The 124,538-nt window shown below is 34.0% G+C and overlaps 4 protein-coding genes and 3 pseudogenes across 4 annotated transcripts; 5 read left to right on the forward strand and 2 right to left on the reverse strand.

The window, feature by feature from the left end:
- Nucleotides 1-7,425: 7,425 nt before the first annotated feature.
- Nucleotides 7,426-11,149, forward strand: LOC142633971 (vacuolar protein sorting-associated protein 2 homolog 1-like). The gene is made up of 5 exons (XM_075808237.1): nucleotides 7,426-7,572; nucleotides 8,692-8,822; nucleotides 9,345-9,449; nucleotides 10,434-10,694; nucleotides 10,847-11,149. The coding sequence occupies exons 1-5, from the start codon at nucleotides 7,536-7,538 to the stop codon at nucleotides 10,982-10,984; spliced, it is 672 nt and encodes a 223-aa protein (XP_075664352.1). The 5' UTR covers nucleotides 7,426-7,535; the 3' UTR covers nucleotides 10,985-11,149.
- A 10,531-nt stretch (nucleotides 11,150-21,680) lies between these two features.
- Nucleotides 21,681-23,580, forward strand: LOC142634702 (uncharacterized). The gene is made up of 3 exons (XM_075808976.1): nucleotides 21,681-22,371; nucleotides 22,597-22,894; nucleotides 23,358-23,580. The coding sequence occupies exons 1-3, from the start codon at nucleotides 21,681-21,683 to the stop codon at nucleotides 23,578-23,580; spliced, it is 1,212 nt and encodes a 403-aa protein (XP_075665091.1).
- A 5,504-nt stretch (nucleotides 23,581-29,084) lies between these two features.
- On the forward strand, nucleotides 29,085-32,009 carry LOC142634703 (omega-amidase, chloroplastic-like; annotated as a pseudogene).
- Nucleotides 32,010-42,513: 10,504 nt separating this feature from the next.
- On the reverse strand, nucleotides 42,514-44,122 carry LOC142636440 (developmentally-regulated G-protein 2-like). Its single transcript, XM_075810675.1, is given in 6 exon segments — nucleotides 42,514-43,027; nucleotides 43,226-43,396; nucleotides 43,516-43,629; nucleotides 43,934-43,977; nucleotides 43,980-43,998; nucleotides 44,001-44,122. Coding segments are annotated over 6 exon segments (480 nt in total). The 5' UTR covers nucleotides 44,037-44,122; the 3' UTR covers nucleotides 42,514-42,931.
- Nucleotides 44,123-50,807: 6,685 nt separating this feature from the next.
- LOC142634704 (uncharacterized) lies at nucleotides 50,808-87,669 on the forward strand (annotated as a pseudogene).
- A 12,705-nt stretch (nucleotides 87,670-100,374) lies between these two features.
- On the forward strand, nucleotides 100,375-102,391 carry LOC142634705 (uncharacterized). The gene is made up of 5 exons (XM_075808977.1): nucleotides 100,375-100,683; nucleotides 101,084-101,461; nucleotides 101,654-101,923; nucleotides 102,008-102,198; nucleotides 102,265-102,391. The coding sequence occupies exons 1-5, from the start codon at nucleotides 100,375-100,377 to the stop codon at nucleotides 102,389-102,391; spliced, it is 1,275 nt and encodes a 424-aa protein (XP_075665092.1).
- A 1,220-nt stretch (nucleotides 102,392-103,611) lies between these two features.
- Nucleotides 103,612-118,378, reverse strand: LOC142636439 (uncharacterized; annotated as a pseudogene).
- Between the last annotated feature and the right edge of the window lie 6,160 nt (nucleotides 118,379-124,538).

Consider the following 124,538-nt stretch of genomic DNA (forward strand, 5'->3'; position numbering starts at 1 on the left):
GGATCCTTGAAAATTCTGAATCGTTTTGGGCAAGTGAGATCGTAAAATCGTAGGATCCAGATTGGGATTTTGACAACCATCTATATATATATATATATATATATATCATAATTTTGTGGGTTCCAATTAGCTCAACTGGTAAAGTATTTGATGGTAAAGAATTGTGATTCAATTCTTCCTTATACCAAAAATCGATTGGTTTGAATAAACAAAACGGCCAATCTGACTTGAAGACGGTATTGACATTGCTCTTACAATGATTCTCCTCCACCACAATACTTCTCTCCATGTTAGCAAATAATACCACATCATATTTTCCAAATTCCAACACCACATATAGTGTCCTGACTTTTTGGTATCGTTGACATTGTTGAGTCTCATGTGGAATGCATCTTACATGTTGCAATGTTTGAAAATGAAACAGATAATTATCCTAGAAACCTGGTGTTTTGGTCTAGCATTTTTAAAATACAAAGATTAATGATTTATTAAAAAATAAATAAAGGAAAAGAAGCAATAAAAATTAATATCTTTTGGGTAAGTAATAAACTAGATCCATCAACAAAAAATACAAAACAACAGTGATACTGCATCATTTAACCACAACAACTTAATATTTGACTACAAAGAAAAATCTACAAAACAAAATAGAAAACATCTCATTCGTATAATTGTTTTTGTTTTTGGCCTTCAAATAAGACTCTTTTAAGATTATTATTTAAAAAAACAAAGTGAATCTAAAATTAAAGCTCCAGAGACTGAATGGGTTTATTCACTTTTTTTTTTTTTTTTTTAATTTATCTTTTCGGATTCTATTAAGGATGCCATGAACAGTGTCATAAAACAATAGCATACCCATTAGCCCAAACACTCAAAATAACAAAAGTAGAAAAAAAAAAAAAAAAAACCATGCATTAAACTTTAAAATTAATATTTGACATATAATAAGACCCACCACTGTTGTAGTGGCCACTTAATCAGGTGAAAGAGGAAGGAAGTAAGGATGACATAAAGGGGGAGAGGAATGAGAAGAAGGAATTTAAAATATAAAAAAAAATTAAAGGGGAGCTTTAAATGTATTAGATAGGGGTTAAAGGCTTAAAATGGATTTTTAAACTGGCACAATTTAACTTATTTGTGTGGAGTAGGTTGTTACTTTATGGAGAAGGTATTTGGTATCAAATGATACCAAATCAGCAGTATCAAAATTTAATAAAGAAGGGATATATCTTTTGTTTATTAGATTTTAATATGAATAACGTATTATCATTTGATTAAAAAAAAAATCTACTTTGTGGGATAATTGTAGTAATTTTCCTATTAGAAAACTGAATTTAGTACCCGTTTGGATACAGCTGATAAAGGGGTGCGTTTGTGTTTTGGCATTTTTAGCACTTGGACCGGTGCTGTTAGTGGGTCCCGTGCACTATTCATAGAACCCACAAGTTGTCTAATTTAGCACATTTTTCTTCAAAATTAGGTCCCACAGTACTATTCACAAAATTTGCTATAGTGTTTTTAGATTTTAGCAATAAGCAGTATCCAAATTGACCCTTAAATACATTTGAATGGCAGTTGCAAAGCTTGGTAGTGGACTAGTGGGTTTATAATTATACATGAAATTTGAATTTTATTGTTTTGGATTTTTATCTATTTCTAATGAAATTAATTTAAAATTTTACTTATATACCCCATTTTATTATTTTAAAGGAATAATGATAATCTAATAGAGTAGGGGTGTTTTAGTCAATTAACTAAATTTATAAACAGCTTTCTCTATCATCATTTTAATAGTAATAGACAAGATAAATTATCTATATGGAAAAACAAGTAATAAATAAGATAAATAGGATATAAACATTCTCAAGCTCCCACTTAAATCGGCAAGGTCAAATTTTTAGATCTCGCTGATTTGAGATCTCGATATGAGATCTGAGATTCTCATATCTATCTACTTTCTCTCTCATTTGAGATTTCAACTCTATTTTCTATCTTTCTCTTTATGGTTGAGTTGTGTAAAATTTCTGTTCTTTTTTTTTTTAGTGATCGGAGCAACCAACCATTATATCAATGAAAACCACCATTGATGTTTGCATTTTAAGGATTTTAACAATGTTGGAGTGGCTCAAAAACCTCTTCAAACACATGCTGCATCGAATTGTGTTCAACCCTAGGTTCACTAAATTGCAATTTTTTTTTTAATAGAAACAACAACTTAATTGTTCTTATAAGCTTTTCCTCTACTTATTATCGAATGCGGGGATTGTATTGTTTAAATTGTTGATGATATAACATAATCCAATCCACTAATTTCAAATTTGATAAAGGAGGCATGGGGTAAAGCCGGAGATAGTACACACGAGTTGGGCTCAATCAAGGAGAAAATAAAAACACGTGGGGCGGAGCTTATGACTTGGGGCTCGTCAAAAATTGATCCGAATGTAGCTGCCATCAAAGAGCTTCAAAAAAGGCTTGATAGATTGAATGAAGCCAAGACCACTGAGGATAGCAAAGCAGAGTCCCTGGATTTGAGTAAAAGAATGGATGAATTTCTACAAAAGCAGGAAATCTATTGGGCTCAACGGTCTAGAATATCATGGTTGAAACATGGGGACAAGAATACAAAGTTCTTTCACTCCAAAGAAACACAGAGAAGAAGGAAAAATCATATACAGGGTATTCAAAATGTACAAGGGCAATGGGTGGAGGATTTGGAGGAGGTGGTTGAGGTAGCTTAAGCTTACTTTGACAATCTATTTCATGTAGGAGCGAGTGATCAGATGGAGGAGTGCTTGAATGCAGTTCCAAGCATGGTGATTGAAGACATGAATGAGGTCCTGTCTAGTGAGTTTACTGCTGAAGAAATCAAGGTAGCTTTATTCCAAATGGGACCAACAGAGGCTCTAGGACCTGATAGTATGAATGCCCTTTTCTATAAAAATTTTTGGCATGTAGTGGGTAATAATGTAGTTTCTGCTGTTTTGGATTTCTTAAATAATGGTAACATGTTTCCTGAAATAAATCATACAAACATTGTTCTTATCCCTAAAGTAAAAAACTGAAGAAAATGTCTGATTTTAGACCAATAAGTTTATGTAATGTGATTTATAAAATTATCTCCAAGGTTTTGACAAAAAGATTGAAACAGGTGCTCCCCCATATTATCTCACCTACTCAAAGTGCCTTTGTACTGGGGCGTTTGATCACAGATAATGTATTGGTGGCTTATGAGACACTACATACCATGCACTCTAAGAAAAAAGGCAAGAAGGGGTCCTTGGCATTGAAGTTAGATATCAACAAGGCCTATGACCGGGTCGAATGACAGTTTCTACAAGGAATTATGGAAAAGATGGGCTTCCCAACTGTATGGGTAGAAAGGGTGATGAGTTGTGTTACTACACCATCCTTTTCTATTCTAGTGAATGAAAAACCTTATGGTATGATACATCCATCTAGAGGACTACGCCAAGGAGATCCTTTGTCACCGTACCTGTTTCTTTTATGTGCAGAAAGTTTCACCACTCTTTTGGCAACCAAAAAAAAAAAAAAATTGGAAAGGAGGGTCAAGGGAGTGTTAATTTGTAGAGGAGCACCCAGAGTCACTAATCTATTGTTTGCCGATGATTCTTTGTTGTTTTGCTAGGCAACTTAGGCTGAAGGGGAGGCCATAGCGGAGATCCTTCAAACTTATGCAAAAGCTTCAGGGAAAAGCATAAATTTGAAAAAATCTCTAGGTTATTTCAGTAGTAATACAACAGGTAGCCAGGGACAACAAATTTTGCAGATTTTGGGGGTCAAGGAGGTGGAGAGATTTGAATCTTATCTAAGGCTGCCAACCTTGATTGGGCGGGCTAAGTATCATACTTTCTCATACCTAAATGACAGAATATGGAAGAACTGCAAGGGTGGAAAAGCATGTTGTTATCCAGAGCAGGAAAAGAGATCCTTATTAAGGCAGTGACTCAATTCATACCCACATACACAATGAGTGTATTCCAACTTCCTTTGAAATTATGTGATGAACTGGACACTTTGTGTACCAAATTTTGGTGGGGACAGGTAGGCAATGAATGAAAAATTCATTGGAAAAATTGGGATAAGTTGTCAACTTCAAAAAAAGAGAGAGGGATGAGATTCCGAGATTTAAGAGCATTTAATTTAGCTATGTTGGCTAAGCAAGGTTGGAGAATGATTCAATGCACTGATTCATTGTTGTACCAATGCTTCAAAGCAAGGTATATCCCACATTCTTCTTTCCTTGATGCTGTAGAATCACCAAATTGCTCATATGTCTGGAGAAGTTTGATGGCAGCACTATTTATTCTCAAATCTGGTCACTGTAAGAGAGTTGGCAATGGTTCTTCAATCAGTGTACTCAGGGATAGGTGGATCCCCAACCACCCAACAAACAAAATTCTCCATCCAGTCAATGACAATTTTGATGAGCCATTGGTTTCAGATCTGATCAACTTGGAGCTGCATGTGTGGAGAAGTGAGCTGATTATGTCTACATTCCATAGGGAGGATGCCGAAACAATCTATAAAATTCCACTAAGCCGAAGAAATGTCTCTGACTTCATAATCTGGATTTACAATACAAATTAGACGTTTACTGTCAAATCGACCAACAAGGTTGCAAGGAAAATTTAGAGAGGTGGTGATCAGGTAGAAAGTTCATATGGCTGTGCAGGGAAAAAAAATTTGGGTTGCAATATGGAAGCTTCGACTCCAAAAACAAAAAAAAAAAAATCAAAGTATACGGGTGGAGGGCAAGTCATGACATCTTGCCTACTTGCTTGAACTTGACAAGAAGAAAGATTATTAATGAGAATATATGTCCTATATGCACCAGAGACTCAGAATCAGCCATACATGCATTGTGGGAGTGCGTTGCGGCTCAAGATATCTGGGCAAGGAGCATTACAAAATTTCAAAAAAGGTGTCATTGCCAGCCAGATATGCTACACCTCATGGAATGCCTATTGGAGCGATTAACTTTTGAAGAGATGGAACTTTTCTGGACTTAGGCATGGTTCATATGGAATCAGCAAAATTTTGTGGTGCATAGAGGTAAAATAAGGGATCCGACTAGCCTAAACAATAGAGCAGTAGAGTATGTAGAGGAGTACAAATGAGCCCAGAAACAATTGATTGTAAGCCTGATGCTACAACCTAGTAGGGAAGTTTGGCAACCGCCTCCATAATCAGTCTAAAAGCTTAACTTCGATGCAGCGGTCTTTTCGGGATTGAACAGATCTAGATTTGGAGCGATAGTCCGTAATGACAAGGGAGAAGTCATGGTTGCAATGACTGCTAGTGGACTGAAGGTGAGTACAAGTGATGAAGCAAAAATGCTTGCATGTAGAAGAGCCCTTGAATTTGCAGTGGATGTTGGTTTCTCAAGGCTTAAGGGTGATAACGTCAACATGGTACAAGCCATCTCATCTCCATTGGCAAACCATTCATTGTTAGGTAATGTGGTGGATGATATGCACCATTTGATCCATGGTTTATAGTGGGCTAGTGTTTGTTGCACAAGGAGACGTGGAAATAAGGTTGCACATGTACTTGCACAACATGCTAGGAATACTTTAGATGATGATTTGTATTCGATGGAGGATTCTCCCCCACCAGCAATGGAAGCTTTGTATCAAGATGTTTTATTAGTATGAGTGAATGAATGGTCCTTTCTCAATTTTTTTTTGAGAACTCTATAATTACCGTAGCATTCTAGATGATCTTAATTTCAAACTAGAGTTTGAAAAATTATAAGGGAAAAGTTAACGGATGCCTTAGGGACATTGGTTTAGGAGATAATTTTAAAAATTTTTATGGAAAAAGAAAAAAGAAAATAATTGTTCTGACGGATGTTTATATTTCCTATGAAAAGTAATGTCAAAATTTTTCTATTTTTGAGATATGTCAAATTTTTTTATAAAATTGTTTAATAATAATAATAATAATAATAATAATAATAATAGGACAAAGTTTAGTTACAAAATTAGTTGTAACCTAAGGTAACAACCTTACTCAATACCATTAATATTACTACATATTTTAAAAATTTAATCGTTGGATTGCATGTTCTTTACACTCTTAATACATATGTCAAATTTTGTGACAATCAGATATTATATACTATATGATCTATAAGATTATATTTTATGCATAATTTTAAACTATAAAAACTTTCAATTCAAACAATTTATTGATTACATAGTTATTAATGTTTAATTTTCTAGAAAGTTTGCAAGCATCGAGAATATAAGAAGAAAATATAATCTAATAATAAATTTATCAAAATTCACCTCCAATTAAAAGATACTAGCATGTAACTCCATGCAAACACATGGATGCATTTAAAATTAAACAAAATTTTTATTATAAAAATATAAATAACTAGTCTTTTTTTTTAAAGCTTGTAACACATGCATTCATGCATACATATAGATACATTTAAAATCAAACACAATTTTTATCATAAAATATATATAATTAGTCAAATTATTTTTTTAAAGTAAACGTAATTAGTTACATATTAAGATTCTTACCTAAATTTAATACTACTTATGATTATTTTTTTGCTAATTTTTAATAAGATAGAACGTGCGGTGATTTTTGTTATATGGTGATTTTTATCTTATTTATTTTTTGAGAAACATGTGGTGATTTTTATTGAGTATATGTGATTATTTTTTTATAATTTATTTTATAGTTCATTAATATTAGATTCTTAGTATTTTGCATTCATTAACTCACTTGACACAAAGATTAAAAAATTTAATAGACACATGGCACAAGTTTAAGTGGATAATTATGATGTAGTTCTCACATAAATTTAGACACATGGCGCAAAATTAGATTATAATTTCAAATTCTAATTCAATTTTCTTTAAACTTTACCTATAAATATATATATATATATATATATATATATATATATATATATATATATATATATATATATATAGATGACTTATAAATTTGATTTTTTTTTTTAGCTATATGATTATGTTTTTTTTTATGGTTTATTATATTGGACTTCTCGTTTTCTACACTAAATTAACTAATTTGGCACAAAAATTTAAAAATTTAGATTAGATGAGACATGTGGTACAAAATTAAACTTTAATTGAAATTCATTTTTACACTAAATTAACTCACTTGACACAAAATTCTAAAATTTAGATTAAATGAGACATATGACGCAAAATTAGACTCTAATTAAATTTAAATTTGAAATTTAATTAAATTTTCTCTCTATTTTACCTATTATATATATATATATATATATATATAGATTAAGTAACTTTATTATATCTAAACTTTGTCCGTAATAATAATTACAATAATAATAATAGGAGTAATAAAGATATGTTTGCTTATCAAGCCAAGTCTTGGGCTTTTCCTATATAGCCTTTGCCGAATAGCAACTATTAACTGCCTAAAACAACCGACAAAAAACAGAGCGAGGCAAAGAAAAATAGAGAGAATCGTAAACGCACAGCGCATTTTAGCATCAATTGGGAAACATGAGCTTCCTCTTTGGCAACCGAAAAACCCCAGCTGGTATATATATATAAATCCTCTCACTTCTAATTTCTCTCTTTCGTTTTTCTTTCTATGAGTTTTCACTTTGTTGAGCCTAATCAGATAAAAACAAACCTTTAAATTCTCACTCAGGAAACAAATAGCTAGGGTTTTAGTTGTTTCCAATTTAGTTTCAGTACCGTGCAATTGAATTAGTAAATTCAAGCAATTTGATTTGAATATACAATTTTAATGGCTGTTTGTGTTAGATTATGAATTTTTATATATGTTTGATCAATTGGGTCTTTTTTTTTTTTTGGGTGATTGTTGTGGACATGTTTGAAATTAGACCCATTTGTCTCAAAAGCTTAGAAAGTGGACCCATGATGAATATTAAGGGAATTTTCACCTCATTGTGTGTTTTTGGTGATATAAGGAAAGATAAGGTTCAGAATGAGGAAATTTGGAGAGCAATTAATGTACCGAGGAGGAAGAGTGAGTTGATTCAAGTCTAGGAAAAAAATGTAGGAAAACATACAATAACATTAATTGAAGTAGTGAAAAAAAAAAACTTTGTCGATTAAGGACGTGACATAGAGTATGATTTTGAATAAGATGGGATGACAGAAAAGAATACATCTGGGATGAAGGCTTTGCTGTTGTGTGTGTGAGAGAGAGAGAAAGAGAGAGAGAGAGAGAGTTATACAACTGTGACATTGTTTGAAGTGGCTAATTTGTTAAGGAAATGAAATAAAACTTGTGTGGAGGCCTTATTTTGTGTTTTTGGTCATGTTTTTAGAAATTATCTGATGTAGCAGGTGTCTTTCAACTGTCTTACATATGTTTGGGACCTACACCTATGAATCTCATGTGTATGCGAAAGAATGTTGCATACGCCTATTTACATGAAGAGGTATCTTTTCATGTGTGTATGAGAAGGTGTATGAAACAGTCCTCTCATGTACATGTGGGGTTCATGAATGTGGGTCTAATGCATATATGAGAGGGGGCATGACATACATAATTTCTATTACATGAGATAATGCCTTGGCAATTTTGGGCATTTGTGTAGTTGTTGATGTAATAGTTAACCGCCTAGGGATTTGAGGAAAATCTCGGGCTTGTTGCGAAGTGAAAAATGTTTGAACTTGTGTGCAGAGCTTCTGCGGGAAAATAAGAGGATGATAGACAAGTCTATTCGAGAACTAGAAAGGGAAAGGCAAGGATTACAGACACAAGAGAAAAAGCTGATTGTAGAGATAAAGAAAAATGCTAAACAAGGACAGATGGTAAGCCTAATTGTTTTGGCAATTCATTTGTTATTGTGTTGATTTTTGATGGTGGGTAGATTAAAACTCTCTCAAATTTACCTATCAAAACAAAAAAAAATCTCTCAAACTTGATGAAAGGTCAAGCAGAACAAAAACTGTGGCCATAGTATTTATACGCATCAAGGATTTTCAGTGCCCATATTTGCTGTTTGGCATGGAACTCTTATGCATGTGATGCGATGTGATGTGAATTAAAGTTTTGGTTTTAGTCCAGGCCAATAGTTATGTGTAAAGAGTGGGAATGTTGCTGCTACTTTATTTATTTATTTAAGTGAGCTGAGGCAGTTTTGTTTGATCTGTTATTTCTGCTGTTAGGTTCTATTAATGAATCCATGGATATATGAAGATGTATATACATGTTGGTGGTACAGGGTTCAGTGTTTTGCAAGCTTTATTTTCCAATTAAAGTTGCAGTAATGGGATGAAAATTGTACTTATATGACCTAAACGCATCCTAAGATTGGTTTATCTTTATTTCAGGGGGCTGTGAGAGTAATGGCTAAAGACCTTATTAGAACACGGCATCAGGTGGAAAAGTTTTATAAGCTTAAATCACAACTCCAGGGCGTGTCATTGAGAATTCAGGTACAATTTGAATCTTTACCCTCTTCTTTGTGCATCTTTTTTATAACTGAGAAGTTGTTATCTACATCCTTACATGTTTGCATTTCAGATGGGAAGTAAAGCATCCTGTGATAGGGTGTATATATATATATAATTTAATGTGTATGCAATTCTTGTTTATGTAAATCACATAAGTTTTTGCTCCATCCCTCATATTATAAATGTTTTGGAAATGGAGTGCATCACTCATTCTTGGATCAGTAGTATATCATTTTGGTTGTAAAGGTTTATGTGCTTTATCATTGATGCATTTGCATAATTTGGATTGAATCGGTGTGCGCATTTAGCCTAGATACCAAAATAGTGCTGCATCTTCCCTGCAAAGAACTTACTTAGTAATAGCATTAACCGTGTGATTGAATAATTTCAAGATATGAAGAAAAATCAGCATTTTGGTAGGAGAACTTCGTTCAGATCTTGTTTTGTTTGGAGAACTACAGATGATAGTATCTTAGAGACTTAGGGTTATATTATATTGCATCTACAGAAGGCTTTAACATTTTTCGAGACATTTTTTGGGTGATTTGAGGAACATTTAGATTTTAGTTTGCTTCTAGTTGACTGGGGAACCAAAAAAAATTTGGGGGGATGGAGGTTTGTTCGGGTGTCTTTGATCTGTTTCATGGATTCTGGCGTATGCTCTTTTTATTCATATTTTATTACCATCCCCCAAAACATTTGTTTCTCTCTCTCTCTCATGGCCACCCCTCCTGTTTCTCTTTCATCTCTATCTCATCAATGTCAAAGCCATCTCATTGGTATGACAAAATACCTCCAACCTACCCTACCTCTGACAAGCCCTACATGAGTTTTCTGTGCCTTGAAGAGGGGGCAGGGCACCCATAATCTGATCCCACCCCACTCATTGCCATCCCTATCACATACTAAGCTATTCTGTATTGTAGAGATTTTGAAGCTATTATAATGTTAAAAGATTGATTGCAGACTCTTAAATCAACTCAATCGATGGGAGAGGCCATGAAAGGTGTAACCAAGGCAATGGGACAGATGAATAGGCAGATGAACCTGCCCTCACTGCAGAAGATAATGCTAGAGTTTGAGAGGCAGAATGAAAAGATGGAACTGACTACTGAGGTGATGGGAGATGCCATTGATGATGCTTTGGAAGGCGATGAAGAAGAGGAAGAAACAGAAGAGCTCGTGAATCAGGTGCTTGATGAGATTGGAATTGACGTCAATTCAGAGGTACATCCATTGCTTAGTGTCTCTTTCATGTGAAACAATATTTAGCTTATCCAAAACGAGACAAAAATTTCCTTGGTTTCATTACATTGTCAGCATGGGGAAATCTAGATTGAGAACAATAATACTAATAACTATGTTTGTTTAATATGCAGCTTATGAATGCACCCTCATCTTCTGTCGCTGCACCAGCTGCAAAGAACAGGGTTGCCCAAGCTGAATCATTGGGAAATGAAGACAGTGGGATTGATAATGATTTACAGTCGAGGTTGGATAATTTAAGAAGAATGTAAATCTGGGGTAGGTAAGAAGAAGCTTCACTTAGGAAAGATGTTAATAATCAGCTTTGTAACATTGAATCAATGTTTGAAGTACATATCACATCATGGTGTTTTTTGGGCTTTTCCCCCCTTAATTAAATATCTATGTTTAATGCTTATGATGAAATTTCCATTTAATGCTTTACATCTCCTGTATAGGAATATTACATTAGAGCACTTGCATTAGTCAAGCTAAAATAGCTTGAGGGCAAAATTTTGCCCATCAACCTCCAAAATCACCTGCATCAGCTTATGCAAAATTGTGTAAAATGAACAACCATAGGAATATGCATGGATGCTGTAGATGTGAAATTTAATTTTTTGTAGATTCTTCCTCTCACCTCTCATGCTCTCATCAGATTCTCTCTCTCTCTCTCTCATCTTCTATATTACCACAACTGATGCTCTCAACAAATACACCTCAAACCCATCCAAATCCAAGTTCCGACTTAGTAGTCAAAGGCTCTGTTGTTCACCCCTTCCTCTAACAACATGGAATTTGTCGTCATCGACATCCTTGTCAAGTGCAGAGGCACAAATTGAGAAGAAGAAGAAGAAGAAGTTGGAGAGATGTGAGGATGTTGTGGTGGCTTAGGTGGGAGCCCAAGGGGTTGTAGAGAAATGGGTATGGTTCAAAATTTGATCTTTTTTATTTTATTTTTTACGGGTGTTTGATATTTAGGGTATAGTTCAATTGGGGTAATGGGTTTTGGTTAATTCAATAGGTGGAGGTTGTATTTGGTTGAAATTTAGGTGAGAGAAAGAGGAGATGGTTTTGATCAATTGAGGCTTTTGAAGAGTTCAATTTTTTCCATTGTAATGCTGGTGCAGATCTCATCTTGCTGTGCTTGGTGCTGTTTTGTTTGTCGTGAGTGGTTTTAGTGGGTGGGTGGATACTGGGTAGAGAGTTGATGTTGATGTTGATGTTGAGAGGAAAGAGGAGATAGTTGTATTTGGGTAGAGAGTTGATGTTGGTGTCGCAAGGAAAGAGGAGATAGTTGTATTTGGGGGTTGATTTGTGGGTTTGGTTTGGTTTGGTTGTGATTTTGTTTTTGAGTTGTTTGTTTGCTTAAAAAACAAAGGAAAGTAATGGAAAAAACAGGGACAAAAATAATAATAACAAAAGTATAAAAAATTATTATTTAAATAAAATAGAATGTAGAATAGATAATCTAGTGTAGATATTTTTAAAAAGTGGTGGTGTAAAATAGAAAAAAGTAGTTTTTTATGCTAAAATAGACATGAATTTTTATACAAAAAGAAGCGAAGGTTCTTATATCATTCAGGGTTGTAGGAACCATAAGATAAAAAAGTTGGAAGTAAAGGAGAGAAGAAACAAGAAGAAAAATGAGGTTTAGATGGTAATGGTAACTGTGACATCCGGGGAGTTCTGTTTTGATTTCATTGCCCCATTTTGAGTACTCAGTCTGTCAATGGGAGTGCGGCAGAGCGGGCAGTTGGAATGAGAATAGAGCCACATGTCAATGCAAGGTGTATGGAAAGAGTGCTTGCATCGTGGAAGTTGATTCACAAGTTCATCATCTTCAAAGCTAGTCAAGCACACCGCACATTCAGTTCCAGAAGCTGCTTCTATGTTTTCAGTCCCTTCTTATACTTGAATGTGGAAACCAAAAAGGGATTCATTCTCAAAGAATCAAAGGTCTTCTCCTTAACTGACTCGCCTGTTGTAGGTGGATGTAATAAGTGTTTCTAATCACACAATGTAGTAAAATATGAATGCAATGATCATTGATACAATGACCACAATTCCATAGTAGATTGAGTGCATGCTTTGTTGTTTATACCAAATTGGAAGGGCTGAAAGAACTTGGAAGACTTTAAACATGCAGGCTGCACTGCAGGCTAAGTGGTAGATGTTTACAAAAAAGTTACAAGTTAAATGAATGACCATTCCAATTAGCACAATGCTGTGTGGTAAATGATGGACATGGACTTAGTGTTGATACAAATTCATGAGGATTGATAGTGAAAGGGTTTAGTAAGTTGTAATTTTATATTCAGTCTAGAAAATGGCTAAGGTTTACAATGGTGGTTATCATATGTGGAAGTGAATCACTATTTCTAATGTTCTTTAATCTTTGTAGCTATAAAAGAATGTCCAAGCCGCATAGACAAAAGAATTTAACTAGATAAAAGGACAAGAATTCAAGATTAAGGCCAAGAAGTAAGAACATATTTATTTAAACTTTAATGTAATGGACACAACTTGTGTTTAGTGGCCAGTTTCATCGAACATGTGTCTACATCCTAATGTATCCAGTGGAACTGGCCACTAAACACAAACTTTTCCCTAATGTAATTCTCATTGTGATATCATAATGTGGTAGCGTTACATTGTTTGTTCTACAATGAGTAACTTCCACTATACAACAAATACTAAAGAATGGGTTTACAAAAAAAAAAAAACCTAAAGAATGAAATTGAACAACAAAATTACAACAACTAAGATCAAATGGAGGCAATAGAAGATAACGGCTACTAAAGAATGGTGAGACCATAACGTAAGTGACAATTGGGAGACAGCAACATGAATCAAAAGAACTATTTTTGTCTTCTCAAACTCCAAAAGCTGGAATTGTCGCAGCCTTTTCTACTCCCCATAATAGTGTGAGCATCCATGAACAAAAATCTTTTTAAAAAAATGACAAATATTAAGAAAAGTATTACAAAGTACAAACTCCAAAAATTAAAAAAAAAAAAAAATCATTTAATAGGTTGAGATATAAGTTTCCAAAATTAACTTGGTTTACTTAAACCCAGCGAAATAAGGTCTAAGGGTATTCAATTTATAAATAAATAAAGTAAAAGGTAAGTTATGAAATTTATTTATTGATTTTTCAAAGAAGATTTTGAGACATCCAAAAATGAAATAGAAGATTAACAATTTGGGACTGGGGGAATAAATAATTACAATGAATTTATGTGTGTAAAGCAATAAATTATTGGCAAAGTGTTTATTTTTTTTAATGTTTATTTTGCAGCTAATAATTGAATGGGCCCAACTAGCTCAAGTTGCCGTAGTAACTAAACAAGTGCCCTTAGCCCTTAGGAATTAGGACGCTCAATGTTCGTTTGAGAATAATCTATTTAATTTTTTACTGAAAGTATACTAATATACTTGTATTTTGAAAAAGTGAGAAAATGTAAGAAAAAAAATCTAAGTTATAAAAAGTTGTACATAAAAAGTTAAAAGAAAAAAAAGAAACTGACTTATAATTCAATGCTAAATGGACACTCAATCATTCTCCATGACCCTCATATTGCAACCGAAAATAGGAGTTGAGTTGAGTTTGTTCCATCAAATCTATATAATATCTACAAGTTGAAGCTAAAAATTTATTGTTGCTAAGTTTCAGTTGAGTCATATCAGTGTAGCACTTGAATCTATTTTGGTCCATTCAGTCCATTTCGGTCCAATTTGTTCTATTCGGTCCACTTCAGTCCATTTAGATTTAATTTGATCCAATTTGGTCAATTTTTCATTTCAAAACCATCTGTTTATTTATTTATTTATTTTTTTTTGAGAAACTGTTTATTTACTTATTTGATTTTGCTTAAAATAGACAATTTAGCATCGCTAACTGTTTTTTCTCCAAAAAAAAAAAAATCACTTATTGTTATTGTTAAGTTCTAAAACATTGCCAATCTATGGATAATTTTCTAGATAAACACCAAACAACATGAATTGGTTTGCCTCGCCACAAAGATCTAGCTAGGATAAATTGGCTTCTATTGATTTCATCCTGTCAATGGAAATCTGTTTGTTACAACTAACAACACTCGATGCTACAAAATGCTTGATTATCAAAACTGCATTACATAATTAATCAAGTTTTAATGTCAAGTATGCATTTATAGATGATATATTTTTGTTAATCTAAAAGCATTAAAAAGAACTACTATATGATTACTGCATAAAAATTATTGATAGAGTTGTATATAATAAATCTTAATATGATGTAAAAAAATTTTGTTTGAGAGAAATATGATGTAATTTAGCATAAGTAAACAGAAATAGATGGGTTGTGTTGATGGATCAATTGACAGGATCGAGTGGGTCATGGATTGGGAAGGGTGGGGGCGTACAAAAAATTACTACTATATTCATACTAAGTACAACAGTTAAAATAATATTGTAAACACAATTCAATATACAATTTGAGTACTTCATAGCTCAATATGATCATGTGCTACAAAAAAATGTATTTGTTCATTGTAGGCGAGAGTTGATAAAAGTTTGAAAGCCTAAAACTTTGGAACTTTTTAAAAACTAGTAAATTACTCTTTTAAATGGTTTGTGTTTTTAAATTTAAAATTATTTAACTAAAAAATAGTATTAATTTTGAGAGTTTAAGAATTTGTGTCAGGATATTTTAGTATGCAAAATGATGAAATCCAAGCAAGAAATTCTATCCAAACAAAAAATATCGTTATTAATAGTATAGACAAATTATTAGTGATATAATTTTAGACTTTCTTATAGAATAAAATTAATACTAATCAATTGTTATGGATAAGAATTGTTATTCAACTGAAAAACAAACTCATGCTGGTTGTGATATGGTGATATCTTAGAAATTCGAATTACAAAAGAGTCCTACAGTTGGAGGTAAGATAAATGATAGCATTAGCCATTAGAAATAGAATCATTTGTAATTCAAATCCCTTTCATTTGCCGAGCTTAGTAATGTAAGCTTGTAACCAAGTTGGGGCATTAAAATGGTTGGATGTATACCGAGATTGCCTAAGTGGGATGTGGTTAATATATTGATTTGTCCAATATGGAGTCTAATATTCAGCATGCCCCTTGCCCTCGAGTTAAAGAGCACCCCCACCCACAATGGATGGGTAGCCCACACATCTCAAATACCTTTCATTTGGTAAATTCAAACTCTCTTATCTGCATATGGAATATTTCCTATATTAATAAAGAGAAATGATATGTCCACAACATTTTTACAACAAATCTTAAATGACAGGTTGTTACTAGTTGTTATTGTTGGGGCAAAAAAGTAATCTTAGTGTTAGGTTCAAATTTGAACCAACAACAACTAATCACCTGTGATTTGTTGTGAAAATGTTGTAAAAATGTTGTGAACATAGCATCTCTCATTAATAAATAGCCAACAAGGCAACAACAACAACAACTGTGTACCATTTAGACTAGAAAAATTCAAATCCATTTACACTTGTATCTTTACATTAATAGTAGGAAAATACTGAAGGCACAAATTATTTTATAAACTTTTCTACAAATCGTTAATGTAGATGTAGTGGATGATTTTTGGTAATTAAAAAGATAATGTTAGTGGTGGGCTTAGATGAGAATTAGTAAAAATTTATCACATCAATAATTTGTAAAATATTGTAAAATAGTTTGTCCTTGTAGTAATTAATAATATACATATATGCAAAATTTTTAGCCGAGAATGAGGGGGCCAGAAGTATCTATTTTCTTTGAAAAGGTTAAAATTGTTGGAATTACTCTAAAATGGCTGTATCTACCAAGTTCCTGTGCTTGCTTGTCTTGTTTAAATTATAAAAAGTGAACAGGTTTTTTAATGGAGTATTAAATGCAATTATATGTCTTTTGGTTATTCAAGTTCCTTAACTTTTTGTATGCTCTTTACAGTGATCAAGACTTGGAAAACACACATAGGACATTGACCAGGATTCTCGTTTATGCCAACCGAGGATAACATTAAGTACAACATGACTTTCTAAGTTCCAAGAGTGCTCTTTACATGAGCTTTCTGTTGTATCTATCAGAGCAGAAAATTAGATTAACACAAACAGCAAAATTTGGATCATAAAGGGTTGCAGCCTCAATTCCAATATGGTAACAAACACAAGCCAAATTCTCACCCTCAATCCTTAAATCAAGGAGATGATTTACCAAAGATAAAGCATGACAGATTGCCTCCCAAATCCAAATATCAAGCCCAAGGGCTGACTTTGTTCTCTGCAAATTCTTTAGTAATATATTCTGCATTTACTCGAGAATCTTTCCTTGTACAAATTGCTTTCTATATATGATGTAAACCAGTTGTTATATAAGGAAATAGAGCCACACTTCCATTGTATGGAGTGTTGACTATTCTCAAATATTTTGGTCCTAAGAAACACACAGACAGCAGTAAAAAACAATAACCTTATGGCTCTCAGCTTTGAGAAGCAGAATTCCAATCATGTTCATGGTGGTGGCAATGATTTTTGCACAGAAGATCAAAGTCCACAAAGGGGTTTTATACCAACTGCTATAGATCTTCAAGAAGGTGAAACATGTGCTGGTCTTGAAGTTGACGAAACACTTGGCAATAAAGAAGAGGTTAATGGTATTTGCATTGAAGAATATAGTTCCCAAAGTTCACAGGTTAATTTTAATAGCAAGTTTATCTTGGTACATTCTAATTTTGATGAAGGAGATGTGTTGAGGAACAAAGATGATGAGTTTCATCAGGCACGAAGTTGCAATTCTTGTAATGAGAAGGGTAGGGTTGTGTCAAATTCCGGATCATCTAACTATGGTAGTGTAGCTCATCCTAGTGACCATGACAAAGACAACGATGTGCTTGTCCCTGAAGAACCTTCCTTTTGCAACTCCCCTATGGAAGGCAAGTTAGATACAACCAAGGAAAAAGCATTTTCTGAACAAATATCTTTATGCAACAGTAGGTGTAATGAAACACATTTGGTGGAAGAAAAGGAGACACATGATGATGGATTTGATCCATTAGTTGCTGATGAAGACGGGGATGTTAATCCCACGGGTCAAAGAATTTTAATCAGTGAACGAGAAATGATCAAGGAGACTGATGAATACAAGCGAGCAATGGAAGAAGAATGGGCATCAAGGCAGCAACAGTTACAAATTCAGGTTTTCTTCTACATTAATTCAGTTAGTGGCTGTACCTTCCTTCACTTACCTCTCTACAAGCAGCTGTTGTTTACTATTATCTGCTTGTATAGCATATGTGGGTGTTCCTTTTTAGTGTGTACTGTTATCTTGGATTGCTTGATCTGCACATTCAGATTCATTGTATCACGCTTAAGCTGTTATTAGGAAGTAGACCAACAATGTATGAAGCTCACAAACACACTAAAGATAAAAAATTGTGGTTACATCAAATTTTAAGCTCTCTAGTTTAAGGGCAATTTTAAGTTGAAACTCACACTTGCTGAAGTTTCAAATTTTTTGCCGTGCATTGGAAAGATGTTAATACTTAATATGCTTAATGTTGATAAGAACCGATTTTGTTAAATGTACTTAATAAACAAAATTTTTTTTTGGACTTTTATACTCTGCTTATACAGGCAGAAGAGGCACAGAGGCTGCGTAAGAGAAGAAGAAATGAAAGGTGTTTGACGGACTTGCAGAGAAGGCAAAAGCAATGCGCGGAAGAAGTGAGAGAGACCCAAAAGAAGGTTTATTTAATATTCTGTCTTCTAGATGTATTATTGTAAGAACTGAATGCAATAATTGTGTTACATGTCTAAATTGTACAAGGTCCTTAATACAGGCTTTAAAGCCTAGGTATTATAGTACTGAAATACAATACAAAATATAGATATAGTATGCAATTGCACATGCTAGCGGTAATAGAACATTGAATTTGGCTAGATAGGACAACGGATTTGAGCCTTGGGATCATAATATGTCCTAACAATTGCACCTTCATTTTGCAAGGCTACTTTACCTTAGTCATCTTTTATTAACTCTGCCTCATATTTTGTCTGTGTTGTTATTTGTTGTTTATATATTTCCTTCAAAAGTTTAGCAAGACATGACTTACAAGTTTCCATTATTACTCATAATTTTTTTTTCCATCGGTTAATGATGCCAAATCAAGGATTTTACTCCCTCAATTCAAAGAGATTTTATTAGTGAACGAGAAAAGCACAAGGAGACTGAAGAATACAAGAGAGCAATAGAAGAAGAATGGGCATCCAGGCGGCGACAGTTACAAATTCAGGTATAATTCAGAAGCATGGTTATGAATTGCTTTCTGTCTTTCAGTAATTGGAAAGAGTCCCAAAGGCTTAAACCTTACACTTTCAGAAGTGTTATGAAGTGGACCAACTATGTATCAATCTCCCAAACATACTAAAGATACAAAATTGTCTCATATTTCATTTTAAACTCTATATATATAGTGTGATTCCAACTTAAACCTTACACTTTCAGAAGTGTTCCTCCCCCCTTTTCTCTCTGCATTGGAAATATGTTAATTAATAGACTAAATGTTGATACGAACAGAATTCATTAAATGCTCTTAATAATTAATTTCCTTTGTCTGGGACTGAATTTTTTTTTTCTTATACAGGCAGAAGAGGCAAAGAGGCTACGTAGGAGAAAAAGAGATGAAAGGCATTTGGTGGACATGCAGAGGAGGCAAAAGCAACGTGTGGAGGAAGTGAGAAAGACCCAAAAGAAGGTTCAGATTAAATATTAACACATCTAAATTGTACATGGGGGACTTTATATAAGCTTAAAAACCTAGGTCTAATGGTATGGAAATACAATACAAAGTATAGGTGTGTAATACAAGGTGTAGTACACAAGCTAACACAATCATATTAGAATATTGAATGATTCTCAAAAAAAAAAAAAAAATCAGAATATTGAATCTAGACATGCAAGACATGAAGATAGTGATAATATATTTTAGCAATGTATCTTCATTTTGCAAGGCTACTTTCCCGTAGTCATCTTTGGTTTAGCTCTTAAATCCAATTTTGTGTCTTTGTGCTGTATTTGCCTGTTGTTTATATATTTCCTTCTCAAACTTTAGCAAGACATGACTTAAAGTTTCCAACATTGCTCGTTTACTAACTACTATGATTTTCCCCCATCTGCTAAATGATGGAAAATCAAGGATGAGGAAAATATGAACTTGAAAGAGCAAATTCGTGTTGAAATAAGGCAGGAGCTTGATAAATTGGAAACATCGGATATGGCCACATTGCTTCGGGGCTTAGGAATCGAACTTGGAGGTGATTCTGATCCCCTGCCACATGGGGTTAGTTGGAAATATATACATACATACATAAATAGATATATAGATATCATACATACAAAAAGGCTTATGTAAATATGCTAGATTTTCCACACAAAAAAAAAGGCATATGTAAATATGCAAGCTGAAGTCTTGCAATGCATACAAGTTAATGGAATCACATATTTAATGGAACCTTCTAAGGGGTAGTAAAATTTTACTAACCGAACCTTTTAAATTGATGTGTCAATTTTTAGACACACAAAAAAATAAGAGTAAATAAATAATAATAATCAAGAAACTTATTATGTTGTTGACATGGTCACCAATCACATTTATTATCATATTAGTTTGTAAATCTTTAGTTGCAAAATTGAGAGTACACTTTTATGTTGCAAAAAATAATTGAACTAGAATAATCCCTTGTTAGTATCATAGGAGTCTATGCATTTTTCTACACCTATAGAATAAATATGACTACAACACTTGTATAGAAATTAATTGGCGTACTTGAATTGTGTGGGTTTGAGTTTGGTTAAATTCTCATTATATATGCCACAGCTACAACTTATTACATAAAACTTTTCCTGTTCTTTAATATTAATCATTTCTTGATTTCAGGTGCAAACAGCTTACAAACAAGCCATGTTAAAATTTCATCTAGACTGGGCATCAAAAACTGACATTCGCCAGCAGGTTGAAGCTGAAGAAAAATTTAAGCTTATTTCTCGTACAAAGAGAAATTTTTAGCAACTTCATGTCACTGAATGCATACTAATGGAATAATTTTTATTTTATTTAGGTGTTCTGAATTTTCTATGGATATATTATTGTCTTTTGTCATGTTTGTGTCTCAAAGTTTATGAATTTCTGTCACATTGTCTGTGATGGAATTTTCCCCCCGAGCAAGCTCTCACCAAATTGGTGGGAAATGAGTATACTTCTGAAGCAGTTGTAATTTTCTCTTCTTAGTCATGGAAATCAACGTACTATATGGAACGTTTGTTTCTCCTTGTGGTGCCTGTTGCTTAGATTATTTAGCAAGCGTGAAACTTCAAAATTGAACCCCCAAGTGATGGAGAAATAACTATGTACACCTAGTGTGCTATGTTTCCGTCTCATATAAAAGTGGAATTCATATACAGACTTACAAGTCTGTAGAAACCACTTTTATGTGAGTGGAAGATATATAGTAATACATTTCTTAGAATGTAATGAAATCACTGCATCCCCCTATTTTTTTCCAAAAATTTTGGAACATTATTGGAGATGATGTGGTTGAAGTAGTTCTCTCATGCTTGAATACCAGAATTATCTTACCAGGTTTGAACCATACCTTTATCTCTCTCATCCCTAAAGTTAAAAGCCCTGAGCATGTCACTGAATTTCATCCTATCGCTCTTTGTAATGTTTTATATGAGCTTGTGTCAAAAGTGCTTGCTAACAAATTGAAAAAAGTTTTGCCTCATATTATATCAGATTTTCAAAGCGCCTTTCAATCAAATAAGGCAATATCCAATAATATCCTTGTGGCTTCTGAATTACTTCATCACATGACGAGGAAGAAATCAGGGAAAAGAGGACACATGGCTTTGAAGTTGGATATGAGTAAGACGTACGATAGGTTGTAATGAAATTTTCTTCAACGGACCATGGAGAAAATGGGTTTTCATTCAAGATGGGTTGGTTGGATTATGGAATGCATCAAGTCAGTCACCTACTCGGTATTGATAAATGGTGAGCCAAGAGGTTACATTGTTCCAACTAGAGGTATTCGTCAAGGGGATCCCCTCTCCCCATACCTCTTTCTTTTATGTTCGGAAGGTTTGAGTGATTTCATTGAGCAAGCGGTGAATGAAAGATACATTAAGGGTTTTTCTCTTTGCAAGCACGGCCCAAAAATATCTCACCTATTCTTTGCAGATGACAGCCTCCTTTTTTGTCGAGCAAGGGAGGAAGATGTGATAAAAATTCAAGTGATATTGGGAAAATATGAAGTTGCCTTGGGTCAAAAAATAAACTCTGGAAAAACTACCATCTTTTTTAGTAAGAATGTTTCTATGTCCGCAAAGGAACAAGTGCAAAATTTGTTGGGGGTTCCAGAAATCAGAGAATATGAAAAATATTTAGGTTTACCAGCAGTGGTGGGGCGAAATAAAAGGGCTAGCCTAAATTATATTAAAGATCGAGTTTGGGGTAAACTACAAGGTTGGAAGGAAAAATTGTTATCACAGGCTGGTAAGGAAGTTCTATTAAAAGCAGTAGTTCAAGTCATTTCGACTTTTGCTATGAGTTGCTTTCGATTACTAGTGGGCCCTTGTCAAAATATTGAGATGCTCATCCGTAAGTCTTGGTGGGGTCAAAAGGGAGATAGAAGAAAGATTCGTTAGAGAAAATGGGAAGTGTTGTGTAAACCAAAAATGGAAGCTGGGTTAGGCTTTAAAGACTTGTGTAAGCTTAATGAAGCGATGCTAGCAAAACATGTGTGGAGGCTGCTGCATGACACGAAATATTTATTTTACAAGGTGTTTAAAATGAAATACTTCCTAAATTGCTCTCTTTTTAAAGCCAAATCATCCTCGGGCTCCTTCACTTGGAAGAGTATACTATGGGAAAGACATTTGATTGAGAAAGGGGCACAGTGGAGGGTGGGTGATGGGCAATCCATCAGGATTTTCCAGGATGCTTGGTTACCAACTAATAGTGGTAAAATCTCCTCCCATCAATCTGATCTTGGTCCGGATGCAACTGTAGCTATGCTCATAAACCCGGCCTCAGGTTGGTGGAACACTCACCTAATTGACCGTCATTTCTACCCACCGAATGCAAAGCTTATTAAATCCCTCCCTCTGTGTTCGATCCCACAGTCTGATATGCTGATCTGGCCAAAGGAAAAAAATAGGACTTTATACTGTTAAATCAGGTTATAAGCTTCTATGTGAGTGGCAAAATGAGGAGTTGAATCAACCATAGATTTCTGACACTTAAAGGAGCTTTTGGAGTAGCATTTGGAAGATAAAAGTCCCAGGGAAGATAAAGCATTTCATCTGGAAAGCATGTTCAAATTCGTTACCGACAAAGGAAAATCTGATGAAAAGAAAGATCCTACAAGATTCTGTGTGTCAACGCTGTTCAAATGGCTTAGAGGACGTGGTACACTCATTATGGAGTCGTGATGATTTGAAGGAGGTTTGGAATAGGGAGTTTGGCTGGGTGCACGGTTCAGGAGTTCAGTGGACCTCTTTCTCTGAGCTTTTGAAGATCATTTAGACAAAGCCACACTTAGTTGCTCTGTTTGCAACTACGGCATGGTCTATTTGGTACCACAGAAATAAGCTCCGCCTGGACGAAGCCTCCACTCCGCGGGGACGGATTAGGAGATTTGCTCGAGATTACCTCCGGGATTTTAAAAATCTGACCAGTATTCCTTCTTGCCCAGTTCGCACAACCCCTCGGAGATGGTGTCCACCTGCTGATGATATGTGGAAGATTAACTTCGATGGCGCCATGTTTGGTGAGTCCGACGAAGCTGGAATAGGTGTGGTTATCTGAGATTCCAAAGGTGAAGTGAAGGCTGCTTTGTCCGAGAAGATTAAGAAGTCACCTACCGTTGATGTTCTGGAGTTGCTGGCTGCCAAGCAAGCGGTGACTCTCTCTCTTGAAACTGGTATTTCTCGAGCTGTGTTTGAAGGAGATGCTGCCTCAGTGATCAAAGCTATCCAACTAGGTGGTTGGGAGCTAGCTCAGGGGGGTCACCTCATCAATGATATCTCTACTTTAAAAAACTCTTTTTAGAGTATTTCTCTCTTATATTGAACGGCAAGGTAATGTAGTTGCACATGCCTTAGTCCAGAGAGGTAGACATTCTTTTCATTTATTTATCTGAGTGGAGCATGTTACACAAGACATTGTATCTTTCTTTTTGCATGATCTTCGGGTTCCTTAATAAAAAGTAGCAGCATGGTTTTCCTTCTCAAAAGAATAAATAAAAAAAGTTTGATTGCAACAAACCTAAGATAGTCACCGCGGGCTAAACCAACAAATAATCTCACATCTGTCAAACAACTAGTCATATGACCAACAGCAAAAAGTCCTCTAGGCAGGCGTAAGTCTTCACCCTTTCCTGCTATTACCCTTAGAATGCAACAAAACATAGAAATAGTTTAGTTTTCTGAATCAGACTATGGAAAGAAAACATGATTATGCCATTAGATATGCTCCTTTGGTCACATATCCACTAACTACTTTTCTTCACCAATCCTGCAAATGCATTCACTATTGGCTGATGTATTGGGATCAGAGGCTTTGCAACAACACCAAATAAACTTTTGTCCAATAGTTTGAGGTCGGCTATAAATCCTTAACAAATTAGTCAAGACAGGTCACATATATAAGATCCAATAATTTTTACTACTTTTACTGAAGTTATATATTTACTTATTTTGTCTTACTCCATTTTTGATATTTTAGGTTAACGAGGCTTTTGTTGCTGGTAGAAAATTTTGATAGCTGATTCTAAGTGGATAACCATGGAGAATATGTAATGGTGCACGATGTATGACCCGCCCAGTTACAATAATAACAGGTGGGATATTTTTGATAAGTAACAACAGGTTGGATATTACCCATATGCAATAGCTAGTAGCTACTAAAAGGTTTGCAAGCATAAAATTGGCTATTGAATTTTCTACATATTCTTTCTCAAAAATGAATTTTCTACAAATTAATTTAAAATTGTTAGCTAAAGCACAAAAGCTTTGAGTTCATTCATCTCTTTTCTCAACAGTGCGAAAGAAATACATGTGATGCAACTGTTATGGAGCATGATGAAAAGAAAGCAATGAACATGGATAAAGGCAGCAATACATAAATTCAGTTTGTACTGCCCAAGTAGTTATATATATATATTTATATAAATGAATAAATTTAGAAAATTAAGTACACACGATGGAGCAAGATAGCTAAACAAATTATGGCACTTGAAATAACTAATTGTATCTTCATTGCCAATAAAAAAAAGTTGTAGTCTCAACAGATTATAGACCAAGATCACGAGAAATTATAAGGCCTTTATAATGGACAAGTGACGTGGTCCACTATTCCACTTAAAGACTGCTACCTGTTTAAAATTGCTGAGTTAATTTTTTTTTTTTAAAACATAAATTGATTCTTGACTTAGAAATTTTAAACAAGTGAGTTTTTTAATGAAATGGTGGACAAGCGACGTGATCTATCAGAGGATTGTATAATTTCTTCAAGATCTCGCAATTCATCTAATAGGAGGTTTGGGTATGTCTTGAATTTAGGAACTGGTGTTGGCCAGCATGGCAGCACGAATGGTAACACCCTATCCAATTGATTGCCTGACCCCCAACGTGACCGCCAAAACAGTTCAAAGTTCTCATTCTTGATTTTGTAAGAAGATATGGCCGAGTCTGTCTTGTATTTGGTGTTGAAAATCGATAAATACCATACATTATGATCAGCTGGACTGAAAGTTACTTCAAATTCAAATCCATGATCGAACACTTGTGTTGGCAGATCAACAAGATCACTAAGATTATCAATCCTGTGCTCCAATTGCCATTCACCTTTGTAATAATCCCTAAGTGTCCAAACCCTCAAAATATCAACTTCCTCATACACAGATACCATTAGACACCCTTGACACACTCCAAAGCTAGGATCACATTCCATGTCAAAGTCCTTTTCATTAGGCAGATGAATGAAACCAAAGCAATCAGCATTATTGCACAGATCATATGAAATAAAGCCATACCTAGGGTCTAACCAATGCTGAATTCCATTGCATATTGTGGAAGAAGAAGAACAACGGTTAAAATCAAAAGTAAAAAAACGTTGGCACGACACGACTTTCTCAAACCATTGTCCTGTCTCTGATGAAAATATATAAACATTTATTAGATTACTATAATCCAATTCATGTTTCTTAATAAACACAACCTTGCACCAAGTATTACTTCCGAATTGGGCTCCCTCTTTGTCATAGTAATAATCAGACATAAACCCTACAAGGGTTTCATCACTCTCAGCCTTATTCCAAGGGCAAAGACGAGGAAGTTGAACCCATTGCATTGTTTGAGGATTACATACAAAGAACATGTTCTTATCACCATTTGAGCATAAAACTAACCCATTACAAAACCCCAATAAACAAACAGGTTTTACAGGAAGGAACTTGAAGGAGAAACCTCTGGATTTCAATACTTTTTGCACAGAAATAACAAGAATGTCATGACGATGTTCTTTGTAGTATTTAATGTGATGAAGCCAACCATCTTTCTTGGGCCGTTTGCTTTGTGAAATCAAAGAGAAGTGTGAGAGCGAGTTGTGTGGTTCGTAGTTTACGTACCAGTTGATGAAGACAGGACTTGAAATCAAAGATTGCCAATGCTTGGACACACACTTGCGTTGATGAACACACTTCAAAGAAAGCCTACAGAGTATTTCAACCAACACTTCTTCTGCGAGGTTGTCAATGTGACAAACCTCGGCAAGCCTAGTGCCATCATGGCCTTCCTGAATTATCTGGCTATCCAACTCCAAAGCATCCATGGAGGACAAGGACGGCTTTTAGTTTTAGGGTTTTTTCTTTTGGCTTCTAGGGTTTTATTATCACGCGGCCTTGTTTGTTACTTTGTTTCTATTTACTATCGGATTTAATTCTTTAGAGTGGTTATATATTAATTATTCCAATTTATTAGGAGAATTATGGTGTATAATTAAAATAAAAAAAAAAGAGTATAATTTTTTAAATGCTCTATAGAATACATTCATAAAAAATATTTTTGAGAAATTTCTTTTGGAATTCTTCTGCCTATTTGGTTTTGCTTTCTTTTCCTTGTTGGGTTTTGCTTAATTGTTGGCTTGGTGCGTCAATTTCTAACCTTGAATAAAATAAAAAATAAAAATGTTTTTTGAGTCAAAAGTTTTGATACTTTTGTATCTCTCTTTTTATTTATTTCCTGGGTGAAGAGTTAGCAACCTAGCATGTTTTTTGTTGGAAACTTCTAGTTTTTTCATATAATGAATGTTGCCTTTGAGTTAGAAAAAAAAAGGTGCATTGGGTTTGTGAAGCAAGTCCAAATTTTCTGTCTTACCATTTCTGTTTCACTTTATATTCTACAAATAAAAACTTATCACATGTCTATCCATTTAATTAAATACTAATTTTCTGCTTTTTCTTATTTAAGTTTCCTAAATTAAATAAAAAATTAAAAGAGAAAACACAACACATCCCTACTAGCCACCAATACCGGTCCACCACCGTCAGCCTTTGCTGATGACACTTGCAAAAGATCGCTAAAGTCATTAATAGCGCCAGTCACAACCATACTCCACACAAGTCACAGCCATACACTGCCACCAAATACACACCATGCCACCTTGTCTTCAGATCCATAAGTGGGTATTAGTTTACGTGATTAGTTCTAGTTAAAACGGAGGAGACGAAACAAAGTAAAAGTGCTATTTTAGATTACCGTTGAGAGGCATTATTGCATTGAGAAAATTTAGATGCCGTGACTTAATTCTTGTACTTGACTTTCAATGACCGATTTTGGTTAGAAATTATAGGCCGATTGCTTGAAATTGTTTTGTTATTGGGGATTTTCATAAATATAGAGGTGGGAATAAGATAATTGGGTTTAATTTATGCTCAAAAGTTATGAGAAGTTGTTTGAAGATGGGCCAAATTGAAAATCTCTAGCTTCGGTGTTGTTTAGTGTTAAATTACCGATTGTCCCAAAAGTTTATAATCATAAGAAAGGGTAAATTTAATCACTTAACTATAATTCTAACTCTTCTCATCATTTGTGGGTTTAAACTTCCTCTTAGTAAGTAGGGGCCCAACAAGTGAGAATTTAACATTTTAAATGAGAGGTAGAGTAAAGCCAAAGAATTCAGGATCTTCTGCTCTGATACCATATTAAATTACCAATTGTTCCATAAACTTAAGTTTTTTAGAAAATTGTGAATTTAATCACTTAACCATAATTCTAACATTTAGTAACCATTAAATATGTGTGATATATTGATATGGCTTTGGCTATTTGGAGATGTTCATGTAATCTTCTTTTTTTTTCCGATCTACCACAAATTGGACTGGGTGAATTTGGCAGTGGTGTTTGGCCATTGATTATGTCAGCAATTTGGTGGTGGCCAGTGAGAATGTGTATAGTTATTTATTTATTTTAGGAAATTTTAATAAGAGAAGGCAAAGAATTAGTATTAACTCAAATACATGGACAAGTGGCAAAATTTTATTCGTGAAGTGTAAAGTGGAGTAGGAAAAGTGGAATAGAAAATTTGGACTCATTTAAAAGATTTGATTGTTTAATAGTAAAACCTAACTAATAAAAATAAGTTTCTCAAAAAAAAAAAAAACTAATAAAAATATTGATTAATTCACTTATATTTTATTGAAGCAACATCATCCACCAAGTGAGTATAATAGAGTATAAGAAGGTACATCATCTTATAGTGTGATCACTCATCACAACCATACACCAGCACATGTTAATCTTCTGAATAAAAAATTTCAGACTCGACCCTATTAAAATATTATATATTATATATTATTCAAGACCAAACATTTTTACAGTGGCTAAACCAGTTATTTGCCGTGCCCTAGGACTAGGAGGACATCTATCCGATACTCCCTCTTCCTGCATATAATAGGTGCCATTAACTAATTAAATTCATAATAAAATTAATCTTTTATCTGAGAGAAAAAAAAAAAATACCAAGTCACTATAGACTGAGAAATTGAGAATACAGAATAATAAATTTTCCTATTAATTAGTTCAGTCTGGCTTAAAGCAAATTCTCAGTTACTTCTCTGAGCTAGGGAGTAGGGAATTACGACCTTATAGACGACAACTCGCAAACATGGCATGCATACATGCATGCGCAGAATAGATAGGCCCGTTGACTATTGGGAAAAACAAAACACAAACTTTGAGAATTATTGGTACTAGAACTGTCTTTAATTTGCCTAAATAGCATCAGCTCAGTCTTGGTGTGTGAATGCAACGATGGCATCTTCTATATCAAGCTCCATAGAGCACACCATGCTTGCTGCCTCAGAACAACTACAAGTACCCAGTAGTATTACAAAGGTTTGGTTCTTTTTTTTTTTTTACTTCAAATCTCGTACTATATATTTGTTTTTTTAATTTGTTACTTTATAAATCCCATAAACACCGGATTTTTTAAAAATGATTTTAATAGTTCATATGCTAGTCTATAAATTAACATGTCCTAAAAATTATTGCATGTAGTACATACTAATATAGTTGATATATGTGTTTATTAATTATCAAGTAAACAAATCAATGCATTAATCAATTTTTTGGTTCTAGTCATTTCCTCATAATAAAAATGAATAGAGGAATTATTTATCACTAGTAGAGTAGGATGCAGAATGGAGTATACATAATGATCAAGACTAGTTTGTTGAGAATCTATAGTTAACCTTTAATTTTGAGATTGAGGCTATGTTGTTGTAAAGTAGGAAGTGAAGAATCTAATATATGTTCAAGAATTTAGGGTCGCTTTTTCTTTTTTCCATTTTTAGTCATTGACTCAAGTAATTATAGTTGCTATATATTGTGGACAGTTTAAGATTGGCCTATGTCAGCTATCTGTTACATCAGAGAAGAATCAGAATCTGGCTTGTACTCATAATTCGATCAAAGCTGCTGTAAAGTGTGGCGCAAGTCTTGTTGTTTTACCTGTGAGTTGCCTAGCTACCCATGTGATAGTTGCAATAGGCAATGGCAATGTGGTTGAAATAATAGTTTGTTAGAAGTCATTGTAAATTAACATGATTCTTGTTTATTTGCTTATTTTCAATGAAGGAAATGTGGAACTGTCCTTATTCAAATTATTACTTTGCAAAATTCGCTGAGGATTTTGAGAATGAGGATGCCTCACCAACGTTTTCCATGTTATCTGAAGCTGCTTGTTCTCATGGAATCACAATTGTTGGTGGATCTGTGCCTGAATCCAGTGATGGCCAATTGTATAATACTAGCTGTGTATTTGGACCTGATGGAAAGCTCAAGGCAAAGCATAGAAAAGTGAGCACATGCACATATCTATTTTTATTAAGATTCTAGAGCATATGTTACATGGATAGGAATATTTGAACCATATCACATTTAGAATTTTTTTTCAAATTCAATTGTGTTCTTTGCTGCAGATTCATTTGTTTGATATTGAAATTCCAGGAGATATTACATTCAAGGAATCTGACTTCTTTGCTGCAGGAGATAAACCAACCATTGTGGACACAGGTATATATGATCTAGACTCAAACCTAAAATATCACTAGCATTTTTTGTGATCAGACTATATTTTAGAATATGTACCTTCTGTGCCTACTCAGCTAAAGTGGATGTGGTTTAGTAAAGTGTCATTAGGTGCCATGACTAGAGGCTCATTTGACACTAAGAGTAGTTCTATGGAACATAATTGCTGACATTGGAGCTATAATACTTTTTCCTTGGTCCACCATTGGCACTACTTTATAATGCATCACTCAAACAAGCCCCGTAAGCAGTAATGAACAAAATTGCGAAAAATAGTGTCCTTAAGACTCATGTGACAATACTTGTGAGAGTTAGTGATATAACATTAATCTATCATTTAGTTTTAATGGTTGATAAGCAATTTTTCAAATAGACTTGGCCACTGATAAGCAATTGTTCAATGCAGATGTTGGTCGTATTGGAATAGGAATTTGTCATGATATACGCTTCCCTGAACTTGCTGCATTATATAGAGCAAAAGGTTCTCCAATTTTTTGAAATAATAGTGGTCTCTAGTTCACTATGCATATGATATGTATGACAAATTTATTGAGAGTCAATACCTGTAGGTGCTCCTATAATATGCTATCCTGGGGCCTTTAACATTAGCACTGGTGAATTGTTATGGGAAGTGATGCAGAGAGCAAGGTAAGAATCAATAAATCTATTGGCCAAATTTTTTTCACAATCGTCAAAGTGGCAATGTGGCATGGTATGATTGGTGTATTAAATGTGGCTGATGTTGCTCCGATCATATCCTGGCACATCAGCAATTGTGAAAAAAACTTGTGAAAATGTTTTTGCTTCTAATATTACTTGGTAAGAACTAAGAACCTATAGGCTTCTTCTGCTCAAACATTTTCCCCCGTGAATTGAGTATTTATAAAAACCAATCATGGCAACAATACTTATCTCACTAACACATTATTTCTAAACTTTCAGAGCAGCAGATAACCAGGTACTGAAAAATCTGTAGCACCTCAAAATTTTCTGTTATAGGCTTAATGCAATTTCGCTATGAGCCTTTTTTTGTTCTGGTGGCAGTTGTTTGTAGCTTCTTGCTCACCCTCTCGAGATTCTAGTGGTAGCTATGCAATATGGGGCCACTCTACCCTTGTTGGACCGGTATCAAAGTTTGGATTTTTTTTTTTTTGCTGGGTTAATAAAGTTTGGACTTAATCATTTTAATTTCTTCCTAGATAAAGGGTTTAACATTTAGATTTTTTTTAATGGTAATTAATAAGCAGTCTGGTGAGATAATTGCAACCTCAGGGCATGAAGAGACTGTGGTAGTTGCTGAGATTGATTATTCCAAAATTGAACTCCAAAGGTAGTGTTCTAGTCTGAAACTTAAAGTTCATTTATGTTATATTATGTCCAACTTTTCTCATAAAGTTTTGGAAATATGCAGGTAAGGCCTTCCACTTGACAAGCAAAAGAGGGCAGATATTTACCTGTCTTGATGGACATGAAGGACAAAAGCCTTGAAAGGGTGAACCTTATGACAACATTCAGCATTCATTTCCAAAACTCTCCATTTAGTGTCTCTAAATTTGTCTTGAATTGGATGTAATACTCATGATAATTATTGGAATTTGCTCTTTGAAGGTGCTCGTACATTTGTTAAAAGACCTTTTTTCCTTTTTTATTTTTTATTTATTTTTATTTAAAGAAGTCCTCTTTGTGCGATAATCATAGTTGCTATTTGCTAGTAAGCGACTCCCTCTCCATTACCTTTGTAGTTACGAATAATTAATCTTTAAAAGATTGGTATGTGTCTTTTACCAAAAGCAATTGATAGTAAGCTCAACTCCAAGTTTTAGATTGAAGACAAGTATTTTGGCCTTAAAACAGAAACTCTTGTTGTAATACATAGATTTAGTAACGCCATAGTTGCAGAGGCATTACTAAAATAGTTGTACAGGGAATTATGTGCTTTTGGCAAATACAATGAATAAATGGGATGATGCAGAGAGATTGAGACAGGTAATGAGTACAAAAAGAATGAGAAAATATCATGGATGGAGCTGGATTTAAAACAAATCCTTTTGATGAATATCTGTTGTGTTTCTTTTCTGCTATAGCTGAAGAAGGGGTAATTTACTGTGCCATGAGAAAGACTTGTAAAGTTGTAATTTACAACTATTTTGTGTTGGCTTTAATTCCGTGCCAAATTTGATTGTAATTTTACTCAATCTTTTGTACCCTGTATTTTATGTGGGATTTATTTGTAAGAGTTGTGTGTGAGAAAGAGAATGTGAAGACTCAAGGCATCTATTGAAGACAAAAGGAGTTTTCGTGGGTAGCTATCCCACGAAGTGATGCATATACCCAACACATGACTGGAATGTGAATGGTCATGATAAATGGTGACAGCTGGTTTTCGTGAGTGTCTCACGGGTAAGGCCTTCCCGCGAGATACACGCGAAATAATCTATTTTGCTATTTTGTCCTATCTACTCCACTACATCCTCATACACGCTATATATACCATCATTACCCACATTTGGAGTAGAGAGCTTTTTAGAGCGAAAACCCTAGTCTCAAACCCTTGAGAGTGTGAGATTGTTTTACTCATAATTCTCTACACCATCCATTGTGGTTTTCCTCCACTCCTACCTCTCAATTTCCAAATCCTTGAGAAGTTGATAGCCCAAACACTTACCACACCCATACTGAGTGTCCAGTGAGGTTTTGGTGTTGTTGGGAAGCATTGGAAGAAGCCAAGCTTTGGCGGATGCAATCGGGCGCATTACAGGATTCGGAAAGGTAGACAAGACACGGTTTCGAGAAGCCTTGTTGGAGTAGGAGTTTGGAGGGCTTAGGTGTACTGGGTAAACTAGGCTTGGAGGTCTCTTGCTATTCGTGTATCCCAACTTATTATCTAGTGGATCAATTTACCGCTTGGAGGGCGGCAGAGAGGTTTTTCACCGAGTTCTTCGGTTTCCTCTTCGATAACACATCGGCATGTTATTTTGTGTTTGCATCTCTCTTCCCTACTCTTTTAGCTTTCATTTTACTGTTGTGATTTGTTGAATATGGCTTAGAGTAGTTGTTTTGTTTGTTCGCTCACATTTATTCTATTCCGCACTTAGTTTAAATTAGAGTAAAATCAACCGAGCCGTAATTTATTAATTTGGGGTCTAAACAGCTCTTGTGTTTTTAACAAAAATCTGAACTTTCAATTGGTATTAAAGTGGGTGCACTTGTTGTGGTTTCATTAGCTAAGTGCGATCCAAGACCCCTTTTGTGATGGATCGATCACAATCTCTCAATGCTCCACCATACTTTGATGAGAGCAACTATGCTTTTGGAAAGTCCGTATGAGGGCATTCCTTTGTGCTATAGATGAGTCTGTATGAGATTTCGTAGAGAATGGGTATGTTAGACCCACGATAGCCAAGTCCGAATGGGACAAGGAAGCTCTTGCTTTGGCAAATGCTAATAGCAAAGCAATTAATGCTATCTTTTGTGGTGTGTCTACTAATGAATTTCACAGGATTTCACATATGAAGACCGCCAAAGAAACTTGGACTATTCTTGAGACTACCTACGAAGGTACCAAGAAAGTTAAGGACACAAAGCTCCAAATGCTTACCACCCGATTTGAAGAACTCAAGATGAGTGATGATGAGTCGTTTGACTCATTCTATGGGAAGCTCAATGAAATTGTAATTTCCAAGCTCAATCTCGGTGAAAAGATTGAGGATGCTAAGGTGGTGAGAAAGATCTTGAGGTCCTTACCGGAAAGCTACCGTGCGAAGGTCACTGCTATAGAAGAAAGCAAAGATTTGGATGAGATCAAGATTCAAGAGCTAATTGGATCTCTCCAAACATATGAACTTGGACTACCCTCATAACAAGCCAAGCAAATCACTTGCACTCAAAACCATCAATTAGAGAATGGACGACTCTTCCAAAGAAGATGATGTGGAGAAAGAAGTAGCATTCCTTGCAAAGAACTTCTAGAAATTTTTTAATATGAAAAACAGTGGGAAGTCTTTCAGCAAAGGAAAGTTTTCATTATCCAAAGGTGGTAGGAAGGAGTTCAAGAAGAAATTTGGGAAGGACTCTCAATCCCCCAAGGAGTTGTGTGCTTTGAATGCAGTAGCCATGGACACATCAAAAAAGAATGTCCCAGCTACTTGAAAGGGAAGGGTAAGATGTTTGCCACTACTCTTAGCGACTCCGAAAGTTCAAATTCAGACACGGAAGAAGAGTGTGACGGTGAAGGGAACTATAGGGCCTTCATGGCAATTACCTCCATTGAATCTAAGGATGATTTGAACAATTTGATAAATAAACTTGGTGAGCATTCCGAGGGTGAGGAAGTTGAAGAATCGAAAGATGAAGATGTATGCCAAAATGAAGGTGAGAGCAACCTTCAAGAAGTATATGATTCTTTGCTAGAAGATTGTGGAAAATATGCCAAGATTGTGAACCATGCTGTGAGAAAGATTGAAGAAAAGCATAGGTGTACTCTTGTGCAACTTAAAGAGGAAAAATGTGAAGTAGAATGACTCAAGGGAGAGCTGATTGAAGCTTATTCTAAGATCAAGTTTCTTGAGCTTGAAATAATCCAAGCTAATGTCAAGGTTGAGCGTATCTCCACCAAGAAACTTGACAGTGTGTTGTCCTCACAAAAATCCTCACATGATAAGATCGGTTTGGGTTATACCGGAGAAGGAAGCTTCAGTAGAGAACCTAAGAAGAAAGTGAGGTTCTTATCAGCTAAGAGTATTGAGAAACTTAAAGAAGTGACGCTTGAGACTAAGACCCCTGTTGCTGAGAAGAGAACCACTGGTGTAAAACCAAAAGATTTAGGGAAGTCATTACCCAAAAATCAGAGGGGGCCTCAAGTGAATCATGTGTGTCATTATTGTGCCGTTCAAAGGCACACAAGACCCAACTGTTTCAAACTTCATGCACTCAAGAAGGCTGACTCCATGCGTGGCCAAGAAAGTTCAAAGAAGAGGCCAAAGGGAACACAATCTAAGGGAGAAAATGAAGGACATCTCATTGGAGATGTTATGGAAATGCTGAAGAACATCTCTCTATGCCTTGCTAGCTTCACTTTGAGGTTGGAAAACTATGTTGGTCGTACCCCTCCATCCAAAGCTCTCATCCAAAACACTCGAAAAATGTGGGTGAAGAAGGGTACTCATGCATGATTATTCCCTATGCCCATACATTAATTTTTCCGATGTTTAGAGTCATAGCGTCATAGGCTCATGCATCATGTCATGCAAAATCTTCTTGTGTCATTGCTTTCGATTCATAGCATGTTTCTTTTGCTAGCTGCATTTTGTTTTTGTTTTTGTTGACGTACTTTTATTGTTATGTTTTTGAGTATGTTAAAAAATTGAAAAATATCCAAAATGTTTGATCACTTGTGTTGTGTATATCACATGTGAGTTTGGACTAGTACCTTCATACTAATGGCGTAATGTATTTACGAGCTTAGCTTGTTTTGTATGCACATCTATATTTGTGGGAAAAATCTTGAAATCTATGTGTGATTGTTGTAAATCGATTTTCAAGCTTGTCATGAATGATTTGTCAATAATCTTGTTGGTCTTGATACATGCATAGACTTGTGCCTATATCTTTTCTCACGCTTTTATGTTTTTGCTTAAAGAGCTCATCAAATGTCAAATCTCGAAAAGAGATATTGAGTTGCAAAAATCATCGCACATACTAGTATTTGATTAGGAAAAAGGGAAAACGACTTGTATTAAAATGTATGGTGCCTCAACAAGCCAAAGGCTTACTCACAAAGTTGAAATATAAAAAAGTTTAAGCATTGATCTCAAAATGAGATGTTTTGTTCAAAATTGATCAATGCTATGATTTGTAAAGAAGCCATATGAAAAGTTTCAAAGAAATGTAATCATTTTCTTGTGGGAAATCATATATGTTCATTTTTATAATTAAGATAGTCCACTTGACTTAGTACTAGTTGTGTATGACCTGATTGAATTGATCATTGAAACTTCACTGTAGACTAAGAACTATTCCACATTTGATACTCACACACAACACACAAGAGTTTGTTCAATGAATGCTTATTTCATTTATGTGATTGTACGTGTTCAAATGTGATGTGTATGCTTAATCGTTTGCCGATCAAACCCAAAAAGATTTTTGAGTATTTTATATGTTTTTGAAAGTGATTTTATACTTTCGTGCTTTAAGTTTTTGTTCAAAATACATTTTTGTGTTGTTCTTCAAAAACTTATTCAGAGGCATTTTCGCGAGAAGCTCGCGACTAAGAGCTTCCCGCAAAAAGAGTTTAAGGGAAATCTAAAATTCTCATTTTCATACAGAGAGTATCGTGATTGTCTCGCGACTATTTCACGACCAAGCACTTCCTGCAAAATGATTTTTTAGGCAAAAACTGGAAAACACATATTTCAGACAGAGACTTTCGTGACTGTCTCGCGACTGTTTCGTGACTAAAAGCTTCTTGTGAAAGTGTTTGTGCTTTAGTGGTGTTTTTCGCGAGTAATTTCGCGATTGTATAACCCTCGAAAAACGCGTGTTTTCAGTTTTATAGGGCTACTGAGACTTTTGTTTTAAACATTCTTGAGTTCCTTCTTCTGCCTCACTCGAACCTCTCTCAACCCATACTTGTGTTTCACTTAAAACCCTCCAATTTCAAGTCCAAATCTCTGCAAAATCTCTTCAAAGGTATGTTTCTTAACATTCTTTTAAGCTTTTCATTCTAGATTATGCAAAATTTGTTTTAGGGTTCTTGAATTGGGGATTTTTGAAAAAGGGGTTGGGAAATATGATTTTGGACAAATTTTTTAAAATTTTTTGATTGGGCTGAGCCTTATTGGATTTGTGTATATCTGTGTTGGCCTTTGTGGCATTTTACTCTTGTATTTAGGCAAATTTCTTTGTGTTCATGCATTGTCCATTCATGTAGTACAGTGTTGCATGCTAAGTGTTTGACAAAATGTTCAAGTGACATTTTTGTGTTGAATTGAACTCAAATGAGTTCCAATGTTTGGGTTTACCCTTGATTGAACATGCTTGACATGTTTTGATCATTGAGTGTGTGTTTTACACACTTTTCCCAATTTGTGCCTCGATACCATGCCATGCATCACCTAGGCACCCACTAGGCACACTCCTTGCATCACCTCATGCACCCACATGCATAGTTGATATATTCTTGCATTTTGTTAGTGTTTACATGGTTTAGATCTTAAAGCATGTAGTTTTAACACTGCTATGTTATATTTTAAGTATTTGTGCTTATTTTTTTGGACTAACTTGATGCTAATGAAGTTTGTGTTCTTGTCTTTGTGTTTCTGCATTTGTTTATGTGTGCTCTGTGTCTATTTGTACAGATATCTCCCACCAAGCACTCTGCCTCCAAGAAATCCTCAAAGCGTGCTCACACTGATTTAGCAAATTTTCGCTCCATTGAGGCAGACATGGCCTACAATGACTTTTACAAGAGGGGAACAATTATCATGGAAAGAGTTGTAAGAATGGAGACTCTTGAAAACACTGTCATTTCTGAGATTTTCAAGGAGAGAACTTGGACAAAGCTGCTAAATCCAAGTGGAAATGTGTATGGTGAACTCATCAAGGAATTCTTTGCTAATGCCATAGTAGAAGGAGATCACATCAACTGTTGGGTGCGACAGAAATAGTTCAGTATCACAAAGGATTCAATTCAAGAGTTCCTTGAAGTTCGTCCACCTCCTCAGCAGATTACCATTCAGTATGATGATCGATTAGACTCTCTTGAGCCAATGGTGAAACTTCTTGGTGGTACACTAAACAAGAGGTCAATGAACACCATTCCCTTCGTTGCGGAAATGAGGACATTGGCTTATATAATGATCCACAATCTCTACCTGGTGACGAACTTGACAACATTATCCGCACCAAGAACTATCTTCTTACATGATCTCTTCACACATAAGGAGACTGACATATGTGGTCACATATACCACCTCCTAACCAAGAGCATCTCCAAAAGGAACTCAAGGATAACTATGCCATTTCCTACTATCATCATAGGTCTCATTGCAAAGACAAAGTTGAAGGTTTCAAGCAGACTTACTATTGTGCAAAAGGACTATCCCATTGGAGCTCATACGATGACCCGAAGCTAAGCCCACATCACCGCATCAAAGAATGGCATTTCTCAAATTCTGTGGGCTGCTGTTGAAGAAAAAGGTGGAGACAGGGAGGATGAGATTGACAGATTTACTTCTGCTCCAGAGAGTTCTGCACAACCATCTTCCCAAGCACAACCACGAGGATCTGATCATCTTGACCGCCTTCTTACAACAGTAGAACAGATATATGGCATGCTCGAGTCTCATGTGCAGCACACCGCAGATCAATTTTCTTACATTCAAGGCCAAATCATTGCATTATCATCTCAGATTGAGGATATGGCTATGGCGTAAGGATCTAATTCGGAATCTGAGCAATTCTAACTCCTTTGGCCATTCTGGACAAAAAGGGGGAGAAAGTTTTAAGAGGGAGTTGCACATTTTGAGGGGGAGCATAGCGTAGCACATGCACTTCATAAACACATTGGTTAATTTTTGGTGGTTTAGTTATTTACTTTCTTTTGCCATAGTTTCTAGAATGTGTTTATTTACATTGCGTTTTTTTAAAGCTTTAAGTACTTTGGTTAAATTTCAGTTTAATATTCAGTACTTTGTGTTTATCTCATTGCTTTGTAGCATTTTTTTGTACTTTTAGTTTATCTTAAGTACTACACTTTTGTGCCCTTATTGGATTTTGTATCTTTAATGCAAATACTTTGGTATTTTGCATTGGTTGTGTGTTTTGGATATGAAATTGATTTTTGCTTTGCACTTAATTGCATTGTATGTCCAAATGATCGTTTACTAGTTAAATGATCATTGTAGTCGTTCCTTAATGACTGTTCTTGTATGATCAAGTTATGCTTCATAGTTTATATCTAGATGTTTACCTTGATTGCATTATACTTGCTCCTATACGTACCTTCTATTCAACTTGTCATAAGCTTAATGAAAGTTTTGTTTGTGTGCAAGTGTTTCAGGATACAGGTGTATGCGTGCAAGTGCTTCACAGCTTCTAGATTAGGTGTGAGTGAGTTTTGCTATTGTTCCCAAACTTACGTTTAAGTCTAGAATCTGTTATAGGGTGTTTTGTCACAGAATAGCCAAAGGGGGAGATTGTAAAATTGTAATTTACAACTATTTTGTATTGGCTTTAATTCCGTGCCAAATTTAATGGTAATTTTGCTTAATCTTTTGTACCCTGTATTTTATGTGGGATTTATTTGTAAGGGTTGTGTGTGAGAGAGAGAGTGTGAAGACTCAAGGCATCTATTGAAGACAAAAGGAGTTTTCGCGGGTAGCTCGCAACTAGCCATCCCGTGAAGTAATGCATGTGCCCAGCACATGACTAGAATGCGAAAAGTCATAACAAATGGTGATAGCTGGTTTTCGTGAGTGTTTCGCGGACTGTTTTGCTATTTTGTCCTATCTGCTCCACTATATCCTCATACACACTATATATATCATCATTACCCATATATTGAGTAGAGAGCTTTTTAGAGAGAAAGCCCTAGCCTCAAACCCTTGAGAGTGTGAGATTGTTATACCCACAATTCTCTACACCATCCATTGTGGTTTTCCTCTACTCCTACCTCTCCATTTTCAAATCCTTGAGAGATTAATAACCCAAACACTTACCACACCCATACTGAGTGTCCAATGAGGTTTTGGTGTTGCTGGGAAGTATTGGAAGAAGCCAAGTTTTGGCGGATGCAATTCGGGCGCATTGTGGGATCCGGAAAGCTAGACAAAACATGGTTCCGAGAAGCCTTGTTAGAGTAGGAGCTTGGAGGGCTTAGGTGCATTAGATAGACTAGGCTTAGAGGGTCTTTTGCTATTCGTGTATTCCAACTTATTGTCTAGTGGATTAATTTATTGCTTGGAGGGCGCCAGAGAGGTTTTTTACTGAGTTCTTTGGTTTCCTCTTCGATAACACATTGGTGTGTTATCTTGTGTTTGCATCTCTCTTCTCTACTCTTTTAGCTTTGATTTTACTGCTGTGATTTGTTGAATATGACTTATAGTAGTTGTTTTGTTTGTTCCCTCGCATTTACTTTATTCCACACTTAGTTTAAGTTAGAGTAAAATCAATCGAACCATAATTTATTAATTTGGAGTTTAAACAGCTCTTGTGTTTTTAACACAAATCCGAGCTTTCAAGACTCACTATAGGCTAAAACTGTGTAAAATAAATATTGCTCACGGCCTAGAAGGAATTCCAAAGATCTTGACAAACTTCCATGCTCCTCCATTTGGACTGCTATCAAGGTGGGTTTTCCTGTGTTTGAAAGAGGCATATGTTGGAATGTGGGGACTAACTCAACTCTCCAATTTTAGGGAAGCAAATGGATTAAGGGGAGCTCCGTCAGAGAGCTTATTGAGGGTCCGCTCACACAACAGGAAACTAACCTGACTATTGCAAACATCTTACAAGATGGAAGATGGTGTTGGGAAAAAATCTCTTTCGAACTACCAAGTGTGGTTTTGGAAAAGATCCTAGCAACCCCCATGTAGTTATTTGGTGAAAAAGAAGACTCATTGGTTTGGAAATTCTCTCAAAATGGAGAATTCAGCACTGCCTCGGCATATAATCTGGCCAGACCTGAAGATACAAACCCCCATTCTTTCTTGGGGTATTGGTTATGGAAGTTTGACACCATATCAAAAATCAAGCACTTCACATGGCTTTGCTACCACAATAGCATTTTGGTGCGGCAAGTCATTGTTGCCAGGGGCATATCTTGCAACACGACCTGCCCCTTATGCCAGAGCCAGGAGGAATCTATCGTACACCCATTAAGAGACTGCCCTTTGCTCTAAAATTCTGGAAACAGCTTGGAACCCCCCAATCTTTAACTAACTTCCTCCCATTGAGCCTGCTGGACTGGGTTAAGCAAAACTGTTTATGCAGCAACCAGGTTCTGGTTAATGGCTTTTCCTGGAATCCACAATTCCCTTTTGTGATTTGGTGCCTGTGGAAACATAGGAATAGAGTGGTCTTTGAAAATGCCCCTACCAACCCCAACCTCCACTTGATGTGCATCCAACTTGTTCGAGAATTCTTTTACTGTGTGAGGAAGGGGCAAAAGTCCAAGCACTACATTGCCACCCCGATATACTGGCACAGACCTAATCAAGGATGTTTAAGTTAGATTCTGATGGGGCTTCTCAAGGGATAGTGGATTAAGGGATACATGAGGAATATTGGTAATGCAACCAGTATTGTTGCTGATTTTTGGGCCTTAGTGACGGGCTGATGCTTGTGGCCCAACTTGGCATTACTCAACTGCTTGTAGAATTAGATGCTCAAGTCATTGTTAATCTTGTTCTATCTAAAAAACCCATTAACAGCTCATATTCCCCTCTGCTCAACGATTGCAGGTACCTCCTGGGGCAGTTCCATCCTATCAAGATCATCCATGTTTTTAGGGAGGCAAATAGATGCGCTGACAACCTTGCTAGAGCAGGCTGCTCCCTTCTTGGGAATTTTATGGTGCTAGATTCACCACCTACCGATGAATTATTTACTATTTTGAATTTGGATGTTGCTGGGTTGTACTCCTTAAGGCTTTCAGCCATTACTTCTCCTTTTATGGCTAGCTATCTTTAATGCATTTTCCCTTTTAACCAAAAAAAAAAAAAGTAATATTTTATACAAGGAGTTAGAACACTACAAAATAGATTACAACTGTCATATAATTTAGCTCTTGACAATGACCCCACCAAATTCAACCCACCCATTGTGTGATAATGTGACACAGGCTTTTTTGTTCCAATGAACTCACAAATCACAATCTCAATTTTGAGAAATGAATTATTAAATATCATGTGCTGCAAGAACACTTATTCATCGTTGGTTGTATGGTCATACTCCTGAAAATGTGTTTCTGTTTGATGCACAAAGAGTAGCCTTGCTAACAACTGGGAATAAGGCCTTCTGGAAAAATCAATGCAGCATAACAAAGAAAGGTGACAGCTAACTCCACTATGGCTCTATGGCTCACTAAGAAGTTTATGGCGCATAGATAACAATTATGGAACAAAGATTCTAGAATATGATGATGCTTGTATGGCTCACTTTCAATCCATAATAATTCTATTATAGGAAACAGCATCAGGTACAGCTTATTAGCCTTTGCACAAACTTACAGATAACATGTTTTCATGCCTAGAATGCAAGCTGTTAGTATTTTCCCATGGGATCCGAAAACCACAAGGCAAACTTAAAATTTCTAAAAGGAGTTTAATGTTTTTTTTTTTTTTTAATGCAACGCAGGATTCTCATTTCAATAAGAAACTCTAAAAGGAATACAAAATCTGCTAGAGTAAGTTTGGCATTACAATCAACCAGTATATTCTAAAGGACAGCTTTTTGAAGAACAACTCAAACTACAACACGAGCCAATAGATCTATCTATTTTAAAGTATATCTTCCATGCCACTACGTTCAAAAATCACAGGTCTGCATTGTAGCACCTGTCAATGGAATTATGTCTTCAATGGAGCCTTTTTCTTCCTATCAGATATTTGAGCAGGCACTATTGAATGCGACTTGAACCAACCTTGTCCTTCCCCTTCCCTATCCTGGAGAATGCAAAAGCAATGTTTAATTTTAGGGTTTTTTTTTTGTTGGGGCCGGGGGGGGGGGGGGGGGTTTGACGTTGCAAGGAGTTTCTATCAAAGAAGTTTCCTGTTCAAGTATAACGACAAAGCAGCCATGTATAGTTGTCAAGTAAATACACTTTCAATCAGACTATTAAAGAAGGAAATAATTGTCGGCACCTTTTTCTTAACAATCTGAACCACATCCTCATCTTGAAGTAAATGACAAAGGCCACAATGCTGCGGGTAGTGCCTGGCACTTATACGCCATACTAGCACATATTTCACCTCCTTCACCAAACTTCTATGTATGTGATTACAGAAGTCTTCAACAGTGCAGGCACCTCTATTCTGAAATTAAATACCAAGAGTATTGAAATAAGAAAAGCGAAGAAAACTAGAAACTTCCATCGATAAATAAAGCTGCCTATCTAAAGATAGCTGGACAGACAAGAAGGTATGCAACATACAGCAGAAAGAACTACAGGATCTGAGAAATCAGGTTGCTGGCCTTGTGGCTTTGTATAAACTCTTACAAGCCCCATCTCTTCCCACATTTTTGCCAGTAGTCTGTCGAAGTTCAGCTGTTTAAGCAACATGAGCCATATAAGTTACAAAGCCATCCACATCGAATGAAAATCTGTACAAAATATAATGCTTCAACAAGGGGTTATATCATATGTTTGGATGCATAATTAGATGAGTGGTAACATATGTTTTATGCAAAATGCACAATGAGAAAGTACATTTTACAAGAAGAAACTGCATTAAACCACAGAACGATCTCTGTTTGCTTCAAAACGCATTGGAACTGAGATGGGTTACTGCAAGCTCCAAATGTTAAATTCCACAATCAAAGTTGGTAAAGATTAGAAATGTAAAATCTACCTTCAGATTGCAACTAATGACAACTGAATTAGGTTGCCGAGCTAATCATCAATACCAATAACGTCTAGTCGTCTATCTTGTTGTAAACATATATACACTTCATGTATTTCCGATTTCCCTCAATAACATCTATAAGATCATCAACAGTGGCATCCTCACGAAATAGCTACTGCAACAAAATCACCAACAACTAAGTATATGTTTTATGGGGTCGCTAGTAGGTACTTGAGAAAGTAATATAGAAGAGAAACTATAAACAACAGCCCAACAAATAAGCCTTAGTCCCAATTTTTTTGGGCTGGCCAGAAGAGAAACTATCAACCACACTAAAATATTGCACATTGTGCAGAGAGTGTAAATACAACTCATCAAGATGGTTTCGCTCTTAATCCAATTTTGTGTCTTTGTGCTGTATTTGCCAGTTATATATTTCCTTCTTAAAGTTTAGCAAGACATGACTTAAAAAGTTTCCTACATTGCTCGTTTACTAACTACTATGTTTTTCCCCATCTGCTAAATGATGGCAAATCAAGGATGAGAAAAATATGAACTTGAAAGAGCAACTTCGTGTTGAATAAGGAAGGAGCTTGATAAATTGAAAACAACGGATATGGCCTCATTGCTTCGCGGCTTAGGAATCGAACATGGAGGTGACTCAGATCCCCTGCCACATGAGGTTAGTTGGAAATATATATATATATATACACACACACACATACATACATAGATATATAGATATCATACATACAAAAAGGCTTATGTAAATATGCTTGATTTTCGAAGGAAAAACAGGCATATATAAATATGCAAGCTGAAGTCTTGCAATGCATACAAGTTAATGGAATCACATATTTAATGGAACCCAGGGTAGTAAATTTTACTAAATAAACCCTCTAAATTGATGTGTCAATTTTTAAATACAAAATAATAATAATAATCAAGAAACTTATTGATTATTTTGTTGATGTAGTCACCAATCACATTTATTATCATGTTAGTTTGTAAATCTTTAGTAGCGAAATTGATAGTGTACTTTTATTTGCAAAAAATAATTGAACTAGAATAATGCACTGTTAGTACCATACGAGTTTGCATTTTTCTACACCAACAGAAAAAAAATGACTACAACACTTGTATAGGTATTTGTTACAAACCCAATTGAGTTTGTTGGTTAGACCTCCTGATTAATAAATGGACTATTTCAAGGGAGTCTAGACCTTCAAAGTGAATACTCACTCAACAATAATTTTTTTCAACTTCCTTTATTAATGAACATCAAGCTATATAAATAGATGGCTTTACAAAATAAAACTAACATTTAAATTCAAAAGAAACCTAATCTTTATCCACTACAAGTAGATAAGATTTATTCAAATACTAAGCTAACAATTTATCCGATTAATTATCTGATTACCCAACTCCTAATGACAAAATAAAATCTTAAATAATAAAAGAGTCCGGTTAATGTGTGCCCTAAGGGCACATATTAAACCGTTTATTTTGGAAACATTTTCTTTGAAATTAAAAAAGCTGTCAATACTTTTTCAATTTTCGAGAAAATATTTCTAAAAATGATTAATTATTGTGTGCCCTAAGGACACATGTTAGCAAAATCCATAATAAAATTAAATAAAAACTAAACACGTAACATTCCTCCTCCCTTGAAATCAGCCCTTGTCCTCAAGAGTTTAATTTGAAAATTATTGTTGCATAAGAGCTTGATCTTCCCACGTTGCTTCTCACATACTGATCAGCTCTTGTCCTCAAGGGTTTAATCTAAAAATTGTTGTTGCATAAGAGCTTGATCTTCCCACTTTGCTTCTCACATACTGGATTACTTATTGAGCTTTAAAAGGATCTTATGACTGGGCATTTGCAGAGGTAAAAAGCTATTTGGTGTTGCAAAACTATCTTTAACCTGATTTAAAAGTTGTCATGCTTGAATTGTGTGAAGGTGAATATGCCACAGTTACACCTTATTAATCATTTCTTGATTTCAGGTGCAAACAGCTTACAAACAAGCCGTGTTAAAATTTCATCCAGACCGTGTATCAAAAACTGACATTCGCCAGCAGGTTGAAGCTGAAGAAAAATTGAAGCTTATTTCTCGTACAAACAGAAATTTTTAGCAACTTCAAGTCACTAAATGCATGCTGATGGAATGGTTTTTGTTTTGTTTAGGAATTCTGAATTTTCTCTGGATATATTGTTGTCTTTTCTTTGTGTTTCTGTCTCAAAGTTTATGATTTTCTGTCACATTGTATCTGATGGATTGTTTGTCCCCCTGAGCAAGCTCGCACCAATTGGTGGCAAATGAGTATATTTCTGAAGCAGTTGTAATTTTCTCTTCTTCGTCAAGGAAATTGTCTTACTATATGGAGTGTTTGTTTCTCCTTGTGGTGCCTATTTGCTTAGATTATTTAGCATGCATGAAACTTCAAAATTGAACCCCCTCCCCCTTTAGTGATGGAGAAATAAATATGTACACCTAGTGTGCTATGTTTCCCTCTCATATAAATGTGGAATTCATATACAGACTTACAAGTACATAGAAACCACACTCTTATATGAGAGGAAAATATATAATATATTTCATGGAATGTATTGAATAATTTTACACATCCTAAATTTACAATATTCCTCAATCGTAATTGCCTTGTAACATTAGCTTTGATTGCAAAAAATTTAAAATAGTTCATCACTGGTAGGGCTGGCCCGAGACATTTTGGGGCCTAAGGCGAGAACTAAAATGAGGCATTTTTTATATTTATATATGAATTAAATTAATATTTCTTTAATGTTTTTATATTATAATATATTTTATTTAAAATATATTTTTCTTGCCTTTTGAGATGAAAAATTGACTAATTAAATTTTTGTATTCAAGTTCTTCTAAAATCTCATTTTCAATCGATAATATAGCTAATCCACTCAATTTTTCTTGAGACATTGTCGATCTTATATATGATTTTAATTTGTGACATTTTCTTCTAAATTTTGTGTTGTATTTTTTTTTATTACTAATAAGGAATTTATCAATTGATCATTTTTGAGACTCAATTAATTTTCCTTCTTTTAAGTTTTTCATATTCAAATGCATATTTTCTAGTAGAAATTTCTAATCAAACAATATATTTATAAAGAGTGAAAGAAAAAATAACTTTTAAGTGTAGAGCAATAGAACCTGATATATAAAGTATTATTGTAGTTTTACCGAACAATAACAAGTATTTAGCAATCTCAATCTGCATAAAATAAAGACTTATTTATTATATTACATATAACAAAAAAAAAATATAAAAACACAAAATTAAAATTAAAAAGTAAATAAATAAAACCCAAGCCTAGCCAAAACAAAAGTACAAGGGTACAACTCCACCAAAGGTCGCACAACTCTTATTAGATAAGACTCCGCACAAAAAAAAAAAAAAACCAAAACAAAAACAAAAACAAAACGGATCCTATTACCTATAACAAAAAAAATAAAAAAAATAAAAAGAGAAATGATATGTCTACAACATTTTTATAACAAATCCTAAGTAGTAGGTTATTACTAGTTGTTATTGTTGGGGTAAAAAATTCATCTTAGCGTTAAATTTAAATTTGAACTAATAACAACTAACCACCTATGATTTGTTGTGAAAATGTTATGAACATAGCATTTCTAAAAAAAAAAAAAACACCCTTCAAGGCCTAACGGCGCATTGGGTGTAAACTCCCCAGTTGCTATTTTAACAACTAAGAGCAACCATATCAGTCAGTTTATTTTACACATCCATTTTTATACTAAAAACCTACTTTTTCTATTTTACAAATCCATTTTTACAAAACACCCACATCAGTTCATCTATCCTACCACCTCTTTTAATTAAATAATCAATTTTCTCAAATTTTTTATTATTTCTCTTTAACTACCTTATACATACGTGCGCGGTCTCTCGTCCTCTCTCTCTGCCCATTTTTTCAGATCCTGCTCTCTCTCTCTCTCTCTCTCTCTCTCTCTCTCTCTCTCTCTCTCTCTCTCTCTCTCTCTCTCTCTCTCTCTCTCTACCCATCTCTACCCATTTTCCAGATCAACTCTCCCGACAGCTCCGATCCACAACACCGATCCACACTCCAATCCATAGCTCCAATCCACACTTCGATCCACAGCTCCGATCCACAGCACCGATCCCAACTCCGAGCCACGAGCTCCGATCCACGATCCACGATTCATAGCTCCGATCCACAGCTCTGAGCCAAGAGCTCCGATCCAATTTGTGTTTGTGTATCTTTGTTTTTTTTTTTTTTTGAGCAAGTGTATCTCTGTGTTGATTTTCTGTGTGGATATGTTTGTGTATGGGTGTGTTTGTATGCATATGAGGAAAAAGAAGAAGATGAGGAGTTGAGTTTTAACTGGGTTTGTTGAGCATGGAAAAGAGATAGAAAAAAAGGAGCGAATGGAAAATTATAAAATAATGGGATAAATGAGCTACAGTAATCGTGTATATTTACACGGTTATTGTAGCTCGTGGATGGATTTGCACAATTTTAGATATTTTTACATCCACTGATGTGGTTTTTTTTTCTAAAAATGTGTAAAATTAGTAGTTATTTCTATTTTAGAAGCTTTTACATGAATTGGTGTGGATGCTCTAAGAGCAACCACACCAGATCAGCTAAAATCTTCTAAATTTTTTTTTTATAAAAAAAGTACAACTTTTACATATTTTGGGCAAAAAAATACGCACATCAGTGGGTGTAAAAATGGACAAAAATGTGCAAATCCATCCACGAGTTACAGTACTCATGTATATTTACACGGGTACTGTAGCTCGTTTATTTAGTATTTTAATATTATTTGTACAGTATAAAACTCATTTTTCGCTCTCTTTTTTTTCTCTCCTTTCACTGAGCAACACCAACACCTCTCTCAAGTCTCAGCTCTTCTCTTTTCCTTCTTTCATCTTCTCTCTTCTTCTGCTTCTTACTTTTGTTCATTGTCATCACCACGGGAAATAATGTGATTGGTTTGGGGGTTTTGCAGCCCTGTGAGGAAGGTGGATCAATTGACAGACTCATCTTCTCTATTGACAGACTTTGGGGCTAATTTCTCTAAAAAGGTATGGGTTTTTCTCATTAAGATTTTAGGGTTTTTTTTTGTTTTTTTGTTTCAAGCAAGATTCTTGGGAGTTTCTCTAAACTAATTTTTTTTAGGGTTTCTTGTTTCAAATTTTTTCTGGTTTGGGTTTTTTTTTTTAGGGATTCTTCAGAGCACACCCTATTTCTCCCCTATTTTCGAACTAATTGAACAGAGAGAGAGAGAGATATTCCAATGGAAATGGGTTTTCGGACTGACCCATGACTGAACTCCTTTAAAGACCGCAGCTTCATAGTAAGTTCCCTATTTTTTTTTTTTGGCTTCTATGTATGTGTCTATAAATATTTGTGTTTAACACTCCGCAGCTTCGTTTGTGAGTTTGGCATTGTATTATCAACATAGCATTATGCATGAATGCCATACATTTGTAGTTGCACTTGTTTTTTTTCTTACTTTTAAGCCAATGTGTCAACTGTGGTCTATAAGTAGTAAGTGGAATTTGATAATTGGAATTGGTTTTTTATTTGGGTTTTGAGTGACTATTAGAGCTCAAGTTGGGCATTTGATGTTTATTTGATAAATTTATGCACTTGGAAAATACCATTTATTGTTGGTAAAGAATTAAATGGTTATTGGGGTAAAAACATGTTCTATTGATAAATTGGCTTCAATCCTAATCAAATAAAGTTGATACAAATAAAGTTGATACAGATAAAGTTTTTCTCCCCATTATAAAGGAATTAAGGTTCTCTTCTCTATGTGTGCATTTTTCTCTAATCATAAATTCAAAATTTTTTGAGTGGTGAAATGGGCGGGCTTACTGCAGTGTGGGGGTGGTTCTGGGTATGTGTCATGGTTGTGGAATAGTTTGGTGGTGGTTTGAGGTTCTATTTGGGATGTTGAGTTTTGCAGTGATGTGGATTTGGCTACCAATGGTGGAGATTCAGCTGTGGGGTGGTGTAGTGGTTTTCTTGATCATGTTTCAGTGATAAAATGGTAAGGTAGTAGTAGTGAGTTTAGAAGTGGTTGAGTTGAGAAGGTTGAGTGGTAAATGTAGTGACCCTTTATTGATTAAGAATTTGTCTCAACAACCCCACCATAACCACCAGGTTGAAAATTCTACAGTTAACATTATCACGGGGTAAAGAGAAAGGAAATTTAGTAAAAGGATGAGATTGTTTAGTGAAGGTTCACGTTAAACTTAGTAAATTTCAAATTCCTACGATTGGCCTTGTAGTTGCCATAGATGCTCGACGAGATCCGCTTGAAGTTGAGAATGAATTCCTCTATCTCTAATAGAATTATGACGTTCAATGAACTACATAAGGTTACAAGTGTGATTATGTGACACCGGTTCGGGTCCATTATCATCGATTTGATCATAATCGTAGTCATTTGCTCCAAGGTAAGTATGTCGCTCATCTTCAACGATCATATTATGCAATATTATATATGCCATCATAATGTCCTTAAGCGTTTCAAGGTGGAAAAAACTTGCAGGCCCACGCACAATTGAAAATCGCGCTTGAAGTACTCCAAATGCACATTCGACATCCTTCCTAGCTGCCTCTTGTGTGGAAGCAAAATGTTGTTTTTTACAGTCTTGTGGTGCTGGAATTGTTTTGAAAAATGTTGCCCATGATGGATATAGACCATCGAATAGTACCCAATCGAATAGTCATTACCGTTTATCGAGTAATTAACCGGAGGAGCACGCCCTTCAGCAAGCTCAGAAAATACAGAATACCACTCTAGGACATTGATGTCATTGTGAGACCCCTGGTAACCCAAAAAATGCATGCCATATCCAAAGATTATACGGCGGCCGGAGACATTGATTCAGGAATGGTCATCGGAGCCACTATTATAACAATTGGCTCACCGGTGTTGTCGGTACAATGGTCAGAGACACCAATCCAGTGGGCGGTCACCAAAGCCACAATTTTGGTAGTTTGGGCATCAGTGGCGTTTGTCAAAGCCACTATTTTAACAATCCACCCACCGGTGGGTCACTATTTGGTGGTACAGTGGGCGGCGAGACCAATCCATTGGAGTTCGCCGTAACCACTATTTTGGTGGTTCGGCCATCGGACCTCCACCACAAGCGGCTCCATTGGGTGAGCCACTGGTGTTGGTAGTTTACTTAAAATATAAGTTTAAATTAAAAAAGTATGACCATTAGGGAAATTAATAAAAAAAAGTTTGATGAAGAATGAATATTTTATTGAAAAATCTTGTAAAATAAATAAACTAATGTGGATGTTTTGTAAAAGTGATGGTGTAAAATAGAAAAAAGTAGGTTTTTTGTCTAAAATAGACAGAATCTTTTACATGAGCTGATGTGGTTGCTCTAAGTACTTACTGTAGGCTGGATGATTCGGGCTTCAAAAGGCTAGTGACTGTTTGGAAGGATTGGAAAAGAAGAACACACGATTAAAGGTGACCGGGGTGGATCGGCCAAGAACCCTCTGATGCCAAAGTTAGTTTCTTTCTCAAATTCTAGAGTTCCAACTTTTTAGGAGTTGTTAAAAACTTACCTCCATTTGATGTAAATGAGCCTTTATATAGTGTACACTTGAAGCAGTTACTTGTCTAGTAACTTCCCCTATTTTTGAGGAGGTCCAAAGGTTCAGGGTTAACTTCCACAATTGCAATGGAAGTTAGACTATTTGATCTTATCTTCCATAACCGTTATTTGGAAGTTAAGTACTTGGTAAGAAGTTGTGGCAATGAACCTCGATTTTCACTCATGCCTTGGAATAGAAACGCGTGGTCCAATTCATTAACTCTTATAGAGAGACACTTGGAATTTCTTAAGTGTCTAGGGTCGTCCAAATGTTTTCTTAATGGATGACCCTCAAGTGCATGGATGGCCAGTTCTATAAAGGAGGTCCATTCTTGCCTTTTTAATATGGACAACTCTCATAGACGAGCTTGGAGTTGGCTTAATTTTTAGTTTAACATTAGTTGCCCCCTGTCCAGGGGTCGTCCAAGGTGCTATATAGCCTAATGCTATTCTTTGGACGTGTGTCCTTATGCCAGTGGTTAGGTATGCCACGTGTTATGGCCTCATTGGTGACTAGTTGCGTCGATTCACTTTTTTCGAGGAGTATGCCACATGTCATCCTTTGGTTGGTCACATCGTTTCAGATGCCAAATTCTATTGCCTATAAATAGTAGAATTCCTCTCCTACCCTTCACATTTCTGAGATTTTCTTCCTTGACATTCTTCATCTAGCGCTTCGTCTAGAAGTGTTTCCTCGTCCTTAGTTTTCCTCTGTCTAGAGCCAGGTACTCTCTTCAACCTCCTTAGGTTTTCCTTAGAATTTCAAAATATCTGAGATTGTTTTTTCCTTGTCTAGCAATAGCGTAGATAAGGCTATAGACGAGTATCATGACTCCACTAGCTACACTGATTCTAGTAGCCATAGTAGTAGTAGTAGTGGGAATACCACCGAGGAATACACTTCTGGTGTTCCTGGGGTTCCCCTAAAGGTCTTCTAAGAACACCTTAGGACGAGAGCAGCCTCAGGGTCTTAGGCTAGTACCTCAACGGGTGTTCCTCCGCCCACTCATGTAGACGAGATAGAGACTGTATATAGCTATGCTATAGGTACTCCTTCCAAGACAGATGAGAGGAGACTAGTTGCCCATAGGAGTTGGTACCAAATCCCAGACGACCTTAACCCTAGGTTAGCCGTTCGTGGGGAATGGTGTTGCCAACCCCGTTTTGGGATAGGTATTTATGAGGCTTATTGTCTAGGGGGGCTTAGGTTACCCCTAAATGCCTTTGCTAGAGAATTACTTACTAGGTTAGGTTTAGGAGCTTGTCAATTTAACCCTAATGCATAGAGACTCATCGTCTCTATGCAAGTTTTGTGGAGGGAAGTATTTGAAGGGGATCATCCTCTCATTGTGGACAAATTCCTCTATTGCTACAAACCCTCAGATATTAGTCAGTCCTTGGGCTTTTACCAATTTATAGCTAGGGGCAGTGACTATAGATTGATTAAGTCCTTGGTTACATCTAACAGAAACTGAAATACAAAGTTTTTCTTCATCTCTGGTTTCTGGTCTAGGCACCCTGTCGAGGTTGACAGGGATTCATTTGCCCCATATACTGGAGAATCAGGCAACCTTCGTCATGAATGTATGTTTTTGTTTGTTATGTTTGCTTTGCTTCCCCCCCCCCCCCCGCGCTTTTATTTTTTTATAATCGTCTAACCTTTTTCTCCCTTCTTTGTTTCAACTGTTAAACGATCATCTTTAAGTAAATTTCATCATGACCGCATCCACAGAGCTCGTATATACACTGATAGGAGCTTTCATTCTTTGGTGACCCTTTAGTGTCTTGCCACGTAGGGTCTTGGTCCTGAACCCTCTGCCGTAGCTATTGTCCATTAGCTTACTGTTCGCAAACGTGAGTTTCCATTTCCCTTAGAAGCTATTTGATTGTTATACATTCCTTAGCTGATACTTCAATATTTTTCTTTTAGGGATGACGACCATGAAGGAAAATAAAGGAAAGGAAGTTGTGGACGAGGTAACTAGGCCCGAAGTTCAGTCTCAACCTCGTCCTGCTATTGGGGACAAAAGAAAGAATTTGTCAAAGGCCATTGACTTAGAGAATCTTCCAAGTCATCGTAAGGAGAAGAGGGATAAACACAAGTCATCTAAGCCTAGGGTGGTCAAGCCTGGCCTCCCTGTTTTTCCTTCTCAGCAACCGTCCGTCCAAATCCACGACATGGATACTGAACCTGCCAGAGATCCTTCGTCCAAAACCACTACTCCTGCCTCGTCTCAGCCTCATCGAAAAGCTTCCATGAATCTTTTGGAAAATGAAGACTTGGCTTGTGAATAAATAATAAATTAGTGTTAATAGTTAGCTTATATAAGAATTAATAAGAATATGTCAACTCAATATGTATAAAATTTATTGTGAAAACTATTATATATGTAGCATTACTCGTGCTAGATATTCTCAACAATGTGATGGTGTGATATTGATGATCGTGTATTTGGACCTAGAGATAAGAGCCCCTACATTTATTGTAATGTCAATTACGTTCATGTCAGACTCAACCCCTCTCTAGAGCTAAATTTAATACAATAATTGATAAGCTTTCCATGACTTATTCTACTCTTGAATATGGTTTTTAGACTCAGACTGTTCAATGAACCGTAAAAGAAAGAGGTTCAAGGTTTTTAAGGTCAGACTAAGGTCAAACTAAGGTCAAACCGTGATGATGTCATAATTAATTTAATAATTATTTAAATATAAATAAATATTATTAAATTAGTATAAATAGAAAATTTAACTAAAATAATCCAGTTAAATATAAATATCTATATTTCAAATATATATTTTCATATCATAACTTTTACAAGACAAATAAAAAATATCAAATCCTAAACAAATTTAAATATAATATCTATTGATTTATTTATATATTGATTAGTTAAACTTTTAATAATAATAATAATAATAATAATAATAATAATAATAATAATAATAATAATAATAATAATAACTTTCCATAATTTTTTTTTCATTACTCACACTTTGCCATGTGTAAAATTATAGTAAACAATTGTGTAAAATATTGTAATACTACATTATTCTTAAAAGAATAATGCTAGAGATACAAATTATTTTATAAAAACTTTTACAAACTACTGATGTGGTGAATGATTATTGGTAAATAAAAATTTGATATTAATGGTGGGTCTAAATGAAAACCAATAAGAGGTGGGCCACATTAACATTTTGTAAAAATGTTGTAAAATAATTTGTGTATGGAGCATTACTCCTCTTAAATATACTTAAAATATTTAAAGCAAAAAACCCATTTTAGTCCCTATATTTTCCCGCAATTTTCACTTTGGTCTCTATCTTTTATTTTCACCACTTTTAGTTCTTGTTTTGAAAAACGCATTCCGTTTTAGTTCTTACCATTACTCATTTAACAGAAGTATCCTACGTGGCAAACGATCCAACAGTAAATATTGACGTGTTCATTAAATAATATTAAAAAAATTATTTACATTTTTAAAAATGCCACATCAACAATTTAATTTTTTTTTTTAAAAGCCGCATCAGATAAAAATAATTTAAAATTTTCTAACATAATTATTTTTTAAAAAAAGAAAAGAAATTAGTTAAATTAATTTTTTTCTTTTTTCTTTTTTGGAAGAACATGTAGAACTCAGAACTATGTGTTCTTCATTTTCTTCCCCAACTAAGCTTGCCCAGAAAATTAAAAATTAAAAATTTACTTTCTTTTCTTGCAATTTTTTAGCAACCAAACCCATAAAATCACTCAGATTTACAAAATAAAAAGACATGCCCATAAAAATTTACAAAACACAAACATTCAACAAGATTTTCTTATGCTTTGAAACCAAACACAAAAAATACAAAACTCAAACCTAGATTTTCAACCTCCATGCACAACCAAACCACAAACAACCACACAACCTTAAATTCGACAACCCACACACCTTTAACCCCAAATTTGAAGCCGCCGATTTAGTTAGCCTAAGGGTTTTAAGAGAAAGCCACCGCTAGTTTCGGCCATCAATTTAGAGAGAGAAACTTTGGGTTTTCATCCATGGGTTTAGAGAGAGAGAACTAGGTTTTCACTTCAAACTCAACCCGATCCATGAAATCATCATCCTTATCCATTATAGTAATGACAAGTAGCGAAGCTTGAATAAGATCTTTAGAGAAAGCGTACACCTGATTCCACTCTGGATTTGAAATCTTCTCCAAACGAGTAGTCGATTTGGATTCAGACAACATATAACATAAACCCACAAATAGAAATCAACATACACCACAAACCCATAAACCCATAAATCAACATACACCACAAAACCAGAAATCAATGTCGGAATACAACATACACCACAAACCCACAAACCCAAAAATCAACATACACCACAAACCCACAAACCCAAATCAACAAAACTCACAACCCACAAGCCCACCATCGGAATACATATCTCCACCACGATCTACACCACTGAGCTAAGAGATAGAGAGATGAAAGAGAGAGACTTACCGATCTAGGATAGAGAGACAACGATCTATGAGTTAGAGAGAGTTTGAGCCATTTGGGTCTGAGTTTGAGCGAATCATGAGAGAGAGAGAGAGAGAGAGAGAGAGAAAGAGAGAGAGAGAGAGTAGGTCGTTCAGAGAAAGAAAAGAAGAGAACCACCGCCGGTTGTGGTGGTGGCAGTAGTGGTGATGAGTAGAGGAGACCGGCCATGGAGTTTGAAAGAGTTGTGAAAGTTTTGGAAGAGAGAGGAAGGTTAGAGATTTACAAGGGAGGGGGACCGGTTTGAAGGTTTTCTTTTGAGTGTGTGAAAATTTTTTGGGTTTGGATGCCAAGAAAATACATGAAAAAAAAAAAAAAAAAAAGAGAAGGAAGACAAAGAAAAGGGAAGAAAATAAGGATTGATTTGCTAAGAATATGAGTCAATCTTTTGGGGAAGAACACAAAGAAAATGAAGAACACATAGTTTAGAGTTCTTCATGTTCTTCCAAAAAAAAAAGAAAAAAAATTAATTTAACTAATTTCTTTTCTTTTTTTTTTTAAATAACTAGGTTAGAAATTTTTTATATTATTTTTATCTTATGTGGTTTTTTTTTTTTAAATTAAATTGTTGATGTGGCATTTTTAAAAAATGTAAATAATTTTTTTAATATTATTTTAATGGATACGTCAATATTTATTGTTAGACCGTTTGCTACGTAAGATACTTCTGTTAGATGAGTAACTTTAAGAACTAAAATGAAACGCGTTTTTCAAAACAATGACTAAAAACAGTGAAAATAAAAAATAGAAACCAAAGTGGAAATCGCATGAAAATATAGAGATGAAAATGAGTTTTTCACCAATATTTAATGCACCTACCAATGCATGTCACATCATGTTGGGCAGCTGAAAAAAAGATCTAAATCTAATGGCTAAATTTTTTTTGCTTTTATTAAAAACTTAAAACCTTTAGTCATTCCAATGTTAGCCACACAAGGGACTTGGGAATTCCAACTCAGAAGGAGTAACAAATAACAAGAGAAAGAGGGAAGTACACGTTTGTATAATTTTCCCAGGTACAATTTTTCTCATTTTTTACACTAATTTCACTGTCCTTGGTTACTAGGGAACAAAAAAAATAAAAGGCATGATGCTAACCTCGCCTCCACATAAAGAAACCTTGAATGCCAACGCCTTCTCAAAGATGACAGGACTAGAGTTGATTAAAATTTATGATGTGCTCCTTCCTCAAGGCCTTAATGATCTTTCTAATGAGTTACGAATGATGGAATGGCATGATTATCCATTGAGATCCATGCTAAGGAGTTTTCGACCAAACAATCTTGTTGAACTCATCGTGCCTCATAGCAACATTGAGCAACTACCAGAAGGATTTAGTGTAAGATTTTCTAAAGCGGGTGTTTTTTTTTTCTTCTTTAATTAAACTAGGCTATTGACTTCACTACTTAAATTTTTCATATTTATTTTATTGTTTTATCACAGAACTTGGACCAGCTAAAACTCATGGACTTTAGTTACTCTCAAAACTTAATCAAGACTCCTGAGTTCTTTGGATTTCCAAATCTTGAGACTCTGATTTTTCAAGGTTGTACAAGATTATATAAGGTTCACCCATCAATGGGAGCTCTCAGACGACTTATTTTCTTAAATCTAAAAGATTGCAAGCGTCTTAAGAACCTTCCATGTGAGATCAAATTAGAGTCTCTTGAATCTTTTTTTCTATCAGGCTGTTCAAGGCTCAGGAAACTTTCAGAGATTGGAGAAAATATGACATGCTTGTCAAAGCTTTATTTGGATGGGACTGCCCTGAAGAACTGCCATCATCAATCAAGCATCTAACTGGCTTGACATTATTGAATCTTAAAGATTGCAAGTACCTTTTGAGTTGTCCTAGCACCATTTGTAATTTGACATCTCTTGAAATCCTTATTCTATCTGGATGTAGGGTTCAACAACCAAAATCATTGCATTTGCTTGGGCTTTCCCCTACTTTATCCTCAATTGGTGCCACCCTCACTATTAAAGCAACAGTTTCATTTCTTGTTCTGTATTTCTTACTGCTGCCGCACAACTATCTGAATATATTTATATGTGCTACACTTGTTTTATGGACATATTGTTTTTCCAATGCCCATCACCCTAAACTAGATCCCATCAACTTGTTGTTGCCTAAGTCGCTTTCAGGCTTAAGCTCTTTAAAATCTCTAGATCTAAGTGACAGCAATCTGTCAGATGGAGCACTCCCTGATGATCTTAGTTACTTATCCTCACTGCGGTCTCTGAATCTGAGCAAAAACAATTTTACAAGCTTGCCTAATAGCATTTCTCAAATTTCTAAGCTTAAAGTTCTTTGCTTGGATAATTGTAGCAAGCTTCAATCATTGCCTTATCTTCCATTAAGTACAAAATATGTAATGGCAAGAGGATGTACTTCATTGGAAAATTATTCAAATAAAGTTGTTGTGTGGACTTCTGGTGAAACAGGATTCACTTTTATTAATTGCCTCAGTTTGCTCGAGGATGAAGAAGGCAAAATTACCGAGGGTTTTTTGCTGGACAGCTTGCTCAAGGACGACAGAAGCAAAATAACCGAGGTTTCTTTGCCTGATATATACTTCCAGCCATTGTGGCAAAGATACATGGAGGTGACTCTCTCTTTCTCTCACTCTCACTCTCTCTCTCTGACACACTCATGCATTGAACATCTTTTTACTTTTTCCTTTTAATATTTTACAGGATCATATACGTGAAATTGAAGAATTTTATAGCGTTTTACAGCAAATCGAAATTCCAGAGTGGTTTAATCATCAAAATTGTGGGTCATTTGTATCAATCCCGCTACATCAATATAGTATTAGTTGGACAGGAATTGCTCTATGCGTTTGTTTTGAAGTTCACGAAAATTTGAACGTGGTTTTTCCTGTTGATTGGGATGCAAAATACTTTCATGAGTTTCGTTTGGAAGTGCATGGAGGTCCCATAAATTGTCCCCTAGTCTATAAGGTCCCTAGAGACAAAATCCACGCTGGTTCATTTGAACTTTGGCAATTATATCGCGTGCGAGGTTTCAAGAACTACTAGATGAACGAGATTGGATTAGACCATTGATTGAAACCAGCAGCCCAAATATTAAGATTAAAGGTTGTGGTGCGCGTATACTATATGAGCAAGATGTGGTACAATTTGTACAAAACTTGAGCCAAAAAATTTTTGGGAGCCCTGAGGACCTCCGTCTAAGTCGTGAAGATTTCATGAAATTTCATATGGGCAAGCCCCAAAGCCATGAAGACGAGGCAGAATCCAGTCAGTCCAATGCAGTAATTGACCCAAACCTCAGGCTGAGAAGAGCCCTCACTTCACTGCTTTCAAGATTCTATGAGGTATCGCACTATTCTTTCCTAAACAACATATTTTTGTTTCTTTTTTTCTCTCTTTTGCTTAAGTATAAAACAAATCTCACTTTGAATGTTTTATTTTATGCTTCACTAATCACAGCCTATTACACTCCTTTTTTATTTATTCCTATTAAGGTATTCAAAGTTTAAAATGAATAAAAAAAATCAGACTCTGACATTTTTATTTATTAATAATAAATGGATAGTGAAGGAGGGAAATGTGGAGTTAAAATCATAGAAATGAGACATCATAAAGATACCATTACCACTAAACTATCACTTAAGCCCCAAATTAGACACATGACATGACCATTGAGAATGAGACAGATAATTTTTATTTGCTAGCATACTAATATATACATATGTTTAGATTCAGCAAAAAAGAAAAATAATGTACATTTGTTTAGGCCTATATTATGGCATTGATCAAGATTATCAGTTAACATTCAAGATATGATCAGGTCAATACTTACTATTATTACTCTCACTATATCTCTATCCTGTGTATAAACAATGCCTGTGGAATATAGAGGTTTTCATATTTTTAGAACTTCTCGGAGAAAATAGTAAAATAGCAATAATTTTCAAACAATATAATTAGTAGTTAAGGTTTACAAACTATATTTTTTACTAGCATCTCGAGTCTAAAAGACTCGATTTTGGGGCTATAAATCGAGTCTTTAATGCTCGATTTCTATGGTCTAATTCTGTCTGATGTGGCATTTTTTCCACGTGTAATCTACCTGAAAATCGAGTCTTAAAGACTCGATTTACAAACCCAAAAAAATTAAATCTAAGTCTTTTACCATCTGTTCCTGAAATACACAACAACCATCAACAACCATCAAAATTCATCACGACAACCATCAAAATTCATCACCACCATGGGAAGATCACGCAGAACCCAGTACGCACAAAAAAAAAAAAAAAAACCATTGCCCCAAATCCACGGCGACTTGGGTCGCGCGACCCAGGCCGCCGCGCCCCCGGTTCGAGCGACCTGGGGCGCGACCCAGGTTCGTGCTGCCTGGCCGCGACCCAGGCCGCCGCGCCCCAGGTCGCGCGACCTGAGGCGCGGCGGCCTGGGTTCGCGTGGGTTGGCGGCAGCTGGGCGGCTGGGCAGATCAGCGTGGAAGAGGAAGAAAGAAGCAGATCAGGTGAGAAGAGAGTGAAACCCAGAAAATATAAGGACAAAGAAGAGGATATATAAAAGATATAAATCGAGTCTCAGATGCTCGATTTCCAACTAGACGCCACGTGGAAAATATGCCACATCGAACAGAATCAGACCATAAAAATCGAGCATTAAAAACTCGATTTATAGCCCCAAAATCGACTCTCTAAGAGTCGAGATGTTACTATTATATTTTCTTTCGAACCAATGCCTACTAACTATATTCTTCAGCATCTATGGCTAATTGCCCATTTTGGCCGAACTTCTCCATATTATCAACTCTCACTATTTGAACATTTGAACAGGCACACCTGGCGCGATACCACACATATAATTATTATTTTCCTCAAATCGCAATTCCTTCAAGCTGGTTCAGTTATCAAAATTTGGAGTCCTACATAAAAATGGATTGGCCTCCAAACTTGCATGATAATCCGAGATGGATGGGGCTCGCTGTATATGCTCTTTGTACTATTGACAAGCAACGAGATGTTTCGACTTACAAACAGGATCCAACAGTTTTTCTCCGCATTTTTAGTCTCTCAGCTAGTGGTGTAGTTCCTCTTGCTCCTGGCATAGACTTTCCCCTCTCTAAAGATGGTTTTATGAAGTCATCACAACGAATAGTTTTGGTATTTTACATACCACGCATCCGGTTTCAGTTGAATCGTTGTAGTCACATATGGGTTTCATTTGGAAGCGATAACCGAGGTGTGAAAGTTCAAATGTGTGGAATTCGTCTTGTATTTGAGCATGATGTCGAAGGGTATCTGCAAACACTAGTCCAGTGCATGTTAGAGATTCCAACTGCATACCATTCATTTCTCTACCGAAATCTTTTATATCAACTTGCACAGATACAAGACTGCAACCATGAAAGAGGACCATGTAGCTCTTTCTCATCAGAAAGGTTAAAATTAATGGCAAAAGATTTTGTTTCAATAACCATTGTGTTATAGATTAATATTCTGAGTCAAATTAATGATTTGTTTTCTGATATTTGCAGGAGGCCTTAAACCTTGCCAAAGCTTCTATCAAGTAATGAAATTGTAACAGAGGAGGGTTGTGCTTCACCAGAAGCATTTTCAAACCATGGCTCAAGAAGTTCAAGCACATCTCCAATATTTTTAGGCATACCATTTGGGAATGTGCAATTTGAAAGTACCATCTCAATAAGCATCCTTGAATCTTTCTTTAAGGCGCACTTACAGGTCTCTCTCTCTGATTTTAAGCAAAACACTGAATGATGATAATGCAGAAGAATTTTGTGCCTAGATTTATGAACAACACGAAAGAGAAAAGACAATACAGTTCATATATATATTATCTAGGGTTTTTATTATTATTATTATTAGCCGCGAATCTGGGCGTCCATGATAATTATTTTTATAGTAGTTTTATTAAAAAAAATTTATACAATTTAAATTAATTTAATAAAGAGTAATGTATTTTGTAATTATATTTTTATTTATTATAAGAATAATCATAAATGTAATATAGGAACAATCATAAATCATAAATTCAATAATTTTTCTCATACTAAAATTAAAAAAATACAATTTTTCTCAAAAATTCAAAAGGCAAGTTAACAAAAATATTTATTTTTTAATAAAATTTATTTATAACATTTTGTGAATCATTAAAAAGAATAAAAAATTTGAAAATTATTCTTTTAGTTTTAAGCAAACTTTCTCAAACTTATTTTTTCTACCTACAATCCAAAACACTGAGAAAAGTAACTAAAAAAATTAATAAAACTTAGATATGGTTAATTGGACCAATTAGGAAAACAATTTCTTATTTATAATCTACTAAGGTTATTTTCTTTGTAGAAATTGTAATTTCAGCCATCCAAAACATATTATCAAATAAAAAATTATTAGCAAAATCTAAGAATTATATTTCTACAAATGCATTGTTATAAAATAATAATAATAATAATAATAATAATAATAATAATAATAATAATAATAATAATAATAATAATAATGAAAGTAAAATTGCCAAAGATAAAATTTGTCTCTCATCCAATAATTATTGTTTAGCCAACCTTTGTTTTTCTCTAAATAAATGGCATTATAGAGTAATTCTAATACAATTATTAAGAGTACTTTATTCACCACAAAGGATTAGCAAATAAACAAAAATGATTAAAGTCTCATATTTTAACATCTAAATTGAGCACTATAAAAATCATGCTATCAAATTACAATAACTATCAAATTAAACTATCTAAATCATGCTATGTAGTAAGATAATATTATATTTTTATATTTAATCTTTTATAACGCAATAGGATAACATTTAACAATCAATGAGAGAGAAAAAAAATTAAAAAAAAACAAAACTAAATCGTATTAACCTAAAGTAGATTAAAGAATATAAAAAATTATCAACTTAAAGTGAAGATGCAAGAAAAATAAAAATCCAACCCCAAAATTGAGAGAGAGAGAGAGAGAGAGAGAGAGAGCCTTTTTTTGTAAGGGAAAGCTATGCGTAGAATGAAATAGATAGTGACAAATTTATAGTAAGAGGGTGCGAATAAGAAGAGAGACAAAAATAGAAGAAGATGAAGGGAAAAATGAAGAATGATATTAATGTAGAGGGTAGTGGGGAGATGAGAAGGTGAGAGAATAAGAAGGTTGGAGAAGTAGTGGGGAGATGAAAAAGTATGGGAGGAAGAAATGTTGGAGAAGTATAAATATGAAATAAAAAAATATTAAAATAATTATAAGAAAATGGAAAGAAAAAAATAATGACATGGATGCTGACGTGGCTCAACATGAGCGCAGCAATATTAAACACTTCACTTTAGCTTTTAGTAATATATAGATATAGACTAGTGGATGTCCCGCGCGATGCGCGTGTTCGTTATTAGTTATTTTACAATACTCATATGTGCTATAATGTTTGGAGAATTAATTTCGATTATGTATTATACGTCACTAAAATAATGAATGAAAAAAAAATTGTAACACAATATATTCATAAGTAACCATAATTAATTAAACTAAAAAAATGCAACTATATGCCCTTTTTTGTTTGATGAGTCGTACATAAATATTTAGTTCTTACATTTGACCGTTTTCAATATAAAATTTTTTATTATTTCATTTTCTTTTTTTTAGAAGTATTTTTTTTTTAAGAAAACACGTGAACTTTTGAAAGTTAAACATCCAAGATTTAAGGTTTATAATTTCTAATTCGCAAAACTAAATACACATGCCAAGAGATTAAAAATAAAACAATAATTGAAAATGGAAATATAAGCTTATACTATTTCATATTTTACGTTTAATTTTACTTACATTTGAGTACTTTAATCACTTACAACGATTAAACACTTTCCAAAAATATAAATAAAGACAAAAAGCACATACCTTTTAGAATCTCCATATGTTGTTAAAGTATTGTGTCAAGCTTTGATAGTGTTGTTAAAAAATTTAGATCATATGCACCTGAACCAAAGCCAATTTCACTCTTTTTGACACTAATTTCTCACTCTTTGTCACTCTATCTCTCTAGTTCTATTTTTCTTTTGGCCTTTTGATATTTTGTGAAATTAGAATATATAAAAGAACATGAAAACTAACATTGAATGGAGAAAATCTTTCATTTTTTAAATTAAAAAAATTAAAAGTAGAAGAGTTCAAGTAGTTGGAAAAGGGAATATAACCAAATCTTTTAATTTTTTACATTTATGGCTTAAACTAATCATTGGTAAGAAGATAGGAGGTGAAATGCTAAACGAAAAAGAACTCATACAAAACACCACATGGTGGAACCCCATGCACTTTTGTATGAGGTCTCCGCTTTTATATATATATATATATTGATTATTATTATTATTGTTATTATTATTATATGGTCTTGTCTTTGCCAAACAATGATGAATTTAAAGGTTGTAATTGCTCCAGACTCCTTGATAAATTATTAACTCTCTGTTTGTTTTGCTGGAAAACTTTCTATAAAGATAGTTTTCCACATTTTTCAGTGTTTGATAGCACACAAAAAATGGTCAACGGAAAACTATCTTTAGTCAATGGAAAATCCTAATAAAAATAAGGCTTGTTTTTTACAAGTTGTTTTCCATTTTTTTTTTTTTTGGAAAACAATCTCTCTCTCTCTCTCTCTCACAGCTCTCTCACTCTTTCTCTCTTTCCTTTTCTTTTTCTTTCCTCACACCCTCACTGTCACTAATTCTGGTCTCTCCTCTTCCATAGATCTCTCTCCCTCACTCTCTCTCCATATTTCTCTTCTCCTTTATAACACAGTTCTCTAAGTTGATTTTTTCCCCTCATTGTAATTATTTCATTTCTCTCTACCAACTTGCAAAAGAAAACATATTTGCAACGGTAATTATTTCATTCATTTCTACCAAAATCTCAATTCTTTACTTTGAATTTCAAACTTGATTTTATTTTTTCTCTAAAATTTTTTTGGTTTGATGGATTCTTGGTAGAATTTTTTTTTTCACATAAAAGTGCTAAAAAAAATAAAAAAATAAAAAAATAAAAAAATAAAAAAAGAAGAAAGAATGAATGAATGAAGTAAAAGAAGAAAGAATGAATGAATGAAGTAAAAGACTAAAATTTTAAACATAGTGCCTATATGGCTCTAAATTTCTTTTACATAGGATAATCTTTTTTGTTGACAGATATATTATGCAGATACTATGTAGTGATGATATATATGTAGCTACATTATATGAATACATAATTTTGAGTAATATATATCTATATATATATATACGTGTGTGTGTGTGTGGCCATTTCTGTCCATATATATGAGCAAAATGAGTGGTAGAGATCATAAAAATTTGATAACTAATTTTGATTGTATCTATTGTCAAAATTTCAGTATGAAAACCAAATTCATTCTTGGTTTTTTTATTATTATTTATATTGATTACATTAGTTGGTTTACATAATATACATGTTTTAAATTACACAAGAAATATAAAAAATATAAATAAAAATTTGCATACCAAACACCAGAAAATATTCTCAAGCTCATTTTCAAGGTCGTTACCAAACACTAAAAAATGATATAATTTTCTAAAAAATGCTCTTTAAAAAATGAATCATTTTTCAAAAAATGTTGATGCTAAAACAAACAGAGCGTAAGTGTTATTTGATTTATACATGTATATCTAAAGTCATTAACACTAAACTTTACAAACCATGGTAATCTAAATACTTTGTCCATTATATATTAAAAAAAACATTAATAGATAGAGCACCTGTCCTGTGCGAAGAAATTTTCAATTGACGCTTATTATCCCCAAATTTACTCTCGATTTACATTTCCAATATATAAATATATCTTTTTTTTTTTTTTTTCAGGACCACTACAACATCCGCGGTATTTTCAATCACTGTTTTCCTCAACCTGAAATCCCACAGTGGTTCCACCCTCAAAGAAATGGACCCTCAGTGAAAATCCATCCATCTCCATATTTGTATAATGATCCTGATTGGATGGGATTTGCACTATGTACTGCTTTCAAATTTCACAAGCATCCAACTGCCGTTCTTAGGAATCTGAACTCAGGATTACCTCATCGCTTCATGTGTCATTTAAAGACCAATTTTGGCCATATCAGCCCTTTGCTTGACTATACCATCAATGAAAGCAACATATTAATTTCGTTATGTCAACGTGCATTCATTTGGGTCTCATTCATACCACGTGGGATGCTTTCACATCATTGGAGCGAATGCAGTTGGGTTCGATTCTCGTTTCTAAGTGATAGTCCAGATTTGTCGGTCTTAAAGTGTGGCGTCAATCTTGTATACCAGCAAAATATGGAATACTTCATTCGTACTGTTGTACAATGCGTAATCTCTAACGTTAACTTTATGCATGGAATCCGGGGCCCTTTCTGTGAGGAGGATGTCTATAAAAATATGCTTCCTTATCATGATGATGAAATGAGTGGCAGTGACAGCTCTTACGAGATCTTACACCCTCAAAGGTCACCCAATTCTCAGGTGGGGACTAGTAGAAGCACCCAGGGTGACAAGCGTTGTGGCTACGTTACTGGCCCGTTGGTAAGAATTCTACAGCATTTGTGCAAATAACATTATCCTAAGTCTTGGTTTTATATATATATATATATATATATATATATATATATATATAAAAGTGTTGGTTTTTTAATGCTAAGTTGTGGGTTCAGCCTAATAACAGAGTACGAGCTCAAAGATCAAACTTGGTATGTGATTATAAACAAGCTGACTTTTTTTTCATTGATGCAGAGCGCACAGAACAGGGGACGGCAGATTTGTTTTCTGCCACTCTACAACTCCCTATGTTTCTGCTTCTCTTGTATTCTTCTTACCACAGTTGTTTTAGAGTTAACATTCTCTACACACTAGTCTATGCATTCGGATTAGATTTTTGCTGAAAGATTATTTGCTTATTCGCGGTTGAAAGTTGGCAAAAGTAAAGTCGTATTTGAAGAAGTCAGGTTCTAAAAAGTTGTATAAACAAATGAGTAAAAAGTTAAAGTAACAAATTAATTCAAACTCGCTAACATCTTGGCCGTAGATATGACCTTAAAACAAATACTTAAATCTATTCCTAATTGCACAGACCAAATATTACATCTTTTTTTTCTTTTTCTTTTTCTTTTTTGAGGAACAACCAAATATTACATCTAGTTAAATTAGTTTATACAAAACAGGCTGACAAAGAAAACATTACAAAATACTATTTCCAGTCATAAAGAAATAAAATTAGCTCTGTCTCTCTCTAATTGGACATTGTATTTCATTTTTGCAGGACTTTAATCCGTTCACTTCTTACGATTGTTGTTTCCCTCCAAGTAAAATTCTTGAAGAATGGTTCAGCCATCAAAGTCTCGGGAACTCTCTGACAATTGTCCTGCCCCCAAATTTGTACCAAGATGGTAATTGGATGGGACTTATTCTTTATGCCTTTTTCTCAATCCAAGGGGATCCAGGTGCCACTTTTAAGAATTTTTGTTCAGATCTATCAATCTCTCACTTCCTATATTTTCAATTCGTAACGAGCACAGGTGATTGTATAAAAGTCCAAATTTGTTGCACCTCTAGAATGGAACTCACGTGGTTATATAATCTAGGTGGATTTATTTGGATAACATATATACCGGGTGAGGCATCTGAGGATTCATGGTGACAACTGAGCCACATTGAGGCTTCATTTGTAAGTAAGTGGCCAAGTGTGATTGTAAAGAAATGTGGGTTTCGTCTTTTGTACCAGCATGATCAGGAGCAGTTTGAGCGAAAACTAAAACACTGCAATTGCTTGTTGTCAGACTTTAAGGATTGTCACTCTCAATTTTTAGCTGCTCAAGACAAAAGAACTGGGCGCAATCCTGATAACGAAGTAGGGCGTGGAAGAAATGTTCACTCCAATAGGCGTGTAGTAATCGCTGCTCCAGTGAAAAGACTTAGTTTTGCGCTGGAAATTGTTAAAACAAAGACTCGAATCCTCAAAAGTGACCTACTGGTAAGAAATTTTGAGTATATGCTTTACTTGAATGAAATATAGCATCTACTCTACTTGTGTCTCTCAGTCACACCATATTTCTATTTATTTGCAGGACTTTGATGGATGCTCTATATGTAATTCATGTTGCCCTCCAAGAGAAATTTTAGATTGGTTCAACCATAGTGATGAGCCCTCTGTGACAATTAATATACCCAAAAATGACTGGATGGGACTTGTCCTCTGTGCTTATTTTTCAGTGCACGAGGATCAAACTAATATCTTTCAAAATCCCAATTCAACACTTTCTCACAACCTCATTAGTCTTTTTGAAACTGATGTTGTCGGTCTAGAGCAAGAACTTCATATCCATTCGACCAATATAGAAGAATTCATGTTTTTAGAGATAGAAGGCGGATTTCTTTGGCTTTCCTATATTCCACGTTGCTGGTTTCCAGATTGGTTGAATCAATGCAGTTGCCTGAAGGCTTCAATTATGAGCGATTGGCCAGGTTCGATTGTGCAAAAGTGTGGGCTTCGTTTCTTCCACGTGCATGATGAGGAGGAGTTTGAGCGGATTATATATCGCTGCCACTTGGCTTCTGAAAATGGTGTGCTCACCAGCCAGCTACTTTTAATGTCTGATAATAGTAGTGCTGAGAATCCACTCGATGAAAATGGCCAGCATCAGTACAATCAACCCTGCCAAAGGAACATAACGGTAATTAATAAACCATAAGCATTTTCTTTGCCTAAAAATAATATTATGTCTCCCTCTCTTTAATTTATCTCACCCTCACTCATAAGACAATATTTTTATTTCGCAGGACTTAATTAAACGCATTGTTTATAATTTTCAAAGACCCTACGTGAAATTCTGGAGTGGTTTAGCCATCGGAGTTATGGGCCCCAAGTGACAATCCCTCTACCTCCACATTTGTATAATGATACTGCTTGGACGGGACTGGCTACTGGTGTGTACTGCGAAGTCGATGCCATTGGAGCTGCTTTGCTTGACATTGAAGACTCAGAAGCTTCTTACAACTTTCTTTGTCATTTAAAAGCCAGTCTTGAATCTCTCCATGTCGCTTCCCTAAATAAAGAAAAGCTCAAGATGATTAAGCAAGGTGATAGAAAGTTATTATAGAGGATACCACGCGAGTCATTTAAAGAATCGCTGAATCAATGTGGCTGGATTGAGGCTTCTTTTGTTATCGATTGCCTAGGCTTCACGGTGCAAATGTGTGGGCTCAGTCTTCTTTACCAGCATAATGAGGAAGAGTTTAATGAAATAATAAAACGCCAAGGTCTTGTTCCCTAAGTAGAAAGCGAATTCTTGAATAAACTCTCCTTAATTTTGCTGCTCTTCCGCTGTTGTTTCCTTCTTAACTTATGGGCAAGTCGTCCTCTCTGCCGTTTAACTTCCCGTTTATATTCTATCCCCCCCAAAAAAAAAAAAAAAAAAAAAAAATCTAGTTTATATAAAAAACAGAAATTCTTTTGATGAATCATTGTTATAACAATGTGATGTGATTGAATTCAATTGAAAATTCTAAGATACAACATCCAATTTTTTTTAGGACTTCCTAGTTCCTTATGTGTTTGTACCCAAAGAATCATAAGGTTGAAATTGTCCTTTAAAAAAATTAAACAATCCAAAAAAATTTATTTGTTCAATTAGGGAATCTAAGGTGAAACATTTAAGGAATTTTATATAAGGTTTTCCCATATACATATATATATATATATATATAAACATAGTTATTAAAAATCTACAAATGCGTTTTTTGTGGGGTCGAAAATTTTGTCAAACTAGTTGCAGAACCACGCAATGCGTGAGAATATATAATTATTTTTAATATGATATAATTCATAATATTATTTAATTCTAGGTTAACACAAAAATTATCATATCATGCAAATAATGCGAAAATATAAAGAATACCACGATGTGATGACTCAGGAAAACCTAATCGGTAAAAAACCTGAGGAGAATTTAACCTAGCTATCCTCAAGGTAAAGACAGATCCACTATGAAAGAATTGAAGTTTTTACAATAAGACTTAGACCATTGACATCCTCTTGCTACCTCATGTAGAAAACTTTATTACCACGACCACATGACAGCTCCGAGTCTACAAGTTACTTCTTTCCTTGATCTGCAGCAACCACAAATTCTCCAACTTGTGACTTTAAGACTCCACTCAAAAGTTTCAGATCTTCTTTAAAGTTCTTTATGCAGCAACTGAAGAAATCATCAAGTTCTTGACGCGAATCTTGATCTTAACAACTCTATGTGTGTGTATGAAAGTAAACATCTCTAGATCTCACAGAAGATTCAACACACAACTCTCCAAAGACCTCTAAAATGTAGTTAGGATTTTTCCTTTTATACTTGGAGCAAAACACTTAACCCTACACGTCATATGGGCTTGGGTTGTATTGGAATTTTTGCAGAAAATTAAATCTGCACGAATTTTGATCGATCGAGCCTTGCAGATTTTGTCCAATAAATCCTGCAATCACTTAATTCCAATTTTACATTAAATCACATTTTGAGCAATCCTAAACCTATACTCTATTTTGATCATGGTTTGCCAACATAATACACATCGAAGTTCTAATACATTAGTTCCTAAAGTCTTAGAACCTAACAAAAACTACTATTTCTCTCTCCTCTTTGGATTTTTTTTTTTAAAATAACACTAAAAGCCAAACTATTTTGTTAGTTAACACAGTTTTGAAACTATTTGAGTATCTAATAACTCGAGACCAAATGACTCGATTTTGGAGTTATAAATTGAGTATAACTTACTCGATTTTCAGCTGAGGTGGACACTTGCTCTAGTAGGCACCAAAATCGAGTCAAACAGACTCGAGTTTTGTTTAGTTTTGCTTCGTTTTCCTTCAAGAACTGGAGAAGAACTTTCTTGTTCTTCCAAGCCCCAAAAACCCATGAACAAAAGCAAATACAAAACCCAAAACAAATACCTGATTGATCGGATCTTCTCCTTTAGCAAGATATTCTCTAGAACTCCAACGTGTTTTTTCCTCTACTGGAGCGACAACGGCATCACTGGAGTGGCGGCGAGAAACCATAATCACATTAAGTCAGATCTAATTTCCCTCGCGTGAAGCCTTTGCCGCCATCGCCTGAAGCTTTCGCCGCCTGGGTTTAGTTAGAATCGCCGCATGGGTTGCTTCTCCTCTAGCAAGATCTTCTCTAGACTCCAACGTGTTCTTCTCCTCCACTAGAGCGGGTAAGAATTGCTGGGTATCGAAATCGAGTCTTACAAACTCGATTTCAATTTAAAAGAATCGACTTTGTAAGGCTCGATTTTCATGCCTACCTGGACAAATTTCCACATTAGCTGGAGCACGATGTTGAAATCACATGATGTTGAAATCGAGTTCAGTGTACTCAATTTAGCATTCCAAAATCAAGTCTAACAAACTCGAGATGCTAGTTTCCTAAATAGTTTGGAAATGATGATAACTAATTAATATGTTTGAAAAATGATGTTATTTTGAAAAAAAAAAATCCCTCCTCTCCCATTTCTCTCTTTCCTCTCTTTCTGTATCTCTATCTCTCTAGCAACCGGCACATATAAGCTTAGCCACCTAGTAGCAACCCAGCACCAAAGCTTAGCCACCACCACCACCACCCAATTTTCAAAATTTTATCCAATCAACCACCCCCACCCAAATCCCAACCCACCGACTGAAATCACAAACCCACTGCCCCCAAACCACAACCACAAACCCACTGGAATCCGCCACAAAACCATCATCTACCCACCATAAATCCAAAACAATAAACCCATTCACTACCCACACAAACCATCGGAGCAAACCACCACCACCTAGATTAGATTTAAAAAACAAAACCCAGCCAGCCACCGTTGTCCATGAAAGGAAGATTGTTGTGAACGAAACTGACCACCAAACTCCAATCTCAGCCACCAAAACCCACCACCAAACTTCAATCCAACAATCGTCCATCACCGATCCAGCGACTGAACGACTAAGCAACCCATCACCGACCGAGCAACCATCATCGATCCATCCAAGTTTGAGGGAGAAGTGCAGAGAGTTGAGAGAGGAGAGTTTTGGAGATTGAGAGCTCTGGGGAGAAGCATAGAGAGTCAGAGAAAAAGTGAGAGAGAAAAAGGGAATAAAATATTATTATTTGTGTTTACAAACCCATGAGTAATGGGTTTTAAAATAGCAACTGGAGGGTGTTTAGTTGAGTTTTGGTTGTCCGTTGGGCCTTGAAGTTTTTTGTTTTTGGGGGGGGTGGGGTCGTTTTAAGTAATAGGATCTGTTTTTTTTTTTTTTTTTTTTTTTTGGGTGGAGTCTTAGCTAATAAGAGTTGTGCGGCCTTTGGTGGAGTTGTACGCTTGTACTTTTGTTTAGGGGTGGCAAAATTGGACATGACCCGCAAACCGGCTGTCTCTTTTTTGCAATCTTGAGTATTCATCTATTCTAAACTTGATTTGTCTTATTCCAAGGATTAATTCAACACTAATCAACTAGACAAACTAAGTTATAAAATGTTACACGCTTACATTTGTTCATGATTGCCAATCTAAAAATATAGACTACAAAAATTATGGTTAAATGATATTATGTTAAATTACTAAATGTCCTCAAAACTTAAGCTATTAAGAAATGATAAAAATTTATTTATTTAACCATAATTCTAACAAAGCAATTGTAATCCTAGCACATTTTCCATGCACATTGCATAGTTGATTGTACTCACTACTTCTTATTTCTTAGCAAATGCTTATGTTTCCACATTAATAATGATAATGATAATAATGAGAGTCAAACTCATTCACAATACAAATATATGCATTGTCCTTCAAAAACTATAGAAGGAGTACATTATAACACCACTCACACTAAAATTTTTGAAATACAATTGTAATGCTATACATGAATTTGACAAATCGAAGGTTAGGCAGTAAGGGTCACAGAGGGGCAATCACTTGTTCTAAAAACTAACACTTAAGACCAAAAATGGAACTCCAGGCTACAACTTGTTTGATAACGACCCAACAATGGGAACAAAAACTAGCTTACATACAGTAATGATTTGGATCATGCAGTGCATTTCTTGGCTCATGTTCTTCAAATTTATTGGAAATATGGTTTGATCTAGTCAATAATGTCCAAATTTTTTTTTTGGGAAAATTTCTATTTTGTTCCTTAAAGTATCATAAATTTCAATTAAATCGAAAAAATTTTAAAAAGTGTGGAAAGCTTTACATGTTGAACCAAAAAAATAATATAAAAATTTTACATTGAACATGAAAATTTTACATGTTGGCTGTTGCTAGCTTTGTTGGTTGATGCATGTAGACTTGATTTGCATGCTATTGTCTAGGTCTCCATCTCCAATAATTATCTTATGCATTTGTTCTAAAGAGAGGCACGCTTTATAGGACGGGAAGCATAAGCTACCATCTCCTCAATCTCATTAGTTGCAACTTTTTAATTATCTTTAGTTTAGTCTCATTGTTGTAACTTGCAAATTGGTCCTATGAACCCCACATTTGGATTTTATAGCATTGGACATTGGCAGACTGCCACCTACACCTGCACTATCAGTGGGCCAAATTAAATTGCATAGGCTCATTGTTGCACGTCAATTGGGCCTACTTGGAAGCTAGGCGGTTGTGGGTCTATTTCATAGGCGAACCATTACTCGTTGATCTAGGTCAGTATAGAGATAAGGCCATAATAACTAATAAGGCCCGTTACTGTCAATAAGCTGTACTGTAGGTGGACGCAATAAGAGTAGTTTTACTTTTTATAGTCCTTTTTGAAAAGTCATACGTGAATAAATAAATTAAAAAAATTTGTCAACAAATGCACACTAACATTTCTTTCTTGCCAAACTAAGAGTCCGTTTAGATTGAAAGAAAGCGAGGAGGATTGGAGGGAAGTAAACTACAGTTGGCTAAAAGTAGCCTAATTTTAAATCAATTCTACTCTACTTTACTTTACTCTCCCTCATTCCCTCTCAATCCAAACGGACCATTAAGTATGTTTAAAAAGTTTCATTTTGATCCTCCATATTTAAGTACATTTTCAAATTGATTTTCTTGTTCATCTTTTCTCAGTGTCGAGTGAGTGTCCACTGTTTCTAGCTGTTAGGGCTTTAATTGTGGCTTTAGTGCCTTTTTTGTAACGTCCCAGGACTCATTAATGCGGGTGTTGATAAACTTCCAACAATAGGAAAGCTAATCCGTAATTGATCGAGGCATTAACCCCTCTTATTAATGATTTGCATGTGTTCGTCCATGCCGAGGTAGAGTGGATGATCTTTCTAACTGAGGTCGTCTGGGCATGAGAGTTCGTCAATCCCATCAGAAACAATGCCATGTTAAGAGGGGTAAAAAAAAAGAAAAAAGAAAGACTTGGTCAACAAGAGTGATTTTTAAATCACAAGAACATATTTGATCTCAAATGGCCAATATAATGCAACATTTACAATTCAATGTCAAAACAACAATACTTTTTTTTTTTTTTTTTTACATATCACATTTAGAATTTATATTTTTTTTTTCTATAAATTAAATTAATGAGACCGACTATGAGAATGATGTGAGTGAAAGGAGTATTTCTCCTATATATATATATATATATATATATATATATATATATATATATATATATATATATATGCGAATACTAGCCAAGAATTTAGTTTGGGGTCAGAAGTAAAGTTAAAAGACAAAGTTAAAAAAAATTGTTCCTCAAAATGTTAGTTAATATAAGTAAAAAAGAAATTAATTAAAAGATTAAATAAAATTTTAATTGTGATACAAATTTAAAATAAATATAAAATGTATTTATGTTAATTGTATAACATAAATATACTTTTTTTTAGTTAACATAAACATAAATATACAAATTAACATAAATTTGTTGGAGCATTTTTCTTATATTTAAATATCGCTTAAATAATACTCACTCAATTGATTTCTTATATATATTTTTAATCTATTCCTTTTGCATTTTGTGATATAAAGTTGTTGATTATTATTTTTATACAAATTTTGCAAATATTTCTTTTTCCATGTAAAATATGATTAATCCAATACCTATTTCATTTATGATTAAAATATACTTAACAAAGAGATAAGTGAATAAAGGAGAGCTTAATTTGAGAGCATTAAGTAACTAGAAAAAATGTTTCACTTATTAGTGAACCAAGAACCAACAGAAAACTACCAAAAAAAAAAAAAAAAACCATTTAAGCAAAAGTTAAAGAGTTTTGTACGTCAATTGACATATTTCATATTTCTAGAGATAATGTTTGCATATGAAATCTTCCCCTCCCATTAAAAACATTGCCCCAAAAAGAGAAAAAAAGAAAAAGAAAAAAAAGATATTTAGAGACTAGAGTGGGGTACCAGGTCCATCACTCCATGTGACAAACGTCCAAACAAACTTGACAGGCAAATAAACCAAGAAAGAGTGATCCACCTTACAACACATAAGTACAAAGACAAACGTTAGGACCGATTCTCGTTTTGTTCTTTAAATTGATTTTGCTATTAATGTAATCCTTATAAAAAAAAAAATCAATTTTATTTTGATTTTTACCATCAACCCACTAATAGAAAAGTCCTACGTGACAAATGAAGTGTATAAGTGGCTAACATTAAGTTGACGTGTTATTACAATAACTTTTTAAAAAACTTATTGGCCATTTAAAAAATTCCACATAAGCATATTAATAAATAAAAAAGCCACGTAAGAAAAATTAAAAATAAACCTACATTCTAATAAAAAAATTATTAAATTAAAAATAGTTATTTTAATTCTTCTCTCTCTGCCAATTCTCGTTCTCCCTCTCTTTGATCTTTCTCTTCCAGCCAATTTTTTTTTTTTTTAATAAACTCTCCCAACCGATTGAATGCTTTGAAATGGGGCTTAGCCTAAATCAAGTTTTCAAGCCCGACCATGGAGTTTTATGGATCAGTGGAGGCGAAGGATCGGTTTAGGGTGGTGGGTCAATTTGGATTCATGGGTTGTGGATTTGTGGGTGTGTTGTGCTGTTGTGAAACCCCAGACCAGTGGTGGTGGTGGTGGTTGCGAAGGATTGGTTTGGGATGGTGGGTCGGTTTGGATTTGTGGGTGTGTTGTGCTGTTATGAAACCCCAGATCGGTAGTGGTGGTGGTTGCGAAGGATCGGTTCAGGGTGGTGGGTTATGGATTTGTGGGTGTTGTGAAGCCTAGATCGGTGGTTGTGCTAGCTATGTTGTTGTGATGGTCCCCACGGGGAAGACTCAGGTGTGAAGCCCAAATCGGTCCTCAATCGTCATGGCGAAGCCTCAGATAATGGATTTGTGGGTGTTGTGAAGCCCAGATCGGTCCCCAAGGCGAAGCCACATCTCTACATCTCCTCTATTCTGCGATCTTGAGAATTTTGATGGGTATTAGGGAAAGAGATGGTTTTGAATCTGCTCTCACTCACTTTGATCTAGGTTCGTTTAGATTTTGTTGTCTCTTGGTGTGTCTAATGTTGATTTAGAAGTTTTTAGCTTATGATTTTTGTGGATTTGATGATAAGGTTTTGCTGGTTGCTAGGAAATTAATGAAAGAATTTGTTTGATTGAAATTTTGTGTATTTGGTTGGAAATCTATGTTATGAGAAATATTGTATTAGGATAATAATTTTGGTTGAACGTATAATTGATTTTTGTGGAAGAATTTGAGTACAAATTTCAGAATATTATGGGTTTCTATTCTTTTGTTCTTGTGTTTGAATATTCTGGGTTGTTGTTCTTATGTGTTCATGATCAAGATGAACACAGATTTCAATTGATGTGTTTTTATATTTTTAATTTTGTTTTTCTCTTTTTTATTTGATTAAAACTGATAATTTTTTTTTTAATTAGAAACTTATGTGGAGCTGATATGGCATTTTTTAAAAATCAAATAAAATTTATTGTTATTATTTTATTAGCCACATCAGCATCTAACATGCTACCTATGCACTTCGTAGATGCCACCTATGCAATCCGTCTACTACGTAGAAATTTTCTATTAGTGGATTGACAACGGGACCAAAATAGAATTAATTTTCTTTTTCTCAGAACTATATTAGTAGCAAAATCAACAGGACCTGCTTGAGTTGAATGAACCGGTAGTTGGGCCTTACTGTTTCTCGACCCAAGCCTAATGGGATCAAGCTTTCTGGCATCCCACAATATTATAATATTTTGTTTTTGATAATATACTATACTTATAAAATTTGTATTTGTCATGAAATTTAGAATTTTTTTTTCTACTATACATCTTAGAGTGATGCTAATCATTATACTACACATTTTACTACAAATTTTTTACAAATTGATATAGTCAATTACAATAAAAAGTAAGTTAAACATTTATTTATTATGTTTTAGACACCAAATACATTAATTGCTATACAGTTTATAAAAGTAATATAATAAAATAAACTATGTTTAGCATTTTACTTTATTATATAACTCTTTCAATTATGTTATATATATATATATATATATATATATATATATATATATATATATTTACGTGTCAATATTTTAGCCTATTTATTTTATAGTCTAATTGCAAAACCAAGCTATCTCCAACACCCCCCCCCCCCCCCAAAAAAATACCAATTGAAACTGATTAATCCATTCAATTTGTTGTAGTTACTAATACGAATGTCTTGACTTGGAATCAAAGGCTTCATATTGCGGTGGTCCAGTGGATGCAGCACATGGTTTGGAAAAGATCAATCAAATCATTATCTCTCTCTCTCTCTCTCTCTCTCTCTCTCTCTCTCTCTCTTTGTTTGCATTAATAAATTAATAATGGCTTACTGTTGGACTTCGGGGTTGGAGTACCTACATAATGGTTGCAAGCTAACAATAATACACACAGATTTAAAGACTTCCAACATTTTATTAAATGAAAAGATGCAAGCAAAGATTGCTAATTTTGGGTTGTCTAGGGCTTTTACAGCTGAAAATGACTCTCATATGTCAAGTTGTCTTGCTGGTACACTTGGATATTTTGATCCTGAGTAAGTGTCAAGACTTAATGAATTCCTTATACTTTTTTTAACTACAGGTGGAATATATGATAGTTTTGTGTACATAAATTCAAATAGTATTACATAGCTTACCATGAATGTTTAAATTTTCCACTACTTAAATATCCCCATTTTTCATAAAAGGAACATTACAAGAAAAATATGTTTATTACAAAAAAAAAAAAAAAATCATTACATTGACATCAAAATCATTACAAAAGTTGATGTGAAGTGTTGCGATAAAAATTAAGATAACAGGTTTGGATAACAAAAAAAATTGTTGCAATAAATTATATATTTTAATAACAATTTTAATAGAATGATATATATGTTATTACAATAAATAATTTACTATTTCTAATATATTGTAGTAATAGGCTCTTACTTATGAATCTTATTGCAATAGATTGTAAATGATAGACAAAAATACTTTGAGTTAAGTTATTGCAACGATATATTAGTTGTAATAAATATTTGTTTCATATTTTTCATTAAAATAGGTTGTAAAATAATTAATATCAAGTTATCTCGCTTCATGGTTGTCATTAAAATAGATTGTAAAATAATTGGTATTGCAATGATTTTTTTTTCTTTTTAGGTTATTGCAATAAATTTTCCTAATGCAGTAAAATTTAAAGTTTCAATTGCAACCGATAATTATTAGTTATTGCAATAATTTACAATTTTTATGTTGCAAGGACTTTTTACTTGTATATGTGATATTGTGTCTAATTTTGTTGAATTAACTCTTGATATAATAGATTTCTTTTGCTGTAGTAGAAATATATCAAGTATCCTTAAGTCTTAATTGAACCGGTAATGTTCATGATATTAATGGCATTTTTACAAGAAATTAGTCTATTAGAATTCCAACTCACAACTCACTTCACTAGTTGGAGTTGTTTTTTATTTTTATTTTTTTAATATAGGCTAAAATGCAAAATTCACACTCTATATTTCACCAAAATTCATTACAATCCTCTAACTTTACTTTTGTTCATTTCAATCTTGTAACTTTCAAGTTTATTCAATTAAGCTTTTTCCATCAACTTTTGTTATATGTTATGGTTAATTTTACAAATTTTTAAATTTTTCTTCAAATTTTTTAAATTAAAAAACTTCAATTAATGATTCAAAATATTTTCCATATTTTTTTAATTAAAATTTTAACAAAAGTTTGTGGAAATTGCTTAATTGAATAAATTTGAAACTTAGATGGAGAATAGAAATAAACGAAAGTAAAGTTAGCAAATTGAAATGAATTTTTAAGAAACTTAAATGGTAAGTTTAGCATTTTAGCATATAATGTAGGTTTGTTTGCCAACAACTATTACATACGTAACGTAAAATTCAACAATATTAATCATTCAACTATATAATGTAGCTAGTTGACTAGATCTAAGAGAATGAAAAACATATCTACATAGTTTTGGGATTGTTAAAAAATGTTAATAACTTGTGTTTTACATACAGATTTCGAAAATCTGGAAGCTTTAGCAAGAAAACTGATATCTATAGCTACGGAATTGTTCTATCTGAACATTGGACATCTTCATTAAAAATACCATGAAGTTCCAATTAAAATACAAGGCTCTTGGCCTAAACGGGGTTGTTTAAAGGTTTGCTTTCCAACAACTATTACATACGTAACCTAAAATTCAACAATATTAATCATTCAACTATATAATGTAGCTAGTTGACTAGATCTAAGAGAATGAAAAACATATCTACATAGTTTTGGGATTGTTAAAAAATATTAATGACTTGTGTTCTACATACAGATTTCGAAAATCTGGATACTTTAGCAAGAAAACTGATATTTATAGCTACGAAATTGTTCTATTTGAGCTAATCATTGGCCACCCAGCAATAATAAGAGGACCTGAAGAAAACACACACATAATTGACTGGGTTCATCCTATAATTGAAAGTGGAGATAATCGAAACATTATTGATCCAAGGTTTCATGGACAATTAATTTGACATCAATTCTGCCTGGAAAGCTGTGGAGATAGCCATGTCATGCATAGCACCAGTGACAATCCAAAGGTCGGCTATGTGTGAAGTATGTGCAAAGTTAAAGGAATGTTTGGCTCTGGAGATGGCTTATGGTAGAAGCCAAATAATGGTGACTGGGGGCAATAAGACAATTTCAAACAATCAGTTCATAACAACCTCTTTAGAGCTTGAATCAAATATTGCTGCCCTTCCTAGGTAGATGTTAAACAATTTTCTATTTGTTTGCGGTAAGTACTTCCTCCTATGCATTATGTTCTATCATCTATGTCAAATATGTAGTATTAATTACATTCGTATTTCAGAAACTTCTTATATACTTAATTTCATGTTTGGATCTGTTTTTCAATTTTGTACAAAGGGGGGCATTCTTCTATAGCTTATAATGCACAATTTTTATTGTGAATGAATTTATTTTTTATGATGGATTGATGGGTGAGTACCATCTACCATGAAATATGTATGCAAAATGCATTAGAGTACGTGTCTATTAGTCAGGCTCTATTTGTTCCAATTTTGAAACTTTGGATTTAGAGTCTGTTGAGGGGAAAATTTTGATCTTCCCAAATAGAATATGGGGTAGCCAAGCCAAAACTCGACAATGGGCCCGTGAAATAAAGCCCAAAGGCTTTCGATGTTGTGTAAGTCCGCCCAAGCAAGAGATGGAGGCTACACCCTAACAAGAAGACAACAATAAAGCACAATAAACATGTTATTATAGTTAGTTTGTTATATTATTAGTCATTTTTATAGCGTCATAGTTCAAATCAATCCTCCAGCAGTAAAGGTGAAATTACTCTTAAAAGTCCAGAAGTTAACGATTAAATAAATTTATGAAGGTATTTAGTCCTGGAGATCCTTGTGTGTCTCGGTTAGGGGAATTTGTAGTACTTTTCGCCATCATTACATCAATGTTAGAGAAAAATTCAATTGTTACAAATACATTATATCCTTCATTATAATAATAATAAACAAGGATTAAAGACTCCATAGTTACAAATAAAAGAGGAAAAATAGGATGGAATGAAGTGAGAGAAAGATCCCCAGCTCAGTGCAACAAGTATTAAACTAAGATTTTGATGTATAATTATAAGGCATGAATGAGCTGAATGAGGGCTATTTTGAGTGAGTGAGTGAGTGAGATGGGATTAACATCAAGATCAAGGATTTTTGTGAGTGGTCTATTTATGACTAGTTGAGAGACATTTATGGGCTGTGCTTGTGTGAAAAAGGGAAGTGAACATCTGAGATTAGATGAGTGTGGGTTAAGGATGACGAGTGGTGAGCTTGAGGGAGGCTAAACCATGAGTAAGATAGCAAACAAACCCAGAATTTCAGAGAGGGTAGCTGTTGTGTTTGTGGGCTGAGTGCTTATGTTTTTATAATGGAGTTTAGAGAAGCATTAATTAACAAGAATCCAAAAAAAACGTAGGCCTGATTTAGGGGAGCAGGACAGCTGAAGTAGTAACTTGGATTTGGCCTAAAAATGAGAGATTTGCTTTTGGGGCTGTTTTGCTTCTTTGGGCAATGTCACACATGGGTAGTATTTGGGTAATCTTGTATTAAATGCTAAGCTTGCTGAGATTGTGTTCAGCCAATGGGATTAAGACAAGTATTAAGGAAGAATCCTAGTGCTGCAATTGAGATTTGGACCCTAGAAAGTAGGATTCAACACCCCAAGTCAGGTGTCAAAGTTTAAGTCCACTTCAGAGGGTTCCGTTGGAGATCCCTTTATGCCCTCCAAACCACATGTTCTCAATTTTTCCCTTTTAGGATTCATGGGCTTGGCACATGAATCACGTCTTGAACGTTTTTAACACTTATAGCGTCAATTTGTTGAAGTTTGGATAATTTGGTTTCAGCTCCCCTTTTGCTGGAGGTGCAGTCTTGAGGAAGATGATGGAGTCCCATCATCCTTTAGACTTCAGCTAATATGACAACCCTTGGGCTTTGTTCACGTCAGGTAGAAGGTGGTAGAAAATTGATGGGACAGCCCCTAGTTCATCCTCAAAGGCTTGGTTCTCTTGTAGTGGCCTCTAGTTGTTTCTTTGGTTAGGGATGAACAAGGGCTGGTTGTCCTCTCTCAAGCCTCTTACTAGGGACTTTTTTGGGCTGGAACTTTGCTCCATTTCAGCACTTTTAGTTGGGCTACATGGCCCTTTCTTTGCTTGGGCTTGTTCCTTACTCCATGAGATTCTTGGTCCTACAAAATGGGCATTAAAGACGTGCTTTGCTATGGGTTTTTTACTCCTCATGGGCTTTAATTGTTATTAGAAATAAAATGAATCCATGAGCTTTAATAAATATTTGTGATAGATTTTGGGTATTAATTTCCATGGGCTTTAAATAACAACTTGTATAGTTTCTCATAATTTTTGCTATGGATTACTTTGTAAATAATATTTTCTTTGGGGCTTTTTGAATAATGACCTTCAATATTTTTCTTGAGAATAATATTTATCATGGGTTTTAAAAAAGTATGGTAACAACCACTATGATGGAATAATGTGATGTTCTCATTAGTTTCTCTATAGATAATCATAATGGACATGTAGGATGAATAATTACCATGAGTTTTGGTAATAAATATTACTAGTCGCAGACCCATGCGATGCATGAGAATATATAATCCATAATTTATTCTCTAAAACTTATTGAAGATAGTTTTCTCTTAAAAAATTGAACTATTTCTAGAAGTATTTTCCAACTCTCTATCTCTACAAATATATCATTATATTATTTTGGGGTTTTTTTTTAGTTATGATATTTGTAACCCAATAATGGAGGGACATGCCAGCACAACATTCGATTTCCTATTTTTCTTCCCATGATGAGATTGTATCATATTTTAATTCTTCTAGATTTTGAGGTGAAACCTTCGTATCAGTTGCTAAATCCTTAATTCCTAAAAGTGATATCTAGTTAGTTGTCAACAAAAAACAATAAGACCACAAAAAAAGAAAAGAAAAGTAAAGTGAAGTTTTATAGGTTAGAATCATCATGTACAAAAACTTATTTACAATAAGGTAAATAAATAAAATACATATTAAACAAACCTTATTTTAGCAAAATGATCAAATTTAATAGACCTTCACTTATATCAATTTCATCAAAGACCAAATTGTCAAATAGAAATGTGCCATTGATTCCATCCATGTCCACTACAGACATTTATCAATGTGTCCATATACAAATCACTCAATTGTCATTGTTCTGAATTCCCACAGAAAACCAAAATAGTGCGTATATGAATTGTAAGTAAGTGAGTCACCTATATTGCCATAACATGGTCAAAGTTGGTGGCAAACTTCCTAAACTCGACCAATTGTTCTTGCCTCGGAGAAGATGTCTATTAGCATTCCAAGTTATGAATTTCAAATGGCTACAGGAAGTTATCAGATTGTATCAGTTGCTATGCCCCAAAAATAGCAATTGTTTTTGCCTTCATTGGAACACATCAGCTATATCATATTGTGTTTAATAAGGGAAGAAATAGTAAAATCCAAAAGAAATAGTATTGTTAAGTTTTTTCTAAAACTCATGTACAAAGTATTCTAGATATTCAAGAAGAGAAAATTATAAAAAGAAAATCAAGTTGTTGAAAAAATAGCATAATTCAAAATCTAAAATTAAAAACCCAATTATTGTTCATATACACATTATTATAGATAGGTATTCAAAAATCAAGAACCAATTAGTTTTCTATCCACAAATGTATTAGCATAAAGCTAGGTACTAATGGAATTGAAAAATAATTCAATTCTTTGAATTTCCTCACTCCTAAAATACCAAGAAATTGCTCATAAGTTAAACAATCCCCAAAGTTATTCATCAACCAAATAGGCCAACTAAGGTCCCAAACACAAAAATTCTAGCCACAACACAACAATATACTTTGAAGAATTAGAGTTTCCTTTAAAAAATTAAGATAAAAAAATTTTAACTGTTACATCCCAAGTTTGATAAACAAAAAAAATTTAAGATTCAAACTCTACTTTCTTTTCTTTGCCATTTTCCCACAATTTCTGGGATACCAAACAGTTAAATTAAACAATAAACAACAAATTATTAGTATATGGAAATGAAAATCTAATATAGCTGGTGTGTATTGAACCATAAAAAGCAAATTATCAAGCACCACCCAAGAAAAGCAACAAATTTATTCATCTTTCCTTCAAAAGGCTCTAAGAAAAGAATGGTTACCAATTGATTAGTGTGACCTTCAATAGGTTAAAAAGCCTCCAGTGATTGTGAGACTTGATCATTGACATCTGTCGAGAAATTGACAAATGAAATAGAGATAAAAATTAAATTAAATTCAACATATAAGACGACTGGAAAAAGAGAACAATAACAATTTCTCTTTGATGAAAATGAATAACACTCTTACTATAAAACAAAGAAAAAAAAATAAAAATAAAAACATCACATTGAAGTTAATTATCATACATTATAGCAAACATATTGAGTGTAACATTCCTACAGTCTAGAGAAGGGCAACCATAAAACAATTTATAACAAACATGATCAAATGCCCAACTATAATCAATTTTGAAATATATATATATATATATATATATATATATATATATATATATATATATATAGATTAATAGTTTTGAGACCATGAAAACTCAATCTCGTTCATCATAAATCCCAAAATTAAAATACATTTTTCTTCCTAGCAATGAGATGGGAATAAATAAAAAAAGAATTAGAATAATACAAAAAGCAGAACTTATTGTGAGTTTATACCGTTTGGACTTGGCTACTAATGTTCACCTCTCATTTGCTTCAGTTTCGTCTGCAAGCTCTAGAGTCACTATCTGTCTCTTGCACTCATTTGATTGGGTTTTGGTAGACGGACTTGAGCCATGACCGAAAGAACGAAAAAAAAAAAAAAAAAAAAAACTATCCCATTGAAAGAATTCCATATAATAGTAGCATCTCAAGAGGCTACGTTAACAAAGAGACACACAACAGATTTGGAGATAAAAGTATCGATGACTATAAGAATTTCATATGATAGTGGCATCTCAAGAGTCTAGGTTAATGGAGAGACATGATAGATTTAGGGATAAAGTAACACCTGAATTTAAGAAGAGACTTAATTAATGGCAATCGGTAAAAAAATTTTAAAAAAAAAAAGAAAGAAGAAAGAAAGAAAGAAAGAAAATTAATGTTGACATGGCGCTGATGTGGCTAAATTGGAGCGTAGCAACAATAAATGTTACACTTCAACTTTTAGTTATATATAGATGAATGCTGTGACATAAGATAGATAGTGATCATGAGTTTATAACATGAAATAAATAAATATCATGGGTCTAATAATAACTTTCCATGGGCTTTTATAAGATGATTGCCATGGGTTTTGAGAATAGATAATTCATAAATTCCATAAGCTTGTAATATTATAGTAATAGGTTTAAGAATCTAAAATATTGTTCATTATTGGACTTTTAAGTGGAATAATTATGATATAGTATTTTGCCAAGTATTAATAACTTTGGGATTTTGATAGAATAATGCCAAATAGTTAGCTTGGGCTTTTAATAGTGCCAATGAGAATTGAGTTTTGATGTTACCGATGAGAATTGAGTTTTGGATATTGCCATGAGTTTAAATCAAGGGCTTTGATCATGGATTTAAATTCCATTGATAAAATTTTTTTGCCATTGACTTGAATCATGGGCTTTACGAATATTGCCAAGCATAAGTATTCTTGGGCTTTAAATAGAATATGATGTGTGTATTGGGTTCATCGGGCTAGTTTGGGCTTAGCTAAATAATGATAATAAAATTGGATAAAATATGAGTTTTTGGGCTTTTGTGACCGTGTATATCATGACCCAATTTAGATAACAAGATATGAAATATTTGTGATTAATGGAATAATAGAGCAAAAATATTTGGGAAAACCCAATAACTTGTTAGTGGTATAAACAGGTGGTACTCAAATAGAATTAGGTGTAAAAAAAAAAGCACCCTAACATTTAGCCCCCTAAGTCACGTGTGATTAAATTATACTATATTTTTTCTAAAGAAAAATATTAGGATCACACGTGTGAGTTTTTTTTTTTGTTGCAAAATGGCGGCCTATTATATATAATGAGATAGGAAATATTTGTGGGCCAATGAGAAATATTCATGGAGGCCCAAAATGATATATGGGTGATATCTTGGTATTTTTGGTGAATAAATAGAAGTGATTAAATAGGGTTAGAGCATTTGGCTTGAGTGAAAAGATTGTACCTCAACCTTTTAGCCCCCTGAGTATGTGTGATCAGCCTGCCTTTGGTCACATATGTGAGTTTGAATGAGTCCATAAGCCTGTGTTGCATGGGTTGAAAGAGAGAGAGAGATGGTGAGCTTGAAAGAGAGAGCTTCTTCCTTTTTTCTAAGACTATAAGAACCCTTTTATCTCAATCCAAACTTCTTCCATCCTCTTCTTCTGATTCAACTCTTCTTGATTGAGTTTTTCTTTTGCATTTGTAGTTGATATAGAGATTTTTGTTGTTGGTGGAATTGGAGCCGCTGGCAAGGTGACACGAGTCCTTCAATAGTAATTGAGAAGGATAATTTAATTAGTGTATCTCTGAAGTGGGTGCTACGAAGAGATATTCTAGTGACGAAACTGTATTGGCCCCAGCCGCTACTGATGTTTTGTATCCAGTGATAAGAGTTTCTGCCAGCCCCCATTTGATTTATGGGTCTTTGTGGGCCCATTATCGATTGGCCTAATTGAATAGGCTGAAAGATTGATAATAAAGTGTTTTGTCGACCCCTTCATAAAGCCAATATCATTGGTGATGTGATATTGTTCCGCTATAAGATTGTATTCCATAATCTGATGCGCCGCTGGAGTCTAGAGATGCTGAATTTATTAGTTGTTTGGTTCATGAAGGAGATATCCAGACACTGTGGTGGAAGCCCCCAAATCTAATCTAGTGAGAATTCCAGCCGTGATGAATCTAGACCCTCCGATGATGGTTATTTAATTCATACTGATACTTTTGTTAACCCAACTATTGGTTCCATAGGTCCAATTGTCATAATGAAGCAATTTAGGGGAAGACCATTGCCGGTAGGATGAAGATTTATGAGCCTATGGAAGAAGTTTCTTCAAGAACTCCTTATCTTCTTACATCCTTTCTTTCCTTTTTCTTCTATTCCTTGTCTTCGTTCATGGCCTTGCATTTTTCTGCCCTTATGGTTCCAGCAGCTTGGTGATAATTACAAGACATAGCCGAAGAAGTATGATGATGGATTTGCTGATACGAATACAAACTTCAGTAATCTTATGCCTCTTTCTTCTTTCTCATCACGTATATTTACTATTGATGTATTTTTCACTTCAGGTTTTGTTGCTGAAAATATAATGGCAATTGGCAAGGGCCTTGTTGATGCTGTTGCGGCTGGAGAGATTGTTTCTGAAGAACTCCAGCTGTGATCCTGCCATATTTTCATGATGTTCCTTAGAATAATGCATCTCCAGGCATGATCTGAAATTGCTAATATTGCTAGAAGGAATTATGTCTTGATACTGTTCATTTGCTCTTTTGTTGTTACCATTGGATATTTAATTATGGTCTCTTACTTCATGGCGGGGCACTGAAAATTTGTTGTCATTGCTCTTGAAAAGATTGATCGTCAAGGGTATTTGGAGATATTGTAAAGTAACATTCCAGCTTTATGGTTAAATCCAAGATCGGTGTTGGTATGAGAGGACTATTGCTTTAGCTGTAGGTTGCTATATCATACGTGTTGTGCAGCTGAATCATGTACTACTTGTGATGATGAAGATAGCTGATCCGAGGAGAATATTGCATTAATGATGGCCGAACTTTATCCTTTGATCAGAGGGATGAGATCGTGTGTCTTTAAACGATGTTTCCCCTCTAGTGGAGATCTTTGGCAACGGCTTTGTTGGAGTAGATTCTTATTTTTTCTCAGGTGTATCTTTTCAAAAATTTGCTTTTGTGATGTATTGTGATGTAATGTAATGTAATCACCATGTAATGTGAAGTATGTTATAAGCTCATACAACCGTAAATGTTGTATTATATGTGATGTTTTGAAAATTGGTTCTAGTCATGCATGTTGTGTTTTATAATTTGAAATCGATTCAGCCGTGTAGACTGTGTTTTATTTAGCCATAAATTTCTTTTGTCCAGGTATTTTGATTGTCAAAAAAAAAAATTACAATTCTTAGGCTCAAAAAATTAAAGTATGGTCATAAAGGTAATATCTATTTTTGAAACCACTCACTAAATGCATGACTATTCTATTTTGAAGAGTCTCAACCATAAAGGTTGTCTTCAATTTCGACTATGTAAAGGTTTGAAATATGAAAAGTGTTTTGATCATTGAAAGATTGAGATAATTGAGCCAAAATATAGTCATGGAAGTTATACATTTTATTTTGTAAAAATAACTTATTGGAATCATGATAATTTATTTTGGAGATATCAAGTTGCAAAAGGTCATCAAGTAAGATTGAAATATATATATATATATATATATCAATAAAATGGTATCTTAAAATATTTATAGTTTTGAAATAAATTTAAGATATTCATGTTTTAAAGTAAAGATAATGCTTACTCTCTATTTCCAAAGCATTTTGCTAAAAATATGATTATTGAGTTAAGTATGATATAGCTCTAGCCATTTGCCATTGATAGGTTTCATGAGATTTTCGCCTTCAGCCATGGTTAGACAATAATAGCTATCGTTATAGACTTCTTTTTCAACACAAATGTCCCCGGATATCAGATTGATTAGGCACTTTAGATCAAAGCCCCCAAGTGTAGGATAGTTGATACCCTTGATGATGCTTGAGATTCTAAGAGTTTCAATGATGTGAATATAATGATTCTAGTAACATAATAGAGTCACCATGGTCTTGAATATGCGTGGGGCTGCCATGGCTTCAACGACAACAAAGCTTCTTTAAGGGATGACCACCAATCAACTTGGTTCAGCGGTTGGCTGCAAGGAGTTTCTTGGATGATTCGAGCTCCTATATTGCGATAGAAAATTCTCATCAGTTTTATGCCTACAAAATAGAGAAAACCCAATGTCTAAGAATCATGATGATGATTGAATTAAATAATATGTTTTATTATATTATAATTTTTTATTAATGGTTGCAATAAAGATTGAGATAAATTAATATATATTGAACGCAAAAGTTTTGATTGAATGATGTATGTGATATAATATTAAAGTAATTTGTATTGAGTGATATTACGATAATAACATCTATTCAATATAAATTTAAAGATAGTAATGTGATGACTTATCTTAAAAGTTCATGGCTCTAGCCGTATATCAGTGAACTGATGGCAGTCCAGCAGCATGATGACATGAGTACAGTAGTGGAGAGTCCATATACCACGATAAGTCTCTCCATGGTTTGATATTGAGAGCATGTATCGCCAAGTTACGATTTGAACTGAGCATCGTGTGGTACTCCTAAGCAAAGATGTCAATGTACTATTTGTTAGATGGAGAAGGCACGTCAGGTACTGCTGGAGGTCCCTTAAATGGTTCTATTATACTGCTAGACAAGAATTCTTCTTCCATTAGATGTGTTCTCTTCTGGATACAACCGTGAGTAATGTACTAGCTTCATTCAGCCTAGTACACTTTTATTTGAGGCAACTAAGCCTCACGTGTCATCAAGAGTAACAATATATACTTCCATTTCATAGCCGGGTTTATTCACATTGTGGCTGTGTTTTGTTGCTGGATGCTTTCTTGTGCTTTCCTTTCTTTTGGATAAAAAAAGTGCTTTTAAACTTATTTTGGGATCATTCTTGATTGGCTCAAAATTATTGCTACCTCATGAATCATTCATGATGGTGAGATGAAGTTGGCTGAGCTTGCGGTGAAGATTGCAGATTTAGAGAAGGAAATCGTAGCAAAGTTAGCGGCACTATCCCTTTTGACAAGTCAAAAGAATTTCATCATGCTATCCTTACCCACCAGCAGTGGCTCCTCCTCCATGGAAATCTTTGGCGGCTTATTGGATTAGGCTACTCATGCTTTAGTTTATTTTCCTAGTGGGCAACTCTGTTGGGATGTAATATGTATCTAATATGTTGCTACATGTTTTGAGACTCTCTAGTTATAAAGACTTCTTTCCTCTTTCTTTTTGTAATAGGAGGAAAAAATACTCTTCTAGGTGCTGTTACTATTCATGTATGTGAAACCATTCAGCTGTAGCAAACTTATTTAGTCATGATTTGTTCATTTATAAGTGTTGTTCTTATTCGTGCAAAAGGTCATTCAATTGTAGGTACCAATACTATACGCGAAAGGACTAGTCAACTATGGACATTGTCTTGTAAAAGGGTTCATGCCTAAAAGAAAATTTTTCTGCATAAAAGAAAATTTTTCTGCATTAAAGAAAATTTTTTGCATAAAGAAACATTTTTCTGCATAACAGAAAAAAAAAAAAATTGCATAACAGAAATAGGAATTTCTCTGCATAACAGAAATTTTTCTGCACAACAGAGGCAGGAATTTCTCTGCATAACAGAAAATTTTCTGCATAAAAGAAAATTTTCTGCATAATAGAAGTTTTTTTTTTTTTTCAAAGAAGGGGCTGTTTATTGCCACTTTTTCATGTGTGCACCTGTTTTATTTTACTGTTCATGTGGGTATATTGCACTGTTCACAGCAAAGGACACCTCCAACTGTAGCTATTGTGCCTCTTTTTTGCAAAAATGATTTTTTGAGCCCAAAAGGGAGGGGAAAAAAATGTTTTGTCATCAAATAGCATTCATTCATTCACGTACATGTATACTAACATACCTATACGCATCATTACCCTTTTCTTTTAGCCATTCACGTGTAAACAGGCAAAGGACACTTCCAGCCGTAGCTACTGTGTTCCTTTTTTTTCTGCAAAAACCATTTTTGAGCCAAAGGCAACGAAAAAAAGTTTTGTGATTTTGAAAGAAAACAAATAGTGCCCATTCTTCTATGCATGTATACAAACATACATATGTGCATTGTTATCTTTTTCTTTTTGACTGTTCATGTGTAAATATTGTACTGTTCATGGCAAAAGACACCCTTTTTTTCTGCATAACTATGACTAGTTAGCTGCTGTAATCTTTTTTTTTTTTGAAAAAAAAACTTTTGTTTCTTTTCTGAAGGAAAGAAAATAGAGTGTTCATTTACATATACATACGTATATATATGTATGTATACTTACATACACACACACATATGAATATATATCATGTTAACTTGCTTCTTGTTGGCTATTATGCAACCTTGAGGGCATGATAGACTTTCACCAATTGATTGGCTCCCTAGTGGAGTCGCCAAAATGTTGAGGGAAAAATTTTGATGTTCCCAAATAGAATATAAGGTAGCCAAGCCAAAACTTGACAATGGGCCCTTGAAATAAGCCCAAAGGCTTTCGATGTTGTGTAAGTCCGCCCAAGTAAGAGATGGAGGCTACACCTTAACAAGACAACAATAAAGCACAATAAATATGTTATTGTAGTTACTTTGTTATATTATTAGTCTTTTTTACAGCGTCATAGTTCAAATTAGTCCTCTAGAAGTAAAGGTGACATTACTCTTAACAGTCCAGAAGTTGACGATTAAATAAATTTATGAAGGAATTCAGTTCTGGGGATCCTTGTGTGTTCCGATTATGGGTATTTATAGTACTTTTCGCCATCATTACATCAATGTTAGGGAAAAATTCAATTGTTACAAATACATTATATCCTTCATCATAATAATAATAAACAAGGATTAAAGGCTCCATAGTTACAAATAAAAGAGGAAAAATAGGATGGAATGAAAGGAGAGAAAGATCCCCAGCTCAGTGCAGCAAGTATTACACTAAGATTTTGGTGAGTGTATAATTATAAGGCATGAATGAGGTGAATGTGGGCTATTTTAAGTGAGTGAGATGTGATTAACACCAAGATCAAGGATTTTTGTGAGTGGTCTGTTTATGACTAGTTGAGAGACATTTATGGGCTGTGTTTGCGTGAAAAAGGGAAGAAAACATCTGAGATTAGATGAGTGTGGGCTAAGGATGATGAGTGGTGAGCTTGAAGGAGGCTAAACCATGAGCAAGATAGCAAACAAACCCAAAATTTCAGAGAGGGTATTTGCTGTGTTTGTGGGTTGAGTGCTTATGCTTTTATAATGAAGTTTAGAGAAACATTAATTAACAAGAATCCAAAAAAAAAAAACGTAGGCCTGATTCAGGGAAGCAAGACAGCTGTAGTAATTACTTGGATTTGGCCTAAAAATGAGAGATTTGCTTTTAGGGCTGTTTTGCTTCTTTGGGCAATGTCATACATGGGTAGTATTTGGGTAATCTTGTATTAAATGCAAAGCTTGTTGAGATTGTGTTCAGCCAATGAGATTAAGGCAAGTATTAAGGAAGAATCCTAGTGCTGCAACTGAGATTTAGATCCTAGGAAGTAGGATTCAACACCCCAAGCCAGGTGTCAAAGTTTAAGTCTACTTTAGAGGGTTCCGCTGGAGATCCCTTTATGCCCTCGAAACCACATGTTCCCAATTTTTCCCCTTTAGGATTCATGGGCTTGGCACATGAATCACGTCTTGAACGTTTTTAACACTTGTAGAGTCAATTTGTTGAAGTTTAGATAATTTGGTTTCAACTCCCCTTCCGTTAGAGGTGCAGTCTTGAGGAAGATGATGGAATCCCATCATCCTTTAGACTTCAGCTGATATGACAGCCCTTGGGCACTGATCACGTCAAGTAGAGGGTGGCAGAAAACTGATGGAACAACCCTGAGTTCATCCTCAAAGGCTTGGTTCTCTTGTAGTGGTCTCTAGTTGTTTCTTTGGTTAGGAATGAACAAGGGCTGGTTGCCCTTTCTCAAGCCTCTTATTGGGGACTTTTTTGGGTTAAAACTTTGCTCCATTTCAGCACTTTTAGTTGGGCCACATGACCCTTTCTTTGCTTGGGCTTGTTCCCTACTCCATGAGATTCTTAGTCTTACAAAATGGGCATTAAAGACGTGCTTTGCCATAGGTTTTTTACTTCTCATGGGATTTAGTTGTTAGTAGAAATAAAATGAATCCATGAGCTTTAATAAATATTTATGATAGATTTTGGGTATTAATTTTCATAGGCTTTAAAAAACAACTTATATAGTTTCTCATAATTTTTGCTATGAATTACTTTGTAAATAATATTTTCTTTGGGGATTTTTAAATAATGACCTCTAATATTTTTCTTGAGAATAATATTTATCATGAGTTTTAAATAAGTATGGTAACAACCACTATGATGGAATAATGTGATGTTCTCATGAGTTTCTTTATAGATAATCATAATGGACACGTAGGATGAATAATTACCATAAGTTTTGGTAATAAATATTATGAATGTTGTGACGTAAGATAGATAGTGAACATGAGTTTATAACATGTAATAAATAAATATCATGGGTCTAATAAGATCTTTCCATGGGCTTTTATAAGATGATTGCCATGGGTTTTGAGAATAGATAATTCATAAATTCCATGAGTTTGTAATATTATAGTAATAGGTTTAAGAATCTAAAATATTGTTCATTATTGGAATTTTAAGTAGAATAATAATGATATAGTATTTTGCCAAGTATTAATAACCTTGGAATTTTGATAGAATAGTGCCAAGTAGTTAGCTTGGACTTTTAATAGTGCCAATCAGAATTGGGCTTTAAATATTGCCAGCGAGAACTGGACTTTGATATTGCCAATGACAATTGGGCTTTGATGTTGCCAATGAAAATTGAGCTTTGATATTGCCAATGAGAATTAGGCTTTGGATATTGCCATGAGTTTAAATCAAGGGCTTTGATCGTGTATTTGAATTCCATTGATAAAATTGTTTTGCCATGGATTTGAATCATGAGCTTTTCGAATATTGCCAAACATAAGTATTCTTGGGCTTTAAATAAAATATGATGTGTGTATTGGGTTCATAGGGTTGGTTTTGGGCTTAGCTAAATAATGATAATAAAATCGGATAAAATATGAGTTTTTGGGCTTTTGTGATAGTGTGTATCATGACCCAATTTAGATAATGAAATATGAAATATTTGTAATTAATGGAATAATAGAGTAAGAATATTTGGAAAAACCCAATAACTTGTTAGTGGTGTCAACAAGTGATACTCAAATAGAATTAGGAATACGTTTGGATCCGGCGTTTAGCTGTGTCCACGTTTTTTTTTTTTCAACGCGTGTTTGTTATTGTTCATTGGCCATGAACAGTGATTTTAGGCCAATGAACAGTAACTTTTGGGATGAACAATGTTTTTTATCCATTTAAAAATTATTTTGCTACAGTGTTTTCAGTTTTCAGTTTTCAGCAATAAATTCTATCAAAACGGACCTAGGTGTAAAAAAAAAAAGTACCCTAACAGAGTCTTAGACCCAAAGTGATTAAGCAATGATTAAATAATGTAACACATTATTTACACAAATGGATAGTCCATTCCACAATTTTCAATTATCAGATCTAAAAATAATAATAATAATAATAATAATAATAATAATAAAAGCTATAATCACTCAGAGAAGAAACAATTATAATCAGTTATATTTACAAAACATGTGTGCAGTCCTAAACTCTCTATGTAAGCTTAATAAATGGACTTCTCTTACCAACCCAATGACAGTGACTTGAGAACAACCGAATTCTTGTACATGAACTTTCTCCCTGAACAAAGCTCATTCACAATGATCCTAGAACTTCGACACACCAAATAAGTCTCTAGAGGTTTTCTATCAATGGACTTTCTAACAGAGGTTAAGAGTTTGTACGGTTCGGATGAACATTTACAATATTTTAATATCAGCTTAAGGCGAGAAAATCTCACAAGGAGAAACACTCAGAGGAGAAGAATTGAGAGATCTCTTTGGCTCAAGGGGATTTGGCTATTAGATCTACTCTTGTATGCGGCCTCTTACTGTCACTCTGTAGCAAGGATTTGTTCTGTATAGAGAACAGTATGTTAAAATTGAATAGCCATGGCTATTCAACAAATTGGTTTACAATTCATGTGATTTCAGTCAAGCAAATTGAGATTCAATCCATTGAAATTTCAGAGACTACAAAGTTGTGCCAACTTCAAATGGACACATCTCATTTCAATTAATTACAGATTCGGTTAAATTTTTTTTTTTTTTTTTGAGGGGGAAATTTCTATTTATTTTAAAAGCCCAAATATTTGTTTTCCAATAAAACAAGTTCATTTATAAATTTAATATGGTGTTAAAGATATGAACAATTTCTCTTATTGGAGTGGTTACAAGAGACATTTAAAAATATATAGAAAAAAAAAAACCATCATGTCTATACCTAAATGAACATACATTTGTAAATAACTAGTGCATCTATCTAGGATCTGAAAGCTCGATATTGCAAATAACTAGAGCTTGTTTAGACCCCAACTTTAATTATGGCTTGATTAATATTATGCTTAACACACTTGATGTGGAATATATGTGACTAGCAAATTAATTAATCGAAGCACTCAACAATTGCATCGATGAACAAATAAGTGCAAGCTAAAATGGAAAGGGCAGTGGATAAAAGAATAGCAAACCCAAGATAACACGGCGATTTGTTATCAAAGAGGAAACAGAAGAACTTGGCAAAAAACCTCTCCGCAACTCTCCAAGTCAAAATAATCCACTAGTGAATAAATTGGAGTACAAGGATATCAAAAAAACCCTCCAAGTCTAATCTACCCAAACTATTTGAGCCCTCCAAGCTCTAACTACCAATGGACTTCTTGGAGTCCTATCTTCACTAGGTTCTCGGATCCTACAATATCACCCAATTGCACTGTCAAGTCTTGCCAGCTTATTTTGGCAAATATCAATGCTTCTTAAGCTCTGAAACACTCTCTACATTATGAATAGGTATGGGTCGTGTTTGAGTACAAATCTCCTCTCAATGGTATAACAATGGGAGAGGAGAGGAGAAGAGAAAAGATTAAGGATTTCTCTCTTAAGAATGTGTAGCTCTCTCTAACAAGATAGGTGTGTTGTAAAAACCTTTCTATATTTTCTTCTGAATAGTCTCCTTACAATTTTGTGGGAAATGATGGTATATAGAGTATGAGTGAAGGGTATAAGAGTTACATTTAAAATCCCAACAGTCAGTGCATTTCGAGGGTCATCTCATGAGTTGGCTAAGTCGTGAGATGAGTCACAAAACTCATTGACTCTTCAGTTTCTGGCATGTGCTTTTCATGTGACTTTTAACTGTCCTGATCAGATTTTCACCAACTTAATACTAAACCCATTACAATTAAATCCCACAAAATAAAAGGAAATAAGTTAATGAAATTACAACATTTTTTTTCATGAGAGAAAGCCAACATAAATGATATGTGAAAAATCATAACTTAACAAGATCTATCCCTAAAATTGTAACGTCATTGATAGAAATGCTTTCCATCTTCCTTTTGGCTACTATTGGCTCTTCTACAATTGTTTTCATGAAAAAGGCTAGTTGTATTTATGTAGGTAGTTGCAAGGACGGACCTAAGATTTCATGTTAAGAGAGCCCCCTCCCCCCCCCTAAAAAAAAGTCCAAACAAACAATAAAGAGTCAATTTCATAGTGGAGGTTGTTTCAGTTTAATTGAATGAATGATATATTTCAATACCGATTAATAACAATATATTATTTCAGAGTTATCACTATATATATATATATATATATATATATAAGAATTTTGATTAATCAATAAATGGAATGTAAATATTTTTTTTAATGATATCTCAACCACCCACCAACAATTTTATTAACTCTCTCTCTCTAAACTCCCTTATTCGTGGAGTTCTCTCTCTCGTGGCTTCACGAGTTCTTCCTCCCTTGACCTAGGTCTAAGGGTATAGGTTTTTCCTTTCATTATTTCTTAATTTTGACATTATGGCCGATGATGTGGTTAACAGTTTGGGCAATATAAAGTTAACATCTGATGAAGAGGAGATTATCCCTATCTCTGATGAAGGTAGATCAAAGGCATTGGAGAGTTGTAGTTTGAGTCTTATTGGGAAGTTCTTAAGATGTAAACCTTTTAACAAACGTGCGGCAAAGAATACTTTGAGAAGGGCATCGGGATTGGAAAACAGTTTGCAAATTATTGAGGTGGGTCTGAATCTTTTCCAATTCAAGTTTCAATCAGAGTTTGATATGGCCCAAATTCTACAAGATGGTCCTTAGTCATTTGATAATCAGTTGTTATTGCTTCAAAGGTGGCAGAAAGGGATGACAATGGGGAACATTAGATTGGAGCATGCTTCTCTATGGATTCAAATATGGGGTGCACCGTTTGATATGGTTTCCCTTCAAGTAGCAAGGGAAGTTGGTAATCGACTTGGTAGAGTTGAGGAAGTAGAAGGGAGGCGAAGGCAAGATGTTCTTAATTATTTTATGTGAGTTAAAGTTACTTTGCTGATTGCGAAGCCCTTGCGGAGAGGAGGTTTTATTGCTGGTTCAGATGGGTCTCGTACTCGAGTATCGATTAAGTATGAACATTTACCTTTGTTCTGCCATTATTGCGGTATGTTGGGGGCATGATGTTAAGCATTGTGCATCACATTTTGTTGTTATTCGGAATGGAGGTGAGGTGCATTTTCCATATGGAGATTCTTTAAGGGCTATGGAAGGGCATCCACGCTTTTTCTCTCCAAGAAATACATATGACAGTGCTGGGGCTGCAAAAGAGCAAACGTCAAGGGAGTCTACAAACTATAGTCCGATGCAAGGGACTTCTCCGGCAGCGGGATTGAAGAGTACAAACTCTAGTAAACGGGTTGAAGTTGATTCTGAGATTCTAGAGGATTTGCCTACTTTCCAGGATGGTGATAACGTTGATATGGGAGGAAAAGATTACGTCCAGGAAGGAATTTCTCTAAGGATGGTATCATGTTCGGACTTTAAAGGTGCTGATGTGGAGCAGATAAGAGAGGTGACGGTGCAGCCAACTGGATTGGATTTAATTGAGGTGGCAACGAGTAAGACTAATGAATGGATGCTTGGGGTTGATTCTAGGGGACTGGATCATAGAATGGATAAGGCTGGACCAAGTAATTTAAAGCCCAAATCCACTTGGACCAGGTTTAACTAAATAGATTTTGGGCTTGGAGGATTGTCAAAAGCTTTGCAGCTGTCAACCTGTGGGAAAAGAAGTGGTGAATCTAAAAGGGAGGAAGAGCTGTATGAGAACTTTGATATTAGGGAGCCTAAGTGTGGAAAGGTTGGGGATGGAGATGATGTTGAACATATTATATCGGTAGGGGTGAAGAGCCACCCTTGCCAAGAGCAATGAGGATCCTAAGTTGGAACTACCAAGGGCTTGGGAACCCTTGGACATGATGTAGCCTTCGCAAATTAGTGAGGGAACAAACTCCCATGGTGTGTTTTCTTATGGAGACACGGTTGGATACGGAGGATTTTAATAATCTTTACGGTAACTTACCTTTTCATAATAAAATAATTGTTAAACATCCGGACTCTAGTGGAGGGTTAACTTTTTTATGGAAGGATGATATCAAGTTAAAGGTGATTAATTATACTGCAAATCATGTTTTAGCTAAAGTAACAGAGGAAGATGGTTTTGTTTGGTTCATGACAGGTTTTTATGGTTGGCCAGAGACACAAAAAAAAAAATAAAAAATAAAATAATTAAGTCTTGGAAACTATTGGAACATTTGAAGACTTATGTGGAGGGTCCATGGTTATGTTTTGGAGATTTTAATGCTATACTTTATTTCTTGAAAAAGTAAAGCACAAGGCAGCCAAATATTCCCTAGATTAATGCATTCAGGGAGGCTTTGGAGAGTTGTCAATTAGAAGATCTAGGTTACAAAGGATATCCTTTTACTTGGACTAACAAGAGACCCGGTGATGCAAATACTAAATTGAGACTTGATAGAGCTGTTGCAACGAAGGGGTGGATTGAAAACTTTCAGGTCAGCAATGTAGTGCACCTTCTTCCTCATGCTTCGGACCACATTCCTATTGCTATCCAGGTTCACAAATTCAGACAGAAACATCGTAGAGCTGATCAAGGTTTTAAGTTTAAAGAGAGTTGGTTGTTATGGGATGAATGTGAGGATCGGGTTCAGCAAGCATGGAGTTTGGCAGGCAGTGGGGACTTGGGTTTGGCAGCTGTGCATGCGAAAATAAGGGCGTGTGGTGATGATTTAAAGGAGTTGGGAGACACTTGAGGAGGAAGAGATTAAATCCCTTTAAAAACCAGCTTGATAGAATTAATAGAGCTGAGACTACTGATGAGAGTAAGGTGGAGTATTTAGAGATTAGTAAATAGTTGGATGATCTTTTTGCTAAAACAAGAGATTTACTGGAAACAACAATCTAAGGTTGCACGGTTGAAACATGGAGATAGAAATACCAAGTTTTTCCATTCCAAAGCATCACAACGGCGAAGACGGAATTATATTAAGGGCATCTTGAATCCACAGAAGCAATGGGTGGAGGAGGTAGAGGACATGGCCAGAGTTGCAGTTGATTATTTTGATACTCTCTTTTATGCAGGGTCATGCAATCAAATGGAGGAGTGTTTAAGCATAGTTTCAGCCAAAGTCACTACAGACATGCAGGAGATGCTTTCCAGGGATTTTACTGCTGATGAAATCAAGGAAGCTGTATTTCAGATGGGACCAACAAAGGCACCTAGACCTGATGGTATGAATGCCTTATTTTATAAAAAAAATTCCGGCATATTGTGGGTGGTGATGTAGTGAATGTTGTGTTAGATTTTTTGAATAATGGAGTTATGTTACTAGATTTAAATCATATCAATATTGTGTTTATCCCTAAAGTGAAGAATCTAGAGAAAATGTCTGAATTTAGACCTATTAGCCTTTGTAATATCATTAATAAGGTTATTTCTAAAGTCCTTGCAAATGGACTGAAACAAGTGCTCCTTGATATTATTTCTCCCACACAGAGTGCTTTTATGCTAGGTAGACTTATTACAGATAATGTTATTGTGGCATATGAGGCATTGCATTCTATGCAATCCAAGAAGAAGGGCAAGACAGGTTCTTTGGCTTTAAAGTTGGATGTCAGCAAAGCATATGATCGAGTGGAATGGCTGTTCCTATAGGGCATTATGCAAAAGTTGGGTTTTCCAGAAAAGTGGATTGAGAGAGTGATGACATGTGTCACCACCACAGCATTCTCTATTCTACTTAATGGATATGGGAATGTGACTCCATCTAGGGGAATCCATCAAGGAGACCCTCTCTCACTGTACTTATTTTTGTTATGTGCAAAAGGATTTACATCTTTGCTGGCAAAAGCAAAGTCTAATGGGAAAATTCATGGTGCTTCCATTTGCAGAGGGGCACCAAAGATTTCTAACTTATTATTTGTAGATGATTCCATTTTGTTCTGCAGGGCTACACAAAATGAAGTGGAGGTAGTTTCTAACATGCTTTAGACCTATGCCAATGCTTCGAGTCAGTACATATATAAATTTGGAGAAGTCCTCGGTCTTTTTCAGTAGCAATACTTCAGCTAGTCAAAAGCAAGACATTCTGAGGATTTTGGGAGTGCAGGAAGTGAATCAATTTGAGTCTTATCTAGGGCTGCCTACCTTAGTAGGGAGAACAAAGTATCACACGTTCTCATACTTGAAGGATATGATATGGAAAAAACCACAAGGGTGGAATGGGAAGATGTTGTCTAAGGCAGGTAAGGAAATTCTTATTAAAGCAGTTGCTTAGTCTATTCCTACTTACACCATGAGTGTTTTCCAACTCCCTCTAAAACTTTGAGATAAGCTGGATGCAATGTGTGCTAAATTTCGGTGGGGACAGGTGGGGAATGAAAGGAAAATTCATTGGCAAAGGTGGGAAAAATTGATGTTATCAAAGAGGGAGGGAGGAATGGGTTTTAGGGATTTAAGGGCTTTTAATTTAGCAATGTTAGCTAAACAAGGGTGGAGGTTGCTGCATGATAATAATTCTTTAGTATTTGAATGCCTTAAAGCTAGATATTTCCCAAGAACTCATCTCTTTGATGCTAAGGAGTCCTCAAATTGTTCTTTTGTTTGGAAGAGTATTGTGGCTGCTTTTCCTATCATGAAGTCTGGGTGTTGTTGGCGAGTTGGGAATGGCCATTCAATTCAGATTCTTGGGGATAAATGGATACCGAATCATCCAACAAATGCGCATTTACATATAATTAAGGATAAAGTTTGAGAAGTGACTGTTATATGTTTGAGAAGTGACTCGCAAGCATGGAGGTCTAATTTTATCATGGATATGCTTGAGAAAGAAGATGCCTAAGTTATATGCAGAATACAACTCAACCAAAGACACGTGGAAGACTTCATGATCTGGATGCATCAAAGGAAAGGTATTTTTACTGTTAAATTCGCATATAAGGTGGCTAAGGAAGTTTTGAGAGGAGGTTGGGTAGCCGAGAGTTCTAGGGGCTGTATTGGAAAGGGAGTTTGGCCTAAACTTTGGAAGCTTAGAATTCCTAATAAAATTAAGGTGTTTGGGTGGAGAGCTTGTAATGAAATCTTGCCAACAAAGTTGAACTTGTCAAAGAGAAGAGTTATTGAAGATGCGATGTGCCCAATTTGCTTGAGGTTTTCAAAATCAGTTGTCCATGCTCTTTGGGAATGTGATGCGGCTAGAGATGTGTGGGCGGTTAGCTTAAAAATTCTGTAGAAGGGAGGGTTAGGTATGGTTGATATGCTTCAGTTAATGGAATATTTATTGGAATGGGTTAAGTCTCAAGATATGGAGGTAGTGCTCGTTCAAGCATGGCTGATTTGGAATCAAAGGAATCAGGTTGTGCATGGAGGCAAGTTCCATGATCTGGGGTGGTTGACCAATCAAGCAAGGGAGTTTCTTGAGGAATTTCGGATTACATCAGCACTGATGGGACCTGTACATGGAGGGCAGTCTAATCGGGATACCTGGTAGCCCCCTCCAGCTTTGGTCTTCAAACTTAATTTCGATGCAGCCTTGTTTTTTATCCTCAACAGCTCTAGTTTCGGTGCAGTCAATGAAAAAGGTGAGGTTATGGCAGCCATGGCAGCTAAGGGACCTGAGGTTTTTTGTAGCGAGGAGGTTGAGTTACTTGCTTGTAGAAAAGCTATGAATTTGTTATAGATGCTGGCTTCTCTGAATCTATCATTGAAGGGGATAATAGCTCTATTATGAAAGCTATTTCAGCTTTGTAGGATGATTATTCTTTGCTTGGGAATGTAATTGGGGATATTCATCATTCGATTAGGTCTTTGCATTGGGCGATGATTGAATGTACTAGGCGAGGGGGGAATAGGGTTGCTCATGAGTTAGCTCAATTTGCTAGGAATATTCGTCATGATTTGTTTTGGATGGAATATGTTCCTCCAATATCGTGGAAGCTTTGTACTAAGATGCTAATTTTTCTGATTAATTGAATGGCATGATTTTGTTTCCAAAAAAAAAAAAAAAACTCCCTTATTCAAATGTTAAAACTTAAGCCTTCACACGCCTACTTTAGTCCACGTTCTGTGGTTAGCATTCCTTTTGATTATTTTTTTATCTCTTTTTTATTTATTATCATTATTTTTTTGCTTTCAATTTTATTTTCTACACGATTTGCTTTCTTTAATTCTTGTTACTTTGCTTCAATTTATTGCCTTGATAGAAGACTCATCAGTACTCACTGCTCAGTTTCACGTGAAGGTAGCTATCTTTGTATTAAAAATTCATTTGAATTCAATGGTGTAATTAGTTTAAAGACACCCAAAACAAAACAAAAATAAAATAAAAGAAACAAATGCTAAATAAGATACTGACTGAGAGAGAGAGAAACGAAGAAGATGCAGAACAGTGGCTAGAGAAAACCAAAAAGAAGAGGTGCGCAGCGAAGAAAACACAACGATGAAGAAAAGGTAAGACCGTGATAAGACTTAGAGGAATTGGATCTTGAAATTTAGGGGAGAAATTTTATCTTAGGTGGGGGAAAATTCACAATTTTCTGACTTTCTTTGCTTCCGTCCGCTATCTTAGGTTAAGGATTTACATAGGTTTGGAATAGGCTAAGTAATTTTTATTTTTATTGTTACTCAAAAAAAAATTTATTTTTATTATTTAGGCTTTTATTTATTTAAAGAGTTAAGAATTATGTTTGAAGGGCCAAAATCATTTTTTGATAAATGCAACATCTATAAGATTTTCACAACGATCCTAGGTGACAAATTGTTATTAATGGGTAAGAAAGTAATGACAATAGTTGACCTAGTTTAAAACCAGTAACAACTAGTCACCTATAATTCATTGTAAAATTATTATAAAAGTACTGTGGATGTACATTATTCTATTTTTGTTGAACCCAAATTCCTGAGATTCTCAAGTTGGGTGGTCAATAACTTTTTGTAGAGTAGACAAAACAGTTTAGTTCAAAACAAATTGTTTATATAAAATATTCTTTTCCAAGAATGATTTTTTTTTTGGCAAATCAAGGTGGTCTTGTAACCACCCTCGCTTAGTATTTATCTTGCTTTCATCTCTGAAATTGTAACATCATTTATGGAACAATTTTCTGTCTTAATTTCAGAAACCTCTGATGATTTTTCTTGAACAATGTTGATAAGATATGCAGGTTGTTTTGGAGGAAGGAGTTGAACAGTTTCACTTGAAAGCATAGTTGCAACATCTAGCATGGTAGGTCTATCTGTTGCCTGGTTTTGTCGCATAAAAGACCAATATGAATGCATCTCAATATTTTAGATGAAGGGGATGACTCATCTATTATTGTTGGGTCTATTAGCTCCAAACCTTTCCCTTCATTCCATAACTGCCATGCCTGATACAAGACCAGTTGTACACATAATGTTAAGTATTATATTCAAAATCTTGTGTATAAATTTAAAAGAGTTAATTGAGAAACTTACATATCCTATAAGGTTAAGCTGACGCTCAGATTGATAACAACTATTATTTTTCTTGCTGCTCACGATTTCCAATAGTAGGACTCCATAGCTGAATACATCAGTTTTTATTGAAACAACACCATTCTGGGCATACTCTGGAGACATATAACCACTGAAATAATAATTGACCAATAAAATTTAGTGTATGAATAAGCACATATACGCATACACACAAATAGAAATAAATTTTGCTTACTTGAAATGCAATGAATACTTACTATGTTCCAACAATTCTATCTGTGCGTTCTTCTAATCCTTTCAACTCAAATATTCTAGCCAAGCCAAAGTCAGAAATTTTTGGATTCATATCCTCATCAAGCAAAATATTGCTTGCTTTTAAGTCTCGGTGAATTACTCTTAGTCTTGAATATTTGTGAAGATAAAGAAGTCCTTGAGCAATGCCTTGAATGATGTTGAAGCGTTTTTTCCAATTTAATAAAGACTTTTTAGTAGAATCTGAGTCAAAGTAGAAAATAATTGCAAGCAAATGATAAGTAATAATTGATTGCGTATAATAGAAAAACAAATATTCAATAAGAAAATTTTCCTTGTAATGAACATACGCCCTACCAAAGAGGAAGAAGTCTAAGCTTTTGTTGGACATGTACTCATAGACTATAATTTTTTCTTCTTGCTGAATGCAAAGCCCTAACAATCTTACAAGATTTGTGTGTTGGAGTTTAGCAATAAGAATAGCTTCATTCTTGAACTCTGCCAATCCCTGTCCAGAACTTCTTGAGAGTCTCTTTATTGCTATTTTCTGCCCATCATATAATTCACCCTGAAAATATATTTCAATAGTTAAATCTCACTTTCATTATCTGAAATCAGTTTCCATTTTTATTATTTAATTTTCTATCAAGATTCTACCTTGCCCTTGGCCAAAACTCTACTTCTTAAGTTCAAATTTTGTACCAGAAAAATAAATAAAGAGAGCATTGGGTCAAGGTGGTACATTTAGTTTGAATAATAGTTAGATAGTGTAAATTCTTAGATTTCTGCATAAGCTTTGTGTGTGATTGATAATTTATAATAGTATTAAAATATGTTGTCTTGATTTCAAACCTTATTTCCACTATCCATCATACCAACAATTTAAAAAACTTAAAAATCATTTGATTGTTTAATCATATTCAAATTTAATTAATCATACACACAAATTGTGTGACGTTTGAAGAAAATGCTAGTCACATCTTCACTTACACCTCAAAAAGACTAGTCAAGTTGTAATTAGGGCTCCTTGTAAATTGAACATCTATCTTGCAAAAACTTGATATGCGACTCAGCCTATGGCCACATAACACAACTCAAAAAATCAAATCAAATCAAATCCACACAATTTGAGATATAACAATCTCCATCACTTAAATTTTTGATGACCTTATCAAGGCCCACATTGTATTGCAATGACCCTAAGCCACATGATGTTATGAAGTTTACTTTGTTTCTCTGATATCATGTGTAACAACTCGAGAAAAGCACTAGCCACATCTACTTTGACACTCCAAAATGGTTGGTTAAGTTGCAATCAAGGCTCCAAAATCCCAAGATCCACTTTGTAAAGACATAATATACAACTCATCACACACCCGGACAATACAAATGTAAACAATTCAATCCAATCAAATCTGGTGTATCTCTCTCTGAGAGAGAGAGAGAGACACACACATATATATATATATCGAGAGAGAGAGAGAGAGAGAGAGAACCTTATAAACTGGTCCAAAACCACCTTCTCCTAATTTATTTTTAGTTGAAAAATTCCTTGTGGCAGCAGAAATGGTTTCAAAGCTGAAGATTTGCAATTCTTGGCTATCTTGCTTATCATTATTTCGTTTCTTCACTTTGTCATGTACAGTGGACGATATTGCATTACCTCTAAGTTCTTGTAGAAGAATCTTTTGTTTCTTCTTTCTCTCCCCTAATTAACAAATATGCAAAATATAATTTGAAAATTTTTTGTTTCTTTATCATCAATAATATATCCAAAAAATCTATGGTAAGAATATCAATTACCTTCCGCTATGTGTTTTCTCACTTTTGCATAGCATAATAAGCACAACAAGGCGATGATGATTCCCCCTACTGCCACAATGAGCCATATCCACCACTTATTTGCTCGCCACCTGTTCGTCCTCACGTCCGTATCGCCATCTATGATTAGTCATATAGAGAAATTATGTTCTATGACTTCTAATACTAATATACAATTATACAGTGAAAGAATGACATGTACAACTCAAAATTTAATTTTAAAACAAACAATTATAGTAGATTGTTAAAATAATATAAAATAAAATAGCAAAATAAATTTCAAACTTATAAAAAATCTTACTGTGTTCTATATAACATAATGGAAAATCAAAAGTGTAAAAATAATACTAAAAAAAAAAAAGAAGGCATTGGCTTTTAATTGTTGCAACTACACCATGTATGGCAGAAGTTATATTATGTAATATATGATATAATATGATGTGGATATGAACCTATATAATGTTAATTTTATTGTAAATTTTGATGACAACAATTGATAATATTATATAATTTCACAATTCCTATATTGTAATTGTACAATAATGGTCTTATAATTTCACCTAGAATGTTTTTTTTTTTTTTTGGGGGTATAACTTTAGATAGGTTTTAGTCACAATTTATGTGAATATTGGTTAATTTAGTTAATAGTTACTCATTGAGTGCGTGGATTTAATTGATTTAAAATTTAATGATTTTAATTAATATATTTTATAATTTAAGGTTTAATTAGAAACCACTCCAAAAATTCAAAATAACTATATAATTTAAATAAAGGGAATTAACTTGGCCTAAAGAGGGTATAACCACTTGTCATAGAGAAAATATTACCACTTTACATAACCAAACTTCTAGTTTGCTACTTTTATTATATTGTTGTATTAGTTTCTAACCCATGCAATGTACGAGAAAGTTCTAAAAGATTTTATACGTGATAAATATTTTGTTAATAAATAAAGCAGTCAATCAAGAGTTTGTATAAAAATAACTTACCTAGTTTAGTTATAATTTACTTAGAAAAGATCAAAAGAAATTAATTAGAATTTTTTTAGTGTTGGGTGCTTTTTCCAAAAATATGGTGAATTCTAATTAGTTTAAACAAACACAGTTGAATACTATTTGAAACTCTAAAAACCAAACTAAAAATTATATATCAGAATGATGATGTGGAAAGTGTTAAATCTTCTAAAGCTTTTGCCACTACATTATAAAAGTTAACAAAAAATAAAAAATTTTCATTTTATAGTTTAACGATATTTGCTATCTAGTGCAGTGCAGGAGAAAGTTTGACAATATTTATATATATAATAAATTTTTAAATGATAAGTATTAATATCTACAAATTCAAATAAGAGAATTTGTAATAAAAAAAAAAGAAGACAAAAAAATTATCCAATATAATTAAAATTTGTACTCAAGATCAAACTAATTTAACCGAATTTATTTAATGCTGAGATGCTTTATCGAAACTGTAAAGTAGTAATTTACAACTATTTTGTATTGACTTTAATTCCATATCAAATTTGATTGTAATTTTGTTCAATCTTTTGTACCCTGTATTTTATGTGGGATTTATTTGTAAGGGTTGTGTGTGAAAGAGAGAGTGTGTGAAGACTCAAGGCAACATTGAAGACTAAAGAAGTTTTCACGGGTATCTCGTGAGTAGCCTTTCTGTGAAGTGAAGCATGTGCTCAGCACATGACTGGAATGCGAAAATTCATAATAGATGGTAACAGCTGGTTTTCGCGAGTGTTTCGCGGGTAAAACATTCCCTCGAGATACCCATGAAACATTCAGTTTTGTTATTTTGTCATATTTACTTCACTACATCCTTATACACACTATATATGCTCATATTACCCACATATTGAGAGGAGTGCTTTTTAGAGAGAAAATCCTAGCCACAAACCCTTGAAAGTTAGAGATTGTCATACTCACAATTTTCTACACCATCCATTGTGGTTTTCCTCAACTCTTACCTTCTCATATTCAAATCCTAGAGATGTTGATAGCCCAAACACTTACCACACTCATATTAAGTGTCAAGTGAGATTTTGGTGTTACTGGGAAGCATTGGAAGAAGCCAAGTTTTGGCAGATGCAATCAGGCGCATTGCAGGATCCGGAAAGCTAGATAAGACACGGTTCCGAGAAGCCTTGTTGTAGTAGAAGCTTGGAGAGCTTAGGTGCACATGGTAGATTAGGCTTGGAGGGTGTCTTGTTATTCGTGTATCCCAATTTATTGTCTAGTGGATCGATTTACTGCTTGGAGAGCAACGGAGAGGTTTTTCTTCGAATTCTTCGGTTTCATCTTCGATAACACATCGGCGTGTTATCTTGTGCTTGCATTTCTCTTTCCTACTCTTTTAGCTTTTATTTTACTGTTATGATTTGATGAATATGGCTTAAAGTAGCTTTATTGTTTATTCGCTTGCATTTACTCTATTCCATACTTAGTTTAAGTTAGAGTAAAATCAACCAAGCCGTAATTTTTTAATTTAAGGTCTAAATAGCTCTTGTGTTTTTAACACAAATCCAAGTTTTCACAAGCAGACAATAATTTAAATTATCTAACTTATAAATTCTAATTATTAGATATAAGTAACATGTTTTTTTTTAACCAAAAGAATTTGCAACTCTAAAAATAAAATTATATATATAAGTTGAGCACGAAGTAATTAGACTTACCAATTGTTGAATTAAGGAAGTATATTGTCCGTGTCACAACAATTCCCCAAAAATAATTTTCTTTCACTTATGCTTCATTCTTCATGTAATAAATTTTGTAACACTTTTGATATAATTTTTCTTTGAAATGATTGAGAATATTAGATTTACCTGTGTATGATTGTAAAGAAACGCGCTACAAAAAGGGGAAAGTATCACAGATCACAGATGAATTGCAGAATTTGGTTGTGGAACTAAATACTAAATAGTATGCTTTGCTCTAGTAAATCTGATATTCTCAACTATTTCAAAGAACGAAGCACCTAGAATCTCAACTATTTCAAAGAATGAAGCATTTACATAATTGATGGTCCTAAGCCTAAAAATATATGCAGATTTTCGGATGATTCACAATCCACTAAAGCCAGAAAAAAAAAAAAAAAAAAAAAAAAAAAGCTTATTACAATTATTCAACTCTAATTAAGAAATCAACTGTGTATTTTTATGTTTTTGCACTATAATTAGATTATGATCGTTCAGGATAAAAAGTGAAAGGAGGGATTAGAATATTTGTTGTACAATATGACATCAACGAAGGAATAGAAAAATCCAAAATTGTCATAAATGTCTTCTTCTTTCTTCTTTCTTCTTCTTCTTCTTCTTCTTCTTCTTTTTTTTTTTTTTTTTTTTTTCTTTTTTTTGGGTTTTCTTACTGCCATAACTTTTGTATTACAACTTTTATCATAATTTTTTTTTTCGTAAAAAAGTTTTGCTCATCAATTAAATTTTTTAAATTTTAATTTTTTGTAGCATAAAATTATTCATTAAAATTGAGTTTATGGATTGAATATATATATATATGTAAAGTTGTAATTTACAACTATGTTTTATGTTAGCTTTAGTCGATGACAAAAAGTGTTGTAACTGCATAAATTTGTTTCCTTATATTTTTGTGGGATTTTATTGTATTGGGTTTAGTATTAAGTTGGTGAAGACTCAAGTTTAATTGAAGATCAGTGTAGAGAGTGTTTTGAAGCTTGGGAAGCTTTGGAGATTTGCCAAAAAAAGCCGGTGAGGCTTGGCAAGACACGGTTTCGAGAAACCTTGTTGGAGTAGGAGGTTGGAGGGCTTAGGTATATTGGGTAGATTAGGTTTGGAGGGTCTCTTGCTATTTGTGTATCCCAACTTGTCTAGTGGATTGATTTACCGCTTGGAGGGTCGCAGAGAGGTTTTTTGCCGAGTTCTTTGGTTTCCTCTTCGATAACACATCGCCATGTTATCTTGTGTTTACATCTCTCTTCTCTTACTCTTGTGCTTTACTTTTATTGTTTGTTATTCATGTTTATGCACTAGAGTAGTATTGGCTATTTACACTTCATTTACTCTTGTTTCTGCACTTAGATAAGTTAGAGTAAAATCAACTGAGCCGTTATTTATTAATTTTGGGTCTAAACAAGCTCTTGTGTTTTAACATAAATCCGAGCTTTCAATTTATATAAATAAAAGGTTGAGTTCAACTTATATATGGTGTAATTCTAAGAAATTTTACACCATCTAAAAACTTTATACCAAAATTCATATTCTTAAAATCTCACAGTTTAATTACATGTTTCTTATATATTCTTAACATGCATGTCATATTTTGTGTCAATAAGATATTATTTACAATAGTATATATTTTGTTTAAATGTCAACAAAAAAAAAAATCATGTTTTAGGAGAAAGGAATAATTCAATACCATACAAAGTTAATTGATTTTATTTATCTTATGAAATTTTTATTTCTATATGTAATTTTTCAATAAATAACTGCTTAACATTAAGAATTTTATTCCTTAACATTTTGAATTAAATCAGATATTATTCTTTCATACAAAGATTGTATAAAACTCAATATGAAATTGTCATACAATGAGAGTTTAAAGACTTCACTTTTATACTAAAAAGAATAATAGAATTATACATTTTATATTGGTCTTTATGACAAACCTAAATTCTCATCTATGACAAACCTATCATTTGTTCGCTCATGTATCCCTCACTGTTTCCGTTCAGCTTTTATTTTATTTTATTTTATTTTTATTAGCTCAAATCAGAATAAATTTCTATTAATCTCAAACTTTTAAATACCTTAAAATGGAAAAAAAGAAAGAGAATAATTAGATAAAGGTACATACCATCCCTTGAGTTGGTTGGTTTGTCTAGATCAAATGGAGGAATTACGGTGTAAAGCTCAAACGCGTTGAGGATGGGAGGAAGGTCAGACCCTGTTGTTGCATTAATAACAAAATGAAATTCCCCTTTGAATATTTGATTGAGACATACGGACAGTGGCTTTATGTAGTCAAGAGTTATAGGTTCTGAGATATAGCTTCCTCCATTCACATCAATAATGAATTCTCTTTTCTTTCCTTGCGTAAGTTTTGCAATTTCAGCAAAGTGAAAGCAAACATAAATTCCTCCAATGTTATTAGGCGTGTTAAAAAAATAAAACCTTAAGGAATGGTAACCACTAGATGGCTGGACAGCAGTTCTCAATACTTCTGATGGTAGTTGATAACTGTCATTGTTGTTTTGTATGTCAATAACTGAGGAGGTATTGATCGGAACTGAGTTTGGCAACGCACTATAAGTATACCACAAGCGATCATAAACATCGTTCTTGTACCTTAGATAGGACATAGAAAAGTTGATTGTCATGTTAAAATTTCAGAGACGAGACATTTTAAAAAACAGTGTTCAAATTTGAAATAATATGAACAATACATAAAGGGTAAAATATAAGAAACAGTGAAACACCCCGAATTATGAGTTTACACAATAATATCAAGTATTATCAAGGCTTTTCAAATATCTACCATACCCCGGGGGGGGGGGGGGGGGCCCATGACCTCCATAATTTTTTTTTACCTATGTTAGATTTTTTAACAAAAATTTATAATTTTGTTTAAATTTTTACTAAATTGGCTATATATAATTTAGTTACAATATGTTACTAATCTCACAACTCAAACTCTTTCCACCTAAACCCCCAAGCACCTTGTGCATCTAAATTTACTTTTTTACCTTATATAATTCTTTAATTTTAGGAGTATTTAGGGCATATGTTCTAACAACATATAAGTGTTAATGACTCTCTTTATTTATTTATTCATTTTACTTTTTTTTTTATATCTAAAATAAAATTCTTTTCTAGTCTAATCTAAATATATATGTGTATGGATTTCTCTCGTGGAAACTTGAACCACTACATTTGTCCCCCACATCCCGCAAGCACTGATACTGATCTAAGTATTAATGACTCTCTTTATATTCAAAAATATTATAACAACACTCATTTAAAGTATTACTGTCTCTCTTTTTTATTCCCTAATGTTCAATTTGTTTTTTGCCAAATATAACTCAACCATTTTAGGAGTATTTAGAGCATATGTTTATGAAAATATTTAAGTAAGTAAATCTCTTTAGAAATTTATTTTTATTTCCTAAAAAAAAACTTTCATTTGATAAATAGAAAACTTTTTATTTCTTTTTAGGCTCACAACTTGTCTCTCGGAAAAATTTTCTACTTCCACCACTCTACTAGGGGAGAAATTATAATATTTTCATGATTGATCACGTTATTTGTCTACTATTCTATTAAAAGATTCCCGTCTGTTTAAAATTGTTGAGTTAGAAAAAAAAATTTAAATAGACAATAACTACTAACTCAACAATTTTATATGTGTGAGAATTGTTTAATAGAATGGTAGATAAGTTTATGGTCTACCATGAGCATTGTATAATTTCTCCCGCGATTGAGTGTTTTAGCCAATAATAAATAAATAGAAGCCAAAGATAGAGAGGAAGAATGAAGATCAGAAGAATTTTCAAATAGTGATAAGTGACTGTTTGTGGGTAGGGAACAAATTGAATTTTTTTAGAAGTTTTGATATAGTTAGCTTTGAGCCAAACCTCAGGTATAGTTTGTGTACTTTGACATTTTAAATAAAAAGAAAATCAAAGAACGAAATTGTAACTGACTTACCTAATAAAGTGCTGGTCTTGACCTGTGGTGGTTCCAAGGTCGAATCGCCAGCCGAATTTTAACGCTCCAAAGTCAAACGGATAAAGGGACTTGTCCAGAGGACGCAGCTCCAAGGCAGAAATAAAAGGTATTCCAGACCCAGTGTTTATGAAACATACGTATATGATGTCTGACGTGGGAACATGAATCACATCGAAAAGCCTCAGAATATACATCTGATCGAGATTGAGATCCAATGTGAACATATAATTAACCCCGACATACGAAGTTAGGAATTTTATTCTTGTTGTCATAATTTCCATAATAAAAGAAAAAATTAATGAGATAATTACTATTTTTGCCTTGTTCAGGTTTCAGAGTGTAACAATTCTTTTTTCCTTGTGGAAAGCTTCTCAGGTTTCTTGATAGCTGCCCAAATTCCGGATTTGGATTGTAGTTCTCGGGGGATATGTTGGAATTTGTCCCAGTATCTATAAAACCTGTATCTGACTTGTAGAATATACCACTGACATCATCCAAGTAATCTTTGGTAGCCCCACAATCAATGCTTATGAATCCTAGATATATAATGCCAAAGAAGAGAGACATATATATAAATTTAGAACACACCAATCAACTTGGTAAAGTCAAGAAGAATTTGAGTTTGAAATTTAAAATAATTAAATAAAAAAAATTGTGATAAATTATGCACATGGTTTTGAAACCCAGACCGAACCGTACGGTCCGACCAAAAAAACTGCGAACTTCTTAGTTTTGCGGGTTTTTTTTTTTTTTTTTTTTTTTTTTCAGCTTCAAGAACCGCTCTATGGAAAAAAGCAGGGATCCATGCAAACCGTGGTCGGACCGTATACGGTTCTGAGAACTGTGACTAGTTTTTAAGGTTCGAATGGTTTCTTTTTGCTTCAACTTTTCCAATGAATTTTGGGTACACCGGTATGAAGTTATGATCAGATCTAGAAGAAATGAAAAAGAAATGAAAGAAAACGAAGAACAAAGATTAGAAGGAGATCTGATAATTTTTGGAGGTGCTTAAGCTTCACCGATTCACAATCTTCAAATCTGCTGCAGAGAGAGATAGAGAGCTTCTTCTTCTTTTCTTTTATTTTTGATAATCAAGAGAAGGAACTCTTTTTGGTTGATAACACAAGCACAATCACAAACACAAACACAAACACAAAGAGACCATTGATGAAAGAGCAAATTGTTGATTGTGGAGAAGAAACCTAGCAAACAGATGTAGGCTACTCCAGGACGAAGACCAAAGTAGAGACAGAGAGCTCACAGAAGAACAGAAACGAGAAAGATTGAATAGTGAATTATGGCTTCACTACTTCAGCGGCCAAAAGTAAAGAAAGATAAGTGGTCAAGGTAGTAGGTGGGGTAGGTGGGAGAATTTATTGGAGTTGCCACGTTTCACTTTGCTAGTGGTTGAAGTTTTTAACTTTTTATGTTTTGCTTTTATTTTAAAGAAAATAGTTGATTCTTATATTCACAGTGGGCCACGTTGTAGACATGCAATGCAATACAAATATCATTCGTTCATTGCTTAAAAAAAAATATTACGTTCACAATATTTTTACAATATTTTCGCAACAAATCATAGGTGGTTAGTTGTTATTGCTCAAATTTGAACCTAATGTCAAGATTACTTTTTTGCTCCAACAATAACACCCAGTAACAACCTGCCACTTAGAATTTGTTGTGAAAATATTGTAAAAATGTTGTGGACATATTATTTCTCTCAAAAAAAATAATGCATTCATAATTTTTTTAAGTGCCATGTTGCGGACATGCAACACAATTACACAAAGACCATTTTTTATATATTTTTTATTCTAATTATTATATTATTAGATATTATCACAAATTTAACAAATCAATGTAAAAAAAAATACTAGGATTTAATATTTCTTAAAGTTATGAATTATGATATAGAAAATACATTTGAAAGATAGATCTCTTTGTTTCTATAAAGGAATAATAGATCTCTATATTTAATTGCACTATTTTAATTAATTTTTTTAATATTTGTACTAATTTAATATAATTATTTATATTTTAAATAATTATTAAATTAATTATAATGTCATCACGGTTCGACCCTAGTTCAACCTTGATTTGACCTCAAAAACCTTGAATCTCTATCTTTTACGATTCAATGAACGGTCTAAATTTCAAAACCATGATTATGCACCTACCCTTCCATATGTTTTTTCCGACCTTAGCAGAGTTGAGGGTTTTGTGGTTGTCAAATTTCGAGGAACTTGGGCAGTTTTAAGCACTTAATTTTAAAAATTATAATATTTTCATGGATATTTTTTTGGGTCATGTAACCATGCTATATAATGCCTCTCTTACATAATATCATAGTTACACTTAACACCATTTTCTCTTTTATGGTCACTTTATTTTCTTAAAATGATAAATTGATTTTCGGGTTGTCATTTGTATTTTGGTTTCTGCTACACGTGTTCAGATAGATAAGAAAAGAAACTATCAACATTTACATATATGTTCTTCTTGAATACGTATTACAGAGGTCCAAGGAAAAAAACAAGACTGTACATAGTATGTAGGCACAAACTTTTAATCAATATGTTCAAGCAAAGGGGGAGGGGAGCTATAAAATAAATAAAAAGTCTGTAGGCACATGAAGTGAGTGCACTTTTTGTGTTGTGGCTGGTTAATGAAGTGAGTGTGTGATAAAGAGTTAGTAAATTTTTTATTTTATTTTATTTTAGTGAAAAATTCAATGTATATATAGTAAAGCTTTCTAATTTTTGAAAAATTTGAAGGAAAGTACATGATAAGAAACTACTCATATTCTGCTATGTAATGGAATCTCTCTCTCTAAAAAATTAAGTATATATGTTTTGTTTACCTCCAATATATATACAAATTACATTATATTGATGCATGAGTTTGATTTACCTCTAATATTTTTTTAACTAAAATCTCTTTTTGTTTTAATGAGAAATTGTCACATTACCCACTAACAAAATAAAAAGCGGAGATTAAATTCACTACCACTTGTCATTATATATTTAAAATAAAAGAAGATGTCCAGTTAAAAAAAGTATTGGAAGTAAGCTAAACCCTTGATGCATAAATTTATTATTGTTATTATTATTATTATTTTTAGATAAATTTATAAATTTAGCAATTAGTCAACATACAAAATTACCAATGTGTTTTTTTTTTTCAAAAAATGAAAAAATAGTAGAATTTTACATTCCATGATCCAATCCAGTTCGACCCCCAATGATTGGACATAGGATTCCAAATTTAACAAACTTGTGTTAATATGTGATATATCTGTCGACTATCATTAAGATGGTAAGATTCTTGAATAGTTGTCAACATCCTTGTAAATTAGTGGCATATTGTTAGAATTATGTGGTTAAATAATTAAAATTTTCAGTTTTTAATAGTTTAAGCTTTTGGAAGAGCAATTTTTTTTTTTGTTGATACAAGATAGAATTTCTATTTTATCCTAATCTAAATGTACATGTGTGTGAAACTCCCACCTGAAGATTTGAACTCCGGCCCTTATTCCCTAACCCCCGCCCTTACTCTCACACCCCACAAGCATTTATATCAAGAAAGTCAATACCATACCGGAGGTTGTACCAGTTTGGTCTGCGGTACGATATATTTCGGATACCGGTCAATACCGGTGTAGCGTTTCAGGTTTACCGCTATTTTTTACTATTTTATACAATATACAAAGTTATATTTTTAATAACTCAATCTATTACTTTGGCAACATTTTTTTTTTGTGTGGAGTTATCATCATTAATATAAAAGTGAGAAGAAGAAAAAAAAACTATTAAATAATTAAACACCAACCAATTCAATAAATGCCAACCCACGTGTCAAAATATTATAGCACCAATTCAAAGTTTCCAACTACATCTTCTGATGCTTTGAAAATTTCAAAAGGCTATGAAGTCTTTTCTTCGGCAGACCGGCAGAGAGGTTTGAAAAAGCAAGAAAAGTTATAAAAAAAATAAAAAATAAAAAAAAAACCAAGAAAGAGAGAGAGAAAGAGAAAGTTAGATGGCTAGACGCCAGAGAGAAGAAGAAGAAAAATGGTTAAATAATTAAACACCAACTAATTCAATAAATGCCAACCCACGTGTCAAAATATTATAGCACCAATTCAAAGTTTCCAACAACATCTTCTTATGCTTTGAAAATTTCAAAAGGCTGTGAAGTCTTTTCTTGGGCAGACCGGCAGAAAGGTTTGAAAAAGCAAGAAAAGTTAAAAAAAAAAAAAAAAAAAAAAAAAAAAAAGAAACCAAGAAAGAGAGAGAGAAAGAGAAAGTTAGATGGCCAGACGCCAGAGAGAAGAAGAAAAAAAATGGTTAAATAATTAAACACCAACTAATTCAATAAATGCCAACCCACGTGTCAAAATATTATAGCACCAATTCAAAGTTTCCAACAACATCTTCTTATGCTTTGAAAATTTCAAAAGGCTGTGAAGTCTTTTCTTGAGCAAACCGGCAGAGAGGTTTGAAAAAGCAAGAAAAGTTAAAAAAAAAAAAAAAAAAAAAACCAAGAAAGAGAGAGAGAAAGAGAAAGTTAGATGGCCAGACGCCAGAGAGAGAGAGAGAGGAGAAGAAGAAGAAGAAGAAGAAGATGAAGTAGCAGCAGCCAAATCAGTCCCAGTCCGGTAGAGATCGTCGCCGCCTCACCGGTGGAAGGTGAGAGTGACAAAGAAACATATTTCTTTTTTTGGTCCAGTATGCATTTACCGGCCGGAATCTGAAATTTTTCTCCGGTATGGCCAAATGATCCGGTATGGCCGGTATATTTTCCAGTACAAAACAACCTTGTTTTTGTACCGGCCAAGGTGCCGAAACGGTAAATACTAGCCGTATCGGCCGATACAATACGAAACAGACTTCCCTGATTTATACTTGTGACCACCGCACTAAGGGTGCGCAATAGTTTGGAAGAGCAATTTAACAAACATATATAAACTACCCTCTTTTATTAAGAGAATCAAAATTTAAACCTTCCCTGATCTATTGTATTATTGAATTATAAAATTTGAAAAAAAAATCTTAAAAAACCTCATGGGTGTATACTTTCTGCCATTATATTAGAAGCAAAAATAAAATAAAATATTTATGGCTATTTATGGGAATATGTTCAAGCAAGCATGTTTAAAAGCTAGTTTTTGAAAGAGAGATAGATAACTAAACGAGGTTTCAAGATGAATGAAATACCTGGAACATGATCAACAAGTTTTCTTCCAGCATGCTCATTGTCTCCTTTAGCTACCTTCCAATTGCCAAGAATACTAATAACTAGAACAACCACACGCCATGCTTTCAGAACGAAAATGAATTGTAGGGTGTAATCCATGATGATCTTTATTGGCATATTATGCTCTACTCAGAAGGAAGATGTAAATACTATTTAAGGCAGAAATTCTTAGCTACATCGAGTACTAGTGTTACTAACAAACGACTTCTCTTCTCAAAAAAAAAAGGGGGCCCTTTAGTCATTGTCAATTAATTGCCTGCTTTTATTACTTGTTTTACCAACAAACGACTTTTCTTCTCAAAAAGAAAAAAGGGTTTTAGAGTCTGTTTGAATAGAACTTATTTTGCTAAAATTGAAAACTGAAAACTGAAAACACTGTAGCAAAATAATTTTTAAATGTGTAAATAGTGCTGTGGGACCCATTTTTAATGAAAAAATTGCTGAAAAGTGAAATTTGTGGGACTCATAAACAGTGCATTTGTGCACTGTTCATCACTGAAAAGTCAATCTAGCGGCTGGGTTAAAAAAAAAAAAAAAAAAAAAAAAACAGAAACGCGGACGTGGACGCCAGACTTGGATCCAAACGCCCTCTTAGTCATTGTCAATTAATTGCCTGCTTTTATTCTTAGTAAAGTGATAGAGGATGACTCCTCACTCATATATTTCTCTAATTTACCTTCTTTAACATATTACACAATATGTTATTATTGCCAAGTGTCATATAGTTTAATTGGAATTTTTGGTTTTTCTAATGAAATTGTCCGGGTTCAAATCTCCCTATCTTAACGGTGAAGGAGTGGTTTCTTCATTAGATGATATCGGTCCTTCCGAAGAGGTAGGCCCAATCCTTGCTGAGAAAAGAAAGATCCAGAGCCCAATAAGTTGGAGTTCAGACTTCAGACCTCAAGAGATAATCTTGTGCTCACTCGCCAAAGCCTATTTGGCTTAGCTCCTCGGGTAGATTTACCGAGGATTTCAGTACCAGCAAGTGTCCGAGGAAGAGCATGAATCCATGGAAAACATCATACAAAGAAAAATGAGAGAGAGAGAGAGAGAGAGAGAGAGAGAGAGAGAGAGAGAGAGAGAGAGAAATATCATAAAGTGAATGTACCCTTGCTTTTGGGAGTTTTTATCCTCGGCAAGCTTATTTTTAAGTTCTCTATCCATATAAAACTAGCATTATCCAAATCAAGTTCTTGTTCAAATTTCCCAATGTGGATCATTCAATTCTTAGTTCAGACAAATTAACTGTGAGGCCAGAAACTTGATTCTTTGAAAGTTATCTTTGAGAATCCATCTTTCTGACGCCCACATTAACTATCAATTTATAATTTTTTTATATATATAAAAATATAGAGACTTGAACAATGTCCCATTGATTGATCAAGAAAAAATATACTTTGAATAATGATTTGGGTGATTTCCATGGCTTCGTCCCTTCAAATTCATTGCCCCTATGGGCATATGCCTTAAGCTGCCTAACAATCTTCTTTGCTAAAGTCATTTCTTATAATAATTATTCAATTTTTCAAGAGTAAAAACTATGGTATTTACCTTCTCTCTACAAAGAATCTAATTTTATGAAGAAAGCTAGTTTTCTAATTTCTATTAATATCTACAATTGAGAGAAAGAATCTTTACGGTCTAGGGATATACATGGGTTAGGTCAAATTAGGTTTGGGCTCAATCCAAACCCAACCAAATCTCGTTGGGTGGTAGGAAAGAGGGCTTGTCATTGACCAGAGAGCATCATCGAATCAAATAGGATCGAATAAAATCAAATCGGATTCAAACTAGTCAAGTCAGTTTCAATTGAAATCGAGAGAGGCAGAAAATCTTCATTTGAGTTCTTGATATCTCCGCCAATAAACAACAATGATTTTTATCATAGACAACGGAGATCTGAACAAAGTTGGTAGGGGTTGATTAGATCAATTCTGAAAGCTCGGATTTGAGCTAAAACCCAAGAGCTATTTAGACCCCCAAATTAAAAATTACGGCTCGATTAATTTTACTCTAACTTAGACTAAGTGCAGAATAAAGTACATGCGAGTGAACAAACAATAAAACTATTGAGATTATTGGGCGTATCAAAGGGTGGGAGAAATCTTGCTTGTTTATAACTGTCACATTGACTCAATACTTGTGGTGTATGATAAAAACAATAAAATTATCACATCTGAAAAGCATGGAGGTCTTCGAGGCAATTAAGCAATTGATTAGCTCAAGATTTAGTTTTTTTATCCCCTAAACTCATATCCCTATTTCAATTTTTTTTTTCTTTATAAATTTTAGAAACTTTATTTGGATCCCATGTTGATAGTTTTAGGTTTTTTTGGGGAGAAATTAGTAATTGGCCTGTGAATGAGCCTTATTCAACCAAAATACCAACCCAAAGTTAGGATTTAAATTCTCTAGAGTTGTTAGAAGAACGCAACTACAAAGTTTTAAAATCGTGACTATTCATTGACAAATGAGTGATTTAAATTCATTACACCAACATCATAGTATATTAAAATGAGAAATGATATGTTCACAACATTTTTACAATAAATCTTAAGTGGCAGGTTGTTACTGGCTGTTATCATTGGGGCAAAAAAAAAAATCTTATTGTTAGGTTCAAATTTAAACCAATAACTACTAACCGTCTATGATTTATTGTAAAAATATTGTGGAGGTAACATCTCTCTATTAAAATAGTTGTCAAAGCATTGACAATAAATGTTTGTTTAAATATTGATGGGGAGCAAAATTTAAATAATTTATTAATAAAGTTACCATAAAATCTCTAGAGGATCTTGATATTATTGGTAGCTATAAATTGAAAGCCTTTTTATTATATTGTATTGATGATTTTTTCTAAAATTTTTATAAATAATAAAAGAACCTTTAATCTTATAAATCATGTACTAGAAAACAACAATAATATTAGTTATAATAATTTGGAATAAATATATTTACAAAAAGGGTGTAACAAAATTGGATCTATAGTTTCAAAAGTAAACAAAGTAAATCATATAATAAGTTATTATATAAGATTTAAGGAATCCACAAACTCATAAGTTTTTACAGATGACAAATAAAAGTCTAGATTTACTTATTCAAAATGAGAATATATTTTAGTATTAGACCATGCAAATTACTTTTGTAGGTCAAAATCAAATTCACAACCTCACTTTGTTTAAAAACAAATACCACATACAAAAAGTCATTACCCAAAACTCATTTTTAAAATAAAATATAATAATTTAATGTGTGTTAGAACTAGAAATAGAGCTAAGGTTTATGGTCACAAGATTAGTCAATTGACACTGAGATTGTAGTTAAGTTGAGTTATCTACAAATATTATGGATTGAACAAAACACACACATACACACACACACACACACACACACATATATAGGAGAAAATGGGCTTTTAACTTCTTCTTTTTTTTTAAAAAATATCTAGTATTTTGCCCAATTTCTCAAACTATTTAGGAAAATGCCTCTATTTTGAAACTCGGTTTTTTAAAAATCAAGTTCCAATTTAAAACTCAATTTTTGGACAATCGAGTTATAACGAACTAAAAGAATTTTTTTTTTTTTTTTGTGGAACTCAAGTTCATGGTACTCAATTTCCTTCAAAATATTCAAATGGAACTCAAGCTCATGGAACTCGAGTTCCAAAAAAAAGAAATTTCTAAGTCAAATTTCGCTATAACTCAATTGTCCAAAAATCGAGTTTCAAAACAGGGGTATTTCACTAAATAGTTTAGGAAATGGGGCAAAATGCTGAAAAACTTTTTTCAAAGGGGTAAAACCCCATTTTGGCATATATATATAGTAATCTTCTCAAAGAGTAGGACAATTTTTTTTTTTTTTTTGGTGTATGTGTGTTATTGGTTGCTTAATTCAAGAGTAGAATAAGTCAACGAAGCATACATCAATTATTGTATTAAATTTAGCCCCAGAGAGGGGTTGAGCCCAACATGAATGTGTGTCATTACAATAAATGTAGGAGCCCTTATCTCTAGGCCCAAATACACAATCATCAATATTACACCAACATGTTTTTTGTGTGAATATAAAGAAAAACCATCACATTGTTGAGACTATTTGGAACGAACAAGCTACATATATAATAGTTTTCACAATAAATTTTATACTTATTGAGTTGACATATTCTTAGTAATTCTTCTATAAGCTAACTATTAATACTACTTTATTATTTATCATTAACAACTTACTATCTCAGATTTACTTATTTAGAATGAGACTATATTTTAGTATTAGGCCATGCAAATTACTTTTGTAGGTCAAAATCAAATTCAGAACCTCACTTTGTTTAAAAACATATACCACTTCAATACAAAAAGTCAATACCCAAAACTCATTTTTATAATAAAATATAATAATTTAATGAGTGTAAGAACTAGAAATCGAGCTAAGGATTATGGTCAAAACAATAGTTAATTGACATTGAGATCGTAGTCAAGTTGGGTTATCTACAAATATTATGGATTGAACACACACACACACAGTTACACCTGGTATAATTCCACAAGAGTTACACATTTTTTAAGCCATAAATTTCCCAAAGATCAAACGGTTAAAAAAGAAGACATATTTATCTATTATATCATTAAATAATTACATAATTAATAGTTTCCACATTATCTCTCTCCTCATTAAATATTTCTCTCTCTCTCTCTCTCTCTCTCTCTCTCTCTCTCTCTTAATTCATTCTTCCCTTTTTCTTTGAATTTTTTTTTTCGAGAAACTTTTTCTTTACAATTCCTCGTGCCTTTCTACTCAATTTGAAAATTAATGCGGCTACCTGTTGCTATGGAGTTTTTTTTTTTTTTTGGTGAGAAAGTGCTATGGATAAGTTAGTTTCAAGTAGATGTCCATTTTTTATTATTTTCTCCAACAAGTTGGTGTCCATTTTTTATTATTCTCTCCTACAAGTTAACGTTAGAACTTAGAAGTGGTTTCATTGTTATGGATTTACTTGTTTACAGTGGTGTGGCTATTATGAGTTCTTGTTTATTATTGTTTAGCATCGTCTTGGTTAGTTGTTAACTAAGAGCATGTTCGTTTGGATAAAGAAAATTAATGGAAAGAACAAAATAAAATTTTAAAAGAGCAAGTACTATTTAGTATTTGAATTCCTAACAATTTCTTTAAAAAAAAAAATCAAGCTCAAGGATAGCCATGATTATTTTTTTTTTGAGAATCCATAACAATGAAACCAAAAAAATCAAGTTCAAGGATAGCCATGATTAGATCATTTGAATTTCTTGCAAATAGATTTGTACTAAAGTTTCTACCCACACCAAAATTATTTAGTGCTCTTTAACGGCTGGAAAGAAAAAAAAAATGATATTGTGCTCTATGGATAGAAAGAAAAAGGGAAAAAAAAGAAAAAAAAGAAGGTATGGAAAGAATTTAATAAGGAGAGAAAAAAATTGTAGTATTAACTAAGAAACGAGGGGAAAAAGAATAACATTTAATGATGTTTTCTCAATCATTAGATCTTTTAAAAATTTACGGTGTAAAAAATGTCTAACTTGAACTCATCTCATATATAGTAATTTTCTCAAAGAGTAGGACAAAGTTTTTTTTTTTTGTATGTGTGTTATTGGTTGCTTAATTCAAGAGCATGGTTTTGAAACCCGGACTGGACCGAATGGTTCGACCAAAAAAACCGCGAACCTTTGAGTTTTGCGATTTTTTAAGCTTCAAGAACTGCTCTATAGGAAAAAAAGCAGGGACTCGTGCGAACCTTGGTCGAACCGTACGATTTTGAGAACCGTGATCGATTTTTGAGGTTCGAACGATTTCTTTTTGTTTCAGCTTTTCCGGTGAATTTTGGCCAATACACCGATATGAAGTTATGATAAGATCTAGAAGAAATGAAAGAACACGAAGAAGAACAAAGATCGGAAGGAGATCTAATAGTTTCAGGTCTTGAACAAAGGGATTTGTAAGGGGAAAAAAAAGAACCAAAGAAGAAGAAGGCAAGTTCCTTAAAAAAAAAAAAAAAAAGGAACACCGAATCACACCTTCGTCTTCTGCTGTTGCTTCTTCTTCTTCTTTCTTTTTTTTTTTTTTTTTTCCTTCTTCTCTTTCTTTTTTCCATTGATGGAGATCACTCTGTAATTTCCTCTTTTTCGCTGAATACTACTGCTATGTGTTTTCTTTATGTATATATACTAATTCACTTACAGCATTGTTTCTCAGTACAGAAAAGATATCCTTATGATGCCATAATCTACTGCGTATTCCAGGCTCTTGAGGTGCTTCACAGCGAACAATTTCTCTACCCATTTCTTGTAGCAAATCATGCATCCA

Source organism: Castanea sativa, chromosome 5 (assembly GCF_040712315.1).
Source record: "Castanea sativa cultivar Marrone di Chiusa Pesio chromosome 5, ASM4071231v1".
NCBI classification, from domain to species: Eukaryota; Viridiplantae; Streptophyta; class Magnoliopsida; order Fagales; family Fagaceae; genus Castanea; species Castanea sativa.

Coding starts and splice junctions, on each gene's coding strand:
- LOC142633971 (XM_075808237.1), top strand. CDS start 7,536: ATGAGCTTCCTCTTTGGCAACCGAAAAACCCCAGCTG. Junction 8,823..9,344: donor ATGCTAAACAAGGACAGATG/GTAAGCCTAATT, acceptor TCTTTATTTCAG/GGGGCTGTGAGAGTAATGGC. Junction 9,450..10,433: donor GCGTGTCATTGAGAATTCAG/GTACAATTTGAA, acceptor GATTGATTGCAG/ACTCTTAAATCAACTCAATC.
- LOC142634702 (XM_075808976.1), top strand. CDS start 21,681: ATGGAGAAAATGGGTTTTCATTCAAGATGGGTTGGTTGGATTATGGAA. Junction 22,372..22,596: donor AAATATTGAGATGCTCATCC/GTAAGTCTTGGT, acceptor CTCTTTTTAAAG/CCAAATCATCCTCGGGCTCC. Junction 22,895..23,357: donor CCTCTGTGTTCGATCCCACA/GTCTGATATGCT, acceptor TTGGTACCACAG/AAATAAGCTCCGCCTGGACG.
- LOC142634705 (XM_075808977.1), top strand. CDS start 100,375: ATGCAAAAGTTGGGTTTTCCAGAAAAGTGGATTGAGAGAGTGATGACA. Junction 101,462..101,653: donor TACATATAATTAAGGATAAA/GTTTGAGAAGTG, acceptor TTCGCATATAAG/GTGGCTAAGGAAGTTTTGAG. Junction 101,924..102,007: donor CGGCTAGAGATGTGTGGGCG/GTTAGCTTAAAA, acceptor GAATGGGTTAAG/TCTCAAGATATGGAGGTAGT.